The sequence below is a fragment of the Bactrocera tryoni genome, chromosome 4 (genome assembly GCF_016617805.1).
Source record: "Bactrocera tryoni isolate S06 chromosome 4, CSIRO_BtryS06_freeze2, whole genome shotgun sequence".
Lineage (NCBI taxonomy): Eukaryota > Metazoa > Arthropoda > Insecta > Diptera > Tephritidae > Bactrocera > Bactrocera tryoni.
The window spans coordinates 37,872,791-38,016,969 of record NC_052502.1 but is presented as its reverse complement, the minus strand read 5'-3'; the positions used below and the strand labels follow the sequence as shown (position 1 = coordinate 38,016,969).

The 144,179-nt window shown below is 35.4% G+C and overlaps 5 protein-coding genes across 21 annotated transcripts; 1 reads left to right on the top strand and 4 right to left on the bottom strand.

Annotated features, from left to right (window-relative positions):
• The first annotated feature begins 16,478 nt into the window (after positions 1–16,478).
• LOC120773828 (proteoglycan 4) lies at positions 16,479–22,049 on the top strand. The gene is made up of 4 exons (XM_040102941.1): positions 16,479–16,580; positions 16,722–19,755; positions 21,301–21,416; positions 21,650–22,049. Exons 1-4 carry the CDS (start codon positions 16,479–16,481, stop codon positions 21,782–21,784), a joined length of 3,387 nt encoding a protein of 1,128 aa, XP_039958875.1. The 3' UTR covers positions 21,785–22,049.
• A 4,064-nt stretch (positions 22,050–26,113) lies between these two features.
• LOC120773876 lies at positions 26,114–110,675 on the bottom strand. 5 transcript variants are annotated; one of them, XM_040103031.1, is made up of 8 exons: positions 47,116–47,276; positions 45,899–45,965; positions 30,813–31,076; positions 30,598–30,724; positions 28,365–28,508; positions 27,165–28,274; positions 26,771–26,992; positions 26,114–26,640 (listed from the first exon to the last, which is right to left on the bottom strand). In XM_040103031.1, the coding sequence occupies exons 3-8, from the start codon at positions 31,047–31,049 to the stop codon at positions 26,492–26,494; spliced, it is 1,989 nt and encodes a 662-aa protein (XP_039958965.1). In that variant the 5' UTR covers positions 31,050–31,076; positions 45,899–45,965; positions 47,116–47,276; the 3' UTR covers positions 26,114–26,491. The 5 variants fall into 5 exon arrangements, with proteins under 5 accessions (XP_039958965.1, XP_039958967.1, XP_039958968.1 ...); XM_040103033.1 differs by lacking the exon at positions 47,116–47,276 and adding an exon at positions 46,904–47,002; XM_040103034.1 differs by lacking the exons at positions 45,899–45,965; positions 47,116–47,276 and adding an exon at positions 110,616–110,675.
• Positions 51,927–59,364, bottom strand: LOC120773880. Of its 10 annotated transcripts, none has more exons than XM_040103044.1 (6): positions 59,299–59,364; positions 54,010–54,161; positions 53,815–53,941; positions 53,602–53,745; positions 52,189–53,541; positions 51,927–52,129 (listed from the first exon to the last, which is right to left on the bottom strand). In XM_040103044.1, exons 2-6 carry the CDS (start codon positions 54,115–54,117, stop codon positions 51,987–51,989), a joined length of 1,875 nt encoding a protein of 624 aa, XP_039958978.1. In that variant the 5' UTR covers positions 54,118–54,161; positions 59,299–59,364; the 3' UTR covers positions 51,927–51,986. The 10 variants fall into 10 exon arrangements, with proteins under 10 accessions (XP_039958978.1, XP_039958981.1, XP_039958977.1 ...); XM_040103047.1 differs by lacking the exon at positions 59,299–59,364 and adding an exon at positions 58,895–59,217; XM_040103043.1 differs by lacking the exon at positions 59,299–59,364 and adding an exon at positions 57,134–57,357.
• Positions 62,053–100,877, bottom strand: LOC120773878 (monocarboxylate transporter 9). 4 transcript variants are annotated; one of them, XM_040103037.1, is made up of 6 exons: positions 100,546–100,877; positions 65,607–65,878; positions 65,403–65,529; positions 65,203–65,346; positions 63,834–65,129; positions 62,414–62,556 (listed from the first exon to the last, which is right to left on the bottom strand). In XM_040103037.1, exons 2-6 carry the CDS (start codon positions 65,775–65,777, stop codon positions 62,414–62,416), a joined length of 1,881 nt encoding a protein of 626 aa, XP_039958971.1. In that variant the 5' UTR covers positions 65,778–65,878; positions 100,546–100,877. The 4 variants fall into 4 exon arrangements, with proteins under 4 accessions (XP_039958973.1, XP_039958971.1, XP_039958970.1 ...); XM_040103036.1 differs by having other exon boundaries at positions 100,574–100,877; XM_040103038.1 differs by lacking the exon at positions 100,546–100,877 and adding an exon at positions 100,073–100,173.
• A 6,163-nt stretch (positions 110,676–116,838) lies between the features above and the next one.
• Positions 116,839–138,617, bottom strand: LOC120773879. Its single transcript, XM_040103041.1, has 6 exons — positions 138,375–138,617; positions 120,085–120,435; positions 119,894–120,020; positions 118,786–118,929; positions 117,520–118,719; positions 116,839–117,434 (listed from the first exon to the last, which is right to left on the bottom strand). Exons 2-6 carry the CDS (start codon positions 120,361–120,363, stop codon positions 117,307–117,309), a joined length of 1,878 nt encoding a protein of 625 aa, XP_039958975.1. The 5' UTR covers positions 120,364–120,435; positions 138,375–138,617; the 3' UTR covers positions 116,839–117,306.
• Between the last annotated feature and the right edge of the window lie 5,562 nt (positions 138,618–144,179).

The following is a 144,179-nucleotide window of genomic DNA, read 5'->3' as shown; positions in this document are numbered from 1 at the left end:
GTGATATCACATGCAGTGACTCCCTCAAAGGTGCAAATTTTATTGTCTTATTTCAAAATATGAAAAAACAGTTTTATTTCAAGTCATAAATAACCGCAATTACCTATTTGATTACTTGTTATTGTTTTGTGGTACTTTTTCTTCCGACCACTTCACTGCCGGTTATCGGTATGCACACAACAATGGTTCCCATATCAAACATCCGACCGCAGTGGTGTATATACTAGCGGAAGTTCGTTGAGCTTATCAAACTTAAAAGTTTATACCTGCATTAAGCGATATCGAGCGAACAATATGTGGAGTAATAATTCACGGCGGATCTCAATTATACAATATGTACTTGTAGATATTTCTTTTTCTATATAATATCTCTCATTGTACACAAGAACATATGAAGAAAACAGTTCACGCTTTCTTTTATGATATTGATTTTGTGTAAGTCATATTGATTTCCACATTTAGCAATTACTCATAACCTTTCAAGTTTTTTTGTTATACTCTCGCAACAATGTTGCTAAGGAGAGTATTATAGTTTTGTTCACATAACGGTTGTTTGTAAGTCCTAAAACTAAAAGAGTCAGATATAGGGTTATATATACCAAAGTGATCAGGGTGACGAGTAGAGTCGAAATCCGGATGTCTGTCTGTCCGTCCGTCCGTCTGTCCGTCCGTGCAAGCTGTAACTTGAGTAAAAATTGAGATATCATGATGAAACTTGGTACACGTATTCCTTGGCTTCATAAGATGGTTAAGTTCGAAGATGGGCATAATCCGCACACTGCCACGCCCACAAAATGACGGAAACCGAAAACCTATAAAGTGTCATAACTAAGCCATAAATAAAGATATTAAAGTGAAATTTGGCACAAAGGATCGCATTAAGGAGGGGCATATTTGGACGCAATTTTTTTGGAAAAGTGGGCGTGGCCCCGCCCCCTACTAAGTTTTTTGTACATACCTTCAGGCATTTCCATATACAGTTCAAAAATGGAAGAAATCGGATAATAGCCACACCCACCTCCCATACAAAGGTTATGTTGAAAATCACTAAAAGTGCGTTAACCGACTAACAAAAAACGTCAGAAACACTAAATTTTACGGAAGAAATGGCAGAAGGAAGCTGCACCCAGGCTTTTTTAAAAATTGAAAATGGGCGTGGCCTCGCCCTCTTATGGACCAAAAACCATATCTCAAGAACTACTACACCGATTTCAATGAAATTCGGTATATAATATTTTCTTAACACCCTGATGACATGAACGAAATATGGGTGAAATCGGTTCACAACCACGCCTTTTTCCAATATAACGCTATTTTGAATTCCATCTGATGCCTTCTCTGTATAATATACACATTAGGAACCAATGATGATAGCGGAATAAAACTTTACAAAAATACGGTATTTGAAAAATATGTAAGTGACGTATAATGAAATCTCGATTATCACTTTATCATGCGAGAGTATAAAATGTTCGGTGACACCCGAACTTAGGCCGTCCTTACTTGTTTTGTCCATAAATTGCTTTGAAAGTAAGTTTAGATATCAATTTGGAATTAATTTAGTTTATTACTTCGAGCGAGTTATCAAATTTGTGAGTGGTTGTCGAGATCGTTTTGCTTACTAACACATTTGAGGTGTTATCTGTAGTTTTCTAAATCAATAAATAATTTGGAAAATCTAAACAAGTAAGTGTAAACACATTGCACATTCCTTTGGCATATATCATGATTGTGAAATTCGTTAGTAGATGCGTATTCTTTTGTAAACTACTAACAACCAATTTTCCTTACAATTTACATTGTACGTAAAGTACCCGGAAATTGTAAATAAAACGCAAAATGTTTAATTCTTCATCAATATTTATTTTGTCACCTTCAAAGTAATCTCCACCAGATGTTATACACTTATGCCAACGACTTTTCCAGTCCTCGAAACACTTTCGTAAGCACTTTTTTTATCTTTCGATCGACTGAAAACGGGTCCCAAGGAGCAGCAATTTCAGTTTGAGGAAAAAGAAAAAATCGCACAGAGCCAAATCTGGTGAATACAGTGGTTAATCAATGGTATTCATTTTGGCTTTAATTTTTCTTCTACAATTACGGCCGTTTTCGACGGCTGTTCTCACGCAAACGCCTCAATATGACCGTAATGACCGTCTTTTCCCCCGGAACAAATTCATGATGCACCAAACTACCAAAATCGAAAAATCATCAAAGCATCACCTTGATTTTTGAGCGGCTTTGGTGCGGTTTCTTTGGTTTCGGCTCGTATTTTTACTCCATTCCGATGATTGTTGACTTCTTTGCATGTTAAACTCATAAACTCATGTCACATCGGCGGTTATAACTCTCCCCATGAATGTGGGATTGGAATTCGCACGATCAAGCATGTCCAAAGAGACTTGTTTACGGTACACTTTTTGAAAAAAAAAAAAATTATGTTTATCGGGACGTGTTGAACGCATTTCATTCCCAAAGTATCGATCAAAATCATTCGAAAAAAACTCGGGACAAATGTCGTGCTCTCTTGCCACCTCTCTAACACTTGCCTAACGGTTTTTAAGCACCATCTTCCTTAATTTTTTTATATTTTCATCAGTTGAAGAGGTCGAAGGTCGTCTCATTCGAGTCAATCGTGCTCATATTTGGTATAGTAATTACTAACTTAGCAAAATACATTTTTTTAAATATCATTTACCCGGGGAATTTAATTACAATTTCCGGGTGTTTTTTTATCATAATGTATATAAGAAATGTTTTTTTTTAATCATTTGCAGTTGTTTTTTAAAAAACATTAACTCAAACTCTCTATCATTTTAATTGTTGGCTATCGATTGAAGTAACCTTGGCGATAAAAAATATTTAACATTGAAGCTCATAGTGTATTGATCCTAAATTCGGTTCTTCAAGAGTTAGAAAAGCTTTCTTGCTAATTACTGAACTGAATAATTGTCGTAAGTGTATTGAGATTCAAAATGATAAACTATATAGTACATGTGTGATAGTTTTTGTTCAAAACATGTTAACATTTCAATCTGATAGACTTGCGGCACTCGAGATCTTGCTGTTTTTCAGCAAGCCAAAAATACACTAAAAAGTAAAACTTAGTTCAGGCGACGGTTTTGCACGTGTTTTGATAGTGATCATTATATGTATACTACACATGCTGTAAATATTTTTGATAGTGGAGGAAGATAAATATTTATTTATAAATATTTTGTTACTATGCTTTCAATAATTCTTTCTGAGTTTCAACGTCATGTACACTGTAGGAACTTGATGGAAAGCTTTTTAAGGCAATTGGAAGGATTAATTCGAAGAATAGTTTAAGCAATAGATATTTCACATGTTCAAGTTTATTTTTATTTTGACCTAAAAACTAATTAACGAATTGCCAAGTCACGTTTATTACATAATATTTTAATCTAAAAAGTCGATTTGCTTTAAAGAAAAATCCTATAGAAGTATATTTATACTTTTTATTTATAATATAAAAACGATAATTGCAAAATTAAGCTTATGTACATACTATATGTATGTATGTATATATATATAGACTATACAAATATATATATATATACTATACAAATATGTATGTATAAGTTTAATTTTGCAATATTTATGTAGTTAAATATACATATGTATTTGTAATGATATGTCTCTATTACATAACTGAGTAGGAATGTACACAAGAAATGGGGTAAAAATGGTACGATCATTTATTATAGTTGTCATCAACTGACCTATAATCTGTACAAACCTCTCTGCAACATGGTATTAACAATTGTGTCGAAACAGCCAGCAAAGCTATACATACATATGTATGATTTGAACCGCCTATAACGCTTAGGCAAATTTATAGCAATTACCAAGTTTTTATAAAATTTGCAGTTACATACATATGTGTACACACACAAATTTTTGTTTTTTTTTGCATATTTTATATGCTACGCTAAGTTTTAGAGTAATGTACTGGTTATACCATAAGTGAGATGGTAACTATAACTAGTCCATGTTCATTATACATATGTATGTATGTATATTTCACCGTTAGTATGACTTTGGTCTGATATTTTCAAATGTTAGAGGAAATCTGCAAAATGAGCTCAATTATCAAAAGCAATGTTTGAGTGATATCAGACGGAATTAATTTATATTGGAAGATTTAGACATGGCCGCCTTTCTGTCTTCATACTACGATGAGCAAAAAATAGTAAGACTTTGTTCATAACTTTAAACTTTTGAATTTATTCTTCAAAATCTATGTCGTCCTCATAAAATATTTCCCCTTGCTAACAATACACTTGTGAAACTGTTATCAAAGTCAACTTCAGGAATAACCTCCAAAGCGCTCACATTTAATGTTTTCAATTGACTAAAAACGGTTTCCCCGGTGCAGTCGTTTGAGTTTGCTGAATAGCCAGAAGTCACACGGAACTAAATAAGGCGAATACGATGAAAGCAATACGATATTTGTTGAAAATTTGACGAAAACTCAGAAAAAATCAATGCAGTATGCGACGGTGCATTGTCGTGGTGCAAAAACGAAGAGTTTCCGCCCAAATTCTGGCCTCCTTTTACAAATAGCTTCACGCAAACGACGCATAACACTTAAATAGTATTGAGAGTGCACCACACCTCGATAATCGAAGTAAACTGTCAATACAACCTTTATTTTTGACCTGCTTTGTCGTGGTTTTTCGGCTTCGGGTCATCTCTGTCACGATATTCGGCCGAATGATCGCCTGTTTTCGGGTAGTAAGCACAGATCCAAGACTCATCGCTGGTAATAATACGCTTCATGACGTCCTGGTGGCCGGAAAATACTGTTTCACAGACGTTAATGCAACGCTGTTATTCGAAAAAATTGAATGATTTTGTAACCAATCGTGCTTTCACTGTTGTTTTGGCCCAAATATAATTCAAAAGGCTTTCACTGATCCTTCCGACATTCCAACATTCGTAAGATCTTTGACTATTAATAGTCGATTCTCAAGAATCAATTTCTTTATTTTATTCAAGTGTTGATGATCAGTTCATGTTGATAGCCGTCCTGGACGTGGTTCGTCAGATGTCACTGACAATCATACCAACCAAACACGAAAATATTTTGACGAAAGGGTTTTTGCGCGTAATTTTAATTAAAAAGTCCTACTATTTTTTGCTCACAGTCGTATACGACCTGTTCTTGAGATATCGATCGGAAATTTTACATACGTTCTTTTCTGAATAAAGCTGCTCATTTGCCGGAACCGCCTATATCGGACCACTATAAGATATAGTTGCCCAAAAAACTGAATGATCGGAATAAAGTCCTTGTATGAAAAACCTTTGACCTGATATAATATTTTCACATTTTGACATGGATTGTTGTTCGAAGCAACGCTACAATCTATAAGTATATTGTTTAGATCAGATCAAGTTCAACTATGGACATTTTGTTATTTGCGATGGGTATTACAATTTTTTTGCTTTACTCTAATTATATGTATGTATGTATATTTTTATATGCTCTAACAATTGCTTTAAACCTCAAACATTCCATGTTGGGTCATTCCGACACGCATTGCCAACCATAAGCAAGCCAAGGCGTAAAAATTAAACACATACTACTCACACACATGTACACTAAGTGTTGACATGCTCAACATAATAATTGCACTACAAAAACTTACAACGGCAACAACAACACCAAACGAGAGGATTTATGCGAAATACTCGCAATGTAGCGGAATATTTATTTAGCATTTGCACCTCCACTCTGTGCCCTGAATTGTTATTATTTGAACATGTTGTTGTTTTTCCACCGTCAACTGTAATGCCCAAGTGTTGCCACATCTGCGAGTGTTGACCGCATTTGTGGCGTTAAAAATGCAAAATGCGTACGAAACATTAACGGCATTTTATTTACAGCAACACTTTCACTTATACACAAAAACACCAAAACCAAAAAAGAAACAATGACACTTGCTGTGTGATGTGTGATTCTTCAACTACACGTGCGTGTGTGTGTAAGTCTCGTGAAACATATAAATTGTTTACATTTTGTTAACACTTCAATTGGCTACTTAACATAACAGCACTTGGTATTCAAATCAATTACCGATAATTACGTAACCAACAACTGTAATCTGCCAAACAATGTACCCATGTAAGTACATATGTATGTATGTACCTATGTACATGCATATATCTGTAAGTTTGGCACACCTACTAGTTTTGGTACTACTCATGAAGATTTTAGTTCAAAATATGTTTACAACTAGTTTATTTTTTGTTTGTCTGGAGATATTTATGTTCATATACAGGTGAAAGAGGTAAACAAGATTAACATTGGCAAATAAGAAAGATAATTATTTTTGTTTACGTCTACTGTGCAGAATTCTCACGCAATTCTAATAAAACATCATTTGTGTACTATCTGGAGAATATACCTTTACCTACCACACAAAATGGCTTAAATTCAAAGTATACATACATTCAAAGTATACATTAAATGTATACTTTGAATAAACAAAATGGCTTAAATGCGAATAATTATGAAGAGCAATGAAGAACAGCAGTATAAGAACGTTTTTTTTTCTTGACAAATCTAGTTATAAACGTTATTTTTAACTATTTTATATCAATCAATTTTTTAATAAGAACATTTTCAATTTTATATCTATTTTTTCACGCCATTTTTTATAAAATAAAAAAAATAAATTTAATGCAAAACAAAACAAAAAACGTTAACTTCGGTTGCACCGAAGCTATAATAACCCTCACAAATACAAAAGGATTCCTTGACAAAACTTAATTCCGATCGTTCAGTTTGTATAACAGCTATATGCTATATCGATTCATTTCTTCGGAGATTACACCATTGCCTTAGACAAAAACCCAAGCCAAATTTCGTTAAGACATCTTGTCAAATGAAAGTTTTGTCCAAGCAAGCATTTGATTCCGATTGTTCATTTAGAATGACAATTACATATATGCTTTAATAGTCCGATATCAGCGGTTCAGCTTCTTGGGAGGAAAAGAACAGAGAAGAATTTTAGATCGTTATCCCAAAAACTGCGAACTGGTTCGTGCATATACAGACGGACGGACAGACTGCCGAGGATGGCTAAATCGACTCAGCTCAACATACTGTTCATTTATATATATATTTTATAGGGTCTCCGACGTTTCATTCCGAGTGTTGTAAACTTCGAAGCAAACTTAATATATTCTGTTAAGGGTATAAAAACACGCTTGAGTTAGATTTCAAAGGAAACTTTATGCTCAACAAAAGTCCGCAAAGTAAATAATTCTATCTTGAATTGTTCAAAAATGATGGTAGTTTTAGTGAAAACAGACTTTTCTACTCACCGATATTTTACAAAATTAAGCTAAATTTTTTCCTGGGAGCGATATTTTTTCTCTGTATATAGGTATGTTCATTCGATAGCTTAGTTTTTGGTCCCCCCTAATGGTCTTTATCCCGCCAAAAGGAACTAAAGAATTTTTGAGACCAAAAATATTGCTTTAAAGCCAGTGCTTGGTAGTTTTGACCTTGTGTACTGGAGAAGAATCTTGTTGGACAATTCAAAACTCTCCACGCCCTCTAAAACACTCTGCTGATTAGCTTTTGCCCCAGTATTAACCCCTCTTTCACAAAACTGAAAAGCTATAACGCCTTTACAGAAGACACCCCACGGAAGCATTACAGCAGCTGGCTGGTGACCACATTGAATATTTGATTGTTTCAAGGTTTTTAGTGACCACGTTGAATTTTTGATTGTCAGGGTTTCAACGGCAAACAAGTTTTTTGTTTCACGTTTTTATTCACATTATTATTCTATGGACTTCTTACTAAATTAACCTCTAAGCTTTCTCAGTTTAAATTCATGCGCAATTCGCAAAAATATATTTACATTTTGCTTTAATAAATATTTTAATTCATCATCTTACTGTCTTGCATCACTGTCCATCCAATAATGTTACGTATACGACATGGACACATACTACGTAATAATATACGAAGTATGTAATCTAACGTAAGCCTTAGAAACACCTCAAAATGAACTTTAAAATAAATTTACCAAAATTCGAAGAATACTTAACCTACCGTTTTACAAAAAAATTTAGAGCTTATTTTCTTGCGATAAGTGCTTTAAAGATTAGATATTTTGTTCATGAATACTTACGTACATTGTGTGAACGGACGTAAGAAGTGGAAATATACCACGGACATGACAACAAAAGATTTCAAGGGCCCACAGCTGCTTATCTTCAACTCAATACATGGATATATACATATATACTCGTATACATATATTTCATACAATATAATATTATGTACAAATCGAAAATATTCATTCATTTGATTTTTTTTCAAAAATAACCTTTCTGCCTTTAATTCTTATATCTGCTGCTTTGGACTACTGTTTGTTGTTTATTTAAGAAGTTTTCCTTTCTGCTTATAATACAAGTATAAAGCTGTTTTGTTGTTGATAAGTGTTGTTAAGTGCGTCACTGGCATGCGTTCGTGTTTGCTCTCTGAGTATTTTCCTAAAATGCAAAAGCTTTAATCATAAGCTCTTTCGAAGATCACTTTGCTATCGTCACTTAAAATGCAAAACAACGTATCATCAAAAGAATCGAAATTGAGTTTTCTATTGAATAGGACCTGCCAAAGTTTATTACATACATACATATATCTACAAAATTTTCAGTCTCCGCCATCATACAAGTACTTGTATACCTATAACCAAGTTAGAACCAAATATGATTTTTTTTTCAATACGAGTACAAAATCCGTTGTATACTGTCCTTTTCTTCTCCTGTAAACTTATGAGGAATTAAAATATTTTTATTATAGTTTAATACAGTTATTAAATGGCAAAAAATAATATCTTTGTACTCTATTCTACTTAATAGTAGAGAAAAATAATCAGGAAGTGGTAGAGAATGTGCTTGGCGAGCTAAAGAAAATTTTGGAAAGATATTTACAAATAATTTTCAAAAATGCACCTATGTATGTATGAAAAATTACTTTAATTCGATTTTCATAGGAAAAAAATTTAATTTTGCAAAATTTTTTCTTTACCAAAAAACTTTATTTTTTCCAAAAATTAAATAAGGGACTGGTATAAATTAATTTTTTTAGATTTTTATACTCATTTGACATTTTCAAAATTAATACTAAAACAAGAAAAAACCTTAACTTCGGTTGCACTGAAGCTAAATACCCTTCACAGGTGCAATTCTGTTAGTAACTATGTGTTCAGTTTGTTTGGAAGCTATATGGCATAGTAATCCGTTCTGAACAATTTTTTTGGAGATCATATTGTTACCTTAAGCAGTAATCCATGCCAAATTTCGTGGAGAGAAAGTTTTCCATACAGGCCCTTGATCTGAACAATTTCTTCGGAGATTACATTGTTGCTTCAGAAAATAACCTGTGCCAACTTTTGTGAAAATTCATTGTGAAATGTGAAAGTTTTCCATACAAGAACTTCATTCCGATCGTTCAGTTTGTATGGTAGCTATATGTCATAGTGCTCCGATATCGGCAGTTCCGACAAATGAGCAGCTTCTTGAAGAGAAAAAGACGTTTGCAAAATTTTAAAACGATATGTTAAAAACTGAGGGACTAGTTCGTATATATACAGACGGACGGACAAACGGACAGACAAATAGACGGACATGGCCAAATCGACTCAGCTCGACATACTGATCATTTATATATATATGCTTTACAGGGTCTCCGACGTTTCCTTCTGGGTGTAACAAACTTCGTGACAAACTTAATAAACCCTGTTCAGCGTATAACAAAGCATGCAATATTATATAATATACTTAGTACAATACTCAACTCAAAGCCAGTTATTTTTGGCCAATAATAATTGAATACACCCACCATTTTTGAATAACTACATTGACATTTGATATCAACTGTCGTGCATAGAAACTTGATTGACATATGTATATTGATGTTTTTAAAGCATTGCGGTTACTCATCCAATTGAAATAACACGGCGTAGTTATCGAATGTAAAACAAATACTATCTATTTCTGTGGATGTTAGCAATGCTAATTGAAAGTAGTAAACAATATTGATTAATAAATTTGCCAAAAAATATAATGAAATAAGTAAGGAAGGGCTAAGTCCGGGAGTAACAAAACATTTCATATTCTTGCAACTTGCAGGAATCAAAGCCATGGAAATACCTTAATATGTAAAACGTTAAACAGAGCATCGGAATCTAATTTTATATGTATATGTAGAGAATATCTCTAAGTGACTCATACGCTGACCGACAAATTCAGTAAAAAGTTTGTTAGAAAAACGAAAATCATTATATGTGACCTGGTCTACGAAAAGGGGGCTAACGTGCGAAAACAAGTTTTCTGGGAAAAGCTGTTAAAAATAATCGTCAGTTTCTCGTTATCTCATTAATTGTTCTCCTTTTTTTTTAATGCCCCTTTTCGTAGACCAGGTCGCATATATAGTTTATGGGAGTTGGGGTAATACCGACCCGATTTTATCTATTAACTATTATCATCCGACATACCCAAAAAATGTTCCCTGACTTTCCGTATGGTGCTTCACACACAAACACCAATCACATGGGGTAAAGTCAGCCGGATGATCGTTAGTTATATAGGGCACGCTCTGTAATTTTCGTTGACATAGCACAAATATTGCCCAATATATGAAGTGTAATGTCACCCGGAAGTTTGCAAATCTTTATATTCCGTATATGGGGGCTCAGGGAAGTATTGACCTGATTCAACCCATTTTTGATACACAAAGTTATATTTTCGGTCAAAAGTCGTCTATATATACGGGGTCCACATATTCGGTACCTAGCGGTTTGAATAGTTTTGGTTGGATTTGGAAAATTTTTGGTGATAAAGGTCTTTATAGGAATTATGAGTGCAAACTTTTATCTCGTTATATTAATTGCTTTTTGATTTGTGTACTGGAAAGTAAAAGAATCAAATCGAAGTTAAAATTGTGGTATATGAAAAGTAGGCGTGGTTGTAATCAGATTTCGCATATTTTCGCATCACATAGGAATATGAAATATTTTCTAAATTTTTTGTTCCTTGCTACTGCAATTCCCTATGCCAAATTAGAGTTTTATGTATATCTTAATTTACTGTTTAGTTATTGCACTTTATAGTTTTCGGCTATTGGCGTTTTGTGGGCGTGGCAGTGGTCCGATTTCGCCCGTCTATGAGCTCGTATTTCTATTTTTTTGCTAGAGAAGGCGCATACCATATTTCATTAAGATATCTCAATTTTTACTCAAGTTACAGCTTGAACGGACGGGCGGACAGTCACTCGGATTTCAATTTGTCTCGTCATCCCGATCATTTATATATAGTATACATAGCCCTCGCTTATTTTTAGGTGATACATACAACTGTTAGGTGAACAAAACTATTATACTCTGTAGCAACAGGTTGCAAGAGCATAAAGCGTCTGACATAATTATTGTGTTTTATTATCATGTTTTACTAAAATTTGTTTTTATAATCGTAATTTGTTTACTGATAAATGGTTGGGTTTATTTATTCAAAATTCATGCTGATTCACGAGTTTTTACGCTAAAAACTTATCATTTTGTACTCTATAAATAAATAAAAAAGTATATTCCGCAAATAAGTGTTCCAAGAGCCTTTAAACAAACTAAGGTATATCAATATAATAAAGCTCTCTTTCTGCAAAAAAAGGAAAAAAAGAGAAAAATATTAACATTTATTCACTAGCATTACCTGGAGTTGCTTAAAATATATACTCATTCCATATCATCTGGTAATTATATAACTGTTTATACTTTCTGCTAAATACTAGCTATAAACGCATGAATACTACATCAGACTTTTTACTATTCCTTGAATATTTGTTTCAAGACTTAAACCATTGACAAATTACTCATAATATTGGTACAAACTGTAAGATAGCAAATATTAACGGTATTTACTGTGTATAAATAATTTTTATAAAATTACATCATTTCAATCTTAATAAATGGTTATAGTTCATAGTTATTTTTTTTTTTCTTAGTCCAATGCCAAAATCCGAAGAAATAAATATCAGTTACAACTGATTACAATTTATTAAACAGGATTATTTACATTTACTGTGGTTTGACAAAATCTAAAAAAAAATAATCTAGAAAAAGGCTGCAATTTAAAAAATGATTCAAAGTTTAAAGAAAATGGTGGACTGGAGCGGGCCAGCCTTGGATTACTACTGCTCCCGAAGAGACTAAAATATGTTAATCAGTGAAGAAAGACTCGACTGTTTCAGCCTGATGTGTTCATCAGTGTCTTCGGATCAGCATTTTTGAGCGAACAATTCAGCGGATAATCGGAGAATATGGTTATTCCAGCCGCTACAAGTACAAAAACCCTATCAACAGCAAATCGAACTTGAAGGCACGATTGGAATTTGCCAAAAAAGTATTATCAAATGCTCCAAATTGTTGGAAAAAAGTAACTTGGACTGCGAAAAGCAAATTTGAATTAAACAACAAAAAACGTTACCCTTCACAGGTGCATTTCTTTTAGTAACTATGTGTTCAGTTTGTATAGCAGCTATATTCTATAGTAATCCGATCTGAACTATTTTTCGGAGATTATATTATTACCTTAAGCAGTAATCCATGTCAAATTTCGTGAAGATACCACGTCAAATGCGAAAGTTTTCCATACAAGCCCTTGATTCCGATCATTCAGTTTGTTTGTTTGCTATATGTTATAAGGGTCCGATATCGGCAGTTCCGATAAATGAGTAGCTTCTTGAAGAGAAAACAACGTTTGCAAAATTTCAAAAAGATATCTTAAAAACTGAGGAGCCTGTTCGAATATATGTATAAACAGACAGACAGACGAACAGACGGACATGACTAAATCGACTGAGCTGAACATACCGATCATTTACATATGTACATACTTTATAAGGTCTCCGACGCTTCCTTCTGGGTGTTACAAACTTCGTGACTAACTTAATATACCCTGTTCAGGGTATAAAAATAAGAAAGACAGAAAAAAAGTTTGGCGAAAAAGTGTGAATCTCCAAAGTAGTAAGTACATCAATGCACCATAAAGTTCGGAGTTGGAAATGTTTTAATTTAGCGACATTAGTCTATCAAATCCGGTAACGGTCGAAGGCAAAATGTCGGAAGACTCCTACGTTGAGTACTAATTTAGCGTCCGCAGCGGAAATAAAACTTGCAAGATATCGACAGCATACAAGTCGGGTTGCAAAAGAAAATTCGCATTAAAAGTCGAAGGAGTTCCAACAATGGCCTAACCGAGCCCTGACTTAAATACTATTGAGCCTTTATAATAATAATTGTATGGCGAGCACTCTACCGACCAGACGAGAGACTGTTTAAGCTCGTCATGCGGACAATTAATATATGTGACCTGGTCTACGAAAAGGGAGCTAGCGTGCGAAAACTAATTTTCTGGGAAACAGCTGTTAAAAATAAACAACTCGTTTCGTCAGTTTCTCGTTATCTCATGATTTTTTGACACCTAAGCCCCCTTTCCGTAGACCAGGTCACATATATTTTTATACGGTCTCCGAATATTGTGTATCTTTTCAAGGAATCACTAAATCTTTCTTTCCTAGTATTTCCGCCGTCTCCATGCAATAAGCCCGACATTTAGTAATGTCATTTCACTTTATTCTTTCATTTAATCGCTTTCATAAAAAGTGTCTGGCAATATATATAAAAAGATTATAAGCCAACCAAAGCCGGTCAATGGAAAGCATTTGAAAATAAATAATCAAATATTTAATCAAAATACTGCAAATTGGAAAACGAAAACAGGTAAAACTGACCTAGACACCAGCAATATTTCGTAGATTAACTGTAAACAGCGTATATATCATATATGTATGTAACAATAAAATATAAAGCCGGCAAAAAGTGACCACGCGACATAGTAAACGCGTAGCGGAAACCGGATCAAATACTACAAGCTCACACTCGCTTTGGTGCATTCCACACACACACACACATCATCACCAATTTCAAGCTTGAATGCTGGTTTAACTGCACGTTTTTATTTAACCATCGGCCGGCTCACTTCGATACGCTTCACTGACGCTTCAATGAGCGCCAATACGAGTCGAATGAGCCGTATAAATGACGCTTGTTCGTTGTGCTGATTATTATTATTGGCTGTGTTGTTGTAGCATTTTTTCACGGTCGCCTTGAGTGTAAGAAAATTTGCTCTAAAATGTCAAAATCACTTAATTTATGACATAGCTGCCGCATAGCTGTGCGCTGACGGACCGCCACTTGCTCACGCCAGCAAGTAATCCAGTAGTTTACTGGGCGCATCATATTTTTTGTGGTGGTGGGTTGGAGGATGCCGATTGGCAGAAAGTTGATTCGCATTTTGGAAAGTGAAACTCGTTGATGATATTTACATTTTGATTGTTATTTTCATTGGTTGCGGATTCCGGTTTGTCATTTGTACTTCCACTCCTTTGCTCCATATAAGTTTCATACACACATGCTAAAGACAGAGGTACTCAATTTTTAAAATGAACTCTGGTTGTGAAAATTCATTTCATTTCGCAAAATACTGCTTGACAGGTTTGCATTTAATATTTTTCTAAAATTTGAACATTTGTTTAAGGGGTTATATACAGTTAGAAGGTAAAAGCGAGTTTCCAGACTTTTCCTGAGAAAACTTTTAAATTTATGGATCCATAAATGTGTACATATGTATATTTTATTTTAAGACTTATTATTAGTTAAATTATCATTTGGAAATGAACTACAGCTGATCTCAGGGAGCTCCTCTCAAAAACGACGATTTGCGGAAACCACTATATCTCTGAACTGGATTCACTGAAATTAAAAAACCAGATAGATTTCATTTAAGTAATATTAAATCTAGTAAATAATCGAAGGAATGAGCAAACTAAATTTTTTGACGGTTTCTCAAAAAAAAAATTTGACAATTTTCCATTTTTTTGTTAGTTATTTGTTAATTTTAGAAGAGTACAGAAAAAAATTAAAAACTAAAAGAAGTAAAAAATTTCAAAAATTATGAGCTGACGAAGTGGGCGTCTCTAAAAATTTCCACGTGACCACACCCATAATTTCAACCCTCCTAGTTATCTGAAACCAAAAAAAAAATTATTGATCTAGAATAATGTCGCAATGGCCGGAACTACGGAAAAGTGGAAAAAAATTTTTTCACAAAATGGTGACTGCCTGATCACTTTTTCTGTCTATTTAGAACTTTTTAAAAATAATAAAAATAAAAATTTGGGCATGGGGCTAGTTCCAAACATAGACATGCCTATAAAGAAGACTCTGTAAAAATTTCAAGTAAATCGGTCCAGTAGAACCTGAGAAATCGTGGGTATCGTTCCGAAAAAGTCGGTTTTGAGAAAAACGCGTTTAAAGTTTCGCGTAAAGTCTTTTGTTCGATTAGTTCCGGCCGAACCAGTTTGAATGCCGGGTCAGAAAAATGGCTATATCTCCGAAAATAATTTTAATTTTGAAAAATCCTCTTGTACACATATTCTTGAATAGTTAAACTTTGAAAATATAAAAAAAAATCATTTTTTTTTTAATTTCTAGACCAGAATGCCCCCTTAAAGTTTATAGTGCACTTCCAAGCACACTGAAACGTCTTTTCAAATTCGCCTGTAATGAAATTTTCTGTATGTATTCTTAAATATATGAACATTAAAAAAATATAATTAAAAAAATTGTTTTTTTGAAAATTCTAACTGTATATAACACTTTAAGAACAGGCAAAGGATGTTTTTTAGACCATTTGTTGTAACATAATGACGGGTTTCATTTTTGAAGAAATATAAACCAAAGCTCGTTGACTCTGATGATACACACCATCCACTAGTGTAAATATGGTCCGAAGCCGATTCCTGGACTGGCGACCGCATATTGGACGCAGCGCACGATTTGCAAATGTTCCGGAATAAGTTTGCTCATTATGAAATGGCAAACCAAACTGAGTACAAATAAAGTAAAAGCTGTCAAAAAGACTAAATTCGAAAAAATTATTGCTTCATTGTAAACCACAAGTATAAGAAAACACCCATTACAATGTTATTTTTTAAACTATTGGCCTCCTGAAGCTGAACATTTCACGATCTTTCGGGTAATTGTGGATTCCTATCCAAAGCACTGCGCCGGCTTTGGGGCCAATAATGAATCAAGCTAATTTTTGAACGCCTATTTTGATGTAAACCGTATTCTGGTGAGGACATTTTACAGTGAGCGAAAAAATGATAGGGGTGTCTGTAAATTTTAGGTGTTTTTCGGCAATCGCTGGCTTCGAAGAATTGTTGTCCGTCGTGTTGCCCAGTAATTGATTCACTAGGTTTGAGAAGCTCTTAATAGCACGTCTTTCTAATCTAAATAAACCAGATACTTGGTGTCATGAATATACGGTTGGCCACGTTTCGTATATGATATTTTACGTTCAGGGTTGTCGAAATGGATCCATTTTTCTTCAACTGTCATAATCCTATACAAAAACGACTCCTTTTAATAGATTCCGGCATCATTTTTGAAATGCAAAAACGTCTTACAACGAAGGTTTTGAGTTGTTTTTTCACAAGCATACCTCACTCGCACAAGTTGACCTAAAAATATTGCTAAGTTCCGTTATTTATTTATTTATTTAAAATTTTAATTTAATAAACTAATAAAGATTTGAATTTGTTTTTCTATTTGCAGACGCGACTTCAGCATCGACTTGCCCCTTCTGCCTGCCAGCTTACCCTCCTAGCCATTAGTATATCAGCTCTATTGCCACAACACACCTGGGGTATACAGCAGCAACAGAATTTCCCTGCAGATTATCTGGTGCCACCACCATTACCCACACCACAACATCTGAAACATCAAAATGCACCCGCTCATCAAGCAGCCGAAACAGTGGCGGCACCTAGTCACACATCCTCCATCAATGCCGTCGAACCGCCCGGCTTTATGTCACGCATAGCACGCTGGTTCGGCCTCGGAGCGGCGGAACAAAATCAAATCGCCAACGGTTTCTCATCGGATGGTAAACAAGCATACAATTATGAAGCACCCTTAGGACCAGATGGTAAACCTTGTAACCTTTGCAATAAATATCCTTGGGTGCCAATGTTCCCGCAAGGTTTACAATACCAGGCGAATAATCAGCACGCCGCTGCGGCGCCACAACAGCACTCACAACAACACTATGAAGCGCAAGCATCACAGAAATATACAAAACAACAGCCATTGCCATTTGGCAACACTGGGAAGCAACAGTTGCCCGTTAGACAACGCGCTGTACAGTTCAATTTCCCCACAGTATATCAACCACTGCCTGGATCCTACAAAGCACCACCTGCACCGGGAAAAGCTCCTGTAGCACCACCATTTCTTCCAGTGCCCATACCGAATCTCAGCCTGAACGCTTTGCCACCTATTTATAATGCACAACCCTTCCGTTTGCCTTATTTGACGCCTGCAGCTTCCACAACCACCACTGAGTCTACGGTCGGCACTGCACAGCAATTGCCCACTACGAAACCAGCACACTTCGCGGAAAACGTCGGTGCACCTTCGGAGTTGCAACCGGATCGTGTGCGTCCAGAGCAGACATACTCAACGCCAACACGAGTTCATGATCCCAGCTTTGAGATTGTAAAGAGCCATCAGATCACCGATTTCGTCTCATCAGTCGAATATCCAGTCACGTTCGAACAATCGCCTTCTATTGACTTAGGACAGCAGCAAGCCCCAGTTAATCCACAACCGGTCAAACAGACGGTTGCGACGGTGCCATATCAGCATGAGACGTTCAGTCCAAATCTACACAAGCACTTGCCTGCGTCGCAAATACTCACCGAATTGGGTAGTTTTGCGGGACAACCACAAACCCAACTGCCGCAACAGAGTCAGTCATATATTAATACGCAGTCGCAGGGTTCAACACCTCCCCAGCCGCAAACACAACAACCACAACAGTCTCAAATCTATCAACAAACGGATCTTTCCTACCAGACGGCAACACAACAGCAACAGGTGCAATATTCGCCAGCCACCACAACACAGTCCCAAACGGAGTATACACAATTTCAACAAAACTACGAGCCATCCACAAATTTCTACACAACACCATATCAACAGCAAACGCAATATCAGCAGCACAATTATGAGCCACAGAAAGCTCCCTATGAGCCACAAGGTGAAGACAACTTTCCATCCGCTTCGTCGCACAATCTAACCGAGGTGCAACATCAGCAACAAAACCTGGACAGCAGACCTTGGTTGCCGCTGGCGCAAACCTTCCCCTACACAACTACGGAGCCACCACGCGAGTTCGAATTCTCGACCCAATTGTCGCAGCTTGGTGAGGTGGACTACATAACGGAACGCGTGCAAGGGAACACACAAGTGCAATTTTTACCTTCACTACAAACACAACAACCACCGCGACCAGAACAAGTAAAGCATGATCAACGTGAAACACCAAAACGCTTATTGGATTCTCCCATACAACATGCGCCCGGTTTTCTTAACCAACCACGCCCCTTTACGCGTGATCCCAGTGAACTGAATTTGCGCAGACCGCCTGCGCCGTTTGTGACCCCACAACATTATTCAAATCACAAGCCAAATTCCGTCGATCTACCCTTCTCTACAGCACCATGGTTAGTGACGCCGTTGCCACCCTTGCCCACATTTACTGGTGCACCTGCGGCGCCCACACCAACCTCCACCTACAGTGCCATAGATGCGAGCGGTCAATATGCTGGAATGTCACCACCAACACCACCACCGCCGGCGCCGGCGCGCCACAAGGACGTTCATCAAATAATCATTCCTTATACGACGAAAAACAAGCCACGTCCCTTTGAGCCTACACGTCCACAGTCGACAGTTAATCAAATCGATCAACAGAATGCCGCTTTCCAGAAATGGTCCACCCAACAGAATAGCGTGGATATACACGAACAACAAGAGTCCAAATTGGTGACTGCGAAATTGGCTACGGAGACGCCACCGCCCGAGCTACCGCGTCGCACCACGAAATATGTCACTAAAATACTTGCCTCAAATTTACGTGATCTACTGCGTCGCGAACATGAAATTAGACAGCAGAAAACGAATTCTTCGAGCTTTGATCTCTCCAAGCTGCAAAAGAATATCGACGACTGGACGGAGCAAGAGTACACCTCACTGTCGCATCGTCCAAGTACGCCAACAATACGTGGCCGGTCCAAGCACATACCAACTGAATATCTTACCACAACAACTCCAGCATCACGTCGCCCTAAGACAACAATTAGTCTTTTTGAACCACCTTCGGAACTGCCAGCATCCGTTAACGATTTGCAATCGCTGCTGTTGGAACGCGGTTCGAAGCGTTTCGAACTGAATCAAATAGACGATGATGTGGATAACCACTTATTGGACACTCTAGAAAGCGAAACAGTGACAGTCTCTTCAACAACGAGTCAAACAACCACGCAGCAACCGCCGAATAGTAATGGACATGCAGCACCGAATTTCATGCACCTCGGTTCCGAATCCCATCAGGCCGAGCCGGCAGAACTTTGGCGCAAAGCCAAGGTTACCATTTCGCCACAAACACACGAGAAGGTGTATGTGGTGACGCCACAGCCACGATTCTTCCCACAACGTACGCTTACCACAACCAGTACGAGCACTGAAGTGCCGCCCAGTTTTAGAAAGTCGCCACGCTTCATAGTGAGACCAACACCCGGTAATGGTAAGTAATTTTTTCGACCTCATGCTACTTAATTTTGGTTTTCTTTCAAAAGCTTCGTGAATTTTAATCGGTGGGTACCAACTCGCAGGTTTACCAGCAAAATGAGATATTTTGTGAACTGAAAGCGACATCCAACTGAGAGAGTAGCTGTTATTTTATTCCTCTGTTTTTCTGTCCAAAATTGATGATTTTCTAACATTTAGTTCAACTGGCCCCATATATCAAAGGCAGCATATTTTTCTTGACTTCAGGATATATTTTACTCATGAGCATCGTTCACTTTTCGGTCCATTCATTATCTGGCAAACAACAGATCAATTGAAAATTCCCGGGCCTACCATAGTAGAACATATTTTTTGGCAAAATTCGCTATTGAACATAGTTCCCTTCAAGAGTGATGCACTTATTATAGCGACCCACAACTTTAGGATACCATTTTTGTAGTGCGATTTGCCCTTTACTGCAAAATAGGCCTCAGCTACGGCGATCACCTCTTCATTCGAGGAAAATTTCTTCCCAGCGAGCATTATTTTCAAATCTGAGAACAGAAATAGTCGCTGGAGGCTAGAACTGTATAATACGGTGGATGCGGAAGCAATTCGAAGCCCGATTCATGGATTTTTATCATCGCGTTCACTAACGTGTGACGCGGTGCATTGCTTGGTGAAACAGCACCTTCTTCTTGTTTAAATGCGTTGGTTTTACGGTGATTTCGTCCTTCAAATGGTCTAATAACGCTATGTAATAGTCGCTGTTGATGATCCTTCCTTTTCAAAGGTAGTCAATAAAAATTATTCCATACGCATCCCAAAATACATACGCCTTAACAATGCCAGCCGACTGTTTCGCTTTGGAACGGGTTCATCGTGTGCAGTCCAGTCGTATTACTGTCGATTGGGCTTCGGAGGGGAATGATAGAGCCATGATTCATTAATTGTCACATATCAACGTTTAAACTCGGTTTTAATAAGCTTGAACATTCGAAAACACTGCTCCGAATCATCAACTTATAACTTCTTTTGGTCAAAAGTGGGCTCGCGTGGTACCCACTTTGCACAGAGCTTACCCAAATATTTGTGAAGAATACATATGATTTACTCGTTCAGTTGGTATCTTTAGAGTGCATGTTATCTCGAACAACTTCACTTTACGGGCAACCAAAATTATTTTGTGGACTTTTTTAATGTATTCGGCGGTAACAACCTCTTTTGGGCGCCCACTGCGTTCACCGTCTTCGGTGCTCATTTCACCACGTCTAAACTTAGGATAACAATCCTAATGCTTCACTCAACATGATATAATTCACAAACTAATGGCAAACTAAAAATCATATGAACCTTCAGACGATCCCTCCATAAGTAAAATTAGCTAAATTTTCCTGTACGCTACCTGTTACCTCTGCCCCGAACATTTATAACCGATCCTGAAGAATGAGATCTAACTTCGAAACAGTGCCTGAATTTTATGCAACTGGCTAAATAGGCACCAACCAAACTTCTCACAGCTGCTTTGGAATTCATACTAAGAATATTATTGATTTTTCAGGCACCCACTCATCTGCGCCGGCATCCAGTCTTTATAGTCCCGAGCTCTTCGGTCTGATGGGTCTCTCGGCTTATGTGCCGGCCAAGCCAGTGGAGATTATCGATGGCAATTCAAAAGTAAATCGTGTGAAAATCAAATAGAATACAATTGAAAATCGTGAAGCAATACTCAACTCAATCGTATTTTTTCTTCTTCTTCCTCACTTCACTGCGAAAAAAAAACGAAATTTCACACACAACAATTACACAACATATTATTTATTATGTTCATTATTTAACAATATGCATCATATTTCTACAAAAAAACACCCTTCACATATACACACACACAAATTCATGTAAACAAATAGGTCTTCAATATCATAACGGCGCCACCAAACACTCATGCGGTTGAGTCCAACAAGCAGTTGTCGACCAAGGATCAGTTGTCGCAGGTGAAGAAGGGCAGAAGACTGAGATCGACAATGTCACCATCACCAAGATAAAGTTGCTTATGTTGCCGTGGAACTTGTTGTTGTATTGACGAGAAAGACAACGGGCCGTTAGCCTTTAATATATGCGGTTATCAATTAGCCGATCGTTCATCTGTTCTACTTACTTTACTTTTGTATTATAAATTTCAAACGATTTTTTGTTGTATGCGCGATCGTTATTCTTTAGCCCTAATTCTCTAGTTCTAGGTTTGGTGTAAATTGTTACGGAAGTACACTTAGCGTTAAATGTCATGAAAATATTTTTAGAGTAATCTGCGCGTGGAAATAGTTTTAAGATTTATTTAATTGTAATTCCATGGATCATATACTATATATACCGTATATACTATATAAACCATATATATGTATATGTATATACTAAATAATTGCTGATTCGACCAAAATATGCGAGAAAAACAGCAAAAAGGTTTTTCTGCAGCAGCGCCAGCACATAAACTCTTCAACGCTCTACACGAGGTCCTAGTGGATCTGTACTTTAATACTAGCTTTAAATAAATATGAAATATATGTATATACTATATATAGACATGTATTTCTTAGAAAAATAATATGTAGCAGCTAATGTATAAAGAAATTTAAATAAATATGTAATTATGATAATTTTTTACTTCTTCGAACATTTGTACTTTTCTCCCAAACCCACAACCAGTATAAGTCAGGCAAAAGCATTTCTAACAGGCCCCAGCAGTGCACAACAGGCAGCGATGGAATAGCTTAGGCAGCGGCAGATTAAACACCTCAACCTCACTCTAAAAGGATGCTTAGTAAAATTAAGTTTTGGAAATTTGAGGGATGCTGTTGAAGTGCCACTACAACCGCTGAAAAACAAGGCGTTGAATCGGTGAGTTCTACATCTGCCAATATTAAATAATCATTTGTTTATATGAAAGCATGTCTACTTTGCAGTTAGCAGTACAATGGCTTCGTCAAGGATAAAGGATGATACGTGAAGGATGCTCACTCCAAGCATGTCAGCAACTTAAACATGGATCGCTACGCCTACTATGTGTGCCGCAAGTCTCAGACGGTTTTTAGTGAAGTTGAGCTGCGTTGTGATGTCGCAGGTGGCGAGAAATGTGAATCACAAAGGTATCCCAAACATGAAATCGGTGTTTATGAATTGCGCTACTGTTGCTCGGCGGACGGTATTTCGGCAGCACACGCTATTCGACAGCTGCTACGATGATTGGCCACGTCTTACGAAAAATAAGTCACCAAAATATACGCCAGATCAGCTAAACCACCAAAAGCTAAACGGTGACAAGTGGTCATTGAACATTATGCTACATCCACCAATGGAGAAATTTAAATAAAAATGAATTAAGAATTAAATTATTAAAAATAAAATTGTTTACTAAAAATATGAGTTAGTCTTAAATTGATATTTAAATATATTTACTTGCATATTAGGACACGCAAAATGTAAAAAGAATGCATTCAACAATTGTCTAATTAATGTTTTAAAATTAGCACTATACATATCCCAAACTCTAAAACCTACCTTTTAAGTATTATAAATATTAAATAATAAATGTTATAAATTATTTATAAAAAACATATACTAAACAAATATAATAAAAAATATTAAAAAAAAAAAAATCCAAAAACGTCACACTAATTTTTCCATAAATTCATGTAATCCTTTGTTGTTGTAATTTTTTAAAAAAATTTCAATCAAAAAAATTGCGAGCAGTTGTAAAAAATTACAAAAGAGCTGCAAAAAAAATTTCGCACCTGCCAGCGTCGTGGCGGCGTCGCTAGAGCATTTTTCCCAAAATTAAAATTGTCCCCATTACACCAGGCACCCAGAACAGCCCAGCAGGTGGCTGCTGCATTTTGCGCACTCACACATAAGGCGGCATGCACTGCGCGCCAGCCAAAAATTTAGCATGCTTTCAGGCAAACGGATGTCGGCAAACTGCTATGCCAACCTGCTATGCCGACCAAAAGTAAGCAGTTCGCTTCATCCGGGGCCTAGAAGTATGCAGCAGTGTGGCGGCACTGCATGACCGATTTTGTGTCGGTACGGCAGTGCAACTTTTTTCTACGGCCACCTGCTGCGTTTCTGAGCATTCTGGGCGCCTAGTACATTGGGGCAAAAATGCATATTGGAAATTTGCGGCGCGCCACTAGGGTCGGCTGTAATTTACGGCAAACGACTTTTTAGGCTTATTTGGGTTGTTTTTGATTATTTTTAATAATTTTCAAGTGTCTTGCATAATTTTTCATATATTTTAAATTTTAATAAAAAATTATTAAAATTAAAAATAATTTATAAATGGAAAAAATTAAATAAAATTATAAATTAAAAATATAAATAATAAAAAAAAAATTAAAAAATAGCAAAAATTTAAAATAAAATATTTAAAAAAAATTATAAAAAAATTTAAAAATAAATAAAAAAAAATTTAAAAAATAATAAAAAAAATTAAAACTAATAAAAACATTATAAAAATTAAAAAAATTAAAAAAAAAACAAAATTTGCAAAAAATTTAAAAAATTAAGAAAATTAAAATAAGAATGTAAAAATTTTAAAAAAAAAAATAACATTTATTTAAAAAAAATTTTGAAAATTAAAAAAATTTAAAAAAATTTTAAAAAATTGAAAAAAAATAAATAAAAATTTTAAAAATTAAAAAAAAAAATTTAAAAAATTAAAAATGAAAAAAAAATGGAAAAATTTGAAAAAATTTTGAAAAATTAAATGTATATAAAAATTTAAATATTCAAAAAATTTAAAATTTAAATTTTTAAAATTGGCAAAAATTAAAAAAAAATTTTAAAATTGAAAAAAAATTGCCATAATTAAAAAAAAACGAAAAAAATTTTAAAAACTAAAAAACTTAAAAGAAAACCATTTAAAAAAATTTAAGAAAATTTGCAAATTATCAAAAATTCAAAATTAAAATTAAAAAAAAAAAAAAATTAAAAAAATTTAAAATTTAAATAAAATTTTCTAAAATTACAAAAAATCCAAAAAAAATTATAAAATTTAAAGTTTAAAAAATTTTCAAAATTTATAAAAACTAAAAAATGTTAAAAGTAAAAAAATTTAAGAAAAAATTAAAAAATAAAAATTTTAAAAAAATTTAAAAAATTCATCAAAAATTAAAAGAAAAATTTTAAAATTAAAAAAATTCAAATTAAAATTCAAAAAGTTAAAAAAATTTAAAAATCTAAAATTATTTTAAAAAAAATAAAAAATAAAAAATTAATAAATAAAATTTAAAGAAAATTAATTAAAAAAAATTAAAGAAAGTTCAAAAATTTAAAAGATTAGCAAAAATTAAAACAAAATTTTTAAAATTGAAAAAAAAACTTACAAAAAATTTTTAAAAAATTTTAAAAAATTGCAAATATTAAAAAAAATGGAAACAAATTTTAAAAACTAAAAAACTTAAAAAAGCAAGTTAAAAAAATTAAAAATTTAAAGAAAATTTACAAAATTTTTAAAAATTAAAAAAAGTTCAAATTAAAAAAAATAAAAAAAATAAAAATTTTAAGAAAATTTATTAAAAAAAAATAAAACTAAAAAAATAAAGAAAGTTCAAAAATTTAAAAAAAACTAGCAAAAAATTAAAAAAATGAAAAAATTTAAAAAATTTTAAAACTACAATTGAATTAAAACGTATTAAAAAAATTAAAAAAATTTAAAATTGAAAAACAAAACCTTATTTAAATTGAAAAAAAAAACCATTTTTAAATTGAAAAAAAAGACTTTTTAAATTAAAATAGTTTGATTTGTAAAAATTAAAAAAAAAATGGGCAAAATTAAAAAAAATTAAAAATTAAAAAAAAATTCAGAAAAAAAATTAAAATTTAAAAATATATTTTTAAAATTAGAATTTTTTTTTATTTAAAAAATGTTAAATGTTTTGATATTTTATTAGAAACGGTAAATAATGCTAGTAAATAAAACACATTGTTTCGTTTTGTTGTACTTTTAAATTCAGTAGTTTCATATTTATTGATTTATTAAAATATCGTTGTAATATAATTATGTTTTAAAAATACTTACTACATACACATTTGAATACAATATAAATTGAATAATATTCTTAAATCATATAATGGCAAAATTTAAATCTTGGCAACCGCTAGGGAAATATTATTATTTTTTTTTAATAAAATTTTTGAATTTTGTAGCCAGTGGCGTCACATTGTAACATTTCTGCCTCAATAGTTTAGAAGTGGTTAAAACAGTTTCCTACGTAAAATTAAGTTTTGTTAGCGCTTCGGCGGTGTTTGATCAAATATAAAAAGGCTTTGATCAAATATCTTTGCAACCGTTGGCGATATGTTTCTTTGGACCATTTTTCTGTAAAATTAAGTTTTGTTGACAACTAGACGTTTTCTACCTTAAATGTAGTTCTTATGGCTTAATTATGCTGATCTGAAGATAAGTGGATATACATACATATGTATATAGTATGTGGTATTTACATATGTTAATTGTTATATTACATATTATAGGAAATATGAATATGAAAATCATTAGGCTTATAAATTAAGTATATACATATGTACATATATAGTATTTCTCCCACACAATTCCAATTTATGTCCATATATACATACATATGTACAAGCATGATGACAGCTCTTTTGTGTTGGAAAAGTACTGGTTTGCGTCTGTGACACAAGAGCGGCATCTAGCGTAGACTCAAGCAACATTACATTACGTTAACGGCGTATAGTCATGTGACGCAAGTTCGTTTGCGTTCGCGACAACGACGGCGATAACGGCGCACCAGCGCCTCAAGCGACCACGAGATGGCAGCAATAAATGACATCATGTTCAGGAAATGCAAGGTGATCGAATAGTTGAAACGATCGCGTATAAGACCTGAAACAAAAAAACACAAAAAACAGAAAATTAAGGAGGCTGTAGAGTAATTAACATGTAACGGTAGATATAATATAATCTTAATAATATAAATAGTTTTATGAAATGCATGAGATGGAGCGACACTTACCTACAAAAGGTCCACAGGCAAACGTAAACAGACCGGAAATGAGCAATTGCAAACCGGAAGCGGCTGGCAAACGTTTCAGTGGCACACAACCGGGTATGATCAGTGGCCAGAAAATAGTGCGCACACCTTTGCACATTCCAATCCAAACGAAGGTGCAAAGTATGACCGTGTAGGAGCGAGTGCAGGCGACGACAGTGCGACCTAGTGCAATGCCAACGACGCCTGTGGAATGGAATAAAAGTATATATTAGAAAGTGAATGTATCAGTAGTTAAAACTTTTCAAAACGATTTCTGTTTTCAAGTCAAACAGACGAAGATCAGTCCGCAAAATATCAAGATAAAATTAAGAAAGAAATACTTCATAACGTTGTTTAAACCCACCTTAGACCTTACCTATTAGGAAGAAGACACGATTATCCCACGGTATTTTCTCCGTGACGAAAGGCACGATGAATCGCACAATAATATCCAAACCACCCAGCACAGACATAGCCGACGTAATTTGCGAGGTGGTAAATCCGAAGTCATTTAGTATAAATGGCGTTAGTATGGAAAAATTCAATTCACCGAAATTGATAATCGTCAAACCCATCACCAGATTGACGAACGTGAAATCACGCAACAAATCCAGATCAAAGAAAGCCACCACTTTCTGTAAGAAGGTGAAACTCTTCACAGACATTGCGGCATCTTCGTCTTCCTCCGCCGTTGTTTCCAGCCTTTTATTGGTAAGACTTGAACGAAGCTGCGCCTTTTCGAGCAGCATACGCTCCTCGGCACAAGTACAATATAATGGAGCCGTCGTGCCATGTAAGCCACCATGATGTGGTGGCGCACGAAAGTTGCCATTGCTTGCCGACTGCTTCATCAGCACTTCGTCGCGTTCACGTTTGAAGTTGTTCGGTTTGTAAACCTCGGCCGTCTTCAGTTCTTCCTCAGATATCACACGATTGAGTCGTGTTATACCCTCGATATCTTTCGAACTGGAGACGGTACGAAAGCGTGGTGTACCCGCTCTATGCATTGAGGCCAACGACAACTTCGAACCGAACCAACCGTCATTGGCGCGTGACAACATCGGCGTGCCCGGCTCGATTATTTCATACCCAGGCATAGCTTCGTCATCGTCCTGATACAAGTATTGGCTGGAGAAGATACCGTTACGTTTGCATTGTATTTGACAGTATTCACAGAGATATTCCGCTTCGCCGGCCGCAATGCCCGAATCTCCCGCCGCTTCGGGGGCATCGGGGGGCGGTGCATGATGGCGCACCGGCTGATAGATAAGTGCACAAACCATAGAATGCAAAGAGAGTGCGGCGAATATGATCACGGTGCCTTGCACGCCATAATACGCGACGAATAGTGTGACTACGTGTGGCAAGAAAATCGGCCCGAGGCCAGTGAGTGTCCACGAAAAGCCAGCTGCGCGACGCCTTTTGTTCTTGAAGTAAGTGTTTATGGCAAGTGACGAGGCGGAGACGCTAATGCCGACACCAAAGCCTGGTGTGTTGGGTTAGAGAAATACAAAGCGAAATAAATCCGACGTGTATGTTTTTAAAATAATAGATGAATTAAGCGTAAAAGACTTACCAAAGAGCAGCGCATAAGTTATCATGTAGCCGATAAAGGATTCGCAAAAGGCTGTTAACATTAGACCAGCGAAGATGAAAAATGAACCTGCTAAGGCAACCTGGCGAAAGGTGAAGCGTCGAAACATTGGTCCATTTAAGAGTCCTGAAAAGAAAAATTTACAAAACTAAGAATTAGAAATATTAGGAAAATTAATATTAAAAAGTCGAATGATTCCTTTACTATAATTTAAGTTTGAGATAGGAGCACAATAAGGTTAAATGGACTCACACAATTGTCTGATCTCTTGTGTGGGTGAAATGACGAGTGTGAGAAAATGTTTGAGAAGCGTATTTAAGCTGCTTATTTAGTATTAATCTTTTTTGATAACTTCGCCTTGTTGAGAGCGCTCTAAAGGGCTACATTTGTTATAAAGCTTGAACGTGTAAAAAAAGCGGCTCTCCTAAGCATCCCTGAAAACTTGGATCATTGCATTTCTTTACTCATATACCGACGAGAGATATGCGGTGAGCTTTTTCATGGATAGGTCGAAGCTGGGAGGGAAGATTGGAGATGAAGATTTCTGCAAGGAGCTCTCCGTCAAACTTAGGTTTAGTCTTCCGAACTACTGGACTATTTACATATCAGGCAGGAGTGGCGTTAAAGTAGTAAAGTAGCGTTGGACGTGCTGGTACAAAATACAACCACTTTCAGAATGGTGAGCATTCACCCCGACAGCCGGGCGGCAATACCAACACTGAGCTCATTAACTGTGTGCTCAAAGCTAATCAAGGAGTGTCTGTACTCACTTGAAATAGCTTCAAGCTACTTCATCGTCACACTAGTTTGAGTGTTCAGTCATAGCGAAATCGCTGGCAACGGCAAAGCCAACGACCTAGCCAGGGGGGTAGCCTTGCCGCGCTCACATTGAAACGGTTCCGAGTTTGATCTGTATTTGCATTTTCTATTCAGCAGTTGACAAATGGACCCTGCATGCACTTATCAGGGGCTGGTCAACGACTCGCTCCAACTCGCTGCAACTCCTAGATGCTTGCTTAGAGTAGAACGCAGGAGATCTTTTGAACTACTTACCCTTAGCAATATTTATCTTGCTGCAATCGAGGCGGTACTTATTGGACATTGTCAATTAAGAATTCATGTGGTAAGGCTAAAACTATAGACGGACGCAAGTTGTCAAAGATGCGTGAAGGAGTGATATTGGAAACATTCAGGCACTTTTCCCCACCTTTTCAAGACTGAGGTTGAACTATCTCGACAGTCTTATCTTCTGCGCATCAGGAAACATAGCAGAAAGTGACTTAAGTGCCGACTTAAAAAAACTTGTGAAAGGTCCAAAAGGTTTAACGGACCGGAGATCTAAGCTGCCTAAGTGAGAGCGCCTTTTAACCTAGCCTAAACTGTATTCTGGTAGTTCATTTCTACTAAAAAGTTAAAAAAGCTTTCACTGATATTCTGAAAGCAAAAATGACATCAATCCCTGCCTGATATTTCTAAAGATAGTTCCATTTTCCTTATTCTGCAAATTATTTCCCAAGAGGACTCACAACTTTTTCCATCACTCGTTTATGAAATTACAGGTCTCTACCGGAATGTTGTCTAAATATGAAAATGTATCCTTATAGTCCATTGTTGAAGAACATTCGAAACATTTTTGGAAAATAATCCTTTTGAGTCGAACAAATTATTCGAAAATGGTTTTCTAAATTCGGCAAAGGCCGAAAGAAGACGATGAATTCCAAAATTTCTCCTAAAAGTAACAACCTCTTAGTCAAAAATAAAAAGAAATGCACGAATAGATTTTGAATAACAGTAAACTGAGATACGTAGATCGAAATGGCTGACACACTAAAAATATTAGAGAGGCGTATTTGACATATCGTTCATGAAGATTTGGTTAGGCTAAAGCTCTGTGTAATATTGGTAACGTAATATTTCACAATCGACTCGTTCACCATGTCATTAAGCAACAAAACCGATGACACCGATATCCACTGTTATTCTCTGAATGTGCTTCCAGCATATTCGTCCTGTTCTTAAACCTCAGCACAAAGGTTACTGGGAAGCAATATCCCAGATTAAAATATATTTAGAAGAGCTTCAAAAAGTACCAGGTTGTTAAAAGGAATTTTAGGCACCAAAGGCTCGCTTATTAAGTGTCATAATTGATCTTTTATATAGCCGAAGTAATTGCTAATAACCCATATAATAGATATGACCTAATATGTCCACAAACCTGTACACGCCGACACAGCCGGATTGGTATTAATAATTGTTGTGATTTGTGAACTGGTTAGACCTAGAACGCCTAAACGTTCGCGGAATATAAAACCGAACTGCTGCAGACATGGATAGATCGACAGCTAAAAAAGAAAAAGAAAAAAGAAATTAATTTTAAAATAATATAGAACAAATACTGACAATTATTATACAATTCATGGTACAACTCACGTTCGAACAACCGGCAGCGATGCACACCAACCACGCCCAGCCGCCATCTGGCGCTTTGAAATTCTCACCCAAATCACTTTTGTCGCGACGCACTTTCTTTGGCTTCGCCTGTGACGGTGACGTTGCTGCTGCCGGCTTTTTACTACTATTATCTAAGCCATCGTTGTCGTTGGTGGTGGGTAATGTTGTCGCGCGATAGACTTGACCGCTGTTGTCGCATGCCGTTGCTTTTTCCATCACTCATTGATATTTATAGACCGAAAGCTAAAATTAGAAATACAAAATAATTAGTTTTATGTTACTATCTCCACCGAATGAAGTGATTGAAGGCCGGCCAGCTATTAAGGAAATTGATAAATGAGCTTCGTGAATGAAGCCATGCTCCAGAGTTTTTGTAGTGGGTGGTAAGAAACATATTGTAAATATCAAAGTAACAGACTGTAATAGAATCGTGCTCGTTTCAAGAATTATACGAGCAACAGTTTGTATGTTGGTATGTAAATCAAAGTCATTACATGTTATATGGAACTATATAAATTCGGATTTTTATTACCCATTATTACTATGATTTGATCATCAATTTAACGGCCAAAGTTCTGGGAAACAGAGTTAAGTCGGGGAAACAAAAAAATAAATAAAGTGTTGCATTACTTAAACTGTGGAATATCTTAATCTCGAAAAGTTGGACTAGAATTTTTTACACTTGCCAGAAGTCAATCAGAAAAAAAGAGGAAACCCTCTACTATTTACCTGTGTAGGAAATTTCTTTTCTTTTCCGATTTATTCTCATTATCATGATATCATTATCGCACGAAAAAGGTTTGTTATGAGCTCGTGACTTGTAAGTACTCGAAGTAGCATTAGTAGTGAATTCTCTCTAAGTCTACCAAAAAGAAAGAAGTGATGTAAAAATAAAATACTTAAATTCGGGCAAAATGTGTTTTTGTTATTCAGATAATTATATGAAAATTATGATTTGAACAAAATGTCGACCAAAAGCCTACAACGGTCCTGTTTGCTCATCTTTCTCTAATTCAGCGCACTACGTTGTCTTCGATTTAACATACCCCCGAGAAAATAATCTAGAGGCGTTACAATAGAGGCCCGCTAATCTGGATCAATTAAAACCGGCCCCTATCCGGAATATAAGGAGATCCGGATTACCAAAGACATATCAGAACTATGTATTATGAAAAAATATTTATAAATTTCTGTTTGTTTATTATAACAAATAATACACATGTTCCAAAAAAACAAAAAAAAAAACTTAAACCAATAAAGTATAAAAGCGAATGTAGTGAATAATAAACATGTGATCCGGATTAGAGAATACGGATAGAGAATTTCAATCCGGATTACAAGGGACATAGTAGAAATTTTGAGTTTTTTAACCCTCTCCGGATTACAGTGGAATCCGGATTAGGCAACATCTTGGCGGCCATTTGACTGGTCTGTTTCACGAAATTAACGAGTCGCTAAAGTTTGCACTCAATGTGTTCATGTGAATCATTTTTGAAAGTTCCGGAAAAAAATTGGTCAACATCGGGTTACGTACAACGCTCGCTCCACACTAAACAGTAAATTTATTGGGATGCAATTAGGTGTCCTGAACCACATGAGCATTTGACTCACCCCAATAGCACAATTTGGTTTGTTGATGAAGCCAGAAATGGTTTTCATCATGTTTAAGGCGAAAGGCTCTTACAGTAGACACCAGAGACAATTTCCAAGCGTTGTACCAAAGTGAAAGGTGACATGATCTTACTAAACGCGCTGACAAAATTTTATACAAACCCGCATACAAACGTGGTCGCCACGAGCCTTCAAAATCCCATCATTTTGGTAGGCGCTTTATAGTAGAATCCTCCGTTTCCAACAAATGTATAAATAAGCAATTGGAGCATACAAAAAATAAAGCAAGTGACTATTTTACGGCAAAAACCACAAAAGCAACTTTTAGCATCGTAAATAATTAAGTAGCTCTCAAGCGAAGACTTTTTTCATATCCCCTGAAGCTCTACAGGAAAAACGAAAATATTTTCCAAGCATTGAAAAAAGTGCACCTCATCGGTTTACCTACCTAATCAGTTTAAAATTACTAATAAAACCGAATACAGTAGTTTTCTATATGAAGTTGTGGTTTACCTTATTTGTTTTCTTAAAAAAAATAAAAAAGTTACATGGTTACCCAATAATACTTGTCTCTAAGAGCTGGCTTTCTTCGCCAAGCTTTAGAGATTAGCGAATCGAAGAAGTGTTGACAGTTGTTCAATCAGAGCTGCCAGCACTTGTAATTTAATCTTGCGCTAATATGTTCGCTGATGTCTAAAGCAAATATCAATACTCTTTTTTAGTTTTTCTACGACAAAGTCACGTAGGAATAAAAACGAGTATTTTAAAGTTTTGTTTATGGGTCATTTAAGTATTGGCTCGTGGTTGATTTAGTGATAGTTGTAGATAATTAGTTTAGAAGTTCAACTTGAATTGACAAAAATTTGGTTATAAATGTAGGGAAATTTAATGGCTAGGTACGGTTCCCTCTTTATGAATAATATAAATAACATTTTTACCTAAAGATACTCACTTCAGTATGGGGTCTAAAGATATATTGTTGAAAAAATCTTAACTTATACATTAAAGGTGTCAAACAGAAGCTGTCCCGTGACCATTTTCTTCCAATTTAATAGGAGACGATAGGGATCTGTTGGCAAAATAATTAGTCATTGAGATTTGGAGTATGGAAGAAGAAAGGAGACGCCCACCGCCATTGGCCACCAAAGTGTGAAAACCCATATCGGGCAGTCAAAATGGACCTAGGTGATCTCTGGATTATTAGTATGCTCCGGGTGGCCTTAGGGCGGTGATTGCATTTGATGAAAGATGATTGCCTGAAATCAATTTATTTATTTTTCAATTATTACCTATGAGTACATATATCAACATTACATACGAGTATATGTACAAAGAGCTTAGCTTCAAAAAATGTATAATTTGTGATTGGGTTATAACAATTCTTTGCAAGTCCAAAAGATGAATGTCCCATTTTTTATAGCCATACATGTAGGTATATATGTATATACGGATAACACCTACATAATATATAATATTTTTAATGCCTAAGGTGCTATACATACGTTTGGTACGTATACAAATGTTTGGATTTAAAACCCCAGTTCAATGGCCCTAATTTTAAAGATCTTCGTCTGATTCATTGAATGTTATATTGATTGAACAATATGTAGATTGACCTTTCCAGTGACAGCAATTTTGGATTTTAGATTTTGATTTCTTGCTATCAACCAATGGTTCAAAGAATTCGTTTTAAGTCGGAATTCTCATTATACCGGTATATTCACACAGACATAAGTATGTATATACTATTTGAAACTGATAATAAGGAAAACATTGAAAAAAACATTAAAAACAAAAAAGAATAATAAAGAAACATTAACATCGTTTGCACAGAAGCTAGAATACTCTTTACAAATGAAGACGTTTCCATGCAAAAACCTGAGTTTTATCATTCAGTTTGTATTACAGCTATATCGTATTGAATTTCGATCTGGAAAATATCTTCGAATATTGTGGCGTTGACTTGAGCAAAAGGTTTTCATACAAAACCTTAATTTTGATCGTAAAATTCTTATGATAGCTATAAGCGATGGGAAGTTAGATTAGGTTAAGAGGTCGATCCTAACAGGGATCTCACTTGAACAACTAAGAACGTCGGTCCTTTGTGGTACCTACAACTCCTATATAATAGAATTTTACAAATTGACAAACCGCTTTGAGCCTATCACAAATTTGTTACGACAACTACTGTCAGCTTCCGCTATATCTTCCGGTTCGCCGAATGTAAGACTTCCGATATTGTTTAGCCTTAGTCTTGCAAATTCTGGACAAAATAGGAGAAAGTGTCTGGATATTATGCTATGGTAGTTCGATCTGAAAAATATATTCAGAAATTGTAGCGTTGCCTTGAGCAATAATCTATATCCAATATCATGAAGATATCTTGAGAAATTAAAAACTTTTTCATACAAGAACATAATATTGATTGCTCAGTTTGTATGGCAGCTATACTATATGCTATATTAGCTTATTATCGGCGGTTCGGATAAATGAGCAGCTTCTTGGGGAAAAATTGATGCGATCAAATTGATTACACAGCTCTGGAACAAAAAAAGACGATTTTATTTGTTGCACTTTTATGGTTTCAAGTGAACTTATAATTTTTCATAATTGTATATTTTGTATATTTTGATAAATTATAGACTTCTTAGTAATAAAATTGAATCTTCATAGGGCTAATGTTGGTTGGGAATACATTGGAGAGCGTATTAAAAAAAAAATTAATAACTCTAGTATAGATTTGTTTATTTAGGAGCTTTCATTTTTCGCATGATGGTGAAATATATAGCACACATAGTTTTGCGGTTAGACCTTATCAGTACTATAAAGTAAATACATATGTATGTACATATGTATATCCCATGCAAACATAATTTGTAATCAGTTTCAATAACGAAATCTCAATTTATGACTTCTTCATACTAATTAACTTAAACCGAGTCGGTTTTGCTTTTTGGGATAAAAATAATTAAGAGTATAAAAATTAAAATCTTTCGATGCTTATTAGAATTCTAGAATCGTGCTTATCTCTATTAAATTGAGATAATATATGTATGTTAATAAATAAAAACAAGTAAGGAAGGGCTAAGTTCGGGTGTCACCGAACATTTTATACTCTCGCATGATAAAGTGATAATCGAGATTTCATTATACGTCATTTACATATTTTTCAAATACCGTATTTTTGTAAAGTTTTATTCCGCTATCATCATTGGTTCCTAATGTATATACTCGTATTATACAGAAAAGGCATCAGATGGAATTCAAAATAGCGTTATATTGGAAGAGGGCGTGGTTGTTAACCGATTTCACCCATATTTCGTACATGTTATCAGGGTGTTAAGAAAATATTACGTACCGAATTTCATTGAAATCGGTTTAGTAGTTCCTGAGATATGGTTTTTGGTCCATAAGTGAGCGAGGCCACGCCCATTTTCAATTTTTAAAAAAAGCCTAGGTGCAGCTTCCTTCTGCAATTTCTTCCGTAAAATTTAGTGTTTCTGACGTTTTTTGTTAGTCGGTTAACGCACTTTTAGTGATTTTTAACATAACCTTTGTATGGGAGATGGGCGTGGTTATTATCCGATTTCTTCCATTTTTGAACTGTATATGGAAATGTCTGAAGAAAACGACTCTGTAGAGTTTGGTTGACAAAGCAATAGTAGTTTCCGAGATATGTACAAAAAACTTAGTAGGGGGCGGGGCCACGCCCACTTTTCCAAAAAAATTGCGTCCAAATATGCCCCTCCCTAATGCGATACTTTGTGCCAAATTTCACTTTAATATCTTTATTTATGGCTTAGTTATGACACTTTATAGGTTCTCGGTTTCCGCCATTTTGTGGGCGTGGCAGTAGGCCGATTTTGCCCATCTTCGAACTAAACCTTCTTATGGAGCCAAGGAATACGTGTACCAAGTTTCATCATGATATCTCAATTTTTACTCAAGTTACAGCTTGCACGGACGGACGGACGGACGGACAGACAGACATCCGGATTTCGACTCTACTCGTTACCCTGATCACTTTGGTATATATAACCCTATATCTGACTCTTTTAGTTTTAGGACTTACAAACAACCGTTATGCGAACAAAACTATATTACTCTCCTTAGCAACATTGTTGCGAGAGTATAAAAATCAAGTGTAAAAGCTGGATTGATTTTAACATAGTTCAAGTAAAGAACTCAATTAACTTATTTGGATGAGGAACTGAACTGGGGGGACATGACAGCTGCGTTTGCAAAAAGAAAACGAATCCGATTTTTATTTAGTCAAAGCAACTTTTGAACAAAAGTGTTTGGAAAGTATGCTCTGATGGATATAAGAAGCATAATCCTTCGATAAATTTAGGTAGGTAGTTAAGTACAGTTGCTGTCTAACGACGCATCTATGCTTTTAGGAAGCCTATTGTTATACTACCGATACTAAAATCCCCTTTCTCTGTTGGCTCCACTCTGAACCCTCCCGTGCTTCTACGAAAGTTCTGAGGGTTTCTTCGAGACGTTATCAAGAAACCTTCGCCGGTAGTTCCGATTATTTTCCTATATAGAGCTTTACACTTGCATAGAAGATCTTTAATAGTCTCCTCCTCTTCTATCTTCTAAAGTTCTTATATCATTCCTCTTAAATTTCAGTCGGCATGTACGGTCCATATTCCATTCAAGCCACGTTAGCCTGCTTGTTGAGCAAGTCAGGCATTGATTCCAGCGAGACTCAGCTATTTTTATGACGTATTTGTCGATTAGACTCTTATTAATATTGTACATATTATTAAATGTTGTATGATCAGCAATATTCGAATACGAATTGGCAAATAAAGATGAAGAAGTAGCCAGAAGCAGTTCCCTCTTTTCCGAAGTCTAATTACAGTGTTGTGCCTTTTCTGCCTAATTTAAGAACGTCGTAATTCCTCCAGAGGTTGTAAGATCTCTGGTGAGAGTACCTTCTGGTCTAAGTACTGCTGAAGAGTTACGAGTCCTTTCTCTATTGCAACCAATTTTAAAATAAGTGTAATCTTCTTGGCCATTGTCCTCAATTTACGTGCCCATAAAAATATCTAAAACAAATAGTTTTATCAAAAATAACAATCTCTAACGGCACGAGCATAACGTGCTACTTATTAAGCATTTGTGTTTATACACAATAATCGTTCATTAAACATATAAAATAAATGAGTAGCAATAAATTGCAATATATTGGAAAGCGTTGGAACAAAACTATTGCGCAAAAACCAGGAATTGCTACTCTCTTTTCGCTTAATTGGACTAAATACATCGATATGCCACACTATGTACATACTCTCCCTGCATTCGTGTGTATCAATATAAAACGATAAGCAAGCTTGTGCAAGTGACCCTGCTGGAAATTAAACTTCTGAAACGAATAGTAAACTTGATAAAATTTAGTGTTTGAGACAAACTTTTTATACAGGGGCTACTTAAGGTACTTTGGATAGCATTTGCGTCAGTCAATTTTTTCGAGTGTTTCCAATAAAGCCGATCTTAACAAGTCAATAGCACTTCGAATATTGGTTTCCAACTAATAAATCATAATATATAGCAGCATAAACCATTGAATTTACCCTCATAAATTGAATTATAAAGAAGACTACTTGCATGTTCTTTTAATACTCTCGCAGCATGCTGCTATAGAATATAATAGTTTCGTTCACCTAACGGTTGTTTCTATCACCCAAAAAAAAATCATAATGACGAGACGAGGTGACTATCTGTCCTGTGTCTGTACGTTTGTCATTGCAAGCGATAATTTAAATAAAAATTGAGATATCTTGATGAAACTTGCTCTTGCGCACTCAGAAGAGGCCAGTAATTTGTTACAGGAGATTACAATAACAAGGGGCAGCTGTTGATAATTTTTTTTTTAAGTGGGCATGGCCCCGCGTCTTAATGGTTTAATATACGTATCTTCCAAACCACTGAAGTCCACCAAATATGCTGGGAAGAAGTCTTTTTTTCGTTTCTTCATACGCTGTGGGAATGGGAAAAATAAAATAGTAACCACGTAATCAATACTAAAAGTTCGATAGCTCTTTCAATAATTGGACCAAAAGCATTAAATTTTGGAAGGAAAGGGCAAAGTATCTAATCTTATGTCCAACAATACAAAAATGGAATGAAATAAGGTTGTAACTTTTCACGATCCCAGACACCAAATATCTGGACCCCAATCCATTTGGCTGGTTTTAGAACTGAAATTTGGAGTGAATAAAATGTTCGGTTATACTCGAACTTAGCCCTTCCTTACTTATTTATATTGCTGATAATATCATACTGGGTGAACCGTTATTCAAGCGAGGTGCTCTATAAAATTGTAGTAAGAAGTAAAATTTTCCTAAATATTAGCGATTTATAAACATCATTGCAGCTTAAAATAGATTTTGCCATACGGAACATCAGTGTGAAGCACATGTGTTTACTTTAATACTTAATTTCACAGTTACGCTAGTAGAATATTTTATACCTCTAAATAAACACCCTCTTTGTGAATTTTCTTTACCAATTAAGATCATTTCACTATGGGCATTTCTACAAGTCTATTTAAGTGAGTATTCATAGCGACACGTACGAAGAGATAAATGTTTGAATTAATGGAAATATTATGTGACGCCCAACAGTTGTGTTTTACTGCTTATTTTATGATGGTTGGAAAAATTTCCGCAAGCTTGATTTGCCGTTATATTGGCACATGTTTTGCTTGCACTCGGTGAATATAATATAGAAAAAAATATTTTCTTAACAGCAAACATACATAATAATAAGTTGAAAACAAATGTAGGCAAGGCCATGCGCACATTTAATTATTATTTTTTTTATTTTATTGAACGAATGTTTCTTGAGGAAAATTATGCTTTATTTATTTTAAACGGTCTCATATACAAATTCGTCACTTGTGTTATTGAAATTGAAACCTTCTGGACATACTAAATGGGTAGTTTCTTCTTATATTTTCATTGTTTTAGAACTTAAAAAACAAAAAGTAATATATTCTTGAATATCCAGAGGCCTGTTATGACTAAACTGAACGACCTTGCGGAATGTTTAAGAAGTTGTATCCACTTGTGAATTCGAAATAAAAGCTTTTTTTGCCATATGTATGTACATATGTATATATCGTCACCTAAAATGCAAAACAACATATCATCAAAGAAATCGAAATTTCCGGGATATGAACGTATTTGTAGGAATTCTTTAAGTGAGGAGGAAAATTTTTGGCCGAACAAATCAATTTGAGATTTTCACCGGATCTTCTTAGTTATACTTGTCAGGTAATAATCACAGATTTTTTACAATTATTTCGACTTTTTAACCACTCTGAAGTCTAATTTTGGTACAGGAAGCACTTTTATGAAAAGCCGTCAAAAATCAAAAGCAGAAAAATCTTCCTTACCGCCTGACTCATTTTTTGGTGGTCCTCTAAGAGATCGACTACAGCAATAATGAAATCCAGAATTTTTCAAAATCAATCGCCATTTATTAAAGAATTTTAAACTCTGTAAGTGTACATTATTTTGATTTAGTTATAAGTAAAATGTCTTTAAAAAACTCGCATAAAACGGGTTTTTATTTTTTAATTTCAAGATCCACCTGAAACCTCTTAAAATTCACTTCCAACCAGCGTTCTGAAGTCGGATCTAGATCAGTTTGTTTCAATACGGGTTCTCGTTTTTGAAACCATAATAAAATACGACAAATAAGTATGTTTTATTCAAATTGCCATCTCTTCTTTTTTTCACAAAACTTGAAAGCCTATTCAGTGCATTGTATACAGGTAGAGAAAATAATAGTTATTAAAACTTTTTTTAAATGCATTACTTCTTTCAAAAATGTTAGAAAGATTCTTATTGTTGCTATAAACGAAAAATAAAAATTTAACAAAAAAATCACTGTCCATTTCATCTCCTTCAAAGTAATCCCCTCCCGCTACAATACACTTATGCCAACGAATTTTGCAGTCATCATAGCACTTGGAAAAATCCTCCGTCGTGATGACCATCAGAGCCTTCTTCGATTCAGCTTTTATATTCTCACTTGAGTCAAAACGGTGTCCTCAAAGTGGTCATGTGAATTTGCTGATTAGACAGAAGTTACACGAAGGCAAATCAGGCGAATGCTGTGGTTGCGGCACGATATTAGTTGAAAATGTGGCGAAATCATCACGAATAACCAATGCAGTGAGATGGTGCATTATCGCACTTCTTTGTTCAATGAATTCAGACATAGTAAAAATCGAAGTATTCCCTTTTAGAGCTTCACAAAACGACGCGTATCTCAAATACTAATAAATATTTTGACGTGAAAATTACCGATTCGAAAAACACGCGAAGTATAAATTTTTCAATTTGATCACAGTAGTATACATGGAACAAATCGGGCACAATTCATGAAAGTGTAACGTTAAAGGGTAAATTAGCCGTTTGCTCAAAGCATTATTTTTGGACGTTGTGCTGTTAGAACGAAGAAGTCACTAACAGAACCGATCACATGCCGCACCAAACGTCGCTCCCAGGGCAGAATTTCAACAATATTGATTTTTTGCTGAGAAATTAAGATGGTACAGCAAAAAATTGAAGTGCGCGAAACAGCATTAAGCTTAATTAAACTAAAAAAATTTAAGAAAAGTATTTTCGAATTAATACATATTATCATTTGACCGATACACGAAGCTTTCTCAAGGCAAACCGCAACGCACATCGTCGACTATAGTCGTTCGAATTCTTTACACAGTCCACCCGACGGTATGCCAGTACTTCAACCAGATAATATAAATTTTATTACACACTAATCAAATAGTAGAGCATTCATTATCTTAAGTTGCCAAGCAGTTGCGGACCCTCAACAACTGACAAGTATCGCAAATTTAATAATCAGATAAATTGTAATACTCTATAAGAGTTTGCAACGAAAGTAGACAGCATTAAGACAAGTTAATGATAGGCATAATGGCTCTGCTAATCTTATCAATTTCATCAATAACTCTGTTGTCTACTGAACGATAAGTGAATCGAATAAATAAGCCACAGGTGTAATATCACTCTAAGTGCGGGCAATTCAGGGATGCGTGTAGGAAAGTGTCAACAATTTCGATCTAGTCATATAAGAGGAACTCTTTCATCACACTTTTGTCACTTTTTAATTAAAAGTTAAATTTTTTCAATGAACTTGTTGTTTTTCGGTGTTAAAGAAGTGTAAAATACAAGCATAAATGAGGAAAATTATCGTACTTTTTGGTAACAATCACGGCTGGGCATAATATAATTAACATTATTATTATTCATTAATTTATTATACTATTAAAAATACTGTTTGACTTACTATATTGAATTATAATTAAACTGCAGAATATAATTTTTATAATTCCAAAGTATAAAAGGCTTAAATATCTAAGAAGACGATATAATTTTAATGTTTTAGAATTAGGGGATTGTTTTGACAGCTCTCAAATACGAATTTAGAAATAAATAACAAGATATTAGTTAGAACTAAATATATTTTTAAATTCTTATCTTAAGTTATTTTTATAAAAGTCGGGATTACATAGGTGATATTAACAAAAGTGGTTTAGACATGTAAACATGGAAAAATATACTCTTGAAAATATTTAAGTCATAATAACTGAGTAGTATGGTTGTGCAATAATCCAGAAAGTTGTTTAGTAATATTTTCTTTTACTAAAATATACAGTACAAGAATATGACAGTTCAAAACGTTTGTTAATCGGCTAATTTAACATTTATTTATTTACTATACTCTGAACAGGGTACATTAAGTTTGTCACGAAGTTTGTAACACTCAGCTAGAAATAGACTGATAAGGACAGCAAACGACGCCATATTTTTCCCGCTGTTTTGACATTTCTCTACCATTTTATCAAGGAAAGATATACGATCCAACAACGAGTCGAAATTAGTAAAATTTGCTACCGAAATTCGAACTCAGTGGCCTCAACTTTAAGAGCGCTAAGTCCAATTTATGGTCGTCATAATCGTCCTGCCCGATCAACACTTGAGCGTCTAGTGAAAAAATTTTAACCCACAGGCACAGTACAAAATGATCTCGTACACTGAGATAAAGAAGTACCCCGTACTGTAGAGAATATTGCTCAATTGAAGAGGATCTAAATCAATCTCTCACACGAATTTTGCGAAAAGATCTTGGCCTACATCCTTACAAGATCAAATTGACGCAAGAACTGAAGCCGCTTGATCACCAAAATCGTCGTATGATCGTGAATTGGGCTGAGCAACATCTTAAAAATTATCCGGATTTTCATCGAAAAATCATCTTCACCGATAAAGCTCATTTCTGGCTGAATGGCTTCGTCAATAAGCAAAATATGCATTATTGGTCAGGCATCAATCCACACGTTCTCCATGAGTCACCATTGCATCCCGAAAAAATTAGGGTTTGGTGTGGTTCATAGGTCAGCGGCGTCATTCGGCCGTACTTCTTCGGTGATGATCAAGACCGACACGTTACTGTGAATGGGAATCACTACCGTCTGGACTTCTGCAAGCTTGCCTGTGGTGACCGTGCAAAATAAAGCGAGTTCCATACATAATTACATTAAATGTACTTTCACAGGAATAAATAACTTCATTGATATCCTAACCCTTTTTTTGTAGCGCTCTTATTGAAAGACTCGTTATAAATACAAATGATCAGCGGTGAGTCAAGGTGAGCCGATTTAGCCATGTCCGTCCGTCTGAAATTTTGCACATGTACTTTTCTCTCTTAGAACTTGCTCATTTGCCAGAATCGCCGATATCAAAAAGCTATAGTATATGGCTGTCATTCAAACTGGCCGAGGAAAATGTATAGAAACATTTTTTATTTGACAAGGAATTTTCCACAGATTGAATTGTTGTCGAAGGCAAAGCTTCAACCTAACCGAAATATTTTGATTAGAACGGACTATTATAGCACATAACTGTCATTTAAACTGACTGATCAAAAGCAATATAAAATTCTTTATAAAAGATCTTTTGAGTGTTGTTTTGACTTGAAGGAACCAGCAAACCGTTGTTTCGTTCCGTTTTCAAATTTAGTTATACCAAACAGTAATAGTTGCTAAAAGAAATGCACCTATACCCCTCGTATTATAGCTTCGGTGCAACTGAAGTTAACTTATTTTGTTTTAATATGTGTATGTGCTGCACAGCAGGCAACTTTTAATCAGTTTTTAGCTAACTAAATATTTTAATTAATACATAAAATGCACTGTAATGTAATGAGCCGTTTTAAAAATATGTATAATAGTAAGTTTTATGTGCAAATGTAGTTTCAAAAAAAAAGATCTGATTACGCATTACTCATTATACTAAGAATTGACCTTTTGATAATAAAAAAAATTAAACCCAATTGCCCAAATATTTTGTTTGTTTGTCTAATCAAACTTTGATTACTCATGACTTTGAATATTGAAACATTTCAGTAAATCAAATAATAGAGTAATTAAACTTAGATTAATAGAAATTTTGATTAATACTTAAGGGGGTCATCCCATGTGATGGCCTGTTTTTTAGGGATTTTTTAGGATTTTTTTTCTACGACCAGTAAAGAGATTAATATTCAAGTTTAATATTATTTATTAATATATATTTCGACAATATAAATATAAATTTTTAACTAAAAATATTGTGTATAACTGGAGTTACAGCGTTCTGAACACCCCCGTCTCGAAAAAATGAGCTTGCACTCCCTCCACGATTCCGACTGATTGGCTTATCTGAACAAAAAAAAAACGGCGTTTTAAACTGTATGCCTAAATGCACGGAATGAACTATTATCAAATGAATATACAAAAAATTGGACTTTTGGTAGACATTTGAAATAAAAGTTGGGATTTTTCCGTTTTTTTTTGTGTTTTTTGCGATAAAAAAATAAAATTTTGCAGATCTTCGATTGATAATAGTTCATTCGATGCGTCTATATGTGTTGAGTATGTCCTATAAATTTCAAGTCATTCGGTCGAGCCGTTTTTGAGATACGATGGAGGACAGTTTGAAAAACACAGTTTTGAGAAAAACGCGTTTAAAGTTTCAAGTCACAATAGGCTCCAACCGTAACTGCCAACTCAGCGCTCCGAACAGCACTTGCTTCTACCTGCTGTATCTTTAAAACGACTTGGAATTTTCAAAAATCCCTTTACTACCGTATTCTAGACATTTTAAGATAGCAATTTATGAAAAAAAAAATTTGATTTTTTGAGCCCATCACATGGGATGACCCCCTTAAACGCACAGCCCTACCGAGTAACAGAATAGAAAAAAAATCATCACTAATTCTGACCGCCCATAAATTTGAACGTCAGACTGCGAGCGCAAACCGAATATCGAAAATATATAATATTTGCGTAGATTGAAATAATTTTATTTTATATTCATGTGAAGTTTGATCTCCATATGTCAATTAGTGTGTGCTTCACAGCTGTTTGTTTATGACGCGATCTGTCTGACGATTTTTACCGTGGAGCAAAATTTAGCAAAGAGTTTGGTTGAAATTTTGTGTTTTGTGGTGCCACGAACATAAGTATTCGAGTGTAAAACTTGTCTCGTGCAAGTCGTCATCTCCCGCTGTTAAAGAAGTTAAAAAACAGTGCTAAAAAATCGTCACAGAGTTAGCAGAGAATCTTAACATTTCTTATGGATCGACTCAACACAATTTGATTAATGTTTTGGGTAAGAAGTGCGACAATGCTAAACTCTTAGGAAAAGGCCTGAATCTTTTGCAAACACAACCTGGGTGAGACGAACATAGCTGAAGAGACATGTGTTTGTAAATATGTAATCGTGCAGCTGTCTACATAACTGTGTCCTTAAGAAAGTGTGTATTTTAATATTTGAATCTGTCGCTCTCTACGTGTTCAGCACATCACGTCGAAGCTATCAAAAAATCTGGCGAATGGCCAAATGAGCCGAAACCAAAATACAAGGCTTATAACAAATTTATGGAGAATTGGTTTAAGCGTTCGCATGGTTGCATTGGCTCAAAAGAAGTCTATTTTGAAGGGATCAATAGATATTTGTATTTAAATATGTAAAACCGTGCTTCTTTTTTGTCATTCCAGGTAAAAATTTATCAGACGGTATATAGCATTACTGAGTTTTCGAAAGGGTGCTTTTTTAAACACCGTTATTGTAAATGGAAAGTATTAGTTGTAAATTTCTAACTTTTTCATTTAATTAATTTTATATTCAATAATTTTAATCCAGTTAAAATGGACCGTTTCGTTTAAAATCGCGAAATACACTTTTTTTACTTTTTCTTCGAATATTTTCTTTCCACATCGGAACGATCAGGACATTGCTACATTATTTTTAAGCATGATTTATCAATTTTCTTGTTGTAGATTTATGTAACTCCACTCTTTTTTTAATAACAAAATTTTTACTTCACTACTAACTAAAAATTTAGAAATATTAAAAATTTCTTACCCTTTCAAAGCAGTGTGAATAAATTTGTTTGAAAAACAACGCAATTATCATTCGCCTAGTTTAAGTGCTGTTGAAAATAAAGAAATTAGTGTCACTAAATTTGATTTTATTGCATTCATTTCCACACCAATTGCATACTATAATCATATAATATTTTTATATATGTACATGTGTATATAAATTGTTATTATGTACATACATACATACATACATATGTATGTGTATCATACATGTACATATAATATAACGCTTGCCACTACGGGATGTTAAAAACGCCAATGCACTTTTTATTGCTAAACACAAATCAAAATTTCATATTTGCACCACAATATTTGCTTTGTTGCTGTTATTTGTTGTTTTCATTTTTTACAACTAACTTTACTACCGGCAATCTATGACGACGGCACTAAGAATACGCGAACTAGTGCTTTGTTGTAACAAGAATTTGGCGAATGCGTTGACAGTCACGAATGCAACTCGCGCTGTGACTGAATGTCTGTGTATATATGTATGTATATTTAAAGTTGGCACAAGTTTTGTTTTTATATTTAGTATAAATGTTTAGTATTAGCGGCAGTGAATCGTTTTTGCAAACACACAAGCACACGCACATGCACCCACGCGCACATGCAAGTGCTGAGATTTGGTTGCACTCGTGTACATACGTATTTATGACGACTGCTGCATTCGGTTGCAGCAATAGTTTCACGTTCAAGTTTTTTCACGTTCTTACAGGTTCAAGTTCAGCAAGGTCAAAGCAGCATTTGTCTGCATGAATGTACACACATACATATGTATATATTTATGTATAAACACAGCTATTTTCACTTTGTCGCTCACTGAGAATTTTCATTCAGCAAGCCAATGTGTGCATATCACCGAAAATCCAATATTTGAATGAAAATTTCATTACGCAAACATTTTGCCACCACACAGATGCCCACTCTTATCACACTTGTGACTGTTTTTTGCTTATTTTTTTTGATTATTTAAATATTCACTAACTTTATTGCCACGCGCCAAGCTGTGTGCCATAAACTAGCACATAAATTAAACACTGTTAATTGCCCCTTCGTTGTTTCTAAATTTTTGCACTGCTTCTCGTTAAAAAATAAATTATGCACATCTGCAAACATATACATAAGTACATATGTATGTACATGCAAGTATGTATAGTATGTTCCTATATTTCTTAACCTCATAACAGAATTTAATACCTCTCGTTTATGCAAATATTACGCTTCACTCAGACCCAACGGCTACTTTGGCTTATCACCGCTCCCCACATTTAGAATAGTTCTTAACCACTAACGGCAATTTGCTACACTTTTTCTTTTATACTTTATTGTTTAAGCTGATTGTGACCGTATCGGCGAAATTCTACTGGCGAACTGTGCAATGGCCGTTTCGTATTCTAACATTTTGCCCTAACTTGTTAACAGCGAGACAAGAATTTGTGAGAATTTCACAATGAAAGAAGAGAGTTGCTAACGGATGTGGCTTTTCGGACGCTATTTTGTCGTGGAAACAAACTCGAATGTTTGTGTACATACATACATATGTATATTTGTATGTATGTATGTGAGTCGTAGACCAAACGAATTGACAATCGTGCCGTCGCTCAGCAGACTTTCGAAGAGCATTTATAGCAGCGCATCGAAAGCTTTCGTTGTCCACATTCGAATGGACATGTACATATGTAAGTACATATGCCTTTTTTTACCTCTCGAGATTTTTCAATCTTTGTTACCACTGAGCTTAGTGCTGTTTCTTTGGATTTTCCTTTAGGATAAGGATACTACGAACTGCCAGTTTTTCTGGGCTTAATTTGTTTCTTACGTGTATTTCAATTAGTATTTCCAACGTTTTTAAGACCCATGAATAAAGACTAATTGGTCTAAAATCTTTTAGATTTGTATATTTAGATATATACTTGTATATATGTATGCATATTACGTTGACTTTTCTCTACAATGAAGAGACATAGTTTGATTGCACCACCCCTTTAACCAGACTTACTAACCAGAGTCGACCACTTTGTTTACGACAGTATTTCTTATGCTTAAGATAGCCGGAAAAATTAAAAGCAGCAAAGCTCCTGGATTAATTGGCATTCCAAACTGCAGGAAAATGTACAATGCGTGCTTAAAAGAAGGAATATTTCCCGACCCATGGTAATTGAGTCGGAAATAAACCGTCGAGTCCCTGCGATTTGAAGGGCTTGAAACGGCTTATCACTCAATATATGTAGGTATATGAAGAGGTCATGCAAGGACGCTTCAAAGATCTCCAATGAATTGTTTCCCAATACTTATTATATCTCTCATCGATTCCTAAAGAGAATTGGCTTGGTTTTTGAAATTTGTAGTCGACTCAATCGGCAAGTATATATCACAGTTAACGAAATTATTCTATATTTACCGAATTAAGAGAAGACACACACCGATTCAATATGACAGAATAAATTTGAAAATTTCATCAGAATTTTTTAAATTAACCAAATCATTGTTAATTAAACGAAAATAGATGATTGATTTATTTAATTGAACCAAAAGTGTGCAATTTTTGAAATGCATTTGAGCATACCGTCCCCTAAAATGCAAAATAACGTATCATCAAAAAAATCTAAATTGAGTTTTTTATTGCTTATGATTCACTATAACATATAACATACATATGTATACATATGTCTGTAGCATAAATTTTTTAATTTCCGCTGTCAGATATAGCCAATATAAAACCATTTTTTAACCAAAACTCAAATTTTGTTTCAATATGAGAAATCGATTATTGAGTAGACCATTGGCGGAAATTAATCTAGTATTGGAATTCGGATAGGGTATTGAAAGCAAAAAATATATATTCTAAAATCAAACTGATAAATAAAGTATGAAAAGTTAACACATTTTCAAAATCTTACTGCAGATTTTAATACTGCTCGTTTGCCAATATAATTTGTTGTTTATTTATTTAAATACATGAATAAAGTCTGGAAGTCTGAAAGAGTGAAATTTAATTTTTCTATCTTACCTTCAGACCGGCCTAACTATTGAACAAATAACAACTAGGTTGGATCACCTAAATTAACCGATTTAGAATATATCACTTAAAACGTAGTACGTCATCGCTAAAAAAACTAAACTTCTACCTGTTAAAGATTTCAAAGACTGCTTACTAAGAGATGCTGAAAATGCCATAAACGAGCTAAAATGCCAGTGACAATAAAATGTTGATTTATATGAAAGTGAATACTATGTGAAATACGTTAGAATTTTTTGCCTACCACAGGAAAAAACGTTTACAAGTAAGTTAAGTGCAAATGTAGTTAAAATATAAATTTATCTTTATGTTAACCCTGTTACTCGAATACAAAATAGAGCCGAGAAAACGAAAACTCATTTGAGCGTAATTTCAGAAGTTTCATAAATTGACGCATGCGCACTAGCAGCATTTCTTGCCGGTAAAAAATAAACAAAACAACATATTTTTGCAATTATTCCGTTAAAAGAGCTTTTCCCCCGGACTTGTTGAATACACATTTCAATATATAGGTATATATATACATATACACATATATATTTACTTATACTAGTATATAGTTTTTCACGATTTAATGCTATACTCTCTTTCTCTTAACTCTTAAGAATCAAGCATATGGTTGCTACCTTTCTTGGCTTTTAAAATTATTATAATATATGTAATTCTTAAATTCTGGTCAGTAAATTATAATAAAATATATAAGTTGCCATTGCGAGAACATTTCTACACACATTTTTTCTATTCAGAAACCTTTTATCGCTTTTTCAAATATTTATTATTTCTTTCCTTCCCTATATTCTATATACATATTTATTTATTGAATCTGACCTCTCAAAAGGATGCACGAATATTAAGAATATTGCTTTAAATTCTGGGCCATTTAGCATAAAGCAATTTGGAAGCAGTTCTGAATGTCTATCTAGAGCCATAATGAATGTAAACAGATCGAAGGTAAATATCTCAGGCTAATATTGCGTTTACTTCAATCTACCTTATGGGGGTATTTACTCTAGAATTTTAAAAAATTCGATTTTTATTTTCATATATTTAAAGTTTAGACCCTTAAGAACATATCCTCCTAAGGATTTTTAAAAATTAAAATTATATTAAGAGCTACAGTTACTTTAGTGACGCAGTACCTAGCCCGGTTCGGCCGTATCGAATTTTTTAAACGCGTTTTTCTCGAAACTACTTTTTTCCACACGGTACCGGCATTATCTCAAGTTCTATACAACCGGTTTACTTGAAATTTTGTGTGAGCCTTCGTTATATAATCCTTTATCGTTCCTACCAGCATCGTGTCAAAATTTTTGTTTTTAATATTTTAAAAAAATTCAGGAATTTCAAAAAAAACACGTAAAAAATGATTTTTATTTTCAGGCAGTCGCCATTTTTCAAAAATTTTTTTTCGTGTTCCTGATTAAGAATTTCTTTTGATTTTTTTTTTCAGACCACCAGGAGAGTCACCAGGATGCGCCAGTTTTTTTACACCTGTCTCTCTTCACCACTTTTTTCAAGGCGCTTCTGGAGATTTACCGTCAGAGGCTTATTTATTAATATTTTTCATTGAATATTTTTTCTAATATACCTCAAAAGTTGTGCTAAAATATGTCATTAAATTTAATCAAATTATACCACTCATGTCGCCGCAAAAAAAAAACACAAATATATCCTTTTTTTGCCTTTAAAACCCTTTTCGGCAAAATCAATTTATTTTATTCGAAATAGTCTTCTTCTGCTTCAATACGGCTTTTTGCACGGTCCAAAAGCATGTCGAACAAGTGTTTTAAGTAGCTTGTTGGCCGGAATGGCCGCCAGTGTGCCGGTGTAAGCCTTTTGAATGGCCTCTACGTCTGCATAACGCTTTCCTTTCATGGGCAAATGCATTTGTTCGAAAAGGAAGAAGTCGCACGGTGCCATATCAGGTAAATACGGTGAGTGGTTGATGGTTAAAATGTGAGTTTTGGTCAAATAACACTGGCCTACAAAAAAAAAATGTTTGGTTTGGTGCAGCTCTGTGCGCATCAGTAGTCGGTATAGTAGGTAGGATGAACCACATTCCCGCTACTAGATGTTTTTTCTTCTTTCTTATGAACAAGAGCTGATATGGAAAATGTGACTTGTTTTCTCGTATCAACTCACAAAATACATCCAAAATCAGGTATAAAATCTTAGGCACCAAAATGAGTGTAGGCCAGTGTAATCGGTCACAAGCGTCGATCGATGAGACGGTTTTGGTCGTCTGTCAATTTTTGCGGAACAAACCGTGCACACACCTTTCGTAAGCCCAAATTTTCGGTCAAAATGCGATAATTCGATGTTTTCGAGATGTTCAATTTCATTTCCATGAATTTCAATGATGATTTCGGCTGATTTTTGATGAATTCACGTACAGTTTCGATGGAATTTCCGGTGATCACGGATTTTGATTGGCCCACATGTTGATCGTCATTTATGTCCTTACGACCACTTTGAAAACGTTGAAACCACTTGTGCACTCTGCTCTTTGTTCGAAGCTCATTTTTGCACAAACAACACAAGCAAATTGACACTTAAAACGCAATAACTTCACTTCCAATCGATAAAATGTCATGTAATTCTCACTGGACAATCGATAAAGATAACAGTCTACATATAGATGGGCGCTAGATTCAAAAAGTCCTGTTTACTTTGGAGATCACCTTGTGGAAGCTTTTTTATTCCCAAAAAATCGGCTTTTTTAGGCTGTCACACTAGGTCTACCCTTAACTTTATTAAAATATATCTCATATTGACCAATATAAACAGAATAAACTTAACGTGAAGACCGAAATCCACTATGTTGTAGTACTGGAGTTAGAGGAAGTCTAGGCCAATTTTATATAATTGATAAGTATAGTACACCGCGTCTAATTGTTGGGAAAGCAGATCAATGTAGGTACATACATACATATATGCAGTTTACAGACCCAAAAAACAAACAAACTAAAGAAGCAAGAATAAATACTAATTTTAGAAACTATTTATATTTATTTACAGCCAAAATAATTTTCTTCTTAATATTAAAGTCCTAGCTTTCTGTTTGAGTTTTCGCCTTTTTCCCTAACATGCGACGCACCAGATACTCCAATAGCCAGAAGAGCAACGCAAGCGAGGTTAGTAAATTAAGGAAATGAATTGTCATTGTGTAACTGCTGGCATCGGTGATGACACCTAAAAGATATAACGTTAATATAATAAACCAAAGTAGTTACCGAAATAATTATACTCACCTAAAATTGGCCCAACCGCAAGTGTAAATAGAGTATTACAGACCAGCTGTAGACCAGATGCCGCTGGCAAACGCTTCAAAGGCACATATGAGGGTATAATAAGAGATGAAAATATAGTACGGAAACCTCTACCGAAGCCGATGAGTACAAAGAGGGCCAATGTAATACGGTAGGAGTCGGTTAACGTAATCAATAGACGTCCGAGAGAGATGGCAATAATGCCAAACGCAAATAATACTTGATTACTCAAGTTCTTTGCTCTTTCCAGCACAATTGGTGCTAGGAAGCGCACGCAGATATCCATGCCACCCTGCATGGACATAGCGGTGGAGATTTGTTCATTACTATAACCGTATTGATCTAAAATGAAGGGTATCAAAATAGAGAAGTTTATCTCGGCAAACATCATCACTGTCATGCCCATAACTAAATTGACAAAAGTGAAATCTTTTAAAAGATCCAAGTCAAAGAATTTCACCAGCTTCTGTTTGAAAGTCAATTTGTGTTCCGTGTGAATGTCTAATTTCGGGTTTAAAAGCTCGATCTTCTCTTGGTTTGCTGCTAATATTATTGGCGGACTTTTCAGTTCACCGCTGTTGTGGTCTCCCAATAATGCTCTCTCTCTTTCTTCAGCGCAGGTGCAGCGGAATTCTGTTGGAAAATTCTCTTTTAGGGCATGATTTACTTCAGCACTGCTATTTTCTTTCGCTTCCTGGTCTTTAATGTCTTCATCATTATCCTCTTCCGCCTCAGCAATTGGTGCTTTTTGAGTTGACTGTTTCTCAAGCTTAGTATATGGCAAGTTCACTGTTTCGCGCTCATCGTTTGCACGTGATAACAATGGCTGCTCGGGTTCACGAAGCTCACGGCTCGATTTAGCCAAGTCATGGTCGTCAAAATCGAATTGTGTTGCGGCCACACTGGGGCTAGTACGTTTCATGTATTGACAATACTTGCATTCAGGCTCTATTTCCAGCTGTGTTGTAGATTTCTTGCATTCCGACTCGACTTGAAGCTGCATTGTGGTTGAAGGTATCGCAGTATTTAAACTATCGGCTAAGACAGGCTTTTGTAGTAGCTTCAACTCACGTTCGAGCGGCGCTTTGGAAGTATGCCATAATACTGGTTGCAGTGTCAAAGCACAGAGAAACACATTTAGAGAAATTCCAGCATAAATTAGAATGGTACCCGGACTTCCATAGTAGATTAGTATTAGTGAGGTGAAGTGTGGAAATATAATGGGTCCTAAGCCGGTAATGGTCCACATAAAGCCGAATGCACGACGTCGCCGATTTTTGAAGTACGTATTCACGGCCAACGATAAAGCGGCCACGTTGAGACCCTGACCGATGCCTATCTCGAGGTAACGAAAGCAAATAAAATCGAAAAAAAAACTTTTCCGTAAGTACTTACCATATATGACCGATACGCAAAGCACATACTGCCAAAATGTGGTACAAGCAGCTGATAATAAAATACCACTAAATATCAAAATGCTGCCGACAATGGCAACCTGCCGGAATGTAAATCGTCGAAACATGGCACCATTTACAATGCCTAAGCATCATAAAAAATTATAAGGTGTTTAATAGATTCTGGTATACTACATTGATATTTTATATTTACCAACTAAGGATGCTAAACTCAACATGATATTCGCGATGGTGGTGGTCTCTTTGGCAGAGAATCCCAAGTTAAACATGCGTTGTCGATAAATCATGCCGTATTGTTGTAGTGGTGGATACATGGCCAGCTAGAGAGAAAAACTTTCATTCAATTTTAGGTAAACAGTTACCGAGCAATTCAATTACAGTGATTTACATTACTTAGACCGGCAGCTATGCAGACGACCCAACCCCAGCCGCCATCGGGCGCCACAAAATCGGGACCCAAATCACTTTTATCACGTCGCTTGTGTTTCTTTGGCATTGTGGACGATTATCTCTCTTTAAGATCTAACTAAATTTCTGGAACTAGAAAAAAATATTTTGCAAACAAAAAAAGTTTTAGAGCTTTCGGAAATTCTCATCTTCTTAACACAAGTTTGTTGTCCAGATTTTTTTTATGATTACACTGATTAATCATGAATAATGTATGTAGGTATTTGTACATAGATGTTTTTTGCTGATAACAAAGTTATATCAAGCTTGGAAATTTGAAAATAAACTCGGTTGATAAATAGAAAAATCCTGCTGACCACCAGAACTTTCTGAACATTAACTACGGGAACAAGGGATTCCAAATTTTTTTAAAATATAAATGGCCAAGTATGGAAGTACCTCCGGAAGTTAAGTGAGTGGGGTGCAGTTGCTGGAAACGAGGATTTTCGCGGATGGATCGAAGCTAAAGGGGAAGGTTTGAGAGAGAGTCTGCTGTCAGGAGCTCTGAATCAGCTCTTGTTTCAGACCACTGTAGTCCGTTCAAACAGAAGTCATCAAGGTGGCAGGAGATGCATTTGTCCGAAGTGTGGCTTCTTTTAGGTAAGTATGCACCCACTCAGATAGCAGAAGGCCTTGAGCTCGCTAACAGTGAGTTTAAAGGAATGTATGACTACATTAGCCGTGGGGTTACGAAAGTGTGCTGACCCAGAGTGGAACGTAAAATGTTCATTGAATTGTTAGATTTCATCAAGGCTTGCATCTATGCAATGATAGGTGTCCTAATTTTAATGATTTTAAAGGACGCACCTTTTGAAAATTGTAATAAGGAAGGTAAGGTGGGAAACACCTAGACTCTTTCTCCTCTACTGGCTATCGCCATTACAAAGTTAAAACTTCTTGGTTGCCATACTTTCTACGAACCCGTCGAATCTGCTTGCAGGCTCTAGTCGTTTTGTAGATAAGCCACGGTCTTTTTAATCCATACCTAGAACTATCCATACTTAGTATTAGTTACGCTAAGTTTTTTTAATAAAAAGTTCTCGCTAATTTTTTTAATAAAAGTTAAATTGATTGTAAGGAAAAGGTTACAAATGAATTATTCGAAGTATTGCCCATCGCGAAACACAACTTTTCTCCATCTTTTTGGCAAAATTCGAATGCCATTACGATAAAACTATTCATCTTCTGATGCTATCCAAGAATCGAGCCATTTTTCGATATCGCCTTTTGAGTGGAACTGCTTTTGAGCGGACCATGTGCTATCGAACGGAATTAATAATAAAAAATTAACGGTACGATATCTGCGGAATATAGCGGGTGAGATAGGACTTCCCATTTAAGCGTTTCCAGGTAGGCTTTCACGGTTTTGGCAACGTGAGGCCAAGCGTTATCATGCAGGAGAATTCCTTCTTCGTGCCTCTCTTGAGGTACTGAATCATTCCCAGGGATGTAGTTGCTTTTATATGGCTTGGCGGCAGGTGACTCCTAACGTTGAAGCAAGTTTTTCTTGCGTTTGACACGCATTTTTATCGAGCAACGTCACCAATTTACCATCTTCGAAGGTGTTTGGCCTTCCTTCGCACGGACGGTCATTGAATTCGAAAGTGCCGTCTTTGAAGCGATGAAACCAACCACGGCATGTTGTTTCACATGGGGCAGCAACTCCGTAAACTTTTTTGAGTACCTAATGTGCCTCAGCCGCCGATTTCTTTGAGTCAAAGAAGCAAATCAACGCTTCGCGCAAATCACGATTATTTGGCAAAAAATCGGACATATTCGCACAACCAAAAGTAGTTTCTTTTTAATATGTCTTGGTTGAGTTTATCGCGATCAAAATCGATCACCACTAACTGCTGAAGCCATACAATTGACAAATAGCGGAAGCTTAGTTGCGCACCTCATCGTTCTGCGCATCAAAACGAACAGGCGTTTCTAGCTGCTCAAGTAGTATTATTCGTGTCCTCACGAGAAATCCGCCTATTAAAAAAATCGCGAAAAAGCGAGTTTTTTCTGATTTGTAAGTGTATGTATGTATATAACCTAAAAAAAAATCTCAATAATAAACGGTCTTGTTTTTGTTTCCGAAATAAGGGAGTCAACTTTCATTTGACCATGTTCGAAACAAAACATTTTTATATGACATCGGGACGTCACTAAAGTAAACGAATGTGTATGCTCAAAAATATTTTATATTATTTTATAAGTAATTAAACATCTTTATCTACTCTTATCATGTCATTTGCTGTATGCTCTACATATCTACAAGCTTAGATGATTATATGCCTTGCTATCAGCGCTGAAATCTTCGATATAGTTTGGCACACAAAAGTGCAGACGCAAAATAACACATATGCATTTACATATTTATGTACTATATACTTATATTTCAATACATAACTGTTAATTGCAATTTGGACATTATAGAGATTACATTGCATTACCTTTAAAATACCTACAGTCTAGTGAGTTTATATTACCTTCATCTGCTTTGAATTCTATCATGGAAAGGACGTTGGAGTTATTCTTTGAAGTTGATTTTCTATTTATTTTGTGCTAAATTATATATATTATAAATACTTAAAAGTTGTTGTTCATTACGATGTAGCGAAAGTCAATGGCTTTTTGTGAATTTTTGGAAAATATATCAAGGCGGTAATTTTTACGATTATTAGGCGATATTACTATTTTTGTTACTATAATTAATTATAATTACATACATATTATAAATGACTACAATTATTTTCATTATTACGCTGTTCTACAGCAAATTAATTTTAATTTGTTGAATATTGCTCTTTCAAAACACTATTACATATATACCATACATATGTACATATATCCTTTCCATGGTGGAATACAAAGCAGGTGAAGTCAATATTAACTCACCAGACAGTAGACTGTTGTAGTACTGTGGTGTACGTGGAATTCGTTTGAATTGAAGCAGGAAGAGGGAAGAACAAATGTCGGATATATGTACATACCTATGTATGTATATCACATGTGAAGTAATCGTATTTGAAATTGTAAGCAAAGTAATTGAAATGTTATTATGTCAAAATGCACACCTCCGTTAATACCGACTTCACTTGCATATACCTCCACCGTTGTATTTCAAACATGCACTTACGTATGTTGATTTGACTAGTTAGATTTTTATGTGGTGAAAATATAAAAATATTTAACCGAAATTTTTTTTATAAATTTCATTAAAGTATGTACTTATGCACAAAGTAAGAGAGACAAGTTAGAAGAGAATGCGTTTAATGCGAGCAACGATCAGAGCACAACTGGCAATAGATAAGTCATCTATAATGTAAATTAGCTAATTCGAAATTATTGAACAGCTTTTAAACTATTCAACAATTTTTTTTTAATTTTTTACATTTTTTTTAAATTTAATATTTTTATAGCCAAAATGCCGTTGAAAATCATCATATACAAGCATAGCAATAAAAGAAGAAGAAGTTTAGTTTTAAAAACTTTATTAAAAAATTTGATAGTTGAAAATAAAAAATTTTAAGGGTTTACAAGAGGTTACGGGTTTCTTAGTAATAGTTTCGGAGCTACAATTTTGAGAACTTGTGCGCTCGATGCTAGGCTAAGTGCGCCGTCTTTAAAATACTGTTTTTATCCGAGGAAACCCATGTCAAGCAAGGGTTATATTAAAAATTAAAAAAATTGCTAATAAATACTAAATTATGCATAGCTCCATGGCAAATTCTTTGTTAAAAATAAAAAGTATCGAATAAAATACAAAATTCTATTAGCAAATGACGTAATATTGTGTTACAAAGTGTAGTGGGAGAACTCTATATACATATATGTGATTCTAAATTCATACTCTCGTTAGAGTTGCCAGACTTTTTATTACTTCACCCACTTCTATTAATGATTGCAAGACTTTTGTAAATAAATAAAAATTTTTCTATTAAAAAAGTACATACAAGGACTCGTGTTTCGACAAGTCAACTGCTTTTTGGAGAGAAAATAAGGGGTGCAAAATTTCAGATCGATATTTTCAAAACTGAGGGACTAGTTAGCGTGTATGTGTATATACGATATATGTATATACGAACATAGCTAACTCAACTTGATCCTAACCTGTACTGTATAGGGTCTTCTTCTGACTGTTATAAACTTCATAGCAAACGTTAAACCCCGTTCGGGTTATAAAAAATTGGCAACAAAATAGTTAGTTTTTATCTTTGAAAGGGGAAATGGTATGAAATTTCCTTACTTGTGTGAATGATGACATTGTATATAATCTCAAAATTATTAAAAAAAATGTATTCAAGTTTAAGCTTTTATAAAAAATCCATGTCAGCACAAATAATAAATAAATATCCTCAGACAACTTAGTTCGAAATGAATTCTATCCTTCCACATATTAAGATAGGAACTTAAAAAAAATTGTTCAGAAATATATGAAAATATTTTTTTTGGTTACAATCTGGCAACGCCGAAAAAATGTAATGAAAGAGAGCTTTTTCGCGGTCACGTTTGTTTACATTGCAAAAATACAAACAAATGCTTCAGAAATAAGTAAGAAAGTATCAAGTTCGAGTGAGACCGACGTGTAAGAATGAAATGAGTAGAAAAATTCTGATGAGCTAGCAAAAATGTATAGTATAACAAAAATGTACGAAAGATAGCAACTTTTGAAACGAAACGATTGTCTGCAGGCAAAAGGACGAAAATAATTATGTGGCTGGATGGAGGTTAGAGAAAGGCAATGACCGATTTCCACAATTTTTCGCTAAAATAAATTATATATCCGTAAATCTGTTGTATGCTGCTCATTCAATGCTGAGATATGGGATTTTTACCTAATATGATGAAATGCTAAAAAGATAATGTAAGATTTGTCGATATAGCTTTTCCATGGTTTTAAAATACAGCATTTCGCCTTTATTGTAGTCTTCAGTATCAAATTCAAGTTCTTTTGCTTCAAAGTCCTACAACGCTGGCACAAGCAGACGGACAGATGAATGTACATATATCTGGAATCAATTCTTCACGTCTCCCTGATTGCTTTGATATATATAACTCTATGTCTATCTCGCTCAGTTTTCGGTGTTTAAACATCCATTCGGTGAACAAAGCAATTTTACTCTGGACAGCAGTTTTGTGTTGTGTTTCCCATCGCTCTCCCACTGAATAACGCACCAATATACTTATATTATATTGTATTTTCCAATGCACTTGACTTTAATCATTCGCCAATACTCACACGTTCGAAAGCACCGTTCCGCTTGTCACTCGCAATAATACTGAGATTCCAGCTTGCAATTTGCGACTATGCAGCCGAAAGGCGAGAACATTGCATTTATGCGGTCGCAATCACATTGTTTACTGTTCGAAATATACACAAAAACATATGAGTGATGACGTAGTTTGGCGAAGCTCCCGGAGAGAGTTGCCATGTGAGTGTTTTATCAAAATATATATTTTTGTTTTTGTAGAGACTTTTTCTATTCAACTTAGATATACATTGGCCACTGTTTCGGGAAAGGTAAGTTGTCAAGTACTTAGAGACGATTAAAAGCATTTGCAAGAGATACGAGACTTTTTTGAATATTACAACTACTACTATTTAATTACAATAATTGATAAAAGTATTTGATAACCAATAAGCAAGCGAGAGTATCATGATGACTCATACCCAATTGTTGACTATGATCGATGGGTGGAATGATGAAATTTTGGTGTATTCTTAGGAAAGCCAGAAATGATGGTATTAAGATTTGTAGTCCTTAGAGTGAGAAGGTTAGCGCAATATTATATTTAAATTCGGACGAGCTGATTTTTTGATGTTACGATAAGTAAACATGGAAAGTGGCAAGCGAAAGAAGTAAGCTTAAGCTAATTAGAATGGATTTTACTAAAAAAGGAAATATATTTTTTTGGACTATGCTCACAACAATGTTTTTACATGGTTTAAGATAGTATTAAAGGGTTAAGTTTGCCCCTTGCTCTGAAAGCCTACAAAATATAGAGTTTAGGAAATTTATGAAAAACAATTACTGTATCCATCGTTTTGAAGGCTACATTCATAAACATGTTAAGAGTAAACAGTAAAAAGTATTTTGAAAAAAAAAAGATTTAATTTTCCTCGAAGGCGCCAAAAAATGCATGCACTGCTGCAATTATTCCGGCTCACTCCGTAGATAAAACGTCTAAAAATTCTCTCTAGAAGATATTGTACAATGTTTCATGGTTTAAAAAAATCAAAAAAATGTCTAAATTTAGATGTTTTGAAAAAAAAGTTAAATTTTACTTAAAATTTTGTTGGTTTTGGTCTGCCAAAATTCAATTTTTGATAATGTAGATCAAAAACAGATATGTAATTATATGGAGAACTATAAAGCTACATATGGAAAGTTTGATTATGGTCGGATATTAGTCCCTGAATAGGCTTCCTAATCAGAAGTAAAAGTTTCTTTTAAAAAAGAAAAAAGTAAGGAAGGGCTAAGTTCGGGTGTAACTAAACATTTTATACTCTTGCAACTTGCAAGGATCACAGCCATCTAAATATCTTTAGATGTTCGCAATATTGGAAAAAGTAGCGAAAGAAGTGAAACCTCATTGTTCGACAAAATCGTGAATGGATTACAATTGAAGCGAAAATTATACTAAACCAATCTCAAGCGATCTTATCTATTTTAGCCAATTTCGCACACTATTACCATGCCACATTCTAATTAAATGATATCTGGGTTTCATTAAGGTACCTCAGGTACCATAACCAATCTACATATATGAAGTAAGTCAAGTTTTCACCCGATTTTGTCAATTTTAGGCACAAAGGTACACTGTTACTAGTAAGGTATGCTCTCTCACTTTTATTGAGATAACGTACATATTGACCAATATAAGCGGTATAAAGTTATCCGGAAGCTCGAAAATATTTATATTAAGTAAATAGGAAGCATTGACCTCATTCAATAAATTTTTCATATTCAGACATACTATTATCAGGAAAAAATTCTCTCCAAATATCAATTACACTTATCTTACTTACATATATACGCACATATTATAAAAACTCCTACTGACAGTGGGAAAATAGATGAAATCGGATGATAACCCCGCTCACTCCCCATATAACAGTACTGTTAAAAACTACTAAGAGCATTAAATTTTACCCCCAAGACGGTATGATAGGGCTTTGGTGGAACCTTTTTCATTTTTAGGTGAAAAAACTTAAATCGAGACAGACATTCATTCCCACGTTTTTAAATTCTACTTGATTTTTTCACTTTCCTATGTAAAAATCAAGAATCAACCAAAACTGTTCAAGCCTCTGAATACCGAATAATTCAGAGTCTATAATGGACTTTTTACCCAGATAATCCTTTTCTGATAGTAATAGGTTTGTGTGCTACAAATTGGTTGAATCGGGTTAATACCTTCTTAAGCCCCCATACATCTAACATAAATATTTTGGAACTTCCGGATGACTTAATCGGGTGAAAACTCGCTTTTTACCCTTAATAACTAACAAGCCTTATGTAGCTGAAAGTATTACCTTGGCTTTAATGCCTGCAAGTTGCAAGACTAAGAAATGTTCGATTATAACTGAACATAGCCCTTCCTTACTTGTTAAATATAATACTATAGTAAAGCTTTATCTGGTCCCTTAGTTTTTGAGATATCAAATTTTGCACATGTCCTTTTCTTCCCAGAGAGGAGCTCATTTGTCGGAATCGTCGATATCAGATCACTATAGCATATTCATATCTGCCTTACAAATTGATTGACCAAAATCTAGATAAATATCTTCAAAAAAAAGTTCGTTTTTGCTTATAAAGTATCTAGAATCTGGCTAGAACAATCTTGCAAAATACTTTTCGTGGGATGTAAGCCCCGGGCAAGGGCGCTTTCAGAAAAATGTCAAAAATGTGAATTATGGAAAAATATTTTATTTTCATTACATACTTATCAATATATATATATGCACTTAAATTAGAAAAAAAAACATTCATTGATTACAAGATTTTTAAAAGCATTTATTTTCTTATCTCTCGGTACTACTAGTGTTTAAAAGCTAAGCGTACTCTAAGTAATAAAACCTTAATTGACTTAACTAATGAAAGTGTAGAAATGTAAGTAGCGGGACTTTCACTAAAAACTAGTTTTTTTGGATATGTATATTATAGAAAGTAGTAGAATATGTGTGATTAAGAATTAAACTAAATGCACAAACACATACAATCACATGCTTAAGTATATACACTCAACCGAACGTCGTACTTTAAGCAAATAAACTTACTGGGCGTTGATTCAACATATTTTCAAAAATAAAAACAAAACGAAAAGCAATCACAATTTTGAAACCACAACATTCAACCTTCCATTGTAGTTTTGGCCTTCTTGCCGAGCATGCGCCGCACAACCGACTCCAAGACCCAGAGCAGTAAAGCTAAAACGGTTAGCAAATTGAGTACGTGTATGGTGGTTGTGTAACTGGTCGCATCTGTAATTACGCCTGGAAAGAGATAAGTCAAATATTGCGTTTAATAAGATGTGATGTGGAACAAAGAAGGGACATGTGTAAAAGTTCACGCAAGTCGGGAAAGTTCTATAATCGCCGTTCAGTCAGAAACGAATATTTTACATATGGCTCAAGCAGCTCACGACTTCTGGTCTAAGACTAAGTATCTTTTGAGTAGCCAAAAAACGTCAGTTTGAAAGCCGAGCTGTGCGCTGGCTTTGGGACTAGGCACGTAAAAGACGCCGCCATTTAACAGTCAAAAACAGCCTCCCATTTGACGACGACCATGGCAAACGCATTAAGGATTACGATTTAAGGGCATGCACCTAGAATGCCCGGTATCTTAATTGGGAAGGTGCCGCTGCCCAGCTGGTTGATGTCCTCGTTAGAGTAAAGGCTGACATTACCGCCGTCTAAGAAATACCATGGACGGGACAAATATTGAGGGGAGTAGGTCCTTGTGGCATTTACTACAGTGGCAAATTCGTGATGGGAGAAAGACTCCGTCGCCGAGTATTGTCTTTCACTGCAGTTAATGAACGTCTAGACACAATCCGCCTGAAAGCGAAGTTCTTCAGCATCCTTCTATGAGCGCTTGGAGCGCACCTATGAGATCTGCCCCCGCCACGATGTCAAAGTCGTGCTTGGGGACTCCGAATGCCACCAACCAGATCGATCAGGTTGTATTAGACGGAGAACACGTCTCCAGTGTTTCAGACGTGCGTACGCTCCGACGTCCTAACATCGACTCGGACCACTATCTTGTTGGAGCCAATATACACACCCGGCTCTGTGTAGCAAAAAACACACGTCAACAAACACAAGAAAGGTTCGACGTCGAAAAGTTGCAATCACAACAGGCAGCAGAACGATTTTCTACCCGCCTTGTACTCCTGCTCTCTGAGAGCACTCGTCAATAACTCGGCATAAGAGTACTGTGTGAACGGCATTTCAAGCTCCTTACGTACAGCTGCAACCGAAACCATTGGTTTTCGGAAAATGCAAAAGAACAGCTGGTACGATGAGGAGATAATCCTTTATATTGCAGGCTGACCAATGTGAGTAGACATAATATTATAATTTTAATGGACTTAGTTAAATCATTTTGGCCGTCGGAGTTCACAGAAATGAGATCTGTTTAAAAATTTCGTGTATGAACAAGAAATTGTGAGACAATTTAGATCTTATTAAGAAGGTATCAGCACAGGTGTGCTGATTCAACACAGTAACAATAAAATAATTCAAATAGACAATTGATATTTCACACTTACCTAGTACAGGGCCTGCGGCCAAGGAGAATAAAGTATTGAAAACCAGTTGCAAACCAGATGCAGCCGGCAAACGCTTCAATGGCACATACGAGGGAATGATGAGCGGCGAGAAGATTGTGCGGAAAGCTTTGCCAAAGCCAATGAGTACAAAAAATACCAAAATAACGTAATACGAGCTCGACAATGCGACAAACATACGACCGATGGCGATGGCAATAATGCCGAAGGCAAACAATACACGATTATCTAGTTTGACCTTTTCGACTGCGAATGGCGCCAAGAAGCGCACACAAATATCCATGCCACCCAGCACAGACATGGCCAGCGATATCTGTTTGTTATCGAAACCGTATTCATTCAAAATAAACGGTGTAAGTACGGAGAAATTCATTTCAGCAAACATCATAATGGTCATACCCAAAACCAAATTGACAAAGGTGAAATCGCGCAACAAATCCAAGTCGAAAAAGATCACCACTTTTTGCAGAAAATTCATTTTACTTTTTGCCAATTCTTTTGCCTCCTCTTCCGCCATTAGACGTTCCTGCTCACGTTTCAATTCCTCATCGGAAATCTTTTGCATGAGCGCCTTCTCCTCAGCGCATGTGCAGTGAAACTCCTCCGATTTCGAATAGACACTGGTCTTGCTTGTGTAACGTTCATATTCTTCGTGCATACGATTAAAGTAATTGGGTTTGCTCAACTGTGATTCGTCATGGTGGTCCGGATCAGTCGCATGCGCTTTGATCGAAGCTTGTCGCATAACTTTCTTACGCAGACGTGTTGGACTCATTTCCGCAGCAAGCGATAACTTCGAGCCGTACCAACCGTCATTGGCGGCCGCCATCATCGGTGTACCGGGTTCGGTAATTTCATAACCGGGTGTTTCCAAATCATCCTCATTGAAGAGATATTGCGATGAGAAGATGCTACGCTTCGGTTGTCTCTTATATAGACAATATTTGCATTTATATTCGTCTTCTTCGCTTTCGGGTGTTAACGGTTTGTTAGCGTCATTCGCATTTTCCTCCACGGTGGATTTCGGTTTCTTCGTATGCCACAAAACTGGCTGATATGTCAATGCACAAACGAAGCCGTTCAGCGCGATCGCGGCGAATATCAGTATTGTACCCTGTGCGCCATAGAGCACCAACAACATAGTGGAAATATGTGGAAAAATGATGGGTCCCAAGCCAGTTATGGTCCAAGTAAAGCCGGTAGCACGTCGCCGGCGATTCTTAAAGTATGTATTCACCGCTAACGATGTGGAGACCATGTTGAGGCCTAAGCCGCAACCTTTGATTGTAGAAAATTGTAAAAAAATTTAGAAAATTGTTTAAGTTGGTATGTCAAAGTGTGGTCTACTTACCATAAAGCATCGACAGACAAAATATATATTGCCAAAATGTTGTAGCCCAAGCAGTTAGTAAAATACCGCTAAACGCCAATAAATTTCCGGTGATTGCCACTTGCCGGAATGTGAAGCGACGAAACATGGCGCCATTGACAATACCTTGAATGTTGGAGCGGTTAAGTAGTTGAGGTTATGCAATTGATTTCTTCACTTACCCACTATGGATGACAGACTCATTACATCATTAATAATTGTTGTTGTTTCCTTTGCTGTGAAACCCAAATCGACCATGCGCTGCCGATAGATCAAACCAAACTGTTGCATGGGCGGAAAAAGTGAGAACTATACAAGGAGTATATAAAGTTTTATTATTAATAATTCGAGTATGCGTTTAAGTTCATAAATTTTGTGGTGCTTACGTTACTGAGACCAGCTGCAATGCAGACTACCCAACCCCAGCCGCCATCGGGCGCCACGAAATTTGGACCCAAATCGCTCTTGTCGCGTCGTTTGGGCTTCTTCGGCGCTGTGGTCGCATTGTAAACCGTTATGTTGTTCTTCTCAGCGAGTGTAGCTTTTTCAATAGCCATATTTGTATGTGTATGTTTGCCTTAATTTTTAATAGTTCTCTGTAATTTCCTTGGTTTTTAAACTTTTTTTAATCACGTCAATCACGTCAGCGAGCGGAATTCTGCAACAATGTGTCGAATTAGTATATATACATATGTACATACACGGAGTGGTAAAATATTTCGTTCATTGTCTTCTTAATTACTCCGTAATTATGCACAACATTTGATAGATTTCAAACAGCTGACTTGCTGGCACGCGAATTTAAATGTTTACATACATACATACTTGGAAAATAGCACTATGTACGATTAATTACATCTCCTTGGCACAACCAACACCTTTTTTTTCGACCGTAAAAAAAAACTTCAAACCCGAAACCGTAACCAAAACCGAAATCTGAAAGATTTCTTACAAAAAATTTGACCATTCAGTTTGTATGGCAGCTACATATGTATATGCTATAGTGGTGCGTTCCGAACAATATCTTCAGAGATTGCTTCATATTCAAGATATCTCGTCAAATGGAAAAGTTTTCGATGTAAGCTTTTTAATCCGAGTTTACGGTTTCTATGGCAGATATATGCTATAGTGGATCGATATCGGCCATTTGTACAAATAAATAGCTTCTTGGTGAGAAAAGTACGGGTGCAAAACTTCAAATCGATATCTCAAAAACTGAGGTACTAGTGCGTAAATATAAAGACATATAGACAGCCTTCTACTTTAAAGATTGCCTGCCATTTCCTTTGGTGTAGTACAAACATCGTCGTAAACTTAATGTAACTTGTTCGGTTCGGTTCGAAAAAAATGTGTTTATTTTTTAGAGGTATGAACGGTCATTTTTTCAACCCATTTTTAGAAAAACTTATTGTGCTTCTAAGTATATTCTTGGCATTTCATCATGGAAGCCTCAACAACGTTTACGAATCGTTCAACTTTTCTACGAAAATTCACGTTCTATAAAGAAAAAGTAGCGGCAGAATTCTCCTTAATTGACAGTCCTTGACCGGATAAAAAATCCGGGTCCGTTCGGGTTACGTAGACCCGACTGTCTTGGGAACGGAAAGAATGAGTTTTGCGCGCTTAGCTCAACTCATGATCAACATAAACGGCCTACTGAGCGTACTATTCGAAACACTATCACGCATCTAGAGATCCAGCATTCATTATTGGATAATATTCGACCGAATAGACCACGTCCAACACTCAGTGAAAAAATATAGCAGCCGTAGCTGAGAGTGTACACGAAGATCGTGGAGAGCCGATTTGGGGCCGTTCGCAGCAACTCGTACTGACATATGAAAGGACGCATTTTACGTCGAGTTCTTGAATTGAAAGCGTACAAAATACATCTTGTGTAAAAACTGAAGCCGCTCTACCTTCCCAGGTGACAACGCTTCGCTCTATTGGCTATTAAAAAGGAGATCATTTCTGGCCCCAATAGGTATGTAAACAAACAAAATTGGCGTATTTGGAACGAAAAGCAACGTAAAGAGATTCAAGAGCTGACATTTCATCGATAAAAAAGCAACAGTTGGTGATTTTTGTAGGCCGGTAGAATCATCGGTCCATATTTCTTTCAAAATGACGCCAATGAGAGTAAGCATCAATGGCGACCGTAATGGCGCCATAATAACCGTCAGAAGGGCGTCCTGCTTATGAGCTTCGGAAACGGTGTAAAACCATTAATGGGGAAAGCTACCGACAACTACTCATCAAATTGAAGCGAGCAATTGTGGAAAAAGGTCTGGAAATAGCGATTAGACACGAGTTCTCCATCAGAATAATGTCCGATCTTATGTTCCAATACCGATTACAAACTATTTGAAAAACAAAGCATGGGTGGTTTTGTCTCTCCCGTTATATAGTCCAGACCTTGCCTCTACTGACTACTATTTGCTCCGTTCGATGCAAAACACTATCATTGGATTATGGCTCACATCAGAACAGGATGTCACAAATTGTTTTGATTCATTTTTGGGGCAGGTCTTTTGGGGTGGAATCCCCACAAAACTGCCAAAAAGGTTGTGAAATGTCATAGAAATAATACTGATGGGCAATAATTTGAGTAATATATGTTTATATGTATATTTATATACTTATATTTTTTTAATTTTGAGAATGAACATCGCATGAATAAATTAAACTATATAATGTTAAATAGATGATGCGAATTCTTCAAAAGTTCTCAGACTAATTCACCCTTCCGTGTAAGTTTTATATAAATAATTAATATTATTTATTAACGATAACCCAATTTGTTGTGAAATAACTTCATACAACGAATACCTAGAAATATACCTAGGTACATACATACATATGTATACACAATCGACCGACAAAAGTTGGTTATCTCTTCGTTGTCAGTTGACGATGAGTAAACAAAGCACTTTTAATAAATATTTTTAATTTGTTTTAAATATATTTTTATACGCTTGTGCTAAGTATAAAATTAATTATACTTTAATTAAGAAGAAATACGCTCGTCATGCTACGGTAGGCACTTTTCACATATCGTACATAGAAATAAGTACGCTTTGAGATAGCCGCATCGGCGTATGCAAATTATGAACATATACTCGTAAATGTTAAAATCCCTGTGTAACTATGCGAATGCGAATGTGTGCGTGATCGCCAGTCGAGTAGCTATTTACATATTTCGGCTCGTTTTTGCTTCTGTTGCTAATGTCCGCCGGCAAATAAAAGATAAATTCAAAAATAAGTAAGCGAATAAAAGAAATTGTCGTCGCTGTCTGGCCTTTTGGCCAACGGAGTAAGTCAGCGAGTGCGGCAAGTGGCTAGTGTCAAAAGAAGTTGCAAATACACGCACGCATGTGTATAAGTATGTGCATACTGACAACGTCTGCGGAATGCGTGCTTGGGCACCTATTTTTAAACTTCAAATAACAAAATAGTCAGTCAGTCAGTGAGTTGAAAGGCGCAAAACACTCCGCGTCACGTCGCGTGCGCCAAAAAATTGACAATGAATCAGCGAAAATAAAGATACAAATACTCTTTCTTCTATTATTGAGTGTGTGTATTAAGGTGAGCCAAAAAAAAGCCAAAAGAAAAACCAAAAAAAAAAGCCAAAAAAAGCCAAAAGAAAAGCCAAAAAAACAAGCCAAAACAAAATGTTCCAGTGCCGGTGAAACAAAGATGTGTCGAGAATATTGCTGCCGCTAGCGCATCAATTGAGGAAGACCCAAATCGCCCTCTCACACGTCGTTCTCAAGCGTAGAACATCTCTGTGACGTCATTGTGGCGAATTTTTGCATAAAGATCTTGGCCTACATCCCAACAAGATCAAATTGACCCAAGAACTGAAGCTGCTTCACCACCAGAATCGTCGTATGTTCGTGAATTGGGCTGAGCTACAACTTGAAAATGATCCGGAATTTCACTGGAAAATCATCTTCAGCGATGAGGCTAATTTTTGGCTGAATGGCTTCGTCAATAGGCAAAATATGCATTATTGGTCATGCTGCAATCCGCAAGTACTCCATGAGTCACCATTGCATCCCGAAAAAATTAGGGTTTGGTGCGCTTTATGGGCCGGCGGCGTCATTGGTCAATGATAACCGAATATTTTTAGCCCGAATTGGATGATATGGACAATATGTGGTTCCAACAGAATGGCGAAACAAGCCGCAGAGCGAATGTCACAATCGATTTATTGAAAACCAAGTTTGGTGAATGTGTTGTCTCACAGAATGGGCCAGTCAATTGGCAGCCACGGTCGTGCGATTTGACGCCGTTAGACTATTTCCTATGGGGCTTCGTCAAGTATATGGTATATGCCAACCAGCCAGCGACGATTGATGAACTTCGCACGAATACTGAACGTGAAAGTACAGCAGCATAGGCCGATTTATGCTTGAAACCGTCGAAAATTGGGTTCAGCGGCTGGACCTCAGCAAGCGTGCCCGTGGAGTCTATGCAAAATAAATCGAGTTTCGAACATAATGGCATTGAAAGTTCCTTCACAAGATTAAAGAATTTCATTGGTATCCCAAACCGGTTTTTAGCGCTTATCTTATTGGAAATCCTGTAATTTAGATTATTTTCCCTTTTCAAAGTTTTGAAATATATGAATTTTTGAGTTAGAAAAAAATCTTTTTATTAAATTTTATGCGCTTCTGCGCTCCAATAACCCGTATTGTAAAATGTTTATCTACAAGCGATTCAAAAATTTTGATATTTTTAATGAAAATAAACATAGATTTAAGGCTCTTGGGTCTATGTATGCAAATAAGAATCACATCGCCATATTAGCACCTAGCAGGTTACTGAAAATTATCAGTGAAAACAAATTTGTGTACGCGACATTTATGCAGGAAGCACCGAATGCTCATTGACACTTTTTATACCCTGAACAGGGTATATTGAGTTTGTCACAAAGTTTGCAACACCCAGAAGGAAGCGTCGGAGACCCTATAAAGTATATATATAAATGATCAGTATCTTGAGCTGAGTTGATTTAACCATGTCACTCTGACTGTCTGTCCGTCCGTCTGTCTGTATATATATGTATATGCTAGTCCCTCAGTTTTTAAGATATCGTTTTGAAATTTCGCAAACGTAATTTTCTCTTCCAGAAGCTGCTCATTTATCGGAACCGCCGATATCGGACCACTATAACATATAGCTGCCATATAAAATGAACCATCGGAATCAAGTTCTTATATGGAAAACTTTCACATTTGACAATGTACCTTCACAAAAGTTGGCACAGGTTATTTTTTAGGGTAACAATGTAATCTCCGAAGAAATTGTTTAGATCGGCTCAATATAGCATATAGCTGCCATACAAACCGAACGATCGGAATCAAGGGCTCGTATGGAAAACTTTCGCATTTTATGTGGTATCTTCACGAAATTTGACATGGATTACAGCTTAAGGTAATAATATAATCTTCGAAAAAATTGTTCAGATCGGATTACTATAGCACATAGCTTCCATATAAACTGATTTCTTGTTATAAGTTAGCTTAAAATTTTTTTTTGGAGTAATATCTTATTCTCCGCATATAAGTTCATTTGAATCCATGAATACGATGGGATAGCTTTTGGCTCACCCTAGTGTATATGCATGTGTGTATTGCATGTTTATGTTTTTATGCATTGTTATTGTTTTCTTTTTTTAATTTTTATTATTATTACTTTTACGTTTTGGGAGAGCAATATTTTCGTTTGGATATTGGAGACGAATGGCTGGAGGAAGGGAGCTCACTTGTTCGTCTATTATTTCTATGTATGCATGTGTGCGTGTGTATGTTTGCCAGTACTTATACAAACTATACGTGACATAAATTTATTTCGCTCAAAAGGTTGTTGAGTGTAGTTTCTATTACAAAAACAGTAACAACAAAAACAATAATAAACAATTCAAAACAAGTTGTGTACAAATAATGTTTTGTATGTTAAATTAACGCTAGAGATACACTTCAATTAAAGGTGTGCACATACATGGCGATACTTGTACAAGTACTACCTATGTATGTAGATAAGTACATATGTATATTATGTATTCTTAATGGACTGAAGACGCGACAATGCTGACAATAACAAATAATATCGAGATGTGAACAAAAGCATTCTTTAAGTTGAAAGAAAGCAGAAATAAACAAAATAAAAACACAAAAAAAAAATAAAAAAGTAAGAAAAAGCCTTAACTTTGGTTGCATCGAAGCAATAATACCCTTCGCAAGCGCATATTTTTAGCATAAAAGGATATAAAGATATCTTTATCTTGACTTTGATCGGTCAATTTGTATGACGACTGTATGCTATAGTGAGCTGATCTCAACAATTTCTCCTGAGGTTGTAGCGTTGCGAGGGACAGGGCTTCAAGCCAAATTTCGTGGAGAGTGAAATAAAACAGTTTCCAAAATAAGGTTTTTATTTCGGTCGTTTAGTTTATATTGCAGCTATATGCTATGGTGATCCGGTGTTTACGCCGAGATCTTAAATTGAAAGCGAACAAAATACAGTTTGTGGAAGAACTGAAGCCGCTCGATCTTCCCGAGTGACATCGCTTCGCTCTATATGATCTTGAAAAGTTCAATGAAGATCCGACATTTTCCAGCCAAACTTTGTTCAGCGATGAGGACCATTTCTGGCTGAATGGGCATGTAAACAACCAAAATTGCCGCATTTGGGACAGAGGGCAACCTGAAGAGATTCAAGAGCTGACATTTCATCCAGAAAAAAACAACGGTTTGGTGTGGTTTGTGGGTCGGTGGAAACATCGGTCCATATTTCTACAAAAATGATGTCGGTAAGAACGTAACCGTCAACTGCGTCCGTTATTACACCAAGATAACCGACTTTTTAATGCCTGAAATCGATGAAGCTCGTGACTCGGTGACATTTGGTTTCAACAAGACGACGCCATTTCCCACATATCACAAAAATCAATGGATTTATTGAGAAAACAATTTGGTGAGCAGAAAAATCACGTTTTGGGCCGGTCGATTGGCCACCAAGATCGTGTGATATCACATCGTTAGACTTTTTCTTTGCGGGATATGTAAAGTTTAAAGTCTATGCGGACAATTCCGCTTCGATTCAAGCGTTGGAGCAAAACATCACGTGTATCATTCGCCAGTTACAAATCGAAGTGCTCGAAAGAGTCAATGAAAATTGGTCCCAACGAAAGGACCATCTGAGACGTAAACGCGGCCAACATTTCAAAGAGATAATCTTCAAAAAAGGAACGCTAAAAAAAGGGTCTTCCGAATGATAATAAACATTCCCCAATAAATTTGAAGTTTCTGTTTTTATTCTATAAAAAAATAGAGAATCTCGAAATGGATCGCTCTTTACATACAGACGGACAGACAAATTAATATGGCTAGATTGACTCAGCTTATCATGCTAATTATTTATATCCGACGTTTCCTTCTAGGTACCTGTATTACCAACATCGTTGCAACACCTTGTTCAGGGTATAAAACTTACCCAAAGCAAAATACACACAATAAGATATAAAAAAAAATATGTATTAAGGAAAATAAGAATTTATAAATCCAACACAGCTGGTGTGAACACACGCTTCAAGCGCACTACTTAGAACAACATGCAGAGCGGTGGACACCAAACCAACACGCCGCACCAACCGCTGCAATCATTTTGATCGTCAACAAGATTCATCGATTGTTTGATATTCAAGGAGTGCCACAAATGCCTACAGAACTTGTATGTGCGTGTGTATGTGCAGCATATTCACAAAGCTATAAATATGCAAATATGCACGTACATGCATATGCATATATATGTGTGTGTATGTTATATGCAGCAGTTTGGCGTTGAGTTGAAAATTCCAGCGTGGAAATTATGAATCAGGTGGAGCAGAGGGGGCAGAGGGGGCAGATACGAAAATGACATAAAATTATGCGCTGACACTCGTGCGATCGTCACATTATGGTGTATCCCCTTAGAATCGATGATATCGATCGCAGCAGAAGGAAGTCGAGTTAAAGGCAGACAACACACACACACATATATACATGTACATGCAGATGTGCGTAAGAAACTGTGGCCGTGGTTGCGTGGGTTGTCACTCCACTTATTTATTTATTATTTTTATTTCTTGTGCCAACATGCAGACATGCGTTCCATGCAAACGCTGGACTGATGAATGATTTGGCGTGGAAATTGAATGAAATGCAGAGGAGGTGCATGCCGGCGACTCCGTGAGTGTTGCCAACACCTTAAAAATCGGCGATAATAAAAATAGATTGATCGCTAATAGCCATAAACGCTTGACTATGCCTATGCGTCTGCGTACATGCAAACATACAGTCACGTCCATATGCAGTTTGGTAAATGACAATAGCAAGACGCACCCACGAGAGGCGTTTACGACCTAATGGAGTATAAAATAATGGATCGGACATGCTAATTGCTGTAATAAAATCACGTAGAGGCTATAAATAAAACTGTTTGCGTGCAGTTTTGTCTGTCTTGGCGAGCTGCGGTTGAAGTCCATGTAGATATGCGTATGAATATATGATAAGCGCTTATCATCTTATAGCGCTTACTTCCTGATATTTAATTGTAATGTGTTTTAAAAATTTTTATTGAATAGATAATCTACAATTTTTAGATAACTTTTTGATATGAAGTAATGATCGATATTTTTTGCGGCTGATCGTAATCGCCCACCAGACCCCACCAAGTGATGCAAATTATTAAAATATTATATATGTATGTAAGTGGAACTGGTAGAGATGACTGGAGTTACCGTCTTTATCTCAATATTCTTTCAATGGAATACGCGATCCATATTTGAACGCACCTGGCACCAGTAGAACTTTTTCGATTTTCACCCTAACGATTTGGTTCAAACACGGTAAGGATAACGTAATCATGAATATCAGTTAATAAAACATTTCTAAGGTCGGTAAATATTCTTGAATTAAATATTTTGCCAGACAAATTACAGTTAAGAAAGTTTTAAATAATGTTAGTTTCACATCGGCTAGGTCCTCAGCTAGATTGTCAAGCAAATCTTGTGCAACCGTTACTCGTCGTCGTTTTTGTACTGAGTCGATCCATAAGAGATGTTGAGAGCGTTTGTTTTCTCTCTGAAGCCAACACGACTATTTTCAAGAATTTTTAAGGGATTACATGGGTTTACGGGTTTCAAAAATCGATTTCTCTTTTGTTGTATTATTAAATTCTACAACACCTCTAGAACTTTGTCTTAAATTTTTAAGTTGGTTCGAGGAATAGCTTCGAAGATACAGCCTTGAGAACTTGTGCGCTTGAGGCTAGCTAGGCTAAATGCGCCGTCCGTAAACGCGTTATTTTCGAAAATGTGTTTTTTTGTCGGTTGGCAAGATTTCTCGAGAACTACTCAACAGGTCTTCATAAAATTTTACACAAGCCTTTGAGTTACAATTCTTAAAGACTTGGACGATGGATTTTTTTTTTAGATTACAACTATGTGAAAAAAATGTCGCGAAATTTTCATTTTTTTTGTAGAAATGTCTGCTAAAAATCCAATTTTCAGTTTTCTTTTCCTTCGTCCAAGTTCTATGTTAAGGTTTTAAATAAAACATGTATTTTTTTACTTTAAATGGTACTGTAAGCAGTTATCCAGCTAAGGCGGGCGCATATTTTCCGTTCATGATAAAGTAGACTGCCCAAAACACTTTTCACAATTGTATAGTCGTGATTCCATTAGAAACATAAAATTGACATATGGGGAGCAAACTTCACAAAAACAAAGAAAGTACTTTTGCCAAACTAGGAAAAAAATGACCGACCAGTCCGGGTCAAATTTGATCAGATGGTATTTTGAAGTTATAAACAGTTCCATCAATATCATTGCGAAGAAAGTAAAGTTCTTTCTTGACGTACAAAAAATTATGATTTGTAAGACTAACTAAGTATATCCGATTCGGAAGACCTTGGGATGTTCAATGAAAAGATTATGGAAACGATTTATGTAACTACTTCAATTGGGTCTGATATGAAACTTTCTGAGATGTTCGAGAGAAATATTCTGTAAAGAAAATATCGTTCGTAATGGCAACAACATAAGGTGAAGTAGTATACTACTTGATCTGTATGAAGAACAGAAGAGACTTCTTCTACAGTAAAAATAACGGCAGAAAACTTGGATCATTTGGTGTTTCGCAAATTAATACTAAATTGGTGCAAAGGCAACAAAAAACTGTATATTGAACTTCCTATAACATCATGAGGCTATCAACTCGCCTGAGTATATTTTAGTATGCACTCGTTCTGTATTGGCCGATCGCTACGCCATTTAACAAGCTCGCTAATTTTTCATTTCTGTTTTTTTATTTTGGTTCTCCCATCCGGCCGCCGGCACATTAACCTAATACCAGCATGATAAACTATTTTATTAATCTCTTGGCGATGTGTGACAGCCTTTTGCTGCACTCGACTGCACATGTTATCATATACTCAAGTATTTATGAAGAGCCTATCATTAATTTTAAGAATTTATTTACACACTTAATTGCACCATCAAGGACATACATTATCACGGTGCTAACGAGACCCTCTTCAACGCGGACACTGACGAGGTGATTCTAGTAGTGGCTGGATAAGAGTTGAACATTAACTCTATATATAATATACATATATACCCCTCACAAGATATACTATATAAAGTTTTCCATGTAGCTTGTATCACACAGAAAGAAACTTCGAAAACCCTATAAAATGTATCTTTATATAAATGATCAGCATGGCGAGCTGAGTCGATTTAGCCGTGTTTGTCTGTCTGTATAGATAGATAGTAAAAATTAAGTTTTTGCACTGCGACCTACGGTCTATTGTGCCTTTCCCTATATAACATATGGTCAACAAGGCCCAGCATACTGAACAATTCCAAGAGGCTGCTTGATGCGGCTGAGGTGATGTGATCCTTTTCTACGAAGATGGAACCTATGGCCATTAACCTGCTTCTGCAAATTACTGGACAATACAGAATCTGGTGTTCTGGGGTTTCCTGTTCCATGTCGCAGAACCGGCAGTTTGCGCAAGAGACTATGCCCATTTTGGAGAAGTGCTTTCTGAGCCTGCAGTGCCCTGTATAGGACGCGACAAGGAGGCGGAATTTGTCTCGGGGGAAGTTGATTATGTCCTTAAACCTTGTGAGGTTGTATCCTTCTAGAAGCAGCTCGGCATGACGCATTCTTGCTGACAGTGCTGTTCTCTTCCACTCTCTCCTCCGTGCGGAGTAGCTCCTGGATGCTGCCGTAGACCGAGCTAGTTCGTTGACTAGCTCATTAGTCTGTATATACTCGCCCTCAATGTGAAGGGTATTAAAGCTTCGGTGGAAACGAAGTTAATCTTTTTTTCTTGTTATATACACAGACGCTGATAATTTCCTGCTAAAATTACGGCAAGGTCTAACCAGTTATTAAATGCAAATATAATTATTTGACGTGTTTAATGACGCAACACGAGTTCCATGTACCAATTAATTACCCAAGCACCGATATATGTATGTATATGTGCGAGAACATACTTGGAAGCTGCGTAAGCCTATATCTATGTGCTATATAACTTGATTTAAATGTTTTTCGCCGTAAAATTCCGCGTTTTCTTGCAAAAGTGCGAAAGCTAAGAAGCCGTTAACACTGTCGCGAGCAGAGGCGGCTGCAATATATTTTTTTAACGCAGTCGCGTGTAAAAAATTACTAACTTAAATATTTATTTAGCAAGGGAAAAATACATATATACCTGTACATGCACACAAACATATGTATGTATATTCAGTGTGAGCACACATAGAGCAGCATTTGCCCGCCAGCGTCCCGCGTACCCAACTCAGCAAAACTAATAGCGAATACTCCGCATAGTACACGAGATTGCGCGGCGATTCGTAGGTGCATGGAGCAGTAAACTCGTTTCGGAGTCAGCCGAGGGGACGTCAGCACCCAAAGTGCAACGACAACAACAGCGCGCGACTGCTTGGAAGCCGTTGCCAGCCCAGTTTGCGCTGCATTTAGTTACCGCCTGGCCGTGCGCTCGTTTAATGCGAATTGTGGCGATTCGTTGGCAGGATTTTAGCCATGCGTGTGCTTTGTATGCATTTTGCGTGAGCGTCAGCCAATCCCCAGTCATATTTGTTGCCGTCAATGCTTGACCGACAAACATGCAAACACATGTTTTTCACTTTGCTGGTTGCAGCAGGTGGTGAAGTGTGACGTTGCGGCGGCGGTGGTGCGGCAGACAATGTCGAAGGCAGCCCAGCAAGCGGTCTCATGTGTCGCGTGCATTCGTGGCCCGAAATATACTGGCGCGCAATAAAATCAAATCAAATGCAAATAAAATGCAACAACATGACCAGCTTGTCAATAAAGCGGCGGCAACAAAAACAATAATGCGTTAATGCCACAATGCAACCGTGCAGTTCGGAGCAGCGACAAGTCTAGTCGGCTGCCAGTGTGCCATTGTATTCGTGTGTGCATTGAAAATTTGCACTTCGGCAACGCAAAGCGTGCCAAGCAGGCGTGAATGCGCGGTGACAGTGTGACGATGTTGTCTTATGAGTGGGTTAAGCGTAGATAGAAGCATAAAATTCTGGTACTTAGATATTTAAATCCAGTGTGTACTGAAGTTTGAATTGAAATTTGGAAGGTTGAAAGCTTTGAAGATCGGAAAGCTTTTTGGAACTATTTTGCTGGTACAAAATAAAAAAAATTACTGTGACAGCTTAATTGGTTTATCTATTAAACTTTTAGAAGAAGCATTGGAGATGTCACTTCCCTAAAAAGCAAAAGCTCCGTTTAAAAGTTGAGTGAGAAAATATAAAACTCAAGAGAGTAGTAAATTTTGGGTAAATTTACTTCTCCAAAAGTTCTTTTAAGCGTAGTAAAAGCTCTTTCCTCTCAGGGTGGGAAGAGCTTTTAAACAAAAAATCAAAATTTAAAAGAAGCTTTTTTTGATTAATTTCGTTACAGGTGCGACTTGCATAAAATCTTGTGATAAGAAGAGGAAAAGTTCTGTTTAAGAGCAGAAGAAGCTTTTAATTAAATATAAAATTAGCAGAAGTGGTTTATTTTCTTGTAGACACGACTTCCCTAAAAATTAGTTTTATTATAGTAAAAGCAGTGCTTTAGGGCGGAAAAATCTATCAGGAAAATTTAGTATTTTCAGAAGAGTCACCTTTGTTAAATTTCACAACATGTGCGACTTTTCTAAAAGCCTGATATAAGCGTACTAAAAGCACCACCAAGGTGGAAAAAGCTTTCAGTTAGAAAAAAAACTCATAAGGTTTTTGGAATAATTGCAATATAGTAAGGATTTTTTTAAAACCTTATTATAAACTTAATAAAAGTTTAGTTTTAGGGTGGATAAAGCTCCTAATAAAAAAATCTCAGAAGAGCTTTTGGATTAATTTTGGTCTTTCATTGCAGAGTGCAAAAAGCTTTTAATAAAAAATAAAAACCTCAGAAGAGTGTTTTGGATCTATTCCGCAAAAGAAGAAAATATCCTAAAATCTTGTTGTAAACGTAGTAAAAGCTTCTTGGTGAAGAAAACCTTTAATAAAAAATATAAGTCTGAGAAAGATTTTACTATTAGTAGAACTTTTCAAAAAGCTCATTCTAAACTTAGTAAAAGCTTCGTTGCAGTGTGGAAAAAGCTTTAAATGACAAATAAAAAATTTAGAAATATTTTCTTTGGTTAATTTTGATTTAAATTCGATTTCGATTTCATGGTGCCGAAAGCTTTTTGTTAAGTCTCTCAATTTTCTCACCACTTTGAGAGAAAAAAATATATATATTATATGAAAAAAATAATAGTTACTCTCTCAAAAATAACGTCAAAGTTTCCAGTTAAAAAAAAATATAATTTTTTACGCGACAAATATTGACTTAAAAAATCAACCTGTTTTTTGCAAAAAACAACCCACTGTGCGCTAAGCCATTCCACGCAGCTAATGAAGTGCACTTTAAGGCCTTTGTAATTTTGTTAAGAATTTGCGACTTGAGTGACTACAAGTTTGTAAGAATTCAGCAAAAAAAACAAACCGAATTGCAGACAACTTTGAGCAAAACGCGAAATATACATACATATGTATGTATGCGTATGTATGGCTGAATATAAAACCGCTTATCTGCACGAATTTATGTGGATATTTGATGACCGCACGAACGTGCCTCCAATGGCGTCCAAACACCGCAACAGCGCCGGTTGCACCGCAAATCATTGCTGATAATGCCAGCCAACACACACACACACTCATGCACATAAACGCTGGCTATGCGCATGCTTCATTGTTGTAAGTAAATATGCTTAGAAGAGGCGTGCGCGTGTAATTAACTACTTTGATGGATCATTTGAATGACTGCTGGCCAACTTGCGTGTTTTTGTTGTTTTTTGTGTTTGTGTACTTTGCATATTGTAGCAAAAAAACGGCAAACAACGCGGCAATCGACAATTAGCGCTCCAGCCAAGGCAATTGTCCATATGGACGCCGGCTTGAATGACTTAATGCGGTGTTGAAGCTTGATCGTCGCCGCTGGAATTCGAGTGATTCAAAGTTCGTGTTTGGCGCGAGTTCGAGCTAATTACAGCCACACACCGGTCCGTTGGCATTAGTGATTTCTGCTCAGTAAAAATTGAGAGCCGCGCTTTGCTTTTGCATGTTTGTGTGTGTAGAAGGTGACTAGGTAAGTAACTGGTTGGTAAAAAATATTCGCAAGTCATGACAGTCAAGCATTTTTATGCTATTATTTTTATTGTTTTTTTTATTTATTTTAACCAAAATGAGATATATGTGTACTTATGTATACATATGTATATATATATGTTTGTATATAAGCGGGTTTTATCAATTAAGCGTACATATGTATGTATAACAGCCTATTGTAACTTAATTGTGAAAATTATAGTAACGCTAATTAAGTTATATAATCATATGCATGTAAACGGGTGCTCTTAAATAAATATGCTCAGTGCTTAATGACTGTGCGTTTATTTATTGCCGATAATGATCAATAGAATATTGCAAACGCAAATTTTTTTTATATTTTTCGCAGTAATTATTATCCAAATGCAAATATTTGACCGCATTATGGAAGTTAGATTCTTAAATTTTTTCTCTAATACAAAAAAAAACGGCTGTGAAAATTTTGTGGTTATAAAAATATGTGGATATGTAGGGCGAATGATGAGACCTTCAGCACTGTGGTTTCCGATGTATTTATACAAATGGACAGAAGTTAAAGGGGTACAATATTCAAGGGGAAAAAAATTTGTACAGTCTATAGATTTCGGAAGGGTAGAGTATCGGGTTAGTCAAAACAAATAAAAAAGACTTTATGAAGAATTTAAAAATTATATTAGGTTGTCAAAAAAGTCTTGCGGTATTTTCGCTAGTTGGCGCTGAAAGCGCGTAGTTCTAGTTTTATTCGCCGCATCGGGTCATGCTATACCTTTTTGGAAAGCTCATTTCACGCGCTAACACGAGTTTGATTGATTGTCGTTTCTTTTAAGTCGTTCGCAAACATGGAGCAAAATAAAGAGAAAATACGGCATATTCTACAGTACTACTACGATAAAGGCAAAAAGGCATATCAAGCCGCCAATAAAATTTGTACAGTTTATGGACCCGATACAGTTTCCATTTCCACCGCACAACGATGGTTTCAACGTTTTCGTTCTGGTGTAGAGGTGGTCGAAGATGCGCCACGCTCCGGAAGGCCTGTCGTCGAAAATTGCGATAAAATCGCTGAATTGGTCGAAAGAGACCGGCATAGTAGCAGCCGTAGCATCGGTCAAGAGCTGGGCATGAGTCATCAAAAATTCATTTCAATTTCAATAAAAAAAAAATTAGATAAAATTACCGCAAGACTTTTTTGACAACCCATTATTTGATTTACAACGATTATGATTCTCACGATGCTTGAAATTCGTAGGGCAAGTGTTTGAGAGATGGCAAGAGAGCTCGACATCTCTCGCGAGTCCATTCGAATGATTTTGGTAAATATTTTGGGTATGAAACGCGCTCGTGCTCGACTCTTACCGATAAAGCTGAGTTTTTCAAAAAGAGTACCCTAAACAAGACTCATTGGACATGCTTAATCATGTGAATTCCGATTCTACATTCATATAGAGCATTAAAACTGCCGAAGAGATATGGATTTATGAGTTGGACAAACAAGTCAATAATCATCGAAATGGAGAGAAGACACGAGCCCACAACCAAAAAAAACACGCCAAAACTGCTCAACACTCAATGTAATGCTCATTGCTATTTTCGATATTGGTCGTTTGGTGCATCATAAATTTGATGCGGAGAGACAGGAGTTCTATTCGACCGTGCTGAGGCGTTTGCGTGAGAACATCCGTTGAAAACGCCCGGAATTGGAGAACAATTCATGGATTTTACACGTTGAAAATGTACCAGCGCATCGAGCCACGATTGTGAACGAATTTAATGTCAAAAATGTCACCGATCAACCACCGTATTTACCAGATTTGGCACCGTGTGATTTTTTCTTGTTACCCAAACTGAAATCGCCGCTTCGTTTTCAGTCGATCGGAAAGATAAAACAAAATTCGCTGAAGAAGCTGAAGGCCATCCCAAAAAGATTTTATGAAAAGTGCTTCGATGATTGGAAAAATCGTTGGCATAAGTGTATCACATCTGATGGGGATTACTTTGAAGGCGACAAAATAAATATTGATGAATAAATAATTAGGCGCTTTATTTATAATTTCCAGGTGCGTTTTTGTCACAATATACATATGCAAGAAATAGCTCTAGAGCTTTCACTAATGAGGTTGAGTCAGCGAAGGATTTTGAAAGAATTTAATTTTTTTTGCTTGAAGTACACTTCAGATTCCTAAGACATTAGACATATTAAATTTTTAGAATAGTGGTAATGCTTTCTGCAATCTGCTTTACTGTCGAAGCTTTTGGTTAGCCAGCCTTAGCACGGTGGTAGCAATTTTTTTATTTTTTTTTTATTAACTTTGTAAATTTTTATTTTATAAACAATTTACTACTAAGTTTTTTGTGAAAAATGTAAAACTAAGTTTACAAGTCAACCATTTTTTTTTTTGAAATATTTATATACGACTAAACACAAACTCAAAATTCTAATTTAGTTTAAAATCCTGTTTTTAGAAATCACTTTCGCTCATCAAAGGCCTTTTGGAATAGTGGATTCCGAAGCTTAAGGCAATAGCCTCCATTCTGTATCAAATATCAATTTAAAATTTTTATTTTCATAAACATTTTAAACAAATCCTCAAAGAAAAAAGTTCGATTCGTTTTCCTCGAAAATTGTCTGATTAAAGCCATTTTTGAGTGGCTCTTAAGCTCACCCGTATCTGAAAGCGTTGCAATATACATCAAGCTTAAACAGACCTGCTTTTATGGGTAATGTTATAGGCATAGATTCTTGTCTATAGTTTGAATTTTAAACAAGCCTGGGTATATAAGGTATTTAACCCAACGAACTTTCGAAATAAACGTATGTAAATCAATACAATCTAATATCTCAATGAGAGAACATCAGTCTCGAACCAAATCTGAAAATATTTTGGGAATAGTTTGTCAAATGATGAAATTAATTCTGCATTCCCAAATACATCGTCTCTTCGAAGAACCAGGTATTTGTTAGCTAGCTGTTTGACGCCATGACTTTTCATATTGAAAAGTTATTGAAAAGTTTCTAATCCATTTATCTGAGACAATTAACATCATTTAGTAGCTCACTGGACTTTTGTCTTTCCGTAGTGAATTCTTAGAAGGGTACAGAGAGAGGTTGACGAGTTTTGTATGACTTCTTAAGTAAATGTAACACAAGTGGATGTTTTACCTTTTGAAGACTCCATATATGTAACTATGGCATGTAGTGTTTGAGTTTTCAATGAAAGATGCAACTTGCAAGAATCAAAGCCAGGAAAATACCTTAAAAAGCAAAATATCAACCAGAGGATCGGAAGCCAGGCAGTTTTATATATACATATACTATATATAACTCATACACTGACCGACATAATCGATAAGAGGTTAGTTAGAAAAACCAAAATTATAATACTTATGTAATTAGTATATGGGAGTTGGGGGTAGTATCGACCCGTGTTTATCTGTTCAAATTTTATCCATTTTAGGCGCAAATATACACTGTTATCAGTAAAAAACGTTCTATAAAGTCACCCGAAAGTTCGAAAATTTTTATATTTAGTATATTTGGCCTCAGGGAAGTATTGACCCGACTTAACCCATTTTTGAAACACAGAGGTAGGATTATCAGAAAAGGTTTCTCACTAAATTTCAAATGTATAAACCATAGACCGTTATATTCTCGGTCAAAATTTAGCTATAGATACTGGGTTCCACATATTCGGTACCTAGGGGCTTGAACGGTTCAAGATATCTCAATTTTTACTAAAGTTACAGCTTGCACGGACGAACGGACAGACAGACAGACAGTGATCAATTATATACTAATACATATGTAAGTATGTAACCCTATATCACCGTTAGGTGAACAAAACTATTAACAACGTGTTGCCAGAGTATAAAAATGAACTATATAAATGTACCGCTCCGCTTGTTTTCGATATGTAACACTTAAATAAATATGTACATTTGGACAAAAAATAACAATAATAACAACAAGGCTACATCAATTAATATGAAAATAAGAGAGTAAGCACTGAGAGTTGCCATTGAGGGGAATTTGCTTGCTCAGAGACGAATACAAAAGGAATAGAGAAAAAATAAAGGCAGATAAGAAACAGTCCAGACGCCAAGGCTATACTCATACATATATGATTGCACTTATGGGTGTATGTACATATATGTGTTTGCAAAGCAGTTAATTGGCTTTTGAAGATTGTAAATAAAGAACAGTCATAAGCAACAGCAATAATAACACAGAAAGTGCTTAGTATCAATTGAAAATTATTAACAATTACGCAATGTATACTGACATTTCATTTAACTCTCACACTGAGCAACAACAAAGCCGCGAACAACTGCAATTGCAATTAATTTACCATGACAATAAATAACTTCAAATGACTGTGAAGCGTTGCAACACATATGGCGCAGCGACTGAGACAGCAGGCTGGTCGAATGGTGGGAAATTATGCAACTCGCGGATGCACAACGGCCTGAGAAGAGTGCTTAATTTAATTAAAAGCCTTTAATACACACCTTTTCATTAAATATTTGAATATAGAAATTAATTTTATTACGCAAATATGTTAGAGTAATATGAAGTCTACTTAAGTAAACGGAAATATATTTAAGAGAAACGCCTACATAACGAAATTGTCACGTTGTTCCTTCTATTCGTCAGTCTCCAGATTCCTCGGATTGAGGATTATTAGGGAATTTATTTTACATTCATTGCAACCATGCCAGAACATGACTTATTCGACTCAGTTCGTCAGACTGATCATATATCTATAACAGTATACTTTTAAGGGTTTCCGACACTTTCTAGCACTGAAGCTCCAAAGCTAGGAAAAGTATTTCTATTTGTGACAGACTGGGTCTTAATCTAATACACAAGCTTACATTCAAGTATTATAGAGGTTAGTTAAGATAAGAAAATCGATACTAGTTCATAATCAAAAATTTCCAATTGAAATTGAAGCAGTCAGAAAAGCTTCAGACTTATACACACTTATTGGGAAAGTTCAGTCAACAGAGTGAGTATTCTTAAGTGAAATTTATATTTTCCAAAAAAAAAACGGAGGAACTAAACGAAATAGAGAAAAGGGCAAACAGATCGATATCTCAAAAAATAAGGGGCTAGCTCGCATATATGTATGTACATATGTATATATATATGGGTTGCTCTAGAAAGTTAACAAAGATTTATTGTTCCTTTAGGTTCTAGCTCAGACATTTGGTAATATCTGAAGATTTGAAATCAGATTTTAATTCAAAGTGAGCGGATCGAAAAATAACAATTTTGAAAGAAAATCGACCACAATGTCCTTTACTAGATTGATATAGACTCCCCTGACCTTTTTTATAAGAAACTGCTCGACCAGTGATTTTACTATGGAAAACACTTATGTTAGGTTAGGTCACTTGGACAACTTATAGTCCATTGTGCTATCCAGAACTCCGATAAGATTTAGTATAAAAACCGACATAAAGCGACGAAGTACTCTTAGTCATCACAAATATGTTGAGGTGGTTAATATCAATTTCGACCATTGGTTAAACAGAATATTTAAAGTTAAACCGATATAAAAATATTATATTTTCGAATGTTTACTAACAACTGTCATTTCGTAGGACATTAACACGTAAAAAATACCAGTTATTGTGGAGCAAAACACGCTTGAATAATATAGTATGTACACTTACAAGACGGTTGTATTTGCGATGCTATTTTTACAATGGATAAGATTAACGAACAAAGAATTTGTCTAAATCATAGTAAATAGTCGAAGTCATTGCGACTGTTGGAAAGGCTTACGCTGATCCAGTTTTGTCAAAAACACAAGCCTATGAGTGGTACCAAGCCTTCAAAGATGGTCGATGGATCGTTGAACATATGTCTCGCTCTGGACGACCTTCGACCTCTTTAACAGATGAAAATATTGAAAAAGGTAAGGATATGGTGCCTGAAAATCGTCAGACAAGTGTTAGAGAGATGGAAAGAGAGCTCGATATCTCTCGCTAGTCCGTTCGAATGATTTTGGTGGATATTTTGGGCATGAAACGTGTTCTTGCTCGACTCGTTCCGATTAAGCTAAATTTTTTCAAAAAGAGTACGATTGTGTTCGAATTTAACGCCAAAAACGCAATAAATACCATCGATCAACCACCGTGTTCACCAGATTTGGCTTCCTGTGATTTTTTCTTGTTTCCCAAACTGAAATCGCCGCTTCGTTTTCAGTCGATCGGAAAGATAAAACAAAATTCGCTGAAGGAGCTGAAGGCCATCGCAAAAAGTGCTTTTGAAAAGTGTTTCGGAGACTGGAAAAATCGTTGGAATAAGTGTAACACATCTGGTGGGGATTACTTTGAAAGCGACGAAATAATATTGATGAATAATTACAATATTACAATTTACAGGTACTTTTTTGTCACAATGTATGAGTAGATATGAGTTTTTTTATGACTTTGTCTTGAAAATTCGCTATCTTATGGTTTTTCTCTCCAACCTTTGATTCTGTTTTTATTTACTTTTTCTTTGTAAATAAATATAAATTATAATTACAATAATATATTAGTGTACGTTCTTTGTTGACAAATAATTAATGTACATATATTTACTAACAAACGTTTCCTTTGTTTTCAAAGGGAACCTACCGTAAGGCAACAGTTATTATTTTAAGACTATAACCGGCTTAAATGCATTACAGTAGGATGTTACATCATCTAATGAAGGCAGTAATAAAGCAGCTGAATCAATAGTTAATTTCTAGTATCACTTTAAGACCTGAAGGAAATAGAATATATATAGAATTACAGTAAACTCATGCCAGTCTGGACTAATGTCCCCTAAATGAGAGAGATTTCGGATAATAGGTATAAAAATATAAAACTAAGCAATTGGTGGTGAAATTAAAAGACTCAAAAGTCGAAGCCAAACCTATAGCACCCTTTACAAATAGAAAAAAAGTTTCGTTACAATTTATTTTAATAATTCAGTTTGCATTGCAAATATATAATATAGTGGTCCTATATCGGTGGTGCCGTCAAATTAACAGCTTCTTAGGAAGAGAAGGACCTGTGCTAAATTTCAGATCGATATCTCAAAAATTGAGGGACTGTTTCGCGTATATACAGGCATACGGACTAATCAACTAAGGTCGTCAATTTATACATAAAATTTAGATGGTCCCCGACGTTTCCCTCAGTATTACAAAACTTCGTGGCAAACTTATTATACAATTTTCAGGGTATAAAAATATATTTATCTGAATACAAACATACGTATGCATTAAAATATATGTATTTACTTAAAAAAATATATATTACGATTATTTTTATATTATCCTTAATAGCACAATTACGATTACGGCGTACTTGTACTGAATAACAAATCGCTTTTATTCCACGACTCAATAAACATCTCAATAAACATTGACGAAACATTCCATTGGTGGTTGGACAGATAATTTAATTAACTGATTAAGTTATCTTTGATATTTTTATATAGACAAAATTTCGAATTTATTTGTTTATGATACAAAAATATACTCAAATGATAAAAAAAAATCTAACATATATTTCAGTTCGAGTTTAGCTGTAGGCTGAACATACTAAAGTGCCCATAAATGTTCATAAATTACAACAAAACACCAGTTAACTACACAAATGCAGCGCTGTTGGGATTGTGCATAAATCACCGCAGGACTTAAGCGCACTGAGTGAGTGTAAACACAAAACCGCTTTTGTAAGGTGATACTTTTTCATAATTTTCCATATCAAGCGAAAGGAAAAGCCTTCAAATTTGAATGCTATTTAATGCACAGCTCGTTTTTATATACATAGTTGTTCATGTGAATTTATAGGGAAAAACATTGCGTTGGCGTCAAAAACTCTAAAAACACCATAACCTAACGGAAAGCCACTTAATGCCAACACTGATTGACATCTGAAGTGGCATTTCCATTTTCGCTTGAAGGAAATTTTGAAGAAATCTATTTTTCCAACGCCAACTCTCATTGACTTACACACACACACACACACACACAATCACACAAACATTCACACACGTGCAGGCATGCATAGGCTCGTGCAAACATATGCTAACCATTTAAAGGATGCAGCCCAGCGGTGAGACCTTGCTAGCATTCGCTGCTTGTTGCCAACCAAGCTGCTTTCACAGCTTATTGCTTTTGTTTTTGATTTCTGTAGTAAAACACTTGTGATAAATTTTCATAAATAAATATAAAATCACAAAAATGTTGACCGCACTGCAGTACGACTATATGTACATACATACATATATACATATGTAAATACTATGCATGCATGTATATGGATAGTTTTGTGTAAGTGCATGCATTCACTCATATTTATCTCACTACTTAGTCATATACGAGTATTTACACTCTTTTTAATCGAAAACATGAGTACTTATACAACATATTTGCATTGGTGCTCATTAAAGCGAGTGCCCTTCAAAGCAATTTTTTTTTGTTTGTATGAGTGACTTTTTACTTGTAATACACTAATTAAACGAAACTAACTCCGTTGATGATTGACTGGAATAATATGTAGTTGATAATTATTGATTATTTAGTTTTGTCAGCTGATTCGACCATATCAGCGTGGCTTTAGGCTTGGAAAAACAACAACTGACCAGATATTCACCATGCGCCAAATCTTGGAAAAGACTCGAGAAAGGAAGATCGACACACACCACCTCTTCGTCGATTTTAAAGCTGCTTTTGACAGCACTAAAAGGAGCCACCTCTCCGCCGCTATGTCTGAATTCGCTATCCCCGAAAACCTGATACGGCTGTGTGAACTGACGTTGAGCAACATCAAAAGCTCCGTTAGGATCGAGAAGAACACTCAACAGTCTCACGAACGAGGTTTCAGACAAGGCGACTTCCTATCTTGCGACTTCTTCATTCTACGGCCAGAGAAAATAATTCGAGCTGCAGAACTTAACAGAGAAGGTACCATCTTCGATGATATTGATATCATTGACCTCAACAACCGCGACGATAGTTCTGCTTTCTCCAGAATGGATAAACCAATGGGTCTGGTTGTAAACGAGGGCTAGACGAAACATCTTTTCAATCAAATAATCGCACTGTCGAGTAGGCTCCCATGACACTGTTGACAGTCATAACTTCGAAGTTGTAGATCATTTTGTCTATCTTTTAACCAGTAACAGTAACCAGCAACAACAATGTCAGCCACGAAATCCAATGCAGAATAACTCTTGCCAATAGGTGCTACTTCGGACTGAATAGACAATTCCTGTTTCGACGAACAAAAACCAAACTTTATAAGTCACTCTTTATTCACGTCCTGATATATGGTCCAGAGATATGCATGACATTACGAGTTTTCGAGAAAAAGGTTTTGCGAAAGATGTATGGTCCTTTGCGGATTGGCCGCGGCGAATATCGATGACCTTTATGAGATGTAGGACGACATTATCGTAGTTCAGCAAATTAAAAAACAGCGTCTACGCTGGTTGGATCATGTCGTCCGAATGGAGGAAAACACACCGGCTCTGAGAGTCTTCGACGCAGTACCTACCGAGCGAAGCAGAGCAAAAGGTAGACCTCCACTACGTTGGAAAGACCAGGTGGAGAATGACCTGGCTTCGCTTGGAATCCCCAAGAGGCCCCACATTGCGAAAAGAAGGAACGACTGTCGCGCTCTTGTTAACTCGGCTATAACCTCGAGAGTGGTGTCTACGCCAGTAAAGAAGAATAAGATAATTGTTTGTCGCGAGCAAGTGTTTTTGATTGGTACAAATTAGGGGAGGGAAAGGAAAAAAGAGGGTAAAGAACCCGTTAACGACTAACCACGTCCAGAAAGGCCATCAGCATCAACTGCTGATCAACAGGTCAATAAAATAAAGGAATTGGTGCTTGAGAATCGATGACTAACAGTCAGAGATCTTACTGGCATTGTTGGAGTATCGGAAGGATCAGTGAAAACCATTTAAAGGACCATTTGGGCCGAAGAAAAGTGAAAGCACGATTGGTTCCAAAATCACGAAATTTAAAAAAAAACAGCATCGTGTTAACGTCTGTGAAACAATGCTTTCGGACAACTAGGCAATTCATCTTTAAATCGATCTTTTAGTTTGTGAGATATAAATTTACAAGAAAATAAGACAGACCTAAATTTATTAGATCTTTTACAATGATAACGTAATAACAATTTTATGTTTTCAAATAGTGACATAAGATGAAGCTTTCTACTAGTTTGGCATCTAAAGATCAGAAATGTGGTGCTAAAATTCTTTAAAACCTGAATTAGTCAGACCAGTCTCGAACTTGATTATTTGATGTTACCCAGCATATGTACATGAATGTGGACTGAACGAGGTCCGAAAGATGACAAGGCTGTTCTTGAAGGCACGAAGAATTGAATGCTCATGCATATGTGTAAATCTGAACGCCTCTCGGTTTATCACTTTCAAAAGAAGATCGTAAATATGCCTTCGTAGGTACAATAACTTGCATCCGCAAACAACAACATGGAACAACAGAATTTAATATTTTTTTCTACTTCACGCTGGTATTACTAGGTTTTTCTCTTTTTCGATCACGTTTACTTCCTTTTTTCATTTGGATATTTATTGATCCACCACAACCACATCATGTCGATATTAATTAATATCTTTCGGGTTTTGCCGCACATGTCAAATGGTGGCGGATTTGCTGGCAAGAGGAAAATGAGAGGATGCGCACATGTGTGTGTGGGTGTGTGTATGTGTGTGTTTGTGGCTGATACAAACACATATTGACAGTATTAAATGCCCTTCCGTCAATTTGCAGAGATCAACAACAACAACGTGATCGCGCAGCGTTAACCGCAAGCTCAAACCGCATTAACTGCAAGCTCGTAGGAGCAGATTCTTCGCATTTCGCAGCGTATTGCTTGCTTTAAACACTCGTAGGTGCTTGTAATTCGAGTGTTTAACGAAAACAACAAAACTCGTCTCAAGTGCATCTCTATTTCTCCAAGCTTTACTGTTGATGCCATTTTATTGACTTTCATTTTCGTGCGACGAACGTTGCTTGGCATACAAGTTGTTGTTGTTAGTAGTTTTTACAACACTTTTTGTTGTTATGAAAAAATATGGTAAATTTCCGCGTGCGCAAACGTTTTACTTTTGCAAATATTTGCATTTATCGACGATATCCAAAGCAGTCACCCTTCCGCCCGCATTTGTTTAGCCGTGTACCTGCAGCAACACAGACGTATACAGCGGTAAAGGTGAGACAACCTTTTGCCGGCGTTCAGCGAAATAGTTGATCGATCATTCTGTCAGTCAGCCGCATATGGCATATACGCTCGCCAACTGTCTCTCAAAATGTCATTTGTGCACTCTTTTTTTTTTTTGTATTTACGGGCCGTCATCAGGTCTAGCCAAGTCTGTTTTAGATAAGCAAATGCATAAATTTACACGCCCATTGTATGGAATTACTATACAGGGCATTTAAACTAAGTTGGAAGAGGCGATAAATTTTTTAAAATAAATGTTTGGCAAACTCAGGAGCGTCGCCTGCATTGTGCATGCCAAATATAATAGAAATTATGGAAAAAACGCTCATGATGGACTCCAGACTTAGGTGTCGTGCTATAATTTCCCAAGTCAGAGAAATATATAAATTTTTTTGTCTTTTAATTTTTTCATTCATTAGGTTTTATAGAGAACGTAACACTGTTATTGTGTTGCCAAGTTGGAGGGCGATGTGCCGTTAATGAGTTTCAGACTTCGTACTTGAAGTTAATAACTTTTGACTGAACAAAAAGTTGAACCATGCAAACGTTTTTTTTTAGAGAGTGTACTTTTATGACAGATTCAGATTCAGAAATAGAAATCTATAAATGGAATTTTTTTTTAATTTTGTATTAATTCCATTCATTTTGAAACATTAGGTGCTAGGCAGCCAGGTAAGAGCAGGATTGTACGATTTTTTCGAATTCTTCGAATTCTTCATAAAAATCGACAAATCATTATATTGGGTAATCGAAATGGTCTTTTCGTATTTCTAATCAAATCTAAACTTATTTCTTTATATATTTGTAATAATAAATAAAAAAACAAATATCTACCATCATTTTGGCCGTCCACTTTTTGCCATTTTCCCGCTAGAGACATTATTCCATCAAAGTAAAACTTTCATTATTGTAAATCGAAATTTCGAAATTTCCAGAATGAAAGCGAGCGAACCCTTGTTGTACTACACGAACTGATACAGTATCGTTTTCGTAAACTTCACAAATTTCATTGGTGACTTGCGTGGCATTCTTCCCTTTTTTATACAAAAATTTCAAAATATAGCGAATTTTTCATTATTTTCACTCATTTTTGAACAGCTGTAACTTTTTTTCAACTTCCTCGAATTTAATTTTTTTTTATTAAATGAAGCTTATCTAACCTTTTCAACACTATATGGTATGACACAATGTGATTGTTATCACATTTTTTTTTAGAAAATTCTTTAAAGAAAACGTGATTAACATTGGCCAATTGGCCATGCCTTGTCTATACGATGATCTGGACAGAAGCATGGTAAAGAAAATCAAAACCCGATGGAGCGAGTTACCTGGGTGCAAAACTGCAAAAGTCATGTGCAAAACGGTAGAACAGAAGTACACAGAACTCCTATTAGCACGCTATAGAAGAGACAGTAGGAACTTGATCCGAATACTAACTGATCACTGCCTCGTGGTGACACCCGCAGGCAGAATGCGGCTGACAGATCGAGAAGGCTTTAGGAAATGTCTAGAACAGGGAACCAGGGAAACAATGGAGTATATCTTGTGACCTTGTCTCGCATCGGTAAGACTATGCGATGCCTACTCCTTATGAACCTAATAACTGAACTCCACCTGGTATCGCAAAGAACCAAAACTGGTATATGCGTGCTTCATTGGCCTACCAAACTAACACAACCTAATGTAAAGAAAACTCTATTGTTTTTCGAAAAACTCTCTTTAAAAAATGGCATACCCACCATAAAATAGAACTATGAGAGTTAGAGACAATATAAAGTCAATTAAGAGATATATTTATCTTAAGTAACTATGAAATATCCCTGAGGAAGCTCAAGTTTTGGGAACAGTTTGAATATCAAGGGAAGGGGCTGGAAATGTGCCTCAGTTTTCACTAAGAAAACATTGATCTCCAAAAATACAAACAGTAGCAACAAAATCGTAGAATTAAATGGTCATATTCTTACGACGATTCACGTTATATGGTACAAATTATTAGAATTTTTCGTAAGTCTATTATTTCAAATATTTTTACTCTACAGTCTTTTAATGGGTTTTGCAGCGGGTGAATTTGGCTAAGTAGATACGAATTTATGTAAATTTTACCTGGCAGATATGTGAGAAATAAAGAATGTTTTCTCATTTTCGCTAAAAATGATCAAATATTCAATTTTGTTGAATAAAATATGAACATACGAAGCCATTTTATTGCTTTTAGATATATGAGTCTAAAAACATCATTTTGATTTGAATATTATCTTACAATCTTTAAATTCCTCACATGATCAATGATTTACATACATATATTTTTAATCAAATAATAGGGAAATATTTCTCTTACAAAATACAAAGCTTAAATGTTGGAAGGACTTCAGAAAACCAACAGAATTTCACAATGCTGAATAAATATTTTTTGATTGATATAGTATATCATATTAAAGTAGAAAAATATTCAAGTTATGGAAACTAACGTTAGACCATTGATGAATGAAATATGAAACTATTCCAAAAACTAAAAATAAAAATATGAAACTCTCAAAAACTTGGATTTCTTCGAGCGAACCAAGGACAAAACGTGTGAAACTGGGTATGCTAAAGCAAAAGCGCTACTAGTCTACTAAGAAAATCTTAATATCTATCTACCTTTCTGATTTTCTAATATACTTCAAAAGTTGTACAATAATATGTCATTAAATTTAATCAAATTATATTACTCATGTCGCCGCAAAAAAGTACAAATATATCTTTTTTTTTTTGCCTTTAAAACCTTACCCTCCCCTTAGGCAATAACCCATGTCAAATTTCTTGAAGATATCTTGTCAAATGAACGTTCCATACAAGCGCTTGATTCCGATCGTTCGGTTTGTGTGGCAGTTGTATGCTAGAGTGGTCCGATATCGGGGGTACTGACAAAAGAAAACTGAGAATAAATCGACTCAGCATGTCATGCTAATAAATTTTATATATAGTTTTATAGACGTTTTCTTCTGACTGTTACTTCTTGACTGTCTTTGCAAACAAAAAGGAAAAAAATTATTGTAAACTACAGTATTATTACTCACTTTCGTTTACTACGCATTGGCATGACTATTCGGTTAATAACACCAGCTAAAATGCAGCTATTTACCTATTTTTACCGAAGCTACCGCAGAGACTTTGGGTTTTTGTGGCTTTATTGGGGTGTAAAATGTGGCTATAAAAATCTCTCTCGCCAAGTTTTTATCACTATCACTGGTAAATTGTGTAAGTGACTTATCTCTAAACCGTGGGTGCTGTTCGAACAGCGAAAACGTGCAAAAACCGAAACATGGAGGCCAAAGACACTTTGACTAGCAGAAATAAAAGTATTTTTACGACTAAACCAATAATTTCGATAAGAGACAAGTGTGAACATACCTATTCATTTTTAATTGTTATTATTATTTTTATTTTGCTTTAAAGATTTTTTTTATTACAGGCATAATTAAATAAACACACAGACAATTTTAAAAACACAGTAAGGAAAAGAGAAGTTCAGTTGGAAACAAGGATTAACAATCTGGTAAAACAGGAATGTGACATAAAGGGAGACGTCTGCCTAAAACATTCTAAATGAGGTAACAGATATCAGAGATCCCTATCGATTGTGGAATGTTTATCAGAGATCCTTATCGGAGAAAGTTACGATCCAATTATATTCATTTTTATAACAATATTAACAAGACACATACTTAATATCATTTAATTGTCTTCTTGATTAACGACAGCCGGAAGACTATTTTCTGTATTATATGATCTAGCCAAGATGTGGACCTTTGTATGCCAACGCCGCTTGGTACCATCTTGGACACTTTCTAAAATTAAATTCTTGCTTAATTATATGAAGTCTATATATACCCCCACAGGCCAATGAGGTTATAAATACCATTAGTATCCGAAAACGGACTTCTTTGTATATCAAAGGCTAAGTGCGGCGTCTTAAAACGCTTTTTTCTCGAAACCGTGTTTTGAAGTCGGTTAGCAAGATATATCGAGAACTACTCAACCGATCTTCATGAAATTTTACACAGCTCTTTGAGATACAATTCTTAAAGACTTGGGTGAACAATTTTTTTCAATTACAACTATTTAAAAAAAAAATGTCGCGAAATTTTCACTGAAATTTTATTTTTTTTTTTGAAAAAATGTCTTGTATTCTCCTTCGTCTAAGTTCTAAATTAAAGTTTTAACTAAAACACGTATTTTTCACTTTAGATGATGCTGTAAGAAGTTATTCTCCCAACGCGGGTGACTTTTTCTTGCATGGGGTCGCCGGAAATGGTGCGCGAGTTAAAATACGTTTTTTTTTCAAAAATTTCAGAATTTTTTTGTTAAAAGTGTACGTTTGCAACATTAAAAAATTCTAATAAAAGATTTAATTTTTTATATGAGAAAAAACCTTTTGAAAAAACGCTGTTTTTTACCCGAGGAAACCCATGTAAACTCTTAAATGAGCTAAAAGTATTCCAAAAGGTGTTATATGAAGAGTAGGCGTGGTTGTTCTCCGATTGCGTTCATTTTTGAAAATCATTTATCGCTTGATTTTACCTATTTATCTATTGTAAGCTGCAATATTTTAACTAAATTTTGAAGTTTTTCGAACAACTATTATCAAAACATGATTATTTCACTCACGAGAGTACGAGTTACTAACGAAAGTTTAAAAATAAATTAGTAGGCATAACAAAATGTTTGAAATGCCACATCAATTTCCCACAAAAGTCACATTCGTTTTACTTGCGTGTCGGGTTTCACAACGACGACTGCGTGTATGCTAAATTATGACATATAATCTCTTAATTGCAGCTTAATGCATTTTCCAAACACTTTTGTGGAAAATTTATGCAATATTTGGCATTCATGAGACTTTTATCATATCTTTCGCTATTGACCGTAAATAATTTTTCATTTTGCTTTTAATCCATTAATTTATGCCAACTTTTATTAACGATCGAACAGGACTTCAAAGTTGGTGTTGCACAATAAAGATGCTCGTAAGTAAAAGAGTTAATTAATTTCCCTCTATCTGCATGAATTTAATTGCAATTCATGTAAGTGAAAATTGCCATTAATTGAACTTATGTGATTACTGTTATTAATGTTTCAAATAATTAGTATTTACTAAATAATCAATACGCTTGAAAGCTTGCCTTGCAAGTTCTTGATAACAGTTATTTGCAAAAATGAAGGTCAACCCTTTGGGCGATAATTCATTTTATTGTTTTATAAGTTACGTATTATCACTTTAGACTACAGTTAAAAATAGATAAGTGAAACTCTTAAGGGTTGTTTGATTAACATTCTGTGGAGTATAGTAAAATAATTAGTATTTGCTTGATATGTGTTGACTTAACAAATTAATAAAAAATATCTCTTGACAAGTGAGTTTTTAAGATAATTTTTGCGCTACTTTTTTGTTGATATATTTACTAATAATTAATGTACATATGCATTATATAAAACATATGTGTAAAAATACATGAAGTTGTAATAGAAAATATTTCAAGTAAATACAATTATCTCTTAATGGTGTTATGTAACATTTTTTTTTATTTTAGACTCACATCTAGTGAGAAATTTTGAAAAAGCAAATTTACATATTTTGCATATTTTCATTGCTTATACTTTCAGAAATAACATACTAAAATTTTAAATTATAATTTCACACAATTTTTGACTTACAGCCTTCTACAGTGTAGTCGCTCAGTTCAATTTCGTGGTATGGCAAGGTAATATTTATCTCATTGAGGCCTATTCCTTAAACTATACATGGTGTAATTTTAATTATTTAAAATAAAATTGGATTACTTCACTCATTGCTATTCGATATTAGACGATATTATTACTATATATACTATTCCCAAACTCTTATATTATAGTACTATAGGTCGAGTAATGATTATCCAAAAAAAAAAATTCTTTCTTTAACGGGTTATATACAGTTACAGTTTTCAAAAAATCGATTTTTTTTATTTTATTTTCTTAAGGTAATTATATTTAACACGCACATCGTTCAGGTGAATATTTTCGTATTTACACGCACACTTGAAAAGGCGTTTCAGAGTGCTTGGAAGTACAAGGCCAAACTTTAAACGCGTTTTTCTCAAAATGGTGTTTTCAAGGTCGGTGACCAACATTACTCGAAAACGGCTAAACCGATTAGTCTCAAATTTTAACACGACTTTCTTAAATATTTTTTTAGCGATTAAATTAAGATTTTTTTCTCACCGGTAAATACTTTTTTATAAACAATTTAATGCCGAAATTTCGGTCAAAAATCGATTTTTTTTGAGAAACCGCCTTATGTCAAAAATGTTATTTTTTTATTCCTTCGATTGTCTTTACTAGATTTAGCATTCAGAGGTTCCAGTGCAGAGATCTAGTGGCAAATGCAATTTTTTTTTGTGAGGGATAAGCTGTAGTTCCTTTCCAAATAAATATTTTTATTAATACTAAGTCTTAAAAAATAGTTAAAAGATGTCATAATATGTGTGGAAAAATTTGCGAGCAATAAATTGAAAAGATTTAAAAAAATTTTATATCCGTTTTTTTCGGACCTTCTAACTATATATAACCGCGTAAGACGCATATATGTATCTAAGGGTATATTTAAATGTAATAAACTAGTTTTTGAAAAAGTTCAAAAGTATTGCGACAGTTTGCTGACAGTTTTCTTCGATTGCAGGGGCGTGGTGCATCATGAGTTCTTGCCACAGGGAAGAACGGTCAAAAGGAATATTACCTGCAAGTTATGCGCAATTTGCGTGAAGCAATCCGCCAGAAACGCCCGGATTTGTGGAAGAACAAAAATTGGCTTTTGCAACACGATAACGCTCCTGCTCACACATCGTTGCTTGTGTGCGACTTTTTGGCCAAAAACAACACACTAATGATGCCGCAGCCACCGTATTCCCCAGATCTGGCCCCCTGTGACTTTTTCTTGTTCCCTAAACTGAAGAGGAAAGGAAAAGGACGACGTTACGCTTCTCTTGACGAGATAAAGACGGCGTCGAAGGAGGAGCTGAAGAAGATAAAAAAGAAAATGATTTTTTGAAGTGCTTCGAAGATTGGAAAAACCGTTGGCACAAGTGTATAGTAATATCTCATGGGGATTACTTTGAAGGAGACAAAATAGATATTCATGAATAAATAAATAATTTTTGAAAAAACACAAAATTTGCAATACTTTTTGCACACACCTCGTACACCATCAATTCAAACATTTAACAAGAATAATTATAAAGCACTAATATATGTATATTACACAACCAATTAATATAATCCAAACACTTTTAAAATCAATAGCAAATTCACCACAAGCTGGAGAAAATATTTCCTCAAGTATATTTATTGCAATCGCTTCGAGGCAAGTTTGTAAAGCTTTATTATTTTCAAACAATTTTGGATTGGGTTAGTTTAAGGTAGAAGTTCTCAGTAGTTCTACCTCCTACGAACCAGGCGAATTTGCTGGTATTGATAATAGCCATCTCAACAATTTCGAAGTATGCTTTGACTATCATTCTGATGTACAAAATTTTGGGCAGCACAACAGACCAGTCTTTCTTGCTGTCCAAGTGGGATTATTCATGTAATCACAAATTTGAACTTTATTACCTAACCCAAGGTTTCGAAAATTAGTATGTTTATACTTTGAACTATGTATATTAAATTTTCCACGAAGTTGGTAACACCCAAAAGGAAACGTCGGAGATCCTATGAAATATTTATATAAATGATCAACTCTGATCGAGCTGACTTGACTTAGCCATGTCCCACTGTCTGCTCGTCTCTCCGACCGTATGCCTGTAAATATGCAAATTAGTCCCTCAGTATTTGAGATATCGAACTGAAATTTTGTACACGTCCATTTTTCCCAAAGGCGCTGCTCATTTGTCGGAACCACCGATATTGGACTACTATAGCATATAATTGCCATATAAACTGAATGTTCAGAATAAAGTTCTTATTTGACAAGATATCTTCAAGGAATTTAATTTCTGAAAAATTTGTTCAGATCGATTAACTATAGCATATAGCTCCATACAAACTGACCGATCAAAAAAAAATAAAAATAAAAAGCTCCATTAAAGATATTATTCCCTGTTAGTTGACTTTAATTTGACCTGATTGTGGTTTTTATCAAGCAATGTGGCTAATGATAATTAACAAAGAGTTTTACGTTGAACACATATGGTAGGCCGGTTACAACCACAGATTTAATTGTACATATGGCTATTACAAAAAATGCAACTGTGAAAGGTATTATAGCTCCGGTTAGATATCGATGCTAATGGAAGTTAACGTATTTTCTTATTTTAATTAAAAATTTATGGATTCTTTAGAAAAAACATGGAGATTGCCAGTTAAGAAATTCACATTTTATTTATTTATCCTGAAATTTTCTTTTATGAAGTAGTTTTCTATAAGTGTTTATGAGCATTAATAATGAAATTCGGCAAAAAAAAAAACAATTATTGATGTAAAATATTGCAAGTTTTTTATATCTTAATCTGGGTTTTTTTAATTTCTGAATCATGTTTCCGCAAAATTGTTTCACCTTATATAAAATAATAGTTTATGCTTTGATTTAGTTCAAAAATGTAATTATTAACAGTTTTAAAAAGTGCACAAAAATAATAAACAAAATATTTTGGTTTCAAAAAATTTTACAAAAATTTCGTTTTTTTTTGTTAAACCTTTCTCAAGTAGTTTTGAAATTTTTTCGGCCTATAACACACTTCGAGCTCGCCTTTAATATTTAATTATTCATGTATGTATGTATGTAAACATTTGTGTATTTTTCCGCTGCTAACAACTAAACACAAGCACCGCACTTTTATATACATACATAAATGTATGTATGTATGTAACTTGTATTAAATTATTTACTTATTACGTATTTGCGAATATTAACAGTCACGAATGGCACTGAAATAAATTAGCAGCACGCGCTCTATATTCTTCTCGCCAAACGCGATCAACACCACACAGCGATCGAAAAGCAACTGAATTCTCCAATAAAATTTTTAATTAAATCGCAAATATACCATATAAATTTAGTTAATCGGTAAACGATATGGTGAGAGAAATAATATACTTGAGTTGTATTAAATTTTCATTGTGTTTGTGGGCGTACACATTTTTGCATGTGTACATAAGCATATCTGCATTCGAGACATACTTTGAACGCCGTGACACACGCGCGCTAACTCACTAATTGTTTGCAATATTTTGGTATAAATCCACTATGCGTTTATTTTGGCTGGAGAGTATGCAAATTTGCTCATCATTTGCAAGAAGATCGCAAAAAAATTCACTGCTCAGTGATAATCACTCTATTACATTAACTTTTCACTACTAACTTTGATTTGTTACTCATTAACACTTCACCTCTCTTCACTACACTTGCTCAACGGCTCCAGCACCAGCACCAGCCCTAGCGCCAGTTGTATCACTATTATTATCAACCGCTTTACTTTTTCACTCTTCCGCTGTATATTGCTGGCTGAGCGAAGTTGTTCACTAGACCGCGTACGCTTCCCGACTTAGCGATTGCCACGCCATACCGTCGTATTTATTTAAAACACAAGTTATATGATTGGTAGTCCCCTATCTACGTATGTAAGTATGTATGCGAAGTTGCCTGTGTCATTCAGAATTTCAGCGGACGAAGGCAGTGAGGCGATACCATTTACAGCATACAAACACTCAAAGCTGTTGGCAGCAGATAGGGGACTAACTACAAATGTGTGTACCAATCTACTCAACTCCTATCTGAATCTGATCTATAGTACCATATTAGCGCGTAACCAACAAGTGATTTTGACTCCAATTTCTCACAGTATAATATGCGCTCAATCGCTGAACGCACTCACCTCACAACGCTCGCTCCCTCTCACGCTTTGTCGCTATTCTCACGCGCTCTGTCTCCTTCTCCTGCCAATTTGTTGCCGAAGTGAAGTATGACTTTTTTTGATTAAAACACAAAGCGCTCACGTGCGAGTCCGCGTACATACGCACACATCATATTGGCCAAGTTATGTAGCAAGCAGGTCAACCATCTGGTGGATTACTATTTGGCGACTGGTTGTACGATCAATTGATTTACCAAATATCAAAGATATTTTAGCGCCAGCGGCCGAGAGTTGGCCGGCCGGTCAACCAGCAAGCCATTGCTCCGGAAAAGTTGTTTGAAACGAGTTTGGAATGCTCAGCACTAACACATACACAGGCGTGCCGGTACGTAGGCGCCGTGGCAAATTGATAACAAGCTACCTTTGCAAGCCGCTTAAGATTGCGTGGATTTTGTATTTTGGGTTTTTCTGACGTTCCATCGGTGAACGCGTTGACTCATCGCACAGCTGATGCTGGCTACATCATATGTGTATGTGTGTGCGCGTTTGAGTGGAAGTAGGCGTAGAGCGTATGCCAAGCAGTTGGAGCGCAACAGTGACACGCCCACGGCTATGGCATATCCTTTCGTGTGGTCTCTTGATTATTAGATTTCCATTTGGGAAAATTACGGTGCGGTCAATGCAAAGTTAGCGGATTGTTTGATGTTTATGGGCCAGTTTTCCTTTTGAAAGATTTATCGCTGTCATGCATATTCGACAGTAAATCACTACAGTTGTTAATATTACAATAAAATGAATGATAAGATAAAAGCCGAAAAGGTGATCTTTTTATTGGAAATAATTGAATTAAAGGATCAGTCAGGTGCTTAGCTGAAGGACATGAGAGAGAAATATTATACGATTTTTGGTAAAACTGAGGACAGAATACTATAGATCAATAATAGAAATAGAGATTACGATCCATATGGAGCGGGCTCGCCAACATCACCTAGAGCGATCGAAATTCAATAGACATCAACTGGAGGTCTCTTCAAAGATTTAGGACATCACATTAAACCTACAACACATTATAAATTTTCAAGAAAAACATTACTTCGCATATAATATTGGGTAGTCTTTTCGTATGTTGTCAATAGATGTCGTCGCAGTCATATATCTCCAGTGGTACTAATCACATTGTGTCATACAGTGTTAGAAAAGTGAGATTTTAAGCTTCATTTAACCAAAAAATTTAATTCGGAAAGTTGAAAAACAGTCACAGCTGTTCAAAAATGAGTGAAAATAATGAAGAAATTTGCTATATTTTGAAATTTTTGTATAAAAAAGGGAATAATGTCACGAAAGCCACCAATGAAATTTGTGAAGTTTACGGAGACGATGCCGTTTCAGTTCGTGTAGCACAACAATGGTTTGCTCGCTTCCGTTCTGAAAATATCGATGTTAAAGATTCACCTCGGTCTGGTCGATATATCATTGAAAAAGTCGAAAAAATTATTTAAAATGTTGACCAGGATCATCACATAAGCAGCCATGACATCACTAAGGAACTTAGCATTCATCATCAAACGGTTTTGAACCATTTAAAAGAGGCAGGCTATAAAAAGAACCTCGATGTTTTGGTACGATACAAATTGTCTGTGAAAATTTAATGGACCGAATTAACATCTGCGATTCTTTGCTGAAACGAAGTGAAATCGAATCAAACCGAACCAAATACGATAATACTGTGCGAAAACGATCATGGTCCAAGCGTGGTAAGGCGCAACAAATGGTCGCAAAGCCAGGATTGACGCCTCGAAAGGTTATGCGGAGTGTTTGGTGGGATTGGAAAGGAATCATTCACTATGAGCTGCTCCAGGCTGATCCAATGATTGATTCTACATCATACTGTCAACAACTGATAAGATTGAAGCAAGCAAACGAAAAAAATAGCCAGAACTGATCAACAGAAGGGCTTCGCCTTCCATCAGGATAACGCTAGACAACACACATCTTTGTTAACTCGACAAAAACTAGGAGAGCTTAGCTGGGAAGTTTTGATACATCCACCATATACCCCTGAACTTGCACCATCGGAGTACCATTTGCTACGGTCAATGCAGAACTTCCTTAATGGAGTAAAATTGGCTTTAAGAGAAGTCTGTGAAAATTACTTGTCGCAGTTTTTCGCCGAGAAACCAAACAACTTTTACACTGATGGAATAATGTCTCTAGAAATACGAAAAGACTTTCCAATACATAAGGGTAAATCATTAAGAATTTATATTATTATTGAATAATTCAATAGCAACCAGTATCTCTTGAGGGGTTGGTTAAGGAGACATATTCGATTGGCAACAAATACTTCTTGGAAACATTGCCAAGTCATCATTAGAGTTTTGAGCCTCTATATCCTAGCAATTTATATTAGTTGTCAGACATTTGCAAAAATCATCACGAATATACTTAAAATATTTGTCAATCATCGTGAGTTTAAAAGAAATTTAAAATAAAAGATTAAAAATAGGCAAAAAAATCAAAGTTATGAATGGCGTATATATATCTACCAAGTATATAATATTATATGTGTATTTAATGCTCATTTATTGGCAATGTTAAGCCACATTTACCTATTGATAAGCCATGACGAATACGAGGAAATTTCATTTAAGTAAAGGGGTCTAGCGCAGAAAATCAAAAGTAAAAACTAAAAAAGGGTAAAAATCCAGATAACGGTTTATGGAGGATACGTGTTGAATGAGTTTTATTCAATGAAATCGATTTCTATTATCGCGAATGACTGGATGAAAAACTGGTTACGTACACGGTTATGACGATTGAGCACAGTTTCTCTCCGAGAGAAATGGCTATAACTTTAAATATGCGTACTCAATTCGTAGAGGTTTTTATATGGTGAAATTGCACAAGAGTTAATAAAGCATTGTAGAATAAAAATTTACCTCAAACTTGGGGCCCAAGACGTCATTAAATAGTCAATTAGTCTCACCTTCATTGAGCGCATTTTAGCGATTATTGTGTTTTCTCTCAATCGAGAACAAATATATGAAACATAAAATTTTTGCATAAGCTTCTTTTAAGTTAGATTAACGTGTGAAATATTATCAAACTAATGAAATTTTCGTTCCGCTCGTTTTTAGTATGAAACACTTGCTCAGTAACAAAGAACCATTTGCTAGGGTATAATAAATATAATAGTGCTTAACAAATGATGAAATACCGTTGATTTGCAAGCGAAGTTAAAACCGAGTGCGACTCTCCCAGATTTGTGGTAGTAAAGTGACAAAGTACGAAACTAATTAATTTTACATTCTCTAATGCATAAAACTTTTAACGGTTGACTGGTTAGAATCTATTCACATTGTGAGCCAATTCCAGCAAAATGGCAACCCACTTGTGATACAAAACCTAGTTAGTAGCACACAAGTAAATAATTGCGGCTACAGATATTGGCGGCATGTCACCGTTTAATTACACAGCTCTACAAAAACAATTTTTTTTGTTTCCCTAGATATATTAGAAAAATTTTAATTGGCCGAAAAGAAGGAAGAAGCCAAAAAGGAGGAGACGGAGTCCGAAAAAGACGTCGATATGGGTATCGGTCTCTTCGACTAAACAAAGCAACACTAAAGTTTCAAGTGTCCCGATTACGCCCTTATTCATGAAAATATTGGATGTGCTCTTTTTTCAAGATAATTGCATATCTAATATTTTGATTGTTATCGTCTTAATTATAATAAAATATAATAATAAAAATTTAGCTTTCCAGTTATGATTAAGGTTCTGTACCCCTTTTCCGCGCAAACAAGACTCTCTTTCCCGAAAATATTCGAAAAATTAAGCGAATAATTTTAGGGTCTTACTAAAAATAAACGTAGAGATATCTAGAACTACAGTTTACAAAACGTTCTGTTTACTCAATGAAAATCCAGTGTCCGCAACTAAAGTAATTCGCATGGGCTACTCAGAAACAATGCTGTCGCCAAATACCCAGATTTTTTTTATGAGATTTTTAGCGAGATTTATAGAAAATTTTCGAACTTAGTATGGAAAAGTTAAAGACTGTTACGTAATGTGTACCAAGAATATGTGGAAAAAGTTAGAGTTGACAATCGAAATTTTCCTAGGTAATCAAAAGCACCAAATTATGAAAAAATTGCCCAAAATATGCTGACAAACTTTAATGTTCTAAGAGCAAATGTATGTACGAGTACATATGTATCAGTTAGACAATATACGCTTTGGATATATTGTCGGATAATTTAGATAATTATCGTGAGAAATAGAGAGAACACTTATTTATGTACATATATCTAGGACAACAAAACCACTGTAGCCCAGTGTTACTTTTTTTTGGGTTATTCTTTTACATTTATATCACTTTGAGGGTTAGGTGTACTACACGGGTTGTTTGGTCTGACTGAGAGATGACGCTACAACCAAAATATGATGATGTATTAACCTTAGGCATATTGTCAAAGTTTTATAAAATTTCACTCAATCGCTCTCAAGTTATTGGTCTCAAAGTGCCGTCACCTCTGCTATTTTCGTTAACAATGGATATGAGGGAATTTCACGTGTTGATTAAACATTGTTTCCAGAGAGGGAAACGACTGATTCGAAGCAATAGCTTGATAGCAGTGGCACCAAGCTATCACCAGTAGATAATAAGAACCTGATAAGTGACGAAATTCGACAAAGCACTGCTCTCAATTAACGAATCAAATTATTCAACGATCTAGTACTGATTTACAAATGATTCAAGCTTTCAGAGGCAGTAATGCCAGAAAATTAAAATAATAATAATTGCACATATTTTTGGCATTAAGCTAACTGATAATTTTGCTAAGATATCTTACATATGGATCGATGTACACATAAAGATGTTAGTCAAGTATATATATAGGGCAAGTTTCGTTAGGAGAAAAATACGATCACTAGATTGAATTAAGATAATTCACATATTGGCCGATATTTGAGGCATAAAGCCAGCCGTAAGTTTGAACATTTTTGTATTAGTTATATAGGGCTAAGGGAAATATTGACCCAATTCAATCGGGTTATCACATACAGACCTACTATTTCAGGAAATTTCAATTATATATCTAACACATTGAACAATATTTTCGGCAAAAAGTCAGCCATAGGTTCTGGGTCCACACTTTCGCTATGTGGGGTCTTGAACAATTATGGCTTCTTAGACCTGAGGTGGCCTTAAAGTCAACATTCGTGTAAGTTTTGTCCGATATTTTAATTAGTGCCTGACTAGTATATTGAAAAGTGAAAAAAGAGAGTGGGCGTGCTGATCATTCGATTTCTCCTATTATCACCAAGAGCTGTCTATGTGATTAATTCCCTGCAAATTTGGCTCTTCTACACCCTTCTACGAATTCGTTCTCATTTTTTTCCAAGGAAAACGTGTACTCAGTTTTATTAGGATATCTCAATTTTTACTTAGGTTACGGCTTGCACAAATAAACGGACGGACAGGCAGTAATTTTAACTTGTCACGTCATTCTGATCATTTATATGTACTATATAGTACATAACCCTATATCTATCTCGATTAGTTCTAGCTGATACAAACAACCGTTATTTGTACGGCACTATTATTGTCTATTGTTAAGTTATATAAAATATGATTTTTGTATTTATCATAACCGTATCCGTTAAGACAACAAGATCAACTAGTTTGCCCTACACTTAATGACGTAAGAACCTGATAAGTGATGAAATTCGACAACTCACTGTCCTCAATTAACGAATCAAATTCATCAATTTCAATATCAAACGAAGAGCAATTGCAACTTTTTGTGAGTGCTGTATTCCACAGGTGGAGGTTGTGTTAGGCCACCGCTTGTCAGAAGTTCATTGAATAAGATCTATAAATTCCTACTTTTTACCGGTCTTTCAAATTTTCAACAACTTCGGCAATTAGGCACTTAAAAGCCGTATCCATAAATGATTATTGTCAAGTAGTGTAAAATGCAAGTCATCGTCAGTGTGAGATCATATAATATATCAACACATTTAACTCAAATATTCGCCAAGTACAAATGAGTATTGATTGAACTAAAGTTATGACTACCAACGTGCACGATTAAATGCCTAAGTGAGAGCAAAATGTGAAATAGATAATTGTGAGACAATGTTTCCAAATGCTTGAGAGCGTGCTTCTCTTTACTAATTGAGTGAAAATTGAAGTTATTCTTTTCAAAATTAGCCTCAACTACTCACAGACACTAGCACTTGAAATGGTAGTACGGTATTTTTTTAAATAAAAAACACGTCTAATACATTGGCACTTCATTCAAGTACTGTTATCTGTCGTCAGACATTTGAAAAAGTTGAAGTAAATCTTAAAAAATTTGAAAAAATTTTATAGTTTTATAAGTAGCGTTTAATGTAATGAAATAGAGGATCATTTGGTATGGAGAACTGAGCAGCTGTGGAGGCATTTTTTATTCTCCTATATCTATATCCATTCTAAGCTCACGTAAGAATTGCGGGTAAGAGTTCGAGCTGACGTTCACATAGCTGTAAATAGTGTGTTATTGCTATCATTATAATTCTGCTTACTATACGTAAATTAACATTTCTGTTAGCTCTAGCTTACTAATGCCATTATTTAATGTAATTTCAACCGCAGTGCTTGCTAATGTCACACTATCTGACAGCTTCAATCAGTTAAATTCAGTGACTTATTCATTCGTGAGCTCAACAGAAATCCACAACAGAAACGTGCACTGTTAAGGGGATATTCTTGTCCAGGATTTTGAAAAATCTATTTTTTTTTATTTTCTTTGCATATCTTGAAACTTTAGACTTTCAAAAACATGATTTTTTTCATCAAAATTCGACTTATTTCCGGAGATACAGCCGATTTTGTGACTTGGCGTCTGTCTTCACTAGAATTGTCTCCTAAACTTTCAACGCGTTTTTCTCAAAACTGACTTTTTCGGAACGATACCCACGATTCCTCAGGTTCTACTGAACCGATTTGCTTGAAATTTTTATAGAGTCTTCTCTATAGGCTTGTCTATGGTTGGAACTAGCCCTATTCCCAAATTTTTTTTTATTATTTTTAAAAAATTCGAAATAGTCAGAAGAAGTGATCCAAAAAAACTTTTTTTCAGGTAGTCGCCATTTTGTGAAAAAAAATGTTTTCCCACTTTTCCGTAGTTCGGAAATTGCGACATTATTCTAGATTAATAATATTTTTGTTTTTTTGGTTTCAGATAACTAGGAGGGTTGAAATCATGGGTATGGTCACGTGGAAATTCTTAGAGACCCCCACTTCGTCAGCTCATAATTTTTGAAATTTTTTACTTTTTTTATTTTTTAATTTTTTCCTGTACTCTTCTAAAATTAACAAATAACTAGTAAAAGAAATGGATACTAAAAATATTAATTGCCTTTTTTTACGACACTTTAAAAATTACCTGAAATTCATGCTTCTAGACCAGAATACCCCCTTAACTGTTGTTGTCTTACAATGCCTGAAGCTGCGGAGTGATGACACTTATTTCTTTCAGAACAGAAATTACCGCTTTTAAATATTTAATCAGAATTTTTTTAATAAAAAAAACACGTATTTTGTTACGAATGTAGTGGAGTTGCTTCATAGCAAATATAAGCGGTTTGTAAGAAATTTTAGACTATATTCTGTCTATCCATTCTAAAAGACTACCGGTTAATACTTTCAATTGGTTTCTCGATTAAGAAAGCCCCATCAAATACCGTTACGATATCTTTAGTTCATAGATTAGCCATCTATTAATATTGTTAAGACGCCTTTACATCCTAAAATAGCTGGTCATAATGTTATAGCCAATGAGAAACGCTATAGAGCCATAATTAATGACTTTTTGGGGCTTAAATTGGAGGATGTGGACGGCCTTTGATTCAAACAGGGTAGCGCGTGGCTTCCAAGATTGTGTGATTTAACATCACTGAACTATTTTTTGAGGGGTTATGTAAAGTCGCTTGTCTACGCAGAAAAACCCGAGACGATTGATACCTTGGAAGAAAATATTCGACGCATTATTAATGACATAAGGCCCCAACACAGTGGATGAAAGTCTCTGGGATGGATTTATTTGAGCCAGCAGCGGCGGTCGCTTATCCGAAAATAATCTTAAAATAAAATGACGAACCCGTGTCTTTATAAAGCTGAATTCTTGATCATATCATGAAATTATACGCGTTTAGTTTCGTCTTAAAAACCCATGTCTAAAAAAAGACAACCTTTATGTAATTGAAACGGACACTGATTATAGGAATGTTTTTAGTCGCTATCGTAACAATACTAGAGACAGTAAACGAATCAGCACATGAGGGACCTTGGCACTGACAGCGTTGAAAAAAGTTAGTGGGTCGTTCGACCGGATGAATGGGGAATATACACTCAACCGCTATTAACGTTGTAAATCTCGATAATCTCTCTATTAAATTTACTGCCAAGTTCAAAGACAATCAATTATTTTTATTATATAAAGCTTATTTATGAATTAAACGAGTGATTACCGTATGGTCAATTAAAGGCTTCTAGCAATTTACCAGTGGTTTCTAGTCTCGAAAAATATGAGTGGTCATGAGAAACGCTGGACCCACCCCCGAATAATAATCGAATGGATATAACCTTTGGAGCATATTTTTGATGTTTCCGTAATGGAGATATCGCATCTTTTCAGAACCATAAGTATTGGCTGACCTGGGACTCTTTTAATTAGTATTATTTTCGCCTTACATTTCTTTCGATATACATATGTGAGACCTGCACTTGCCCATACTAATCAAAGTTGAGCGACGCCCGATGATAAGACAGTATTATAAATCTAAATTCTAAGATAAGAAATATAAATTTTGTTATAGCAATTAGTCATTCAAAGCAAAAGTTACTCGTGTGCAGCTTTTTATGTTATAAATTTGTTCAGATAAGTATTAGGCAGAAGAAGAGCACACTGTGACCAAAATCACGGACATATTTAAACAGTTATGTATGCACAGGGTTTAAGGTGGATTTCACAGAGAAATATCAGGCAGTATCATTCAGTATTTGCATATGAAATTCCTTACAGAAGAGTAATCATAATTATGATAGTAAAAGTGATATAAATTTAAATAAAAAAAATTTTATGAACTCCTCCGAGAATTATTACTGAGTTTTTTCTAAAAATAAATATTTAATTAAAACAAGTATGACTTGCAAGTGAATGATTGCATGATCAGTTGATATGTATGTATGTAGATGCGAGTAAATAATACTCATGACGAGTACTTAAATATTTACTAAGAGAGATTAAGGTCTATGTCATGTTTAGCAATGCCTCCAACGGAGAACGACTTCAGCTACAGATGCGCAACGTACTGAATAAATTTATGCGTTTAGTATATTTGTTTAGGCATTTAAATGTTTATGATTGTTTAACTTGGCTGTTGACGAGAGATCTTGAGAGCAAATAAAGCTACTGACAACAGATAACTACAGTTATGAGTATGTACAGTTAAAATTGTATATTTGAATGTAAATTTGAAAGTGCAAAAAAGTTCAAAATGAAAGTTCAAAGATTGGGACTTACCTTCGGGCATTACAGTTTGACTTGGGACAACACGAAACTGGTCGAATTCGCGCCATAGTCTGCAAATGAAAAGAAGAGTGATTTATTTTACATAATATTAAAGTAAATTCATATAAAAATAGCATTAATATTGTGGGGTATAGAAAAACCACATCAATTTATAATTATTTTTGCTATCTTAGCAAATACAATACTTAAATTATATTTAAGGCTTTATGTAAATACTGATAATTTTTTTAATAATATTTATAAATGGTGTTTTTTTAGATATATGATTTCAAGAAAAAATAAACCGCATATAAATTAGTACTATGGCCTAAAATTCTTCTTCTTCTTAATTGGGGTAGACACCGCTTACGCGATTATAGCCGAGTTAACAACAGCGCGCCAGTGTTTCTTCTTTTCGCTACGCGCCGCCAATTGGATATTCCAAGCGAAGCCAGGTCCTTCTCCACTTGGTCCTTCCAACGGAGTGGAGTTCTTCCTCTTCCTCTGCTTCCCCCGGCGGGTACTGCGTCGAATACTTTCAGAGCTGGAGTGTTTTCGTACATCCGGACAACACGACCTAGCCAGCGTAGCCGCTATCTTTTAATTCGCTAAACTATGTCAATGTCGTCATATATCTCGTACAGCTCATCGTTCCATCGAATGCGATATTCACCGTGGCCAATGCGCAAAGGACCATAAATCTTTCGCAGAACCTTTCTCTCGAAAACCCGTAACGTCGACTCATCGGTTGCTGTCATCGTCCAAGCCTCTGCACCATATAGCAGGACGGGAATTATGAGTGACTTATAGAGTTTAGCTTTTGTTCGTCGCGAGAGGACTTTACTTCTCAATTGCCTACTCAGTCCGAAGTAGCACCTGTTGGCAAGAGCAGCAAGGCCTAAAATTTAGCTTTGTTATAAAGATACGGGTTCGACCTTATATGTACATATTTTGAAAAAGATTTCGGGCTGACTCGCTAAAAACCCTATTATCGACTACTTTTTGCAGCAATAACGCGATAAATATTCTCGAATGATCTTACGCCACAGGTTCAAGACGTAAGATAATGCCCTCACCCAAAGATTCTTTCAATAAATCACACCAATATCCTCCTTTAGACATGAAGAAGTCTTTAACCATGACTCTATAGCGTTGACAATTGGATAATGGCGGGATTGTTTTTGAATAGATATGAACCAATTTTCTCCTTTGCTCATAGAGCACACCAAACAAAGACCTCTTGAAGATGTGACGCCGTATACATAATGACTTGTGAATTATCATCGACCCAAATGCGACAACTCAACCAAAAGTGAGCTTCAGCCAGGCAACTGAAAGTATGAATAGTGTTCCTGGCCTGATACTGTAGGAGTAAGTCGTCCGCAATTTTGGTTTCATCGATTCTGTTACTATAATTTAAATTCAATGTCAAAGACATCGAAAATTTCGCTAGAATGATGGTATTCGCGAGTCCGCCATGTAAGCATTGTTTCTATTGCCAAGCATCCAACCATGGCACAAGAAATCGTTTGGAACTACATATTTTAAGAAGGATACAAAAAAGAAGCTTGATGTAGGATGTAAATACCCTTCACAGGTGCATTTCTGTTAGTAACTATGTGTTCAGTTTGTATAGTAGCTATATAATATAGCAATTCGTTCTAAACATTTTTTTTTAATATTATGTTGTTACCTTAAGCACTAATCCAGTCCAAATTTCGTGAACACACCTTGTCAAATGTGATAGTTTTCCATACAAGAACTTGATTCCGCTCGTTCAGTTTGTATGGCTGCTATATGTTATAGTGATCCGATATCGGCAGTTCCGACAAATGAGCTTCTTGGAGAGAAAATGACGTCTGCAAAATTTCAAAACTATATCTTTAAAACTCAGGGACTAGTTCGTATATATACAGACAGACCGACGGAAGGACAGCCGGCATGGCTAAATCGACTCAGCTCAAGATCATTTATATATATACTTTATAGGGTCTCCCACCCTTCCTTCTGGGTGTTACAAACTTCGTGACAAACTTAATATACCCTGTTCAGGGTATAATGATCGAATAGTAGCGAGCCGGCACAAGGTTGGCCATGCCAGAACTTTTGATGTTCCTAAGAGTTTGGTGTGATTGACAGATAATCATCTACTATGAGCTTCTCCACCATGGTCGAACTCTTAATTCGAACCTGTAATCTGGACAATGCAGCATCCGTAGGAAGCAATCGCCCAGTCACTCGGCAGAAGCTCCGAATGGGTGGGTGGAAGGTTCTTATGCATACACCTTATATTGCGGACCGGCAATTTCAAACAAATCTACCACTCAGAATTTACTGTACTCCGTTTTTCCAATGGTTTAGTTGCGTCATGTTCGGCTTCTCCAAAAAAAAAAAAGAGGAAACCATTTGCTTGGAAGAGCTTCATGGGCGAGTAACTTTTGTTGGATTCAGCTCATCTTGAAACACTCATCGAGTAAACCGCAATCTACTTTTATGGCTCATATGCGTAATGCCACTATTCATCACCTGTCACGATGTCAAAGACGTGCTACAAAGCCCCGCTATCACATTTTGTTACCATTTCTCTCGACCAATCGACACGAGCCTTTTTTAAGCGATTGGTAAATTGTGTGGGATCCAAAGTGAACAGCTTGCTCTTTATTTTTTTTTTTTTGCAGACAACAACAGTAGTTTTCGGAAAAAAAACTGTATTTGGTCAACCTTGACGAAATCAGGTTTTGGCGTGATCTACGATCTCGATTGGACTCATCGTACCATCGATAAACACTGGTCCTTGATGGAGCTTCTTCGCCAAAACTTGAAATAAGTTCATAGATGCACTTGATGCACAGATGAAGAATATTTTAAACTACTGTACAAACCACAGCGCTCGTAGGTCAAAACGTTTTGAGTATGTATGTTTATAGTAACATTAAATATTTAAAATTTACAATAAAGTTGCGAGTTTCCAGATTGCAACACTGGCGTTCCCAAATCGTGAAATATAAAAGCCAGCCTATGTAAGTATATACGTAGCTAGCAGAATCGTAAAATAAAATAAACAATACGATTTTTATCAAACACCGTTATCATAGAGAAAGCTGAACGAGGATGAAATCATTTTTATATGAAAGCCATGAAATCATTTCCGATTGGCCTGCATACTCGCACTCGATAACTGCTATGCAAACATATGAATGAAAAATACAAATCTACAAGCACAATAAATATGTGACTGCTATTTGTCTGTATTTCTAAGTCGTTTGCATACAGTTACGCCACGATGACTGCGCACTTTCTGCTCGCACGGTAAACTATATTTGTACCCAAGCAATTCTATTCCATTTATTTATTTTAATTGTTTTGCATCAAAACATTCCGCTTTCCGTTACATATATTATTTTAATTAGAACGCTGTGCACACAACTAATTCAATTGAAGTTCATTTAAATTGATAGCGTTTATGGCAACTGCGGAATCCGATATAATTAGGGTGGGTCGAAAAACACGATTATTTTTTTCGCTTGGAATCAGTTCATTATAAGATTATGAACTTTCATATTTAAAATGATTTTTTTCTTATTGAGTTTCATATTTAAAAAAATAAAAACAATTATAATGGGCAAATTTTAGCCGATAAATTTTTTTAAACGGTTAAGTTTACGAAGAAACTGTAAAAGACCAATTTGTAGGGTATTGTATTTCCTACAAAATCAAAGCAACGATACATCTTTTCAAGTAGTTGGGAACAAGATATACATTTTTCTATCCAATAATAAGAAAAAATGGAAAACCGTTAGGCGGTGGACCTTACCGTTACAATTATCTAAATAAAAGGCACCTTATTGGTGTCTATAAAATAAATTTTCAGAGTACCAAGCGAAAAAAAATATTCGTGTTTTTTCTTTTTTTATTTTTTATTTTTTGACCCACCCTTGTATTGATAGTGCAGACACGTGAACTTGTATTTACATGTGTATGTATTGCCTTTAACAAAAATTGCCTTTGTTTAATGTTATTGTTGTTTTCAACGCTCAGATGCGATTTGTAGTTAATAATGCACCTTATAAGACACGCTAGGTGGGAGATAATTTAAATGCACATACCGAGATATACACATAAACATATAAATAAAATATATGTGTATGCAGACACATAAATTGCTCAATATATATGTATGTATGTATGTACATGTATGAGAAGAGTTCCTCACTTGCGCCATTCGCCACCAACGGTCTTTGCTCTCACTTTCTGTGTGTGCGTGTGCCAACGCCTATAACTATGCTACAGTATATTGATATTTGGATGATTTATTGAACGGTAAATTTGAAAATATCGAAAAATTTGATTTCCTAAAATATGTCGCGAAACTTTTGCTAACTAAAACTCCAATATATTGAGCACAAATGTAGTATTTTTATAACGCAAAATCTGTATGGGAAAACAAAAATTGAGTTTCACCACTTAATGTAAACTGATTTTTGTTTTGGTTAATATAATTATGCCATTTCGAGACATACAAAACTTCATTTTTTTTTTTCATATTTTTATAGAATTTACCCTTAAAATATCATACTCAAATTTTAAATCGATATCATGAAATAGTTTTTTTTTTGTAAGTTTCTTAAGTGTATCTTTTTGGTTCAAGTAGCTTGAAGCAGTTTATCTTTAAACGCGTTTTTAACAAAACTAAACTCTTCAAATTCGTTTGAGGAATTATTACAAATGAACTGATTACTAGTTTTCTGCATGCTGAAATAAAGTTCTTCTACGACTTTTTCAATCTGATCAAAAATCGAATTTTGGCAAGCCGAAAACAATAATTTTAGGTAAAATTCCAGACAGACAATTTGGTGTGATTTTTAGATTCCTTTAACCAAAAAATTTAATTCGGAAAGTTGAAAAACAGTTACAGCTGTTCAAAAATGAGTGAGAATAATGAAGAAATTCCCTTTATTTTGAAATTTTTATATAAAAAAGGGAAGAATGCAACGAAACCACCAATGAAATTTGGGAAGTTTACGGATATGCTGTATCAGTACGTGTAGCACAACAATGGTTTGCGCGCTTCCGTTCTGGAAATTTCGATGAGAAAGATGCACCTCGCTCTGGTCGAGCTATCCTTGAAAAAATCGAAGAAATTATGGAAAAGATTGATCAAGACCGTGATATAAGCAGCCATGACATCGCTAAGGAACTTAACATTCATCATCAAACGGTTTTGAACCAATTAAAAAAGGCTGGCTATAAAAACAACCTCAATGTTTTTGTACCATACAAATTGTCTGTGAAAATTTAATGGACCGAATTAACATCTGCGATTCTTTGCTGAAACGAAATGAAATCGAACCATTTCTGAGGCGAATGGTAACCGGAGACGAAGAGCGGATCAAATACGACAATAATGTGCGAAAAAGATCATGGTCCAAGCGTCGTAAGGCGCAACAAATGTTTGCAAAGCCAGTATTGACGCCGCGAAAGGTTATGCTGAGTGTTTGGAGGGAGTGGTAAGGAATCATTGACTATGAGCTGCTCCTGCCTCGTCGAATGATTGATTCTACATTTTACTGTCAATAACTGATGAGATTGAAGCAAGCAATCGAAAAAAACGATCAGAACTGATCAACAGAAAGGGCTTCGTCTTCCATCAGGACAACGCTAGACAACACACATCTTTGATGACTCGGCAAAAACTGGGAGAGCTTAGCTGGGAAGTTTTGATACATCCACCGTATACCCCTGAACTTGCACCATCGGAGTACCATTTGCTATGGTCAATGCAGAACTCCCTGAATGGAGTAAAATTGGCTCCAAGAGAAGCCTTTGAAAATTACTTGTCGCAGTTTTACGCCGAGAAACCAGAAAAGTTTTACACTGATGGAATAATGTCTCTCCCAAAAAAATGGCAAGAGGTCTACCAAAATGATACATATTTGATTTACTAAAGTTCTTTATAAATATAAAAGAAATAAATTGAAGTTTGATTAGAAATACAAAAATAATTTTGCGACCACCCAATTAATTTCAAAATTTGTATAAGAAATTAGCTTACTTTTTTTTTTTTATTATTTTGCTTAATATTTACTTTTTTTGATATGGAAAAATTCTGTTCAAATATAGTATTGAACAATAAAACAATACTCCCAAGAGGAAAAGTGGTTTTTCGTAATTTTTATTAAATTATACTCTCTATAATTATAACAAATTATTTACAGACTTAAATTAATTACATAACAATATTTCAATAATAACTAAGCGTCTTCGCAACTACATAAATACTATATACAATTGATCTATAATAATAACACATAGATTTATACTATCATATAGTTGTCTATAACATTTTCTTAACCGAAAGTTTATCCATTAATAAACGGACATTAGCTGACATTTAAAAAAATAAATGTTTACAGGCTTATAACTGTGAATTTACGTATATCAGTATACACATTTTTGGCGCGAGCAAAGGCACGAATACGCGAACACCCGAGCTGAGCCAGACCCTACAAAAGAGACTTGATCTTGATCTAAGGAAATTGTCTACAAATGATTCTCTAGGCATAACGGAGAGCTGTGGGTTATCGCTTTCACTTAACAACATACACATAGTATATAAATGTTTATGAGCTAATGGATAACATTAATCGTGGTAGGAACGATACAACAATGGCACTTAAATTACACGTATGCTTAGGAATATTTTCTAAGCTAGCGTTGGCTTCTTCTTCTTATGCAAGAGATCTTCAATTATCCACAATGCGATCGCTATAATATTAAGACCATTAAGAACATGCAAAGTAACGCCATAATCGGTGGCGTCACGTATAAGACCTGAGGGTAAAAGGTAAGAGAGAGAGAGAAAGTAAGTTATATATAATTTATTTTCTTTAGTTTCTTTTTAATCAGTTCAACTCACCAACAATTGGTCCAAATACCAGCGAGAAAATACCGGACATGAGCAATTGTAGACCCGCCGCGGCCGGTAAACGCTTCAATGGCACATAGCCGGGAATGATGAGAAGTGCAAAGATTGTGCGGAATGCCTTGAAAAGGCCCAAGAAGCCAAAAGTCGCGATCAACCAATAGAACGAACGGCAGTATATGAGAAAGACGCGCCCCAAGCACATGCCCAAGATGCCGATAATGAAGAAATTTTTATTGCTCAAGGGTATCTTGGCGGTCAGCAATGGCGTGAGGAAACGCAGTATGACATCGCACACACCCAGGCAAGACATAGCGACCGCGATTTGTGTATTTGTGAATTTGAAATCGGAAAGAATGAAAGGCGTTAAGATGGCGAAATTGATTTCCACGAAGTTGATTATTGTCATGCCCATTGCCAAATTGACATATGTGAAATCGCGCAACAAATCCAAATCGAAGAATATTATGACCTTTTGTAGGAAAGGTAGTTTTTGGCGTGCCTCTTCTTCTTCATCTAGCATTTCCTCTAACGTCTTTTCGGGCGCTAAGTAATGTTCTTCCTTCTCCGAAAATTGTTGCGGCTGTTGCTTGTACTGCACGGCCACTTGCCCCTCATCTAGATGCTCGAGTTTAGTGGGCAACGCCATATTCATATGCAAGTGCTCGAGCTCATCCTCCTTTATACTCTCACTGGTCGAAAAAGAGCGCTGTTTTCCTTTGCCAGCGCCAACGCTGCTTAAACGGCGTAGTTTCTGCATTTGCACGCTGTCGCCAGTGCTGAGTCGATGCCGTTGGCTAAGCGTATTTATGGATGTGCGCGAACCGTACCAGCCGTCATTGGCGCGTGCCAAACTGTGCGTGTCGGGTTCGACAAATTGTTCCGGCTCTTCCTCTTCAAAGTGCTGCGAGACCGGGCGTAAGGACTCTGTGTCGCCGCTAACTTTTTTCACATGCCATTGCACGGGTTGGAAGATCAGTGAGGCGGCAAAGTTATGCAGCGAGAGCCCAGAAAAGATTAGCACGGTGCCTTTGACACCCACAGCTTGTGTGAGGAAAGTGGCGAGATGTGGCAACATAATTGGACCCATGCCAGCTACACCGAACTGATAAGAGGTGGCAGTGCGTCGTTTCACTTTGAAGAAAGTGTTAACAGCCATCGAAGACGCCGATACCATGAGACCACGACCGAAGGCTAAATGACAGATGTACTTATGTATGTAAAAAGAAGTTTTAAAATTTTTGAATTGCAAAAACTTACCGTAGAAGAATGAGAAGGACATCAAAAAGAAAAGGAATGATTGAGCGAATACTGACAAAAACATGCCGATGAAGATGAGCGTTGAACCGCCGAATGCGACTTGGCGATATGTAAACCGTCTGAAGAGAGGTCCATTCAGTAGACCTATAAATAAAAAGTACTTAGTAATGTAGACCATGAAGTCATCATAGACACTCAGGATTTATGAGAAAATCAGTGTAACATGAAACTTTCCCGAGGCACTCCCGCTAGACCCTGAACAATGTCCAGGACTCCTTATTGGTTATTCGCAGATAACTCCTATATCTAAGGTGATCAGCCCGGTTGCGTAGAGCTCAGCACAGGACCAAGCGCAATGAAGAAGAATGTTGTAAAAATAACACAATCGATCCAAGGTGTTCCCTTTTTTAACACAATTCAACCAGCCAAAGAAGACAAGTCAGTCAACGCAACCTGTCTTCTTGCTTCACCAAGAGCTGTTATCTTTGTAATGTTTTGGAAACCAATGGGGAATGTTATAATGCAAAAAATTCCCCTGAATATAAGTACCTAGAGGTGAAGAAATTATGAAGCTAAAAGTAAATCGACTTGATTTCTTTCAGCAAACCACACCCTCTTGATATATGAAATGATCCAAAGGAGAAGTTCCCATATTCCACAAAGCACTATATGTGACCTGGTCTACGAAAAGGGGTCTAACGTTCGAAAACTAGTTTTCTGGGAAAAGCTGTTAAAAATAATCGTCAGTTTCTCGTTATCTCATTAATTTTTCTCCTTTTTTTTGACACCTAAGCCCCTTTTCGTAGTCTAGGTCACATATATAGACCTTCTGAAGTCACATATCCAAATCTCGATATTTTTTTAGTTTTTATTCTACATAACAGCTTTCCTGCTAGAATCCACCACTAAAATACAATATACCGAAATTTGGTTGGGGTGATTTTTGAAAGATTTTTAAAGAAGTAAGAAGCTAGTAACACTCCAACAAATAATAGATGAAGTCTTACTTGACTCAAAAAGCTCCCGACATTAAAAAAAAGCATCGTAAACTGGTACTCGCTCCTCTCTTTCGATTCAAAACTATTGACACGATCTCAACAAAACCTACCTGTTAATGCGGAGACGGCAATCTGTGTATTGATAATAGTCGTCAACTGTGAGCTGGTGATGCCAATACCGTACATATAATCTCGGAAAATAATGCCGAATTGTTGGGCCAAGCCAAATGTCACCAACTGCAAAGAGCACCCTTAAGTTAAATAGATGCAAGAAAATATTTCAAGTAAGCCAAATACTTACCACAGCAACGCCGCTAGCGACGGTGACCAGCCAACCCCAACCACCATCGGGCGCTACGAAATCATCGCCCAGATCACTTTTGTCGCGACGCTTCTTTTTCGGTTTCTTCTGTTTCGTTGCATGGGCATCGGCAACTGGGGTATTATAGGTTTTATCAAACGTGGACTTATCACCATTTATTGGTATTATTAACTTGGTCAGATGTGGCGAAGTGGATCGATCATGTATGTGACCATTGTGATTGTTATTATTTTGATTTATTGTCGTTTCTTGCGCCATCTTTGTTGCTGTTTGGGTTTTATGACGGCTGACTATGCCGACTTGTCAGATATTTCACTTATAAATTGCACACTAAGTCAAATTAAAACAAAACGGAAACGAAAACGAAAAACTATGTCAACTTTTGGTTAAGATTAAATTTATCATTATTGTTGTTTGAAGTGAGCACTTGTGATCGAGCCACGCGTCACGGCCAACACAATTGAAAAACGAACGCGAACGAAACACAAAATCTTTATCCGCGTCATAGCGTTAATAAATAACTTTGAAGTGTGAAGATAAGCGCAAACATAACCTACAAATGAATTAAATTCGATTCAATGGCGCTGAACTAAAAAAAAAATACACTTGATCTGGAGTAATCGTTTTACTTTGTACAATAAACCGCATTCATTGTAAAATTCAATTTTAAAATATTTATCAGTTGACTAAACCCTATCTTCTGCTTCTCGAAAGTAGACTTCTTTGCTGCATTAACAGACCCAAATTATACAGCCTCGAAGGCATTCAATACATTAAACCAGATAAGCTTGATAGAAAAACACACAATTCCTTAGAAACACTAGATCGACCCCAACTTTCGTAAAGCAATGAAACAAAATTGTCTAGGCCGTTCATTGCGCAAATTATAAGAGAAACATTGAAAGGGTGGAACCATACAAAAATTGGTTCAAAACAAAAACGAAAACAAGAAAAAAACGTTAACTTCGGTTGCTCCGTTCACAAATACAAAAGATTCCTTATAAGAATTTCATTTTGATATTATACTGCAGTGATTCGATCTGTACGACTTTTTTTTAAGGTTGTTTATTTCTTTAGGCAATAACCCATGCCAAATTTTGGGAACACAACTCGTAAAATGAAAAAGTTTTCCATACACGCCCTTGATTCCGACCGTACAGTTTGTATAGCAGCTATTAGCTATAGTGTTCCGATTTCGGGGAATCCGCCGAATTTGCAGCTTCTTGGTGAAAATAGAACGTTTGCAAATTTCAGATCAATATCTCGAAAACTGAGAGACTAGTTCGCATATATACGGACAGACAGACGGACGGACGGGCAGACAGAAGGACATGGCAAAATCGAATCAGGTGGTAATGCTGATCATTTATACATATATTTTTATTGGCTTCGTTCTGGGTTTTACAGACTTCATGGCAAAATTATTATACCCTGTTCACAGTATACTAATTATTATTACTCTTTATAACGATTGTATAAGTTGTAATCTGGATTTTGGAATTATGTAATATCACACCTAGTACTTAACCCAAAATCTTATTACACAAGGTGCTTTCCAAAGTAGAAGAAAAAAAAGTCTTTTTGAATCTAGCGCCCCCTGGTGGCGCCATCTATATGTCGACTACTGCGTTAGAATCTACTATCTTTATCGATTGTCCAGTGAGACATGATTTCATGACATTTCATCGATTGGAAGTGAAGTTATTGCGTTTTAAGTGTCAATATGTTTGTGTTATCGGTGCGAAAATGAGCTTCGAACAAAGAGCCAACATTAAATTTTGTTTTAAAATTGGTAAAACTTGAACTGAAACGTTCCAATTGATAAAACAAGTTTATGGCGATGATTGCCTATCCCGTAGCAGAGTGCACGAGTGGTTTCAGCGTTTTCAAAGTGTTCGTGAGTACATAAATGACGATCAACATGTGGGCCAATCAAAATCCGTGATCACCGGAAATTCCGTCTAAACTGTGCGTGAATTCATCAAAAATCAGCCGAAATCATGGAAAGGTGTGTGCACTTTTTGTTCCGCACAAATTGACTGACGACCAAAAATTGCTCTGAATTCAAAATTCGAAGGACGATTATTTGACCAAAAATCACATTTTAACCATTAACCACTCTCCGTATTCACCTGATATGGCACCGTGCGACTTCTTCCTTTTCGGAAAAATGCATTTGCTCATGAAAGGAAAGCGTTATGCAGACGTTGAGGCTACTCAAAAGGCTTGCACCGGCATACAGGCGGTCATACCGGCCAACGAGCTAAAACACTCGTTCGACATGCTTTTGGGACCGTGCAAAAAGCTGTACTGAAGCAGAAGGAGACTACATCTTTTGAATAAAATAAATTTATTTTGCCGACAAAACCAATTGTTCTGTTTTTTTTTAAGTCCTGTTTATTTTGGAACGCACCTTGTAATTATAGTCTCATATATTCAGTCAAATTGTATACAAAGTTTTATAAACATAATATGTAGAGTCACTTTCTCATTGGATTTCTCAAAAAGTTTTCGATAGTCTGTATTGCAATTAACGATTTACGGACTCTTAATCAGTACAGTCAAGAATTAATGTTGGAATATCGTGACACGTGGTAGATGGATAGATAGTTTCATTCCTCTTTTAGAGCTTTACAAAGTTCGACAACCGAAATTTTACCGACCAGCTTTTATCAGATTATGGATATTTTACGAATTGCGAGTTCTATAAATTTTATTAATCCAAAAAATCACTCAGGGTCGTTTTCTCAATGTCTGATTAAGCGCTTTTCCAGAACTTTATCAACAACATGTTCAAATCCACGTTCTGGATGACCTTCGACTTCTTCAATTGATGAAAATAAAATTTTGTCGGATATTTTGGATATGAAACGCATTCTTGCATGACTCGTCCCAATAGAGCTGAATTTTTTTTTCAAAAAGAATACCATAAACAGGTCTTTTTGGAAATGTTTGATCGTGCGAATTCCGATCCCACATTCATGATGAGCATTGTAACTTCAAATGAGACATGGGACAACTGGTAGGTCATTATAGAGAGAACTACACATGTACAGGAGGAGAAAAAAATGCGTAGTCATTGAACCATTAGTATCCAGGTAATTACTGCAGCAAATTTGAAAAATGTAGTTTTGAGAAAAACGCGTTTAAAGATAAACCGATGGAGGGGATTGAGCTGATTACCTAAAAGGATTCCAATTCAAAGCCTTATGAACAATTTGAAATTTAAGTATATTATCGAAATCGATTTTTATTAAATTTCACACTAGGTGTGCCCCTTACTTGTGAAATCCATTGTGAGTTTTATGCTAAGCCAATGAGTTTAAGTTTAATAATATGTTAATACTCCAACACTTTACGGTTAACTTAAAAATTACTGAAATTATAAAATCACTTATTACGGTAATTTAGTATTTTATATACTTCAATTACGACCTTTTTAACACCTATTAACTTGTGTACCTAGGTTCAGCAAGAAATTCCATGCAAACATGCTAGGCTAGTAACCCCCGAGGCATTTTTTACTGATTAGCATGAAATCGGTAGGTGGTGATAATTTTTTGTTCAGCAAACAAGTCAGCATTGCCATTACAAACATACATACGTATATACAAGTAAATGTACATAATTAAGTGTGTAAGTAAATAAGGCTAATATGAGTCACACCACAATTTAAGCTTTGTCAAGCTGTAGTAGTTTTGTATATACATACATATGTATATATGTATGTATAAGAGTATGTGTGAAAATTTGAAAAATAATTACGAAATGATGAAATTGCTATTTATCGTACAATCGTAAGAGTATGGGGAACCCAATGGGCTTAAGACCATTTCACTATCAACAGATAATTATCGATATCGCTTTATATATAAAGTTATGTACATACATACATATATATGTATAGCACATGCAACTGTTGCGGTAATTATTGTGCGAATATGTCCAATATATCAATGTCAAATTAAAATCCAGCCTTTTCAGAATGAAATTGCTATAAATTAGAATACTTTACCCCTTTTGTCATAATGCGCCAAAAAAAAATTGGTCAGCAGACATTTATGTAAGCAAATGAGGAGTACCGTGAGGCGACTATTTGAACAATTTAGTTATGTGATATGGAAAAAGCGTGACTTCTTTTAAAAGCAGATAACCGGAGGCACATTTCTATATAGGTATGGTTTATATTTATACTATAGACGGCGGCGAGGCCATCAGTTTGAAATCTATATCGTATACTTGTATTATATGCGAATGAAATTATCATTTGAGTACTTTTTTTATAAACTCAAATGTGACTTTTTTGTCTTTATATATATAATGATATACTATATATAATGATATACCATACTACAGAATATTTAGATATTATATACTTATATAATATATAGTATATAGGTAATGTGGTACTGTGATAAAGAAGTCTTAAGGAAGAGTTCCAGAATTGTTAGACTTAAACTTATTCATTAGAAATTGATTAAATTAGAAGTAATAGTAGGCAGATTGAAAGATTCAAAAGTTTTGATGAGGGGACTCCTTCAAACGACTCGTCTGTGATGAGATACCTTTTCAACAGCCTTTTTTTTTTTTGAAGATCATGCGTGAGTTGTGTCAAACTGTCACTTTATTTTTATTCAGTATTTTTTTCTTTTAACATGGAAAGACTTATGCCTGAACAATACTTACAAATCGTTCAACTTTATTACGAAAATTCTCGTTCTGTAAAGAATGTGTTTCGTGCGCTTTGCTCAACTTATGGTCAACATAATCCGCCTACTGACCGTACTATTCGCGACACCATCACCCATCTTGAGACCCAGCATTTATTATTGGATAATATTCGTGCGAAAAGACCGCGTCCACCACGCAATATAGCAGCCGTAGCTGAGAGTGTACACGAAGACCGTGGAGAGTTGATTCGTCGCTGTTTGCAGCAACTCAGACTGACGTATGGAACGACTTCGAGCATTTTACGTCGAGAACTTAAATTGAAAGCGTACAAAAGACAGCTTGTGCATGAACTAAAGCCACTCGACCTTCCCAAGCGGCATAGCTTCGCTCTGTGGGGTCTTGAAAAGTTACAAGAATATCCGATGTTTTCGAGCCAAATTTTGTTTAGCGATGAGGCCCATTTCTGAATAAACGGGTGTATAAACAAGCAAAATTGCCGCATTTGGGATGAAGAGCAATCTGAACAGTTTCAAGAGCTACCATTTCATGCAGAAAAAAAACGGTTCGGTGTGGTTTGTGAGCCGGTGGAATCATTGGTCTATATTTCTTCTAAAATGATGCCGGTGTGAACATAACCGTCAATGGCGACCTTTATCGCACCATGATAACCGACTATTTGATGCCTGAAATTGAAGATTGTGATCTCGGCAACATTAGGGTTCAACAAGACGGTGCCGCTTCTCACACATTACATCAATCAATGGATTTGTTGAGAGAACACTTCAGCGAGCAGATAATATCACGTTTTGGGCCGGTCGATTAGCCACCAAGATTGTTTGATATCACACTGTTACACTTTTACCCGAGGGGATATGTAAAGTCTAAAGTCTATGCGGACAATCTCGCCTCGATTCAGGCCTCGAAGCAAAACATTACGCTTGTCATTTGTCAGTTACCAGTCGAAATGCCCGAACGAGTCATCGAAAATTGGTCTCAATGGATGGACTATCGGAAACGAAATATTTGAAAGAGATAATCTTCAAAAAATAAATGCCAAATAATGTTCTTTCGAATGATAATAAACATTCCCCATTAAATTTGCAGTCTCTGTGTTTTTTTCTTAAAAAAAAAAGTTGGGAACCTCGGTCATTTCAATTCTAAAAGCCAAAACTTAGCTCAACCTCTCTCGTATTCAACGATGATGTGTTCAAGTACAGATTAAGTTTATTAGTAATAATTTTAGAAGCAATTTTCACTATCTATATTTGACTATGTAAAAAGCTTGCAAACAAAGAAATTATGACACTTTCAAGCTCGATTTAGTTCGATGAAATAGACGCGTGTTGCCATGACTAACACCTTGTTAATCGCTTCTATAAATAATTTTTAAAGCCTCTAGGGTCATAAGACTGCTTTTAACGTATTATTAAGTCGGCTAAAAGCAAGTGTATGTGTATAGATTAAAAATATATGTACATACATATATAACGATTCGGTATATACTAATCGTTATATATGTATGTACATATATTTTTAATCTATACACATACACACTTGTATATTGGCTATATCACGTAATTGCTGGAAAAATTTCGAGTTAGCGCTGCTAATTATGTTACCAGCACCGTAGTTGTCTGATAAAATATCACGACTTAATTTGTTTTGTGAATAAAGATTGCTGATTGTTTGTGCACATATTAACTGTACAAATGCTTCATTGTGCGTATTGGAATTATTAAGGTGTACAAATTTATTTTACATGTTAACAAATATTTTTTCTGAACAAATTTCGTTGACATTTTGGCGGTTCCGCTTATTTGTTTACATACCTAGATACTTATCTGTATGTAATTACTACCTTTCTTTTTGTAGAACGTAGTTGCCGAAAACACAAAAATAAGTCCATTTTTGCCTGTATTTATATGTAACAATGAAAAATCATATGTGCGCAGTGTGTCAGTACATATTAAAATTTGTATAATTATAGCCAGCGAGCTCTTATTTCTCAACAACGTTAAGATTTTTCCAACCCTTACCTTTAACCCTTGGTTAAAAATCTTTCCGCATGCCATTTTTAAAAGCTTCTTAAAAGCAAACAAGATAAAAACACCTCAACGTTTTCTTCGTGCTTGTTCCACACTTTCGAAGACAAGGTTTGGGTTGCATACCTTTTGAAATCCAGCTGATCGGGTGGGAAATAAATTAAAGGTCTACAGATTTTTTATGGGTACAAAGCGCTTTGTCGATACTTATAATCTTATTATTGAAGTATTTTCTGGTTGCACAAAGAACCGATCATAATCACTTCAAAAGTAGACCGATAGGGACAGCAAACGACGCCATATTTTTCCCGTTCTTTTGACAGTTTTCTTCAGTAAGGTTTGCCATTTCATCATGGAAAGATTTACAATCCAACAACAAGCCTCAACTTTAAGAGCTGTACGTCCAATTTATGGTCGTCATAATCGTCCCTCTAGATCAGCAATTGAGCGTCTAGTGGTAAAATTATAATCCATAGGCGTAGTACAAAATATTCCCGTTCCAGTGAGGAAAAAAGTGCACATAGTGTGGAGAATATTGCTGCCGCCAGCGCATCAATTGAGGAAGACCCAATTCAGTCTCTCAAACGTCGTTCTCAAGCATCTCTTTGACGTCGTTGTGGCAAATTTTACGAAAAGATCTTTGTCTACATCCTTACTAGATCAAATTGACTCAAGAATGAGTCCACATGACCACCAGAATCGTCGTGTGTTCGTGAATTGACCTGGTCAACAACTTGAAAATTATCCGAATTTTCATCGAAAAATCATCTTTAGCGATGAGACTCATTTCTAGCAGAATGGCGTTATATGCGTTATTGGTCAGGCAGCAATCCCCACGTACTTCGTGAGTCACCATTGACTTCGATTGCATCTCGAAAAAATTACGGTTTGGTGTGGTTTATGGGCCGGCGCTGTCATTGGACCGTACTCCTTCCGTGATGATCAAGACCGGCACATTACTGTGAATAGAAATCGCCAACGGCTCAATGATAACCGAATATGTTTGGCCGGTATTGAATGATATGAACTTGGCCAATATGTGGACGGCGCCACAAGCCACTGAGCGATTTTCGTTAGTAAAAAATTATAGCAAAATGTCTTCGGGGAGTGTATTTCGGCTATCTGTGAACTTAATCCACCATTGTGCGAACTGCCAGGTTTGCGATGTGGAACTAGAAATTCCTGAACACGTGATTCGTGACTGCTCGGCATTCTCTAGATGCAGCATTAAAACTCTTGGTTCTATATTTCCAACTAGGGACCACATCGCCTCAATGGTCCCAGCAAAATCTTAAAATTTATCAGAATGCTGGGTGTTTAAGAGTCCCTATGACCTCAGCTCGCCTTACACGCCTCAATTTTTTTCTAATCCTTTCTTACTAGTTTTGTAATATGTGAGAGAGGAAATAATTCCATCACATTTTCAACATTCAACGAATTTATATATGTACATCAAAGGGTTTTCTAAGTTAAAACTAATGAAGGAAGTAGGCAATAATATATTTCATAGATATCTCCAGAAGAAGTTAAAGCCTGTTCAAAGCACATTCCAAGGGCCACAAACAATTTATTTATAATAGAGACACCTGAATATTTCTAGCTCTTACTAGATATCAAATACAAATGTTATTACCTAATCTAAGTACTATATATACTCTGCATACTGCACTAGATGATGATGCGCATACGTGTTTTTCCACTTCATAAAAACACTTAAAAAATGACTACCGCATATAGTGATTCCGAGCCTTGATATGTGTCTTAGCACTACAATAATTATTTTAATTAATATTGCACTTAGCGACTGGAAGAATTTTAACTAAGTAGAAAGGGTAGTAGTTCAAATGCCGTGAATAATACGGTGCTAAGGTTTTAAATTTCTTATCAATTGCACATTAGACGTAAATATTTTGAACATTTATTATTATTGTTATTTTTTATTGAAAAAGAAAAGTTTTCGACAAATAACTGAAACTATTCAACGAAAGTTGGGTTGAACAGCTAACCCTAATCTTAATTCAGTGAAACTAAGTAATAAACAATAACATTAGACAAAACCTCCCCGCTCGGTGGCGAGTACACACAGATGGCGTGACATATAACTGATTAGAAAGAGTTCACTTGTCAAAATATTTGCATACGAGCGCTTATAAGTTAAATTGGTGCACTGTGCCTGGGCCTATACTCTCCAGTATATAACGGATGATCCACGTAGAGGTACTTTTTTCAATAGCCTTTTTTTGACAGATCACGTGTGAGTCGTGTCAACTTGTCATGTTATTTGTGTTCAATATAGTTTCATCATGGAAAGACTTACGCCTGAACAACGTGTACAAATCGTTCAACTTTATTACGAAATTTCACGCGCTTTGCTCAACTTATGGTCAACATACTATTCGCAACACCATCACCCATCTTGAGATCCAGCACGCAGTGAATAAAATATAGCAGCCGGAGTGGTGAGTGTATATGAAGACCGTAGAGAGTCGATTCGGCGCCGTTCATAGATACTCCGACTGACTTATTGAACGACTTGGCGCATTCGAGCATCGAGATCTTAAATTGAAAGCGAACAAAATACACCATGTGCAAGAATTAAAGCCGCACGATCTTCCCAAGCGACATCGCTTCGCTTTATAGCTTCTTGAAAATTTGCACGAAGATCCGATATTTACCAGACAAATTTTGTTCAGTGATGAGGCCCATTTCTGGCTGAATGGGTATGTAATCAAGCAAAGTTGACGCATTTGGGACGAGGGACAACATGAAGAGATTCAAGAGCTGCCATTTCATTCAGGAAAACCAACGATTTGGTGTGGTTTGTGAGCCGGTGGCATCATCGCTCCATACTTCTTCAAAAATGATGCCGATGAGAACGTAACCGTCAATGGTGACTCTTACCGCGCCATGATAACCGACTATTTGTTGCCTGAGATCTCGACGACATTTGGTTTAAACAAGACGGTGCGACTTCCCACACATCGCATGAATCAATGGATTTATTGAGAGAACACTTCAGTGAGTAGATAATTTCACGTTTTGGACCGGTCGATTGGCCATCACGATCGTAGGATATCACACAGTTAGACTTTTTTCTGTGGGGAGATGTAAAGTCTGAAGTCTATACGGACAATACCGTTTCGATTCAGACCTTGGAGCAAAACATCATGCGTGCCATTCGGCAGTTACCAGTCGAAATGCTCGAATGAGTCATCGAAAATTTTACTCAGCGGATGGATGAAATGAAAAATAATGTTCTTTTGTTTGATAATAAACTTTCTCCATTAAATTTGAAGTTTCGCTGTTTTTTTCTCTAAAAAAAGTACGAAACCTCGAAATGGATCACCCTTTATAACCGTTTAATTGTTGGTTATGTTGAATGTTAGAACTTCCACTCGCATATGGGCCATATTAACTTATAGCTTTCGTGTTATACACATGTGCAAATATAGCATCCAATGCAAAACAAAAGCTAACGGTTTGTTAGTAAAAAAACTAAAAAACTAAGATAGTCGTACCTTGAGAAGCGGTCCAGAGTATGAAGGGCCCCATGACAGTTTTGTTGAATAGCAATATAATCGCATAAAATTTATTTTCTGAGAGAATTTGTATTCAGATCTCAAATGTCTAAACAAATATTTGAACCTTTTGAAACATTTTAAGTATTCGTATTATATACCAATTTTATAAGAATTTGACGTCCCTAATATAGAATGAGTACATATGTATGTAAAGGCATATGTTGGGAATATGCAATTTTTTGAATTTTGTGTTATATTATATAATCATATATGAAGCAGTATTTTTAAAATTGAACGAGTTATGTAACAGTAAAAGCCATGTTCGATTCGCAACTCCTCAACTCGTTTTGAGTTCGCTTCTCTTATCAAAAAATTTGCATCTGCAAGCAACAATAAAGTTATCCAGTTGACCACAAGAGGGTATGTTGACTGAATAACAGTTACCTATTGATTTGTGATTTAAGCCAGTTGTAGTTTATATTAATGATAAAGCGTTACTCTCCAAGGTTTGACGAGTAGAAGACAGTGAAATGAGCATACCATCGATTTTATTAATTTTTTTTTACATCATGGGTTCTTTGCGAAAAACATGAAAACTGGTATTCGGGAATTTTAGGTATTAGGTGATAAGATATGGTGGTTTTAATATAATCTGACCTGAAGGAAGTGTAAACCTAAACCTAAAAACTTGCCTTTTCAAAAGTCTCGAATCAAGACACTGTTGATTACTTTTTATGATTCGAAGAATATTGTTCACAAAAGAGTTTCTTCCAGAAGGTCGAACTGTTAATGTAGAATACTATTTAGGTTTTCGTTTGTAAAAAAGAATTGGTCATGTTAGACTTGAATATCTGGCTGATGTTTGAAGCTTTAATTTAGTAGTTTACTAGTAGAGGCTAACGGGCTAAAAATCGGTTAAAAGGTTTCATTAACTATAGGCATGCAATTCCAAAGTTAATATTCAGAGAGGAGATTATTGCAAATAAATACATAAAAAGAGAAGATAATTCGGAATGATCGTAAAATGAACCCGATCGAGATAATCGACATTCTACCATCAGAAAAACCTGTTGGACATATCTAAAACAAAATTCAAACCAGGGACGCTAAAAACGAATATAACACTCTCTTGCTGTTGGAAAGGAATTCAATAAAAACGAAAGGCAAAACCAAAACTGAGACATATTTCGAACCAAAATATCAATCGCATTAGAATAATTCTATCTAAAATCGCAATAACGCTATACTTGGTATATTGTTATCATTTATTTATCTTTTAAAACAATAATAGCTTATTAGACTGCTTAGACCAAATATTTACAATAACAGTATTGCCAAGATAAGAATGTTTTTCCGCTTTTTATAAAGAGCACTTAAGGTTTCAGCAGAATTCTGTTACATGAGCTATCAATGACATCGATCTCGCACGCATATGCACCATATAGACAAAGCCCCACAAGCCAGCTGTCTGTCAAGCAAGTCAATAAGACTTTCCTGAAAGAATTTCCCTAGCATGCGATCGAAAGTGGGCTACGTAGTCTTCAGTATCAAGGCCAACGCGTGGATCACATAATAACATGCAATTAAAATGCAAGATTATAAGAAGAAAACAATTCTAGGAGACGAAGTTCAAATACGGTAAATGATAAGAAACCTGCTAGGCGGACCAATCAGCGAAGTATGCAAAGAATAAAACAGAAATGTTGCATACAAATGTCTTTTTGTATGTGTGTGTGTGTGTGTGTGTGTTAAAAACAATGTCGAGAAAAGAAAACCAACAATGTTAACAACCGAATAGTTATTTGATTTGTTATCAGCAAATAAAAAGGAAAGAAATAAAAACAAAGCAAAAGTCAAATCAGCGACGTTGAAAGTGGAAAGAACACCTGTAATTTTTTAAATATATTTTTTGTATTTTTTATACCCTCAACGGGATGTATTAAGTTTGGCACAAAGTCTGTAATGCGCAGAAGGAAATGTCAGATATTCTACAATCTCTCTATAACTATGTCCGATTGTATGTATATTTGTATATACCCGAACCAAACCCTAAATTTTTGAGATATCGATCAAAAATTTCGCACGTGGCCTCTATTCTTTAAGAAAGAATGTCATACACAAACTGACGGATCAAAATAAAGTCCATATATGCAAACTTTTTTTGGTTTACGAGGTATCTTCACGAAATTTGTTATGAATTATTATCGAAACTTGTTATGGATATGGTCGACGCTATCGAAAAAAGCTTTAAAATCTCCGACTACCTCAGAGATGTGGTGCGGAGCTACCTTAGCAGGAGAAAACTTCTGTACCAAACTAGAGATGGATCACGACAGACACGGTTACGTCAGAAGCAGCACAAGGCTCCAATCTAGGTCCAAATTTGTGGAACATCAGCTAAGACGCTATATTAAAACTCGAAATGCCAGACAAATCGTACTTAGTTGACTATGACATTACAGCAGGAAACACAGAAGAAGAAAAAAGCTTAATCAGATTCATGATATGGAAGCATGGCTCGACTCACACGACCTCCAGCTCGCTCCGGAAAAAACAGAGTTACTACTGCTAACAAATAAGCGCATCCCCTGGAAATAAGTATACAAACGACTACGGATATTCTTAGCACATAAAAAGCAGTAAACTACCTAGGCGTAAGACTGGACCCCAGACTAAACTTCTTGGTACAAATCCAGCACGCCGTAGGAAAGGCAGCGAAGATCAACATAGGGTGCCCCAGCAAAGTTATAGAGAAAGCTCATAATGTCGACGACAAGCAGCGTCCTATTATACGGAGTTAAGATCTGGGCAGACGTGCTTAAAAAGGAAAATCGGCGTAAAGTAGTGGCCAGAGTGCACTGCACTGTATGCCTTAAGGTTGCATTAGCCTCTATAACAGCGTCATACAGCGGTGCTATATTAGTTATTACCATTACCGCTTCTAGCATATGAAAGGAAAAGTCTTTGGGAGCTAAAGAAAATATCTGCAATAGAACCCATAAAGAAAGACACAATAAAAACATGACAACAAAGATGGGAGAATGAGAGTCGCGGCAGATGGACGGCCAGACTAATAAAAGAGCTGGACTTATGGACAAGCCATAAAGTCGATTTTTACACAACCCACCGTCTCCGATCACGGATACTTCAAAAAGTATCTCCGTAAAAGACCAAGTTGTCTAACAACTGCTGACAATTTAATCAGCGTCATGCTGGAGAGTGAAGCACACTGGGGGATTATCAAGAAATTCGCAGCAATATTGCTACGCAGCAAAAATCGGGACCTGGACGCAGGTACGCAGATATAAATCGCTCAAGGAGAAAATGGAACGCCACACTGATCGATCGTAATCAGGATAAAGCTCTTCTTATATCCTCTTATGCCAGATAAAATTATTATGAAGGGTATTATAGCTTCAGTGTGTGTGTGCATTCATTGGGCGCTCGTCGCGGTTTTTTATTGTTGTATTATTTTATTTTTGTTTTTAGTATTCATTTGTTAGAGAACAGACATACAGACTGCGGCCACTCTGATAAAATTTCAAGGGGATAATGCCGAGCAGAAAACTAGCGCGAGGCAACTATTGAGTTCCAAGAGGCGCTGAGAACTTGAAGTGTGTACGGAGGTATTTACGGACGATATAAAACTAATATTGTGCTTATAGTTTCAGATTGCGAACAACGATGCTTATCGAGTAGGCGGTGTGTAGGCGATTATCGCTCTTGTAAATATGTATATTCACAGGCACAGGCAAATGTATAAAAAATATGAAATAATTGCACATGATCGTAAAGCTTTGGAAGCGCGCCGCTTAATAAGATATTAATTAGCTGGTGATAAACGTGTAAGGCGCCAAAAACTCAGCGGAAGTGCAAAGTGCAGTGTTGCAAAGCCACAATTATAACAATAATTTTTTTTTTTTTTTGAAGATACAAAATCACATTGAAAATCACATCTATTTGCTATATGATAATTACGAGCATTTGTTTTGCTGATTTCACTTTTTTCGCGTATCTTTACACCTGTGTGAAATTCCACACGGCAAATCATTATTTATGAGTCTGGCTAATGGGCTGATTTGCATTTATTATACATGTTATAAGTATCGTGAGCACATGTTTATGTGTGCGGTGGTTGTGTGTATTCTTTATTCAGTGCTTGCGTCCATGTGCTGATGGATCATTCATTAATACCCGCCAAAGGGCTGTGAGGCGCGTACAAAGCGAAATACACCAAATTGGATATGTCACTTGATCGATCGGTGCCAACATAAATGGCAAAACGATTAGATGTTATTGCGTATGACATTACGCGTATATACCGTTATGTAACAGTGTATGTGAATCTGTTGTTCGCGAGTTTGATAATGAAAGTGTCAAAGCTTATGACGAGTTACTGTCATATGTTAAATAGCCTTGACGTGTTGGGTTGATTGAGTTTAGAACTATTTCACAAGTATTTACATATATTAAAGTAATTAGGAAATTAAACGAATTATATAACATGGTACCTATGAAATTCAAAATAAGGTAGTAGCAATAAATAGCCAATTTTTTACGTTTGCTTAGGGGGTTTTTAATTTATATCAAAATTTTTCCTAATGACACTGACTTTCATTAGTTTTCTTCTAATTATTTTCGTTTATCCAAAAATTTCAATATTCGGTTTATTTTTATAATTTTTGTAGCAGAATAATAACCACTTTATCAGAAAATTGTATAGAGAAACTGGCGAACATTTGAAATATTAGCCGAAAACCCAAAAAATCAAAATTCGCCAAAGGTGATGAAGGTCATCGCAAACGAAGCTAATAACAAGTGTCTGAAAATTCGATGAAGCGTTGGCATACTTGACTCAGAAGCCAATTTTGAAAGATATAATAGAGATTTATATTAAAAACAGTGTAAATGTACAGTATATGTACAAGGAAGGTTCCAAAGTAAACAGGATTTTTTTGAAACTAGCGCCCACTGGTGGCGCTATCTATATTGACTGAAAATTTGGGCTTACGAAAGGTGTGTGCATGGTTTGTTTCGCACAAATTGACTGACGACCAAAAATTGCTCAGAATCTAATCTTCGAAGGACATCATTATCCGATTAATTGACCAAAAATGACATTTTAACCATTAACCACTCCCCGATTTACCTGATATGGCACCGTGCGACTTCTTCCTTTTCGGAAAAATGCATTTGCCCATGAAAGGAAAGCGTTATGCAGACGTAGAGCCTATTCAAAAGGCTTGCACCGGCGTACTGGTGGCCATACCGGCCAACGAGCTAAAACAGTCGTTCGACATGCTTTTGGACCGTGCAGAAGAAGACTAATTTGAATAAAATAAATTGATTTTGCCGAAAAAACCATTTGTTCTCTATTTTTTTAAAGTCCTGTTTTCTTTGGAACGCCCTTTGTATGTATGTTTTTCACTTAAATTGTTCTTTGATTAAAAGCTTATATTTGAATGAGTGATTTTTCTGCTAATTAAATTTATTATTTTTTCATTAAGGCAATTAATATAGTTTGTTATTAGTTTTATTTATTAATTTAATTTATGTTTTATTTTCATATAACTTATTTGTTTAATAATTTTTTTTAATATACTGTTTATGGTATTCTATTAAATTTTATAACTTTTCTTTTTAGTATATTATGCATAAAAATATATATGTACATATATTTTTTTTTGGTTTCTATTTCGTATTTATTTTATTTAATTACAGACACTTTTTATTTAATTTTATGATATTTTATATATACATATATAATAATTAGATCGGAATTATTAAATGTAATTGCTCTTCAGATCTTTTTAATTAAATTTTTTTTTTATTATTAGGTATTAAATTTTTTGTAAAAAATATAAAAATTGTTAGCTTTTAATATGCATAAACTTTTATTATTTTAATTTCATATAATATATGTATGTATGTATGTACATATATTAAGTTACATAAATTTTCATTTTATTTAATTTTTTATTCAATTATATAATATTTTTTATTCATAAAATAGTTTTTTTCTCACTATCACTTTCTGTAATTTATTATTTTGTTTTAATCAAATTAATTTTTATTAAAGCAACCATTTATAAGATTTAGATTATTAATTGTTTTAGTAAAAAAATAAAAAAAAAATTTAATATGAAAAAATGTCATTATTTTAAGTTATTATTTAGTTACAATTTTTTTTTTCAATTATATATTATATTTTTCTTCATCTAACTGGAGAAAATATATTTTTCTAACTAATATTTTCCGAAAATTTATTTATTTTAATTAAATTATTTTGTTAAGCAGGAATTCCGAAAATTTCGATTATTATTCGACTTCGATTATTATTTTTTTTATTAGTTTTTGTTTTTTTATTTAGTTACATACATACATTTTTTTCAATTATATATTTATAATATTTTTTTTTTCATCTTAATAGAGAAAATACATTTATCTAACTAATATTTTCCGTAAATTTATTTATTTTTAATTTTTTTGTTAAAATAAAGATTTCTTAAATATCGATTATTAATTTTTTTTGGTAAAAGATATAAAAATTGCTTTTTTATTTTTAACGTTTGAATTTTCTGTATTACGTTTTTATACGAAATTTTAACAATCAAAGTATGACAATATCATTTTATTTAATTACTTTTATTACATTATTGTTTTCAGTTACTTACATTTATATTCAATTATAAGGCTTCTTATGCTTGTACATTTAATTTTTTCTGTTATAATTATTATTTTTTCCTGTAATTTTTTTTATAATTAAATTATTTAAAAACATAACCATTTATATATTTCATTTACACGTATTTTATTTGATTTATGCATATTTTTTATATTATTGGTTTATATATTTTTATTTATATGCATATTTATGTTTTATATGTGGCCAATTTTGTTAATTTTTTACTAAGTATTATTAACTTTTTATTTATTTTTATTTTTTTCCTTCTTTTTCTTTTTTTTTTGCCTAGTATTCGTTTTTCTTTTACTTAATTTAGAATAATCTGTGTTTAATTACAAAACTCTTTATTCAAATATTAGATATTTTTTATTTTTACATATGTATACTTTTTAGTTTTATTTTCTGCAGTTTTATTATTATTATTTTTGGAGTAATTTATTTTTTGCTAAAGCACGGATTTATAAATTTGTTTTTATTAATACTTCGTAAATGTGTTTGTGTTTATTAGCTTTTTATAATTTTATCATAAAAATATTTTTATTATACTTAAATTTTTTTCTGAATTATTTAGTAAATTTGTTTTGGTTTATTAGTGTTTTATAACTTTAATTACATTTTTATTCACTTTGGTTTAATTTTAAGTTGATTTTTGCATAATTTTATATTTATATAATTTATTTTTATTAACACTTTTATTGCAGCCTACGTTATTGTTTTCTTCCCGCTAATTTGCATTCCTCAACCTTTTTACAGTTAATTTTCGTAATTTTATATTTTTATTAATTTATATATACTATTATATTTTACATATATATACATATATATTATGTATATATACAAATATTATTTTTTTCATTATTATTTAAATTATTTCAAAAGTTTTATTTTATTTTATTTGTTTATTTATTTTTATTTTTTTCTTTCAGTTTAGTCTCTTTTTTACACTACCTTCTTTTATATTTCAATTTCAATAAATTGCATTCGTTTAATTTTGTTTTTCATTTAAATAAATTCTACTTTCCGACACGTGAAAAAATGTCAAGAATATTTTCTTAAATTTTTACGAATTTAATATTTTATTAGGTATTCTTATTTCTTCATTTCTTCACATTAATATTCACGTCCGCAATGCGAATGCCTTTAACAGTTTAATTATTCAGTTTATTGCATTCTGTTTTCTTCTAAATTCATTTCAATTATGACATTTAATACACGCGTCACACTAAACAACGATCACCACACACTGCTCAACAACAACAACAACAATTATTTGCATAATATAATAAATCCACAAACGATTTTTTCTCAGTATTTTAGAGTGCTATCGTTTAGTTGTAAGGAAGTAATTACATTTTCTGTCTGCTATCCATGCACAGCTCTATTTCAAAACGCGCGGCTACAAAATGGTTAATGCGCGACAATTATCTCAGCTTTTTTGAGCTTAGTTCGTTTCACAACTCGTCATAAATACGCAGCACGGCTCAAATTCCCGTCAAGCTTCTGTTGCCACCTAAGGGTTCCAAAATTATAAGCACATATGTATGTATGTGCGTGTGTGTTCACATCAACAAAACAACAACTTAACTGCTCGGCCGCTCGGTAGCAACTGAATGCTTTTAGCGCCAGAAGCGTTCGCACAACAGTTCGTCAGCCCGATCCGGCCCGCCCCTCCAACGAACCTAGCCCGGTGTGGTATAGTATAGATTGTGCAGTATTTAGCATTGATAAGGCATGGTCATTATCAATTTTTCATTACCAAAATAAGAACAAGTGTAAGGTGGCAATGTTATCAGTTTTCGCTCGGTGAGTGTGTGTGTGTGTTGTTGCGTTTACCTGAATTCACTATCACCGTTCTCAACCCCACCTCCCCGCCGGTGTTAGCTAACAAGGCTTGAAGGGCTTGTGCCAAATCATTCATTTTATATAAAAAATTATATAAATAAGCAAAATAAATAAATAATAAAACATTAACAAGTTAATATTGACCAAATGCATTTCAAAACACATTAACGGCATTATTATTTTAAAAATATTAATTCTGGTTATCAGCGGCAAAAAGTGCGATTCGCATTACTTATCGAGAGGGTGCGTGCAGCGAGGTCTTAAAATAAATATCTAACACTACAGAACGTAAACGCGCGCCGCGATCCGCGAAAAAGCGCGAGATTACTTAATATTTACACACATGCGTAGATACGTCTGCCAATCGAATATGTGAATATATGAAAACAAACACCGGCTGACAACCTTACATACGAAAATACATACAGTATAAATTGCAAATAAGTATGTATACAGACAATTTAGTATTTTCGTTTTATAAAAATTAAATTTTTCAAATAAATTTTTTTATAAAAACGATATCAAAAATCGGACTGCAAATTATATGTAGCGGTTTGTTGAACTAAAGCCCTAACATTTTTTTTCAGTTTTTACCCTGCGGGTACGGGGGGACACCCTCAGGGTTCGGGGGAAACCGAATATACCCGCAGCAAGACATGCCTGTCGTAAGAGGCGACTAAGATCCTGGCCACCAGTCCAGGGCTGTATGGAAGCTCAACTGGTCGTAGCTTCGGCTACAAGGTCAATACCAAAGACTTTAACCTGGTACCACGGGGAGCAGTAGCCCCTGGAGTTCGCTCCAGTCTGCTCATTGGGTTTGACCTTTTGTGGAGATTCGTGGTGGCTGTGGTTAAAACCCAAATCGCGGGAAGAACTGACTTTGTCAGTCGAATGTGGAGTTGCATTGCAACCGGGTGCCGGACCCAAAGTACGGCAGAGGTTTTAGATGGGCCTCGAGCCATACCAAGGTGGTTAGTGTGTCCATGCCACACTGCCAATTGGTACTGAAAATGTTTACCCAGTTTTCAGGGCGCTGATCGACGCATTGTATTGATCCGTTGTGCTTTTGAGCGCCGTGGAGTTAAGCTGTCGACAGCAGGATCCCACGTTAAACACAATCAGACGTTGTAAGTGTGCTCATTGGAATAATCTGCCGCCAAAAAAGATTTTTCCTACAAATTTTTAAACTATAGATAGGATATATAGAAAGCGCACACTCGTGAAGATTGAAAGAAAAAAAATTAATATCGGGAATAGGGTATGTTAAGTTTGCAATACCCAGAAGGAGACGTCTCAGACTCCATTAAATATAAATAAGTAAGTATATGGAGCTTATACAAAAAGAATGGCGAATTTTGAATTTTCGCGGTCTATGTGTATTCGATTTTCGATTGTTTTGTTGTTTTATGTTGGTACTCAAATCCCTAACATTTGTTGACAAAGTCGGCCTCTTCGAATATTTATTATTTTTGCCTGATGCTTCGTTTGGACGCGTTATGGTTCGTTTTCGATTTTTGCTTATTCCAATAGATAAAAAAATTTGTATAAAATTTTGTGTGAAAAACAAAATTAAGGGCGCAAACGCTTTTCGAATGTAAATTGTGACACATGATGAAGCTATCTTTGACAAAATTAACGTTTATCGATGGTACAAAATGTTCTCAGGGGGTCAAGAAAATGTGAACGATAATTTTTAACCAATAATTTGGGTATGGGTCAACTCATCGCGAAGTTTACGCCAAAAATTGCCCGCTTTCGACAAAAATAGAGTCGCGTTGATATTGCTCAGGAGATCTTGGACTCACGCCCGCGACAATCCAGATCTGTTCAAGAGGGTCATAACAGATGACGAATCATGGGTTTATGGTTATGACGTGGAAATGAAAACTTAATAATTTTAGGGGAAGCTGTCCATGAGCATAACCGAAAAAGCGCGCCAAGCGGATGTAGAGGTTTTGCTAACAATTTTATTCGATTGCAGAGGTCTTGTTCATCTTGAGTTCTTTCCAAAAGTTCGTACGATCAATAAATAATATTACCCGCAAGTTAATTGCAACTTGTGCGAAGCAGTCCGCCCGGTTTAGTGGATAACGTCCGTGCTCACGCATTTTTGCTTGTGCGCCAATATTTATTTGGCCAAAAACAACACATTAGTGATGCCACAGCCACCATTTTCCCAAAACTAGCCCCCTGCGACTTTCTCTTTTATTTCTAAAACTGAAGAGGCCCATGAAAGAATGACACTACGCTTCGTTGGAGGAGATAAAAACTACACCGAAGAGGGAGCAAAACAAGATCACAAAAATTACTTTTTAAGTGCTTTGAGGATTGAAAAAAACTGGCAGAAGTGCAATATATGGTATGTGGGGTGATTACTTTGAAGAGAACAAAATAAACACTTTGTTAAAAATAGAAAATTTGCAATGCTTTTATGCAAGGTTCGTATATATAGTACATTCGTGATCATGCTGAGTTGAATTTGCCATGTTCGTCTGCCTGTCCATCCGTCCGTTTGTCTGTATATCAAACTATTCCTTCAATTTTTGAGATATAGAACTGAAATGTTGTACAAATCCTTTTCTCCCAAAGCAGCTGCTCATTTGTCAAAACCATAGATATCAGACCACTATAGCATATACATATCTGCCACACAAACTGAACGATCGTAGTTAAGGCCTTGTATGGACAACTTTTTTATGTTACTAGCTATTTTCACGAAAGTTGGCAAGGATTTTTATTTCTGAAGGGTAATATAGCTTAATATTGTTTTTCTTGCTTTTTTACTAAAAATATAAAATATCTTTTTATATTAAATTCAATATGGGACATAAAAAATTAACAATCACAAAGAAAGTTTCTCTAGATAATCTGCTTCGAAAAAATACTGTATTCCAAAGACCTCTTGGGCCTGTTGTATCGGTCATGACGATCAACTTTCTATGTCTAAGAAAACAACTTCTGAGAAAATATGTTTTCAATTTCAAGACTTTTAGAGAGCAGCAGACAAGATAATTTTTTAGAAATTTTGTAGTATAATTCGGATAATCTTGTTGAAATCCATAGTTCTCAAAGCGAGTGTTAAGTTCACCGGCAATCAACATCTAACGAGTTCGAGAGATAACGAGATTGATTTCCAACGACTAATTCGGATCTGCGGAATATTGCTATTTTTAAATAGAAAAGTGTCATAAGATTGATATTGAGAATGTGTATTCAATAAAATTATAAGGATAAAAATCGTTTCTTTAAATATCTATTGATTTATAGACAAGAGAACGGAAAAAAATTTAGAATTTGAGTTACACGAGTAGTTTAGACTGGATAAACAAAAATAATATGTGCATTCAAAGAGAGTTCGATCGTTATAGAAAAGAAGCACGCATTTCTGGTTTGACTACAAAAAAATATCACAACTTTGTATAAAAAGTTTAATGAAGTACTACAATTTATAATAGTGGTGTGACACAAAAAACAGGTGCCTTTGGCAATCGGGGTGTATATATTAGTTGATTGCCGAAACATGTACGAATTTTTATGGCACCGACTGTATGAGCGTCATGTCACGTATTTAAGATTGTTGTTTATAAATAAATATACATTATAAGAAAATAATGTGCTTTGAGCGAAAGACTTTGGAGCAAAACAAAATATATAATAATGAACAGTTAATTCCCAACGGGTCAAAGAAGTTTGTAAATATTAGTTTTCGAAAGTTATATTTGATATAGATATGTATGTATTTTTAAATTTTTTTAATTGAAAGCATACGTTTGACAACTCCGGAACCTTCAACTCAACGGAGCTTAACAATTCAGATTCAGATTTAATTGTAGAGAAAAACTATTAGAGATAAACTAACCTAACGGTATAGTACTTCATTTATGTACTACACCTAATATCGCTATATAACTTTGTATTCAATTTGAATGAAATTTTTAATTATTCGATAAACAATGTCACTAATTCAATAAACAACATGGCACTTTGCCCTTTATCGCACTGGCTATCAGTAAATTGAGATATTCCGTCTTAAAGCACAATAGCACTTTGCACCCATCACCACCCAGAGATACTTTGATCCCTACTAAATGCGCGATCGACAATTGCAAAGACCGGATCGAAAGCGCTTGCATTGCGCTTTGTCACTGGTTAATCAAATAAAATATAGGAATTTCAAAGTTTTTTTTTTTATATGGTAGCAATTATCATAAAGATTAACTGGTTTTTACTGTACATTTTCCTTTGTGATAAACAAATATCTGTAAGCAATTAAACAGTAATTAGTTATGACGGGTTTTATTTCCTTGGTCGGCAATGACTTTATACTTAGCACAGCTAAAATTTATCGGCCACCAATGAAGGATTATAAAACGGTAAAATATACGATTTTTCATATACAGTGTTGTGCCATAAAATGGCATAACAACGTGCAGTAGTATAAAGCCTTTGATGATACCAATTATTTCATATGGCGGCCATTCGCATAACCTCCGAGAGTGACGAGTCCAACAAACAACTGATATAAGCTGAATTTTGAGAAAGAGAGCTGTGGGTCAACCAGAGTTAAAATAGCTAGTGTATGGCATTACGTTCGAGTGTATCAGACAAGAGAACAGAAATGAAACAAATGAGTAGAAAAGTGGCGAATCGAAAGTGTCTAAAAACGGCGGCATATCCCACTAGATACAAAAATAACAGAATTCGAAATCAATTTTTCCTAAGAGAAAAAGACAGAATTTCCGGGTTTGTCCAGAAAGTAAAAGAACTGAGTCGAGTTACAAAAATGTACTGAACCAATCGTTACAATTCTTTAAAAACTTTCAAAATAGGTTTCTTCTTTGTTGATGCAGCACTGCCAGCGGGATTCCAAGCATTGAAGGCGTCACGGAAGTCGTCACGAAAAGCGTGCCTTTCATCGTCCTTTTCAGGCAAGGAAACAAAAAAAGTCCAGGAGCCACATCTGGGCTCTAGGGCGGCAGCGGAAGAGTTGGAATGCCGGTCTTGGTTAGGTAGCTGTTCACAAGAACGGCGGTGAGAGCCGGGGCGTTGTTGTGTGCAACTTAGAATCGCTTGCGATGTCTTGTCGGACCCAATTTACCCCTAGTTTGAGTGTCTTGAGGACTTCCACGTAAAACTTGGCGTTGACGGTTTGTCCAGCAGGAACAAATTCATGGTGCCTTGACGATGTTTTCACTTTGGATTTGCTCATTCTTCCGGTCTTCATCAGTGATCTCTTCCCGGCACTCCATAAAGGCCTAGTGCCACCGAAACACACCGCTTATTGCTAAAGGAACATTTGAGTAAGCCTGCTTA

Bases quoted from the DNA above. Each gene is read 5' to 3' on its own strand.
- LOC120773828 (XM_040102941.1), top strand. From the start codon at position 16,479: ATGGATCCATTTTTCTTCAACTGTCATAATCCTATACAAAAACGACTC. The intron at 16,581-16,721 runs GTTTTGAGTTGT...TTCTATTTGCAG, and splicing joins AAAAACGTCTTACAACGAAG to ACGCGACTTCAGCATCGACT. The intron at 21,417-21,649 runs GTAAATCGTGTG...GTAAACAAATAG, and splicing joins TTATCGATGGCAATTCAAAA to GTCTTCAATATCATAACGGC.
- LOC120773876 (XM_040103034.1), bottom strand. From the start codon at position 31,049: ATGGAAAAAGCAACGGCATGCGACAACAGCGGTCAAGTCTATCGCGCG. The intron at 30,725-30,812 runs GTGAGTTGTACC...TTTCTTTTTTAG, and splicing joins TCGCTGCCGGTTGTTCGAAC to CTGTCGATCTATCCATGTCT. The intron at 28,275-28,364 runs GTAAGTCTTTTA...CCAACACACCAG, and splicing joins AACTTATGCGCTGCTCTTTG to GCTTTGGTGTCGGCATTAGC.
- LOC120773880 (XM_040103044.1), bottom strand. From the start codon at position 54,117: ATGCCAAAGAAACACAAGCGACGTGATAAAAGTGATTTGGGTCCCGAT. The intron at 53,746-53,814 runs GTAAATATAAAA...TATGATGCTTAG, and splicing joins GAGTTTAGCATCCTTAGTTG to GCATTGTAAATGGTGCCATG. The intron at 53,542-53,601 runs GTAAGTACTTAC...ACCTCGAGATAG, and splicing joins TTGCGTATCGGTCATATATG to GCATCGGTCAGGGTCTCAAC.
- LOC120773878 (XM_040103037.1), bottom strand. From the start codon at position 65,777: ATGGCTATTGAAAAAGCTACACTCGCTGAGAAGAACAACATAACGGTT. The intron at 65,347-65,402 runs GTAAGTGAAGAA...CCAACATTCAAG, and splicing joins GAGTCTGTCATCCATAGTGG to GTATTGTCAATGGCGCCATG. The intron at 62,557-63,833 runs GTAAGTGTGAAA...ATCTCTTTCCAG, and splicing joins GGCCGCAGGCCCTGTACTAG to GCGTAATTACAGATGCGACC.
- LOC120773879 (XM_040103041.1), bottom strand. From the start codon at position 120,363: ATGGCGCAAGAAACGACAATAAATCAAAATAATAACAATCACAATGGT. The intron at 118,930-119,893 runs GTAGGTTTTGTT...TTTTATTTATAG, and splicing joins TGCCGTCTCCGCATTAACAG to GTCTACTGAATGGACCTCTC. The intron at 118,720-118,785 runs GTAAGTTTTTGC...TCTGTCATTTAG, and splicing joins GTCCTTCTCATTCTTCTACG to CCTTCGGTCGTGGTCTCATG.